This window comes from Podarcis liolepis, assembly GCF_965112155.1.
Source record: "Podarcis liolepis genome assembly, chromosome: 6".
NCBI lineage: Eukaryota > Metazoa > Chordata > Lepidosauria > Squamata > Lacertidae > Podarcis > Podarcis liolepis.
The window spans coordinates 46,725,119-46,868,900 of record NC_139559.1 but is presented as its reverse complement, the minus strand read 5'-3'; the positions used below and the strand labels follow the sequence as shown (position 1 = coordinate 46,868,900).

Sequence of the window (143,782 nt, the reverse complement as noted above, 5' to 3'; positions counted from 1 at the left end):
TATCAGATGGTGGGCCTTCCAGATGTTGCTGAACCATAACTTCCAGGATTCCTGACTGCTGGCGATGCTGGACTACTTAACAACATCTGGGGGACTACAGGTTCCCCATCTCTGGTGTATTTGAGAAGAAGGCCCCTTGTATGGTAACACCCTCTTTTTTCTAGGTTCTATTATTGCTCTGATAGAAGCGTAGATGTGTGGCTATAGATCAAAAGGTGCATGTCTGGTGGATAGATAGAGTTGGAACCCAGAAAGCTGAACTTTTTGTGGTGAATTGACTGAGTGGCTTTGTCTCACAGCTTCAGTCCCCTACCTGTGATGCAATATGTGCAAGACACTTTGTAAACAGAGGTTGCAGTCCTTTCAATATGCGCCTGGGGAGTTAATCCCATTGAACTCGGGGGGGTGTATTTCAGAACAGGCATGTTGTAAAAATGTTGCAAATGGTGATATGTAAATAAGCACTAATAAAGACTGTTATTTCCAAGGGTGCTTGCATTTTTGTGGTTTATTCTATTTTTCTCCTGAACATTGCTTCAATGGCTTCGTTTAATGAGGCGAATAATAAATTTGTTAAATAAACAAATAAATGAAAATAAAGAAAGTCACATGGAACTGTGTGTAATGTGTGGTTTGGCTCTTTGGCTCTGTCACACCAATTTTACTTTCTAGCCCCTTAGTGGCTTGAAATATTCTTTGTACGTTTCCTGTGCATTCCATGTTTCCTTCTTTTGAAATTTTAATGCTAAAGGGGTTTTCCAGCCCTTTTAATTAATAAATGCTGAATTTGCACAATTACAACTTATAAATAATCATGAAGAGGGAAACCTTGAGAGAGATGGCGAAGAAGCTAATTTCTGAGATTAAGGAAGAGCCAAGGTACTGGGGTCCAGGGTTTTAGCTTACGCTAGCAATCAATATTAGTGACGTGCTCAATTTCTGGATAATTGGATGAAGTACTGAAGCTGAGTTATGTGCTTGAACATTGCTGTCTTGATAGATGCAGGTTAGAGTCTCATTTGGCCTTACGAAGGATGGCTACTTTCATGCCACCAATCTATACACAGAGGTAGCGCCAGCTCCAGGTTTGGGAAGGATGGCAGGATTTTGGCAAGATGCCTTCAGCGTGTTCCCTCTCCGAGTTGGCCTACCTCCTCCTTCTCCTCCTTGCTGTCACTGTTGCCCATTTGTTGCCCACAAACATGGTGCCCTCTAGGCGTTGATGGACTCTGTCTCCCCAAACATCCTTGGCCAGTGATCATGCTAGCCAGGGATGGTTGATTAGGATTCCAACATCTGGAAGGCACCCTGTTGCTTACCCCTGATCTAAAGAGTTCCTCCCTAGGATCTCCTTTGGCAAAGCAAGGGATCTAGTGGTGTGCCCCTTCGATCACTGATTGCTTCTCTGGTACCCTAAACACACTGCTGCCCAAAGCACCATCTTGCAGTGGTGGCTGGTGTCCCTTGAGATTGGTTGGGTGGAAGGTGAGCTGGAACCAATGGCATAGGGAGCCCATTAATTCTAGGTCTCTACCCAACTTCTTCCCTGCCAAGTATGATGTGGACAGAACTGAGATGGAGGAGGAGGAGGACGAAGCCAGGTTACCCCCAGGGCTGTCGGTAAGAAAGATGGCAGGCCAGTTGGGCCTGAGGGCCGATCAAACTTTGTGGGGCCGTGTCCCACTTGCCCTAATGGAACAGCCTCCAACTGGAAATAGTTAAACTATGGAATTCACTGCCACAGGAGGCAGTGGTAACCACCAACTTAGATGGCTTTAAAGGTAGATTAATCAGATTCATGGAGGAGAGGGCTATCGATGGCTACTAGACTCCACAGTCGTCGTTTTTTAATGTATTTTTATTGGAGATTTTCTTTGTTTACAAAAGTATGTGCAATGTCTCTTTTTTCCCCAAGTAACATTTTTTACGGATCAGTTTCATTTGTTGAGACATTAGGAAGAAAAGGGGGAAAGAGGTGGAGGGGGGAAAGGTGAGTGGGGGTGGGATTGGGTGGCGATGTTTCTATTTTACTTAATATATGTGGGGTTTGGTGTCAGCGTCGCTTGTGCAGGTTCTCTGCTGTTCACTTGTGTTCCTTTAGGGGTGAGAGAGGTTGGGGTTGGCCTAGGGTGTGGTTGTTTGTTTGTGGTTGGCTGTGGTGATCTTTGCTTTCATGTGTGAGTGGGTGTTTTGGATCAGGTTAGCCATATTGACTAGGCTCCACAGCTGAAGGCTGCAATGCTCCCAAGTACCAGTTGCTGCAAAGCACAGGAGAGGAGAGGGCTTGTGCACTTGAATCTTGCAGGCGGTTTTCCCACAGGCATGAGAACAGGGTGTTGGACTAGAGGGGCCATTGGCTGCTCCAACAGCCTCTTATGTTCTCTTGGATTAGTTATGTAGCCTATCTGACCCTGCAAACCTAACCTTCCACTTTCTTTAAAAGAAGCTGTTCCATTTCTAGTCCACATGTGCCAACTGGGCTGTTGCTATTGCCATCTCCCCCGTTATTTCCATTGCAAATGTGCCACCATCTCCTCCTCCGGTGGCGGCAGCGATGGGCAGGGGAGGGGGATGCTGTGTGTGTGTGTGTGTGCGCGCGTCTGTGTGTTAGTCTGCCACAGCCATTTCCCCAAGAAGGCAGGACGTTCTCTGCTTTATCAGCTCATTGCAGATTCACACAAAACGTTTGAAAGGAGAGAAAAGGTTTTTCCCAGCGGTGTCTTATCAGACTGCTGAGCCCTGGATGCTTCTTTGTTTCAGCTCATGTTCCAATTAAAGATGGAAATGACATTCAAGTGAACAATTGCTAATTCTCAGAAGATTATCTGAGCCTGACAGCTGCCCCAGTGCCTCCTTGCTTCAGAACACACAGTTCGCAAGGCAGGCAGAGGCCTCTTGCTCTCTCTCTCTGTCGGGCGCACTCTGGAGTAGTGACGGCAAGCCTTTCCCTCATATTTGCTCATTTGAGGGGCATACACGCAAACAGTTGGCCACTGGAGGCCTCGCCCTCTATGTCTGTCGTATGAGCAGACACTGATAACGCCCATCTGTATAGCTCTGTATGACCCTCTCAGCACCCATGAGGTCTAGAAACCTTCTTCCTTTTAAAAAGCTGGAAGTTGACAGTGACAATATTTCTGACAAAGCCACCAGAATCTATGGTTCCATGCTGCCCAGAGTAGGTCATGACTTCCTGCCTACTTACCTCTGACTGTAATGAAAGCAAAAAAAGGCAAGGACTCTCATAGCATGGATATCTGGTGCTACCTGAGCCCTGGCTGTGTATGTACCAGAGTAGAATCAGGGAGCCTGAAGGTGTCTCTGACTGTTGGTACACTGCACACTAGGAACCATATTTGGGCCTTCAGAACAACATGATGAGAATCATGTGAAGAAGTAGCCAGGGTGGTGTAGTGGTTGAAGTGTCGGAAGCTCACTGACCTTGGGCCCGTCACTGCCTCTCAGCCTAATCTACCTCGTAGGGTTGTTGCAGGGATTAAATGAGGAGGGGAGAACCACGTACGCCACCTTGAGCTCCTTGGAGAAAAAGATGGGATCGAAATGCAACGAATGAATAAGGAGAATTGGGGCTCACACATACATAAACTGTTGCACCCCATAATGGCCCTCCCCAATGCTGCCCACATTCACAGTGCAGGGGGGCACCTACCCCCCCCCTCAAGTAAACAAATAAAAATACTGAACTAAATGACCAATTGCATTGCAGATAACTCGATTCTGCCCCCCAAAACATAAAGTCTGCTCTCCTAAAATAAATCCTGGCTATGCCCATGGCAACGTTTAACATGTTTGGGAACTGGAATTGCAAATGCTCAGAAGTCAAAATGTTTCCCCCAAATGGAGAACATTTCCCTAGCTGCCTTCTTCGAAACTCGCTTAGGACAAGAATACTCTTTTAATTACAAGGTACCCATTGACCACAAAAGTGTTTTGTAACCAGAGGCTGTTATCTAGTTACTTTCTGCCCAAACCACTAAGGGTTCCTCAAGCAGACAAGTAGCGCAGTAATTGATCTTTGATTTCCTCCACCCACCCACCTGTCTAATTTCCTGATAGTTATATGGCAACTCTCAGGATAATTTCCAGCTCATCTCTGGGACTATGTAGTTTCCATGCTCTGCACTGATGCTGTTTTGTTTTTAAACCTAGTAGTTATTCACTTGGCAGTAGCTTGTAATTATGCAGTCAGAAATGCTGTATACATCAAAGGCCCATTAAGGTCAGCTAAGATGCCTAATTCCTTGGGGACGAGTGCAGAATCCTTGCCCACAGTGCATTTAAAGGCGTGTTCTACCACCACACAAATGAAGCCAGCAGCCAAATCTTCTGAAGAATAGACTATATAGTTAGACAAATGGTTCATTTACCCATGAAACCCAGTATTATTCTTCCCGTGGAGGGCAGATAAAGGAAACTTCAACAGCGTAATTAAATATTATATAAAAAAAGGAAACTTCAACAGTGTAGTCCATCTCCTTCCACTCCAAGCTTCTGGCTGTTTAATCTTCAACTGGTGTTACGACACACAAGTGGATCATGGCCTGATCCAAGGTGGATCACAACAGGAGCACTGCCAGCATGCAAATATATGGTAAAATATTAAGAAATGGGTCCCTAAATGCATGCTCAGGTTAAAAATGGACCTGGGTCTTAAATGGTTGAAGCCAGCTGGTTTAAGGTATTATTTGCCCAATATCTTTAAAAATTCACTAGTAGTATTAGCCAATTACTGCCTTTAGGTTGCAATCTTATGCTTGGTCATTGGGAGTGAGCCCCACTGAATGTAGTGGGACTTACTTTTGAGTACAGTGGTACCTCGGGTTACATACGCTTCAGGTTACATACGCTTCAGGTTACAGACTCTGCTAACCCAGAAATAGTAACTCAGGTGAAGAACTTTGATTCAGGATGAGAACAGAAATCGTGCTCCGGCGGCATGGCGGCAGCAGGAGGCCCCATTAGCTAAAGTGGTGCTTCGGGTTAAGAACAGTTTCAGGTTAAGAACGGACCTCCGGAACAAATTAAGTACTTAACCCGAGATACCACTGTACGCATGTTCAGAATTTTGTGGTGAGTGGCAGAGCCTGTCGCAGGAATTATACATCATTCAACATTTTGAAAGGATGCATTTTATGGGAATCATTTTGAGGCCTTTTAAGAGAGCCATACTGGAATCTAGCTGTGGCACTCTGACACATCCACAATGATGATGGAGAAGGTACAATCTTAGGTTTATGAGGCATTATCCAAACACCTTGCGTCATTTGGACAACTTGATCCACGTGGCAGGAGCTTGATCCCTTCTGTCTTTCTGCCATGCAGATAGATTAGAGACCTGTGCAGTGTGTATATGGTGACCAGACCTCCTGAATGTACCGTATTCCTTTGCTTCTGGGCCAAAGCCTGATGCAGCCCAAAGTCTCCACGGTGAATACAGAAGGTGCTGCTATATGTAGAGGCCCTTCCAGACAACCTGGCTATTGAGCATCCATCCTGATTTGTTTACAGGGAAATGAGACTGAGTTTAGATATTAAACGAGCATCCCACACCTTCCAGTGCATTCCCCTTCACTGTCGTTATCACAAAAAGTCCAGCCTTCTGGGGAAGTGGGTTTGCTGTGCAAGACCTCCCAAGCCACTGTAATGGCCTAACCTAAAATTGCTGATATATGATTGCATTCCACCCAGAAGCAGTGATGCATGCTCTGAAAACACCTTAGCACACCCTGAAGAGTGTTTTACAGATTCTGCCCCCAGTTTGGCAGGGTGTTGTTTTTTACTTAGGGGGAGGAGAAAAACATGGGATGGCATTTTGATGCCCACACTGTTGTGTGCACGCTACAAAAAAACTTGCCTGCATAAGCCACACCTGTCCCGCAATAAATACCCGCCTAGAAGCACCGCTGCTTCCAAATTAGTGAGTCTAGAATTGAAGACTCATTGGCACACTATTCACACATACATGAGCCCATCCTCTTCTGCAAGCCCAAGCAAGAACTATGAGCTGTTGAGCTGGTCTTGTTAGGGTCTGCTTGCCTAACATGCTTCTGCATCCAGTTTGAAAATAAACAGCAATTAGTCTCCTTCCTTCTGTTTGTAGCTCTTAGTAATTCTGTCTTCAGGAGCACACAGATTCCCTCCCTCCCCCCCCCCCCGCCATGTGGCATCCTTAGCAGGACTTGCCGCCAGGCTGCAGAGATGACTGATGATGGCTTGGGCAAAGGAGGAGAGGGCTGGAGGCAACAGCTGCTTCGGGAGGGGATTATTAATGAGCAGCGAATGATGGGAAATGCAGAGATCAATTGAAACAAAAGAGTTCAATAGTAAAAAGAAACATTTGCAGAGTAATGAGAGTCCATTTCTCCAGCCCAACTGTCGGAAATACATCCTGTTAAACATCCATCAATTATCTTGGCTTGCAAATGCATTAAAGGAATGAAGAATTATCCATCAAGCATGCTTAGACCTAACGCCCTCCCTCCAGCAGTCTCCCTTAAAAGAAAAAAAAGGGGGGGGCAAGTTTCAGGAAAGGCAACATTATGCAACTTAATCTGCAATGTTTGGCACTGCAAGTGTAACAGCCTACACTGGTGACATCGCAACCCATCATTACACGGACAGGCAATGGAAGCGACAACAACTTTGGTATTACTCTTGACGTGCATCAAGAGTCCAGAGCAGTTAGTTTTCTTGCTCTCAACCTCCATCTCTCTGATCTCTGTTCTCCCCACCAGTACCACAAACATAAAGTAGAATCCAAGGAAGATCTGTGGCGAACAGTCGGCATGCACACAAAAACTATAGTTCTCTTTTTTTGGAAGCTATGAGAGCTAAACTGGTAAAACAACACTAACCAAATTTGCAGATCTGCCCAGTTTGCTTTAATCAAGAAAGATATGGGCCTGTTACAGTTTAATTTTTCTCTTCAGCTGCAAAGATGCTAAACTCATGGGCACTGCACTCTAGAATCCCGGCACCCCTCCCTCAATACCAGTGCAAGTGCTGCATGTAAAAGCAATGACCCACATGAGTGGGTCTGGAGCATGGCTAAAATCTACTAAATATCAGGGATGCTGTAGCAGCAGATTTCCTGCATCAGCTGGGGATTGCAATATATGATCGTTGAGGACACTTCCAACTCTGTGGTCCTATCCCTCATGCAGAACTCAGCTAGGTAGCCAATTAGTATTAAAAAACAACAACACCTTGGGAGTTCAGCATGGCCACCTCAAGAGGAGACTGTCGAGTTGGAAAAGGTTCAGAGAAGGGCAACCAAATCAATCAAGGGGATCGTGGAAAGGTTGCAGCATTTGAGACTTTTCAGTTTGGAGGAAAGGTGGATATGAGGCGACATAGAGAAAGTTTACAAAAAGATTCATGGCCTGGAGAAAGTGGATAGTGATTTCCGCCCCTCTTTTTCTCATAACATCAGAACTCTCAGACATCCCATGAAGCTGACGGCTGGAAGATCCAGGAGAGACGGAAGAAAGTACTTTTTCACACAGCACATAGTTAAACTATGGGAACTTGCTGCCTTAGGAAGCAGCGACGGCCACCAATTTGGATGGCTCTAAAAGAGGATGGGACAAATTCATGAAAGATAAGTCTACCAACATCTCATCTGGGTGGCTATTGTGAGAATGGGATGCTGGACTAGATGATCCAGCAGGTTCTTCTCATGTTCTTCTTCTGTTTACTTTGGGCTGCAGAATGTTTTTGTCAAGGAGCGAAAGTCCTTATTCAGCAGATCTGTCTGCTGCATGTGTTGTTACAGTATGTGTTGTTCAGACACATACTGTGACAGCGTGCCATGCTGGGTCTCTTGTCCATCTGCATAGCAGGTTGATGGGAGAAACAAAATCCTGCCAGCATGTGTCCATGTTATCCAAATAACCCCCATGCAAATCATTCTCATGCCCAATTAATCTGATTGTTCCTTCTTTGTGGCCACAGCAATGAGGTTGCTTGCTCAAAGAAACCTAAATTCCAGATCAAATCATCTGATGTGTACATAAGATTATATGAAATTGTTGGTTTGGATAAATGCTTTAAAAACAACCATTACAGCTCAACGTGCAAAATATCCAGTGCTCTGGTTGTGTCGGGTGACTGGGTGATCATTCTCTCCCTCCACCCTCAATTAAGTGCCAATGATATCAGACAGAAACTTGGGCATCTACACTTAATTTAGATCTAAATTTATTGCTCTCATGACTGAACAGGAAATTTTGAAACTATTATTGTGCTATAAAGAGCCTCGGAACATTTTTAAAACTCACACACCATTACTGTGTGAGTAATGGGCTTTGCTGCTGTCGGGTGCAACAAACTAATACAGTCACTCCTCTTGATTATTGTCCTGCATGATCCATAAAAAAGCACATAAGAAGTGCCTTGTTGGATCAGACCAAAGGCCTGTCTAGTGCAACACCCTGTTTTCCACAGTGGCCAACCAGATGCCTAGGGGAAGCCCATGAACAGGACATGAGGCCAATAGCCCAGTCTCAAGCAGTGTTTTCTGCACTAATAAAGGAGGGGGAAAGGGTTGTTGAGAAGCATCAACATTGTAAACACTTTCTCACTGCCATCCCAGAAGATGCCTGCTTCAGTTTCATCTGCCATCCCTTTGAGGCTGCATATGTGCCATACATTTAAAGCACATTTAAAGCATATCCTCACCCCCCCAAGAAAAGAATCCCGGGAACTGTAGTTTGTTAAGGGTGTTGGGCATTGTAGCTCTGTGAGGGTAAAAGACAGTTCCCATGGTTCTTTAGGGGTGGTGTGCTTTGAATGTATAGTGTGTTTGCAGCCTAAAGCTCTCCACCCCATTTCCAGCCTACATTTGTGACCAACACTTTCACCGAGGGCCATGACTGGAATGTTTCTGGGTGAGCCTTGAGGTGGGGTGCCAACTTGAATAAAATATTGGCGGCAGCAGGTAAGCCCTGTCCCACATCACAAGATGCACACACATGCCATTTGAATGGCAATGCCCATCAGCTTGGGGAGCCAAGCCCCCTCAAATATTTTATTGGGGGGGTGGCAAAGGGATCTTGGCTCATTGGAGTTGGCTCCTATGACTTGAGGGATGTTTAGCCTATCATTAATGGGCACCACAGAAGGGGAATGGTCATGTGTTTGCAAAGCTCCTGCTACTGAAACTTCTCATACCTGCACAGAAGCAGATACTGCTTTGAGCATAGCCTTTTTAAGGAGTTGTTCTTGGTGTTGAGTGTCTGTGGATGAGGTTTAATTACTGTGGTAACTGAGGATATGGACAAGGTTCTTGGGCCTTTGGGATCCTTGATAACATTAACACCTTTGTCCTATCAGGTTGTTTAAAAGCAGAAAAGGGAAATGGCCAGAGTGGTGAGTGGTGAGAATGTTGGACTAGGACCCGGGAGACCAGGGTTCAAATCCACACTCAATCATGAAGCTCACTGGGTGACCTGGGGCCAGTGACTGCCTCCCAGCCTAACCTACCTCACAGAGTTGTTGTGATTATAAACTGGGAGGGACAGAACCATGTGACCATCTTGAGCTCCTGGGAGGGCAGGTGGGATGAAAATGATGCCCATCAGACAAGCAGAACCTGAACACAATGCCACTCTCCCCATCTGTGAATCCCAGCAACTGGGGGGAGGAATTCACTTTGCCCTCCTGTAGGGGAGGGCCGGCTCTGATGTCTGGCAGGTTGAACCTATGGCCTTGGTATGCTTCCACTCCAATAGGGCTTTGATAGGGATGTCTCAGCTACACCAGAAGCCTTAAAAAAGCAAAGGGGCATCTTTCATTGTGAGCCAGCGCCGCTTGCGCATCTGCACTGCCTTGCTGCAAGGGATGCCTGCTGAAAAGCATTTATCCAAGCTGTGTTATCCACTTCAGTGGCAGGAGAAACATCCCCTCCTTCCTGAGTCCCTGCAGAATTAATGGACTCCTGGATAGTAAATAACAATCTGTTAACGTGCAGGGGCTACAGTCAGAGATAGATGAGTCCCCACCCCAGCCCACCCCTCATGCTGAGCTTTGCAAAAGAAGTGAAAAACTCTCCAGAAAGAGAGACAAGAGGAATGATATGAAGTGAAGAGTCCACTTTAGCTTGTTGACAAGGGCAACATCCTTCATGGGGGAAATATTCATGTCCCCCAAGGGATCACTGCGCTCCGAGCTTACAGCATCCTGAAAGGGTTGTGGGAGGTCTTAATAACAAGAGTAAACGAATCCTCCGCTGTGGGCAGGCTGCAAGTCCAGGTTTAAAACCTAGGCTTTTGTAGTCTGATGCTTAAAAAAATAAATCACTCTTGTAAACCTACATTAGCAAGTAATGTCTGTTTGATATAAAAATGGTTCTCTCTCTTACTTTCTATCCAGCATTCTAGGCTAAAAGGTGTTATTGTGACAAGGCCCTTAATTTGTGTGAAGACAGCTCCCCTTTCCCGGGGGTGGGGGCGGGCGGCTGTGTTGCGGGAGGAGTTCCTGGACCTTCCAGTGACCTGACAGTGAGCAGAGGGATGCTGTCCACATCACTAGGATGCCCAGCAGCATCACACACCCCGGCTGACCAATTGGGTTACCCGAGGGCATGGCCACTTCCCATTTAAACCGTGGTGCGGCTGGGGGCGGCCTCCCTTCGTCTTCTTCAGTGGATCTATGTAGTCTAACTATGCCAAACTCTTAAAAAAATTATATATATATATATATATATATATATAGGATAAAGTGATATTTGGGTTGAGCTTTCTTAACTGGTTGTTCAGATTTGGGCTTATTCATGCCCATCGTCCAAAACTTTTTTATGAAATTGTGAAGCACAGAGGGGTCTTTGCTTGCAGAGGTCAAACAGTAATGAGCTTCCTTCCTTAATTTCTCCTGATTTGCTTTTCAATGCATTTCCTCATCACTTTCCTAACCACGAAAGGTCAGTTTCCTTTTTTAAAATAAAAATGGTTTCATTAGATGAGGGTGACAGAATGCCTCTGATCCGTTTTCATTCTGCAAGCCTATGTTCCCCGGTTATGTGTTTGAACCCATCCTGCATAAAACAGTCTGGAAGCACCCAAAGTGAAAGTTTTAAAAATGCAGATGTTGAATTTAAAATGAAGCAGATATTTATGTTCTGGCCCCTTGTCCATCCCACTCTGCTCTCTGGAGTTTTAAGCCTTAATCCGTGCTCAGGGAAAGGGTACTTTTAGAGACTCACAGCACTGGGGTTTGCTTCCTTCCCAAGGCTCCATTCTCTGAAAGCCTTGGGCCTGTTGAGATCCAGCCTCTTGCAGAAATGGAAAAAGTTTTTCCTCCCTCCAAGCTCACCCCATCTGCAGGATTCTTGCAACTATTGCTGAGATATCCAAGTGACCTGGCTTAGCAGGACCACACAAATATGTGGACTCCTGGATAGGAGCAGCTCAAAGCACTTCTCTATTTCCCTGGTCCTTTTTTGCTGCCATTCTATACAAGGTTTGGGTTAGCATGCTGTCTGAATCCAGGCTCATTTTTAATCTCTCTCCTCACTGACCACAACCCCTGGTTTGGATAGCAGGCTAAGCCAAACCATGGCTTAGCTCAGCACAGTGCAAGAGCAAAAATGAGGAACAAAGTGAAGGCAAGCTCCTCTCCAAGGGTGTAAAGATATGTGTGGTCCCAATAAGTTGAGCGGGTGGCGCTGTGGGTTAAACCACAGAGCCTAGGGCTTGCCGATCAGAAGGTCAGCAGTTTGAATCCCCGAGCTGGGGTGTGCTCCTGTTGCTCATTCCCTGCTCCTGCCAACCTAGCAGTTCGAAAGCATGCCAGTGCAAGTAGATAAATAGGCACCTCTCCGGTAGGAAGGTAAACGGCATTTCCGTGTGCTGCTCTGGTTTGCCAGATGCGGCTTAGTCATGCTGGCCACATGACCTGGAAGCTGTACGCCGGCTCCCTCGGCCAATAAAGTGAGATGAGCACCACAACCCCAGAGTTGTCCTCGACTGCACCTAATGGTCAGGGGCCCCTTTACCTTTACCTTACCATAGCTATGCAAACCAGACCTGAATCTCAGAACTAGTCCAATGGTATGGCAACTTTGCAAGTGAATGTCAGTGTTAAATTTCTACAGAGAATTTTGGAATATAGTTGCAAGAGATGCAAAGGCCTGGAGAGAACAATAACAGCATCTGGGGTGTGTGTCTGTGTTTTCTTCAGTCTTTAATGCAGGCCTTCACATCTCTAGAACCAACTCTGTAAAACCTCTGGGCTAGACCAACTTTCTTTCCTTGCCTTTAGCTGAACTAAGACAAACTTTATGTTAAAAGACTTTTGGAGCCTCAAAGCTTATCTTATTGTTTTATTGCTCGTTTTCATGTTTGTTTTTAATGGATTGATTTCTGTTGTTGTAAATTGATTTCTTTTATTGATTTTAAGTGGCTGCACATGGTGCAGGAAAAATAGCCTATAAATAACATGGAATAAATAAAATAGATGTAGAAACCTAAGGGGGCACCAGAGGGCAGGGGCCCATGCCCTCAGAAGACTTGATCTTTATGCAGTACTTCCCCACCACTCACACCTCCCCAGAAGGCAAGACTCATAGGTAGCAGCCACAAATAGACACTGGATTGTTCTGTGGATTATAACATTGATCTTTTTTAGTGCTGGCCAGCAGCATGCATCAAGGCCGTGCAGTCAATGGGGTTGTAGCTGTCAACCGGGAATAGACACACAGTACGCTTGGCAGAGGTCTTAGGCAGCAGCAGACATCATGAGTTAATGGACCCCAGATTTAATAGAAGATCTCCAGCCTCTGAAATATGTGATACAGTACTAATATCCGGAAGTGGCCTACAAAAGAGACGACGTTGTGTTAGCAAGTAACCTTCCAGCCCATCTGCCAGTGACCTGGCTTTTTACTCTTTCTAAGAGAGTGACCCCATATTGAGTCCAAAAAACTTTCACCCGTGCATAGAGTGCGTTTTCAAAGTCCGTTCTCCACCTGAATTTCCAAGCTTAAATCATTTAGCAAGGGCCAGTAAATGCCTTGGCCCTTCCGAGCGTGAAATACAAAGCACTCACCATCTCTTTACATCCTGTTCCCTGAGTACCCATCTCTCCACATGAAGCCTTTTATATCTCTTCTTACTCCTTACCTGACCAGTCAAGAAAGCCCTGGTGTATTAACGCTCCAAAAAAATCCTTCACTAAATCATCCTTGATGAAAAACTGCCTGCAATTTTCTTTCTAAACCCCCCCTCCCCCCCAAAAGCCCTTTGACTTTCGGGAGAGAGGAAGGGAGCAGATTAACTTGCGCAGCATGAAAGAGCTTGTTACATTTAAAACAGGAATATGATTTTTTGGGGGGTGATGAATTTCACCCCAAAGGAGCTGCTGTTGTAATGGCAGCTGGAGCAGCTCCCAGTTCTAAGCTCAAGCACACCTGGGAATGGGGCACTCGAGCCATTTTAAGAATGGTTTTATGGGCCTGAAAGGGGTCTGCTTGTGGCATTCCAGGTTCTCATTGCTCAGATAAATGGCTCTGCTCAGAAACGGTTGTGATCTGGGCAGGGGGAACCTGCTGATTGCTGCTGTCCATGGTCTCTGGTTCCCAGTTTTGCTCCTCCCGTACCAGCAGGATTCAGGGACTGAATGTGCTTTACTGTGTTAGGCTGCAGGGAGAGGGCCAATGAGAAGCTTCAACTCCATGAGACTCTGACCAGCCTGCTGTGCTTACCAAGCCTCTGAGCAAGCTAAAATTGATCAAGGTTTTCTGCATATTGTTTTCAGCCATGGTTCTATTTTGAAAAGTTACATAATGTAAAATTGTTTTTGATAACCATCATTACGATTGTTCGCCCTGTGGAATGCCCCTCCATCAGATGTCAAACAACTATATGACTTTTAGAAGACACCTGAAGGCAGCCCTGTATAGGGAAGTTTTTAATACTTGATCTTTTATTGTGTTTTTATATTTTGCTGGAAGCTGCCCGGTGTGGCTGGCTGAAACCCAGTCAGATTGGATAATAATAATAATAATAATAATAATAATAATAATAATAATAATAATAATAATACTGCCAGGACTTTGCTGCCCCTTTTGAGAGCCTCTCCAGGTTGTGCGTAGGGCAGGCCCCTCATCCTTTCACTCTGGTCACACCGCAGAAAGGAACCATTTCAAAAGAAACAAGGAGACAACATTGACAGCGCTCTGTTAGGTTCTGATTTCAAAGCAAGGATTTCTCGTCATTTCCATTCATTGTCATGAGTAGCAGCACAGCCTGCTGGGTCACAAGCCCTTTCTCCGTTGCTGTATCTGTGCTGCCAGTGCTCTGAGCGAGGCACGAAAGGGTCTCTTCCTCTGCACAGCCTCCTCTGTACCAGTCTGGGGAGGCACCTCCCTCACCCCAAAGGATGGCAGCTCCTGTGAGTAAGTGGTCCATCTGTCTTCTTTGGGACATTAACTGTGATGATTTGTCAGATGTAGGAGAGTGACAGACTTGTGCAAATTACCCAGAGGAGGGGAGGGCTGAGCTGCTGTGCTTATTCAATCTGGAACAACCCTGACCTGCTGACAAAGGCAGAGTTATTTTTAAAAAGCCACAAGTCAGCAGAATTCTCCTTAGCAGCTTTGCTGCTGCTACTACTGCTGCTGCTGCTGCTGCTGCTACTGGTATAAATTAGCCCATGGAAACTGATATCAGGCAATGGGATGATGGCTTCAAATGGGGTGCACCAGAAATGCTCTGAATCAGTGCCTCCCCCTCCCTGGTTCCTCACCTCTCGGGGTCACTTATCACTGGAAGCAAAAGTGTGCCATTCGTGACCTTCCACATAAGCTCATTTCCAACGTGATGAAGTCTTGCCAAAAGCCTCTATTCGACTCTCTCACGAGAATGCTCAGCCTGCTTCGCAGAGCAGGATAATATACAGTCTGCTTCTTCCATTTCCCCACAGCCTGGCTGAAGTGAAGCATTAGGAACCTTCCTGCCTGGGAATCTGGGGTGCTCAGCATCTCAGGGGACCAGACAGGCCCTGTTGCTAAGTATAACTGGGAAAAGACCATAGTTCAATGGCAGAGTGCCTGCTTGCTCAGTCCCTGCAAATTCAGAAGTGATGGGTCCTTTCATGACAGTTACTGCCATGTCTCCTCTCAGCCACGCCCCTGCTAAGATTATACAACCTTCCAAGATTACACGATAATATTTGTGCAACAATGCAATAATAATTAGGGATGCATTGCAGCAATCAGTGCATATGTCCATGTGCCACCTTTCAGCAAGTTCTCCTATTTTCATGCAGCTACATGGACAAATGATTTTGAGTGCTCTGATATATTCTTTCGGCGTGGCTTAAGCTGTGTTTTCTGTGAAGTTTCGTTGTACATAACAAAACTTGCACACTAGTCTTGAAACTGAAATGCTTTGTGCTTTCAGTGTTCCTAAATGCTTAGCTTTCTCCATATAGTGGCAAAAAAGCACCTGATTGGGTGACTCTAGGACACTGGAGAGAGGACTCTGCTGCAGAAGTAGTAACAGGTCTTTGACCCCCTGCAACGCAGGACTACATCACACTCCCTGGTGTCTCCAGGTAGGAGTAGAAAAGACTCTTGTCTGGAACCTGAGAGAGCTGCTGCCATATGAGCAATATGGCATTAGATAGGTCAGTAGTCTGGCTCAGTTAAAGGCATCTTTGTTTATGATAAACTTCACCATGATCATTCCGAGGACATCTCATGAGAAAAGAGGAAGAAGATGGGAACAGCAGCCCTGTCTCTGAAAATCAGGATATCTGAAGTGCTTTAATTGTAAGGAAAGACCTTGTTGTGGACCAGATTCTGCCAACTAGTATCTTAGTATCCCTTATTTTTGACATGTTGATAGTTGACAACCTGGTGATTGGACTTACTATAGCACCTGTGACTCTTGGTTGGTCCCACAGTGAGCATGGCAGATGAATAGGCGAAGGGATTAATGCAGGACTGGGGAACCGGTGGCCTTCCAGATGTTGTTTGACTACATTTCCCATCATCCCTAGCCAGTGGCCATGCAGGGTGTCGCTGATGGGAGCTGAAGTCTGGAGTGTCACAGGTTCCCCAGCTCAGGACTAATGGAAGAAGGTCTACTTTGGACCTTTTCATGATTCAAGCATGATCTCTGGATGAAACCTAGCAAACCAAGTCATGCCTTTTCAGTCCTCACCTCCCTAGGAAGCTTGAGGGCTCACTGGAGGCCTGCTGTTGTGATCTAGTCATTTGTATTGCTGCGACACCAAGAGCTGCCATCTTCTGAAGGACAAAGGGAGAAGATCCTCTAATAACTGATATGAAAAACAAAAAATGAGAATGGTTGGAGAATGCATTTATAAGGAAGCTATTAACAGGTACAGGACATCCTCCAGAAAAAAGGGAGAAAATCTTAGCCTGTGCCTCTCTAAGGACATTTTCAGGCTGGGACGCTACCTGTAAGCTTTCTCTCATAGACTCATAGAGTTGGAAGGGACCCAAGGGGCACCTGGTCCAACCACCTGCAACCGCCATCAGGGAAAGAACTTTGCTCCCCTAATGCTGTGGTTCTGGTCCTGTTCCCTTCAGCTGCAGAGGGAGGCAAGGCACTCTGACATCAGCTAGGTGATCAAAGTGCACTAGGAGGCTAAACCTCCCTGCTTCTCAGGGAGAACATCACCAACCTGGGAGAGACCAGCCTCCAGACCATTAGCCAGAGAAGGAGAAGCTAAAGGGAGCCAGTTTACCCCATCCTCTCCCTCCTGGAATAAGCACTTGGGTCTGTATCCAATGAAGTCTTACTCAGAGCAGGCTTATTAAACCCACCAACAACATATGAATCAATCTGGCTTACTTGACCCAACAAATGCAAACAAAATACTTGACCCTCACAAATGCAAACAAACCCCATTGCAGCCGACCACAGACAACCAACCATACCCTGGGCCCCCAACCTCTCTCACTACCAAGGAAACGTAACAATCAAATAGAAAGAGAACCTATCCAGTTGAAGCTGACACAAAAACACCACATGTACACTGTAAAAAATATAAATTTCACCACCACCCCTCCCCCTATTCTTCCTGACCTTATACTGTTCAACACTAATGTCTCATAACAAATGTAACTGATCTGTAGAAAAGACTGTACAACTTGAAAAAGAGACAATGCATGTACTTTTTTAAAACAAGAAAATCTTTTATATATATATATATATATATATATATATATATATATATATATATATATTAAAAAGCAGGCTAATTAGAACTGATGAGTTTCCATTAGTCATATTCATTTATTTCAGTGGGTCTACTCTGAGTAGGTCTAACCTTGACTACAACCCTTGGTTCAAACTGCCACTTGCCTTGGAGCCGCAGAATTGAAGGGAAGGATGGTTCTGGCCCCATCCTTCAGCCAGGGGGTTGGCTATTGGTTGAAGATGTGTGTCTGTGTATTGTGAGTGTGAAGGTTTTGCATTATTGCAACCTGTTACTTGTAAACTGCATTCAGAGTCATTTAATTGAAAGACAGAGTATAAATCTTCAAAATAAATAAACACACCCCTGTGCACTCCCATGACTGTTAATGTTTCTTTTAATAATAATGATAAAAACCTGAAAGAAATATGAATCACAGATGTCACACATCACATCTAGCCTGGACCTCAAACTGGGCATAAGAGCAATTTTAGTATCCGGGCAGCTGGTAAACTGGTTTCAGGATGATTAAATTGAGGAGTGGGGAGCAATTGTGAAGATTAAATTATCCATGTTGGTCTATTCTTTCTCTTACTATTAGGAAGAGGAAGAGAAGAAGAAGAGAAGAGTTTGGATTTGAGATCCCGCTTTATCACTACCCTAAGGAGTCTCAAAGTGGCTAACAATCTCCTTTCCCTTCCTCCCCCACAACAAACACTTTGTGAGGTAAGTGAGGCTGAGAGACTTCAAAGAAGTGTGACTAGCCCAAGGTCACCCAGCAGCTGCGGGGAAGCGAACCCAGTTCACCAGGATACGAGTCCACCACTCTTAACCACTACACCACACTGGCTCTTGATGATAGCTTTGGGTAGCAAGAAGAAAGTATGACTTTCCCAGCTTTTCATAGGTAAAATCAGCTAGCATTATAGTCCTTGGACCTATTTGGTTAAACTTTGGCAGGTTTCTTACCTCACTTATGTCCCCAGTTTTCAACTGGATTGTCACTCCCTCCCTGCAAAAAAATTAAAATAAAATAGGGAAGAGAATTTGATTGTTTTTTTCTCACCACAAAACAGTCAGTGCTTGCCCTTTTGGGAGAACTGCTGCATCTATTTTCCTGAAATCTGGCAGGCTTCATCTCTCAAAAGGAGTGGCCATGTCTACAATATGCATCCATTTCTGGCAGGGCAGGAAAGGCAGAGACTGTTAAAAAGCACTCTAAAGGTTCACTGCATGAAAACCCCTGGATGGTTCTGCCTGAAATTTGACAGACTTAATCTACTCTGGGGGACTACCTTGCCTGCAGTTTCATCCACTTCAGTGGAAAGGAAAACAAGTTATAGCCCTTTTTAGATTTCCCAGCATAGCCAATGGGGCAGATTTAACAGATCAGAGTCAACCTGAATAATGAATCAGAAGAACACGATGCAGATCCAAAAGAGATCAAACTGATTCCCAGTGCTACAGGTACAGACACAAGACAGATCTTGTGGTCACTCCGCAAACCCTGCTATATACTTTCCTGTTGACTCCGCCTCCAAAGCACTGAAAAATTCAACCTCATGAATTTCTGGCTGAGTATATGCTCTCTGTTAGACAGCTCTTGAAAAAATAACAACCAAGGGATTCATATTTGAAGAGGTTACTACTCTGTAGATGGCATCACTAAAACGAAGCTTGGAACCTGCTTTTATGTAAACTTGCTTGAGATCCAATTTTTTAAAGCAACAGCAGGAATCTCCCCCCCCCCCCCCACTACAATAACTTGCTATGTTAATACATTTTACTACATCACTATATCATGGGCCAGCACCCTACTGTTAGAATGCCAGAGAGGGCAGCTATAAAGTGTTGGGAGGCCAAAGCTGTATCTGCCCTGTGTTCCCTTAAGCTTGCCTTGTGCAGTGGAGGACACTGTCAACTAGTCTTGTAGGCTTCTGAACATGGAAATGCAGGTGGTGCCCTCTTGCACTTCACTCCAAGCATCAACATGCCTTGAGCTGGGCCTGATCACATTTCAAAGGATGCTGAAGAGTGATGGTAGAATGATATAATAGGATAAGATCTGGACTTTGGTCCAGGGTCAGTTCCAAAGTAACCTATGGCATGCAACAGACCCACGGGGGGGGGGGGGATATGTTGAGGATATCATACAATGTCCCTAGGATGTAGCTTATAAACTAGAGCCAGTGGGCATCTGGAATCCCACTGATTCCCAGAACTGTTAGTGGAGGACTTATTATAACATAACTTTTCCAAGCAGATGTGCTCATATGCTATTCGCAAGAATGCTGCTAATACCAAAATTTATATTGGAACTGGCCCAATCAGTTCCATTTCTTTTAGACTGAATTCCTTTTGATGGATTTACCAAGCCATACATTCATCGTGTTTCCCCTTAAAGTACAAAAGAATCCATGGAAAATGACACTGAATCTACTAAGGGCCTTCCCAGACAATAATTTGTCAGCACCCACAAAAATGCACAAACTGAATTTTGCAGGGAACCCAAGTTACTTTCCTCCACGTTGCTACTCAGTAGCTGCAGAGGAATCCAGATGTCTTTTCTCAGTGTAATGCTTTTCTTGCAGGGAAATCTCTTTTCCAGTAAAATATTGCAGTATTTTGTTACTGGGGAAATGTCTTCATTTCTCCCCTAACTACTGCTTCCAGTACGGTTGTAAATTCTGTGGTTGTGCAAGTGTTGTGGATTTCTCTTAGTGGCAGCATGTATGGTTGTAGCCACATTCTAGAAGAACTTAAAAGGGGCAGACTTGAACATTAGGCAAGCGTAAGTGTGGCATATTGCTCTTATGGATAAAACTGAGTCTGGCAAGAGGAACAAAGCACAAAGAGACTTTTGCTGGAGAATTATGGAGCTTTATTTCGTTCACAAATACTCCAGAAAAACAAAGACCAGTTCCAAAGGTTTATATGAACTTGTAGATCATTCCATAAAAACATGTTGAACAATAAGAACAGATTATGCTGTTATAAGTCGTGGTGTTTGTACAGGATATAGGCTTTCATAAAATATTTTGAGTAGGGGTCTCCAGGAAAACTTTGTTGGTTTTGTTGGGTATGAATCACTTTTGTTTCTAGAATATATATATGCAAGGATTCTGAAAACAGATTTATTTTTTTTATAAAGAAAAATGGATACAAGTGCTGTGAGTACTGACTGAAAGTAGAGGAGCCCTATAGAGATGTGGATATTGCAGCCAAACTTTGAGGTGTTATTCCAGTTTTACATTAAGGTGCATGCATAGTGCCCAGCCTGCATCTCATTCCAAGATATTCTCCTTCTCACATTCACTCTGTGCTTGACCAAAAGTGCTATGACTGTTTTATGGCCTAGATGTCTATAAATGCAAATTTCCTGGTGCATTTTTGCCTGTGCATCAGCAGGCAGATAATGTTACTTTGGGGGGGGGGAACAGGAATCAGGAAATAAACCTATGTACAGGTATATAAGCTGTTGGACCATCCCTACTCTTGCTTTCTGTCCTAAATGGGTTTGCTTGCCTTGATTTCCTGCACTGCTTTCTAAGTATAAGTGGAAATTCAGGGCATAGATGGAGGAAAATATTTTGACTGTCCTCCAGCAGGTACTTAAGTGCAGCATGGTACTTCACAAAACTAAATATAGCATTATTCATGCCTTTAGACTTTGAATGGGCAAGTCTTTTTTTTTAAAAAAAAGAATTCCCAGCATGGGGAGGGGGTAGATTTAGACTGTGACATGCCGGGAAGGGACTTTATCTCCTTGTTCCTGCCATGCTCCAACTTCAAATTGGGAAGGGGACATGCCTACTATTTGCTTTGGGAGGTAATCTCTCATACGTCCACCAATGGGAACTTACCTTCCACTGCAAATTGCAACCATAGCTTGGACAAAGGGTTAAAGCTCCCTCCCACTGTGGTCCTGATCCACCTTGGCCAACACAAGGGCTGCAGGCCTGAATAATGTCATGTTTAGTTTGGCCCAGTGGTGGGCACATTCAATCATTGGTTCTTTTTTGGGATGTCAGCTACATTCAGGACACCCAGTCCTTGCAGTAAACACGTGGAGGCCAAAAGGGTCATTCAGCCTTTTCTTCTTGGCCTTCTCCCAAAGACACACATGTCTCTTTGCTGTGGGTAGCAATCCTTTTGGCATTTACTTGGGAATACCCCCCATTATTTAATACAGTGGGACTTGTTTTGATAGGCTCAGACTGCACACCTATGCACACACTGGAGGTAGAAAAAGTGGCTGGAATTAGTGGGCTTTGAGCTCTAAAATTTGATCTGCAGAGGGAAAAATATATATTATTTTTATTTATTCATTTGATTTCTATTCCCACTCTTTCCTCCAAGGAGCTCAAGGTGGCATTCATGGTTCCCCTCCACCACCTCATTTTATCTTCACAGCAACCCTGTGAGGTAGACTCAGGTGAGAGGCAGTGCCTGGCCCAAGGTCACCCTGGCTCCTAATCTAACACTTTAACCATTGCACCACACTGGCTCTCACTGTGTGGTCAACCCTGAGAAGCGAGTTGGCCTTTCTAGTTGACCTCTCCCCACCACGGTGACCATAGGGCTGCTTCTGCCCTATGACAGCCTTTCCCAGCCTGGTGCCCTTTGGATGCTTCAGACCAACTCCATTTTCCTTGGCCATTGGAAGAGAAACCCCCCCCCCCCCAGCTGACCCACCTATGAGGCAAGGTGAAGTGCTTGCCTCAGGCAGTGGAAGTGCAAGAGGTAGCGCTCTGTCCACCCCACCACTTCTGCTGCCAAGAGGGAGGCATTCTGGCATGTGGCATTGCCACGTCCTCCCCACCCCCAGGCAGACAAATCAAGCAAGCAGCAACACTTTGAGGAGCTCCCTGGCTCCTGCAGAGTTCAGCAAAAGCCAGGACACGGTGTCGAGGAATAGTGCAGAGGGGCAGGAGTTGGCAATTCCTATTTTGCCTCAAGTGGCAGGCTGTGCCATCTCTGCACACACACACACCCCACACACTCTGATGTAAATAACACCTTATAAATGCAACTTGAAATGCTGTGATGGGAGATTTCCACACTGCATTTTAAGCCACTAATGTGAACCTAGCCTGAAGAAGCGTCTTCACCCCCATCGTCCAGCCCGGACATTGAGGTCCAGCTCCAAGGGCCTTCTGGCAGTTCCTTCACTTCAAGAAGTGAGGTTGCAGGGAAGCAGGCAGAGGTGGTGCCCGCCCTGTGGAACGCCCTCCCATCAGATGTTAAGGAAATAAACAACTACCTGACTTTTAGAAGACATCGTGTTTTTAATATTCTGTTGGGAGCTACCCAGAGTGGCTGGGGAAACCCAGCCAGATGGGCGGGATATAAATAATAATAATAAATAATAATAATAATAATAAGGCACTTCTGACCCAGCTAAAAACTTTATAAGCTCACACAAATGGTCATATCACAGTAATGCTCAGCCCCAATCATTCTTGGAACATGTGGTGAAGGGGGAATAGCTCAGTGGTAAAGCATGTGTGTCATATGAGGAATGTCCCTGGTTTGATCCCAGGCATCCCTAAGACTGAGAGTGGCTGGGCTGTCTGAAACACTGGTGGACTGCCCCCAGTCAAGGTAGACAGTCCTGAGCGGGAGGAATCAGTGGCCTGAGGTGGAATGAGACAGCTTCCTGTGACTCTAGATAGATGATGCGTTGTTATGGATAGATCGTAAAAGATACACCATTTGGATCTTGCTGTTTGCTCTCTCACTAAATGCTGCCCTGCAAAATATTATGAAGTGTTTCTTTCTTTAGTGATGTTGGCTATATAAAAAATTGACTCAGCAGACACAGTTTGGCAAGGATTGTATACAGTAGCAAAGCTTTCGCAGCATAATGATTAATCAAGTCCTGCACTGCAGTAATCCAACCCTAGAGTACCTAAAGCCCCCCCCCCCCCAAAAAATCTGGCAGTCCAGAGTAAAGAGGTGCATTTTCAGCATTTACCGAAAGCTGTATCACGAGGAAGCCAGGTGCACCTCTGTGGGGAGGGACTTCTACAGTGCAGGGGCTGTCACAAGGAATCTTAGAATCATAGAACTGTAGAGTTGGAAGGGACCACAAGGGTCTTCAGCGCCCTCTCCCAGGCTGCTGCAACTGACCCTTTGAGGAAGGGCCATAGCTCAATGCGAGAACATCTGCTTTGCATGCAGAGGGTCCCAGGTTCAATCCCTGGTCTCTCCAAGTAGGGATGGCAGAGACCTCCTGCCTGAAACGCTGAGGAGCTGCTGCCAGTCAGTGTAGACAATACCGGCCAAGATGGACTGATGGTTGGACCAGTATAAGGCAGCTGCCTATGTTCCTACCAAGAGGGCCACCTCTGCTGATCTTCACACCTAGGAGAGTCCGTAGAGAAGGAGACAGTCTTTGAGATATTTGGGGCCCAAGACATTCAGGGCTTTAAACACCAAAGTGCACACTTTGAATTGGACCCAAACATGAACTGGCAGCCATAAAACACAAAACATGGGTGTCTCCTCAACTCCTCATCTAGTAAGGGAAGCTATAGCTCAAATGTAAAAACACAATGTTGGTGGCGCTGTGGTCTAAACTACTGAGCCTCTTGGGCTTGCCGATCAGAAGGTCGGTAGTTCAAATCCCCATGATGGGTTGAGCTCCCGTGGCTCTGTCCCAGCTTCTGCCAACCTAGCAATTCGGAAGCATGCCAGTGCAAGTAGATAAATAGGTACCACTGTGACGGGAAGGTAAAAGGCGTTTCAGTGCGCTCTGGTTTCCGTCACGGTGTTCCATTGTGCCAGAAGCGGTTTAGTCATGCTGGCCACATGACCTAGAAAGCTGTCTGTGGAGAAATGCCGGCTCCCTCGGCCTGAAAGCGAGATGAGCGCTGCAACCCTATAGTCGTCTTTGACTGGACTTAACCGTCCAGGGGTCCTTTACCTTTACCTTTTACCTCAGATTGTGCCTCAGATTGAATTTTCTGTAAAGCCTTTTATAGCAGGGATAATCTTTAGCTGCTCAAGTGTTGAAACAGTGGGACCCTAAATACCAGGTTCTGGCATGGCGGTGAGAGCACCCACAAAGCTCCTAACCCTGCCATGCGATCCAAGCAGAGTCAACGGCAGTTTTTGGAGAGCCTGAGCTTTTGCTTCGTCACATCGCTCCTAGGTGCAGTTCATCGATTCCTTCTCCTGTGTTTGTATCTGGATTGCACCAGGTGAACAGGCAGAGTTCAAAAGTCCCCAGAGCGGCTGCTTTTCAACACAAGTTACAGAAGGTCCTTGGACCTCATGAGCAGCTGGTGTGAAGCTGTAATTACCTTAATTAGCTTTGGGATTGCATTCCATCCCAGTGCCAATTTCGTTTCTACAGTAACCAGACTGAGAGGTGTGCGCGCACCCCAGCAGGAGAAAGCTCTTTCTCTTGCCTGGAAGGAAGATCTGAAAGATTATAAAAGAAACAACATGGGCGCCGATGCCAAGCTCCCAGCTTTTGAATGGGGCTGCACCGCACAATAATAAACCAAGAAAACTGCCCCCTCCTTGAGCCCAGTGCTGCTCTGAAATAACAGCCACTGCCGGCACCATCAGCAAGTATTGCTTCCTGTAAATGCACAGCAGCTACTGGATCCCTTTTGGTCAGTCATTTGCTGAAAAGTCATGTGGAAGGCCAAGGTCAATTGGATACTATTGCCAGCCTGTATTTACCTTTGAAGCATGGTTGCCAACAGGTTTGTGTTTTGGGTTTTTTTGGACAGAGATTCCACACTTTAAAATCTGCACAAGAGGTAGGAATCGGACATATTTTGCCTGGCACAGGGCAATACAGTCGTACCTCGGATTACATACACTTCAGGTTACAGACACTTCAGGTTACAGACTCCACTAACCCAGAAATAGTACCTCGGGTTAAGAACTTTGCTTCAGGATGAGAACAGAAATTGTGTGGCGGCGGCAGCAGGAGGCCCCATTAGCTAAAGTGGTACCTCAGGTTAAGAACAGTTTCAGGTTAAGAATGTACCTCCAGAACGAATTAAGTTCTTAACCCGAGGTACCACTGTACAGCTAAGAACACAAGAAGAGCCTGCTAGATCAATGGTCGATCTGGTTCAGCATCCTGCTCTCACTGTGGTCAACCAGATGCTCCTGGGAAGCCCAACAGCAGGATCCGTGCACAAGAGCATTTTCCCCACTTGTGTTTCCCAGCAATTGATATGGAGGTAGAACAAAGTCATGGGGGATGCCAATATGTTTCTGGTCTGGCTCCTGTGCCTTTAAAAGCAACCTGGAATAAAGTTATGTTTCCCTTCACCTCTGTGCCAGTAATGGTGAAATTTCTGCAGGAGAGACAGCCCTTAAAGTCACAGGAATTCTACCAGAAAAGATGTGGGCAAGATATGGTCCATGATGAGGATAGCTTTGCCTGCTGAGCTTCCCCTTCCCCCACCCCTCCATTATACAGTTAGGAAAGGCATAGGAGTGCGGCCGCAACAAGCGAAATTGCCAATCCTTTCTTAAAAGCAAGAATTTCCAGGCATCTCAAAACTGGCAGAGAGAACAAAGCACTTCAGCAGAGGGTTCACTGATCGGAGCTGCTTCTTTGACCTGCTGCTGTTTTCCCCGCTAGGCGAAATTTGGAGAGATGCACAATGTAAATGTTTATATATACAGCAATGCCAGAAGCTTCTAAGCCGATGTGCTCGATGAGCTAAAGCGATTGTTGCTAAAGAAGAGTATATAAATGGTTGGCATATCGGAAAACTGCTAGAAGAACATTGGGGAGGCCAGCTGGGGGTGGGGAGGCAGTATAACTAGAAAATGTGAAAAGATTAAATGCCATCACCAAATCACTGTGAGTTCGGGCAGGGGACATTGCTAAGCACCTAAAAGATTCAGGGCCCATAGGCACAAATCTGCATAAGATCTGCATATGCTAATTCTTATGTACAGCTGCCCATTTGGAATTCAAATGTCAACGAAGTCAAGCCAACTAATTTCCTTTTTTTCCCCAAGTGAATTTTTATTGTTTTCCTTACATATTCTTTTCCAACAAATTGTAAGAGCACCATACATTCCCTTTGACTCTGCCGAGTCACAGCCCCCCTCCCTCACCACAACTGGTATATTTATCCTCTTTCCATCACACACATCATTCTCATATTAGTACTAAGGCCAACTAATTTCCCATACAAATAACTTCAGATAAATCCTTCAATTAACTTGTACCCCTCCCCGGATCACCCCCAGACTGGTTCCTCTTTGATTTATTTCCCCATAGATCCTGCTCCATATCCATTCAATTCGCCTTCAGTTACCCACCCACCCCTTCATTAACCTCCAAATCATCTCTGTATAAAGCCATCTTAATTTAATTTATTTCCTGGAAAGCTGGTTACAAAGTCAAATAAATAAATAAATAAATACCCATGTCAACCCTCGATTCAGCCCCCACCCCCAAAATAATGGCACACTCAGAGGCACATGGGGCTCTCAGAAAAAGTTATGGGAATTACCGTATTTTGCGCTCTATAAGACGCACCAGACCACAAGACGCACCTAGTTTTTGGAGGAGGAAAACAAGAAAAAAAAATTCTGAATCTCAGAAGTCAGAACAGCAAGAGGGATCGCTGCGCAGCGAAAGCAGCAATCACTCTTGCTGTTCTGGCTTCTGAGATAGCTGCGCATCCTGCATTCGCTCCATAAGACGCACACACATTTCCCCTTACTTTTTAGGAGGGAAAAAGTGAGTCTTATAGAGCAAAAAATATGTTAGGTCTTTTGGGACTCCCACTAATAGTGTCTCTGGGTCCAGGCATGAAACGTGACTTAATACAGTGTTACCTCGGGTTAAGTACCGTACTTAATTCGTTCCAGAGGTCCGTTCTTAACCTGAAACTGTTCTTAACCTGAAGCACCACATCAGCTAATGGGGCCTCCTGCTGCTGCCGCGCCGCCAGAGCCCGATTTCTGTTCTCATCCTGAAGCAAAGTTCTTAACCCGAGGTACTATTTCTGGGTTAGCGAAGTCTGTAACCTGAAGCGTATGTAACCTGAAGCGTATGTAACCTGAGGTACCACTGTACTGAGAACATACAATACCCCACACCCTCAGCCCAAAGCCAGTGTGATTTCAAGAAAACAAATCAGAACAGAAATTTCAGGGAGATGGGGGGCAAGCAAAGGGAAGAGGGGAAGCCCCATTGTGCAGGAGGAAGTCTGGGTTAGGTGGGCCCTGACCAGGGAACATGGTGAGTCTTCCCTCAGGGTAAATATGCATAGGATAGTACTGAAAGAAAATACAAAATTTAAAAATAACCCCATGCTTCAGGTTGCCAAGAATGCTGCTTGAGCAATTTATACAGCTACCGCTTAGTTCCTTCAAGGAATTCAGGGTTCCATAGATTGGCTCTCCCACTCCCCTTCGTCTTATCCTCACAACAACCTTGCAAGGTAGGTTGAGAGATAAGCGAGCTTCATGAGGCAGCTGCCACTAAAAAGCAGGTCATTTTCCATTCATTTAATTTCTCACTACAGTTTTATCACTGTACGACCAGGGTTGGTCACAAAATGTCTTGGTCTGGCCCTTTCTTTAAATTCCTGAATTAGATGCCATGCGCAGGACCAGACGCAAAGCTGCTTGTCTCCTCCTGCAGCTCATCCCAAGCAAAGCCAGGTGTATGTGAGTGAATAAAACAAGAGAGAGGCAGATGTCAGGGCTGGATGCAGCCCAAAGGAGCTGCTCACGTGAAGAGCTGCAGCTGCTACTCTTCCGTCTCTCAGGTGGGACAGCTGGCTATTGCAGGCAGGGTCAACGCTGTCTTACATCTGGAGGCCAAGAAAAAAATCAGTTCCTATTGTTTCTTTTTGTCATTTGTGCATGTGGGGTAGGAGATCTGATTTTGCCCCATTCATAAGACTCAAGAAAGATCATCTAACAATTGACAACAATTGGAAAGAGATCACTTGAATTGTTATGTCCCGAGTTGAATAGGATCCAAAAGGCAGCAGTCTGACTGGTCCTAGAACAATAGGATTCAGAATGCAGCAGTCTGATTGGTCCTAGAACAATAGGGTCCAGAATGCAGCAGTCTGATTGGTCCACAGGAGCCACCCAATCCAGCTCCAGGTGGAAGTGAATCTGCAACCTGATTGGCCTACAGGTGAATTAGCCAATCACGTGGAGCCCGTTGTGTAAATAATGTATATAAAGCAGACAGTCTGGGGGAACTTCCATTCTTCCTCACCACTATGAGCTGAATAAAAAACATGAAATCCACTCTCAACTCCGAGTATATTTCTTGAATGTTCTGGGCTATTACTCCTTTGCCCAAGACTCTAGCAATGTATTTCCTTAAGACAACTGACAATGATAATCCTATGAGCAGAAATCTGGTTATAAAAACCATTACCATACAAATTTGGGCCAGCCCACCAATTTGCCAACGATGAAGGCATTCCAATAAATGCAATCCAATGAACCAATCTGTACACATAGTCAAAGTTTAGGTTCAGTGCCTGATAAATAGGTTTGGTCGAACTGCATACATTGAAGCTCCAGTTCTTTGTGCTGTCAAAAAAAATTACCAGCTGCTCATTCCACGAGGGCCTGTACGGCTTGGCCTGTAAACGTAGCCGCAGGCTACAGACCCTGAAACTGGCTCTGAGCAGGCACTTTAAAACAGAGTCTTCCTAGCCCACACTCTGCTTGCTGGCTAATGGCTGGAATCATCCCCCTCCCACCCTCTGGCTCCTCTCTGGCAGCCACATTCCCAGCTCCCCCTTTTCCTGGCTCCAAGAATTTTCCGGACGCAAAATTGAGTTTGGAGAGGTTGAGTTACGTCCATGGAGGCTGGTGGGAGTGTTTAGTCTGGGATGCTCATAAAGGACTGAACTGTGCTCTGTGCTTCTGCAGATGCACTGAGCGGCTGAGGGCTTCTTGGGGAAGGCCCTGGATCACTGGCAGAGAGAGACTTGTCTTTGTTCTCAGCCAGCCCGTAACTCCTTCCTAAGCGCCACTCTGCTCTGCGTTAGGTACTGTGTTAGCAAAACGCGGCGTCTGAGGGTTTCAACATGGGTGTTAGCTTTATACATTTCATGAGCTCCGGCAGTTAAATAAATATCTGGTGCCATGCTGAGTCGCAGGCAGCCTTTGGATCTGAGAGCATGGAGGCTGGGGGCCGGGGAGCCAGGGGTACATTGTTTCATTATGTGATTTTGACTGATTAGCAGAATCTAAGAATCGCTGGCCTCTAGTTATGACTTGAACATGTTTTGGTTTTTTGGTGGTCAGTAAGTACAGCAAGTCACCTCTCCTGTTCGTTTTGAAGCACTTCTGAGACAAGGCACATGTGTTTCCTTGCTCTGAAAAAAGACACCACAGCTGCTTTGTAGAGCGGCCTGCGGGAACCTATGGAGGCTGAATACCTTGTAGAACAGGAGATCTGGTTATTACTGTGCGTGAGCATCAGTCATTCCCAAAATGCATTCATCTAAAAGTCTCCCCTGAGCCCAAGGCACTCGCTCACAGAGGAGGTTGCCCACTACCTCTCTGCATGAGTCACTGCTTTGGCCATGCCTGCTTCTAATTAGCCTCTTTTGGAGGGATCTAATTGTGCCCTGGGCTTACATCAGATGTGATGGGGACAGTCAGCCAGGAATGAGTTGTGAGCAGCAGTCTGGGGTGAGCAAGGGGCCAGGAAGCAGGAATCATAGACCAGCCGCTAGCCTGACCAAAGAGTAAGGGATCCTCCAAACTTTCACTTGTCCCATGCCTAGAAAGCACGGGTCAAAGAGGCATGGGTCCAAGCTGTTTTTCATTTGTTCCATTGCTTGCCCCCGGGGAAATTCACTGGATTTTTAATACTGGATAGGAACAAACACCAATCCGCAGATATTTGCTCCAGCTCAGCAGTAAACAGCAGGTTTCCCCAGGTTAAATTGGCTGGACAAGTGGAAGTGTATATGAGCCCTGAGTCAGGACTGAAGGAAAAACCAGGAGGCACAACTGAGGTTCAAGCCAGGGGTCAGAACCAAAGATCAAGTCAGCACTGGACGAGAAACCAGGAGGCAGGATCAAGTTGCAAGCCAGGAGTTGGGGCCAAAAAGAACCGAATGACAAAGACACACACAAGAGCCCAGAAAGATCATGCTGCTCAAGCAAGAAGCAGCCAGAGCAGCAAATGTGTTCACTTCTGCCCAGGCCAGCTCGGGTGTGCAGAGAAAGACCAAGGCCTAAACACATGTCACTGAGAAGCTGTCACCTGCAGTTCATTTGAGCATCTCACACAGCAGCTTTACACAGATCTAGTGGGGAGGGGCCATGCGATGTCTACAGGGGGCATAGTGTAACAATGATGCATATTTTGAAAGAAAATGGTGATCCCAGCAATAGGCAGAGAGTATTGCCTCAGCGGAGGAAGGAACCTCTGTGTGGATCCACCTCTGGTTCCCAAAATCCCAATTCAGTGATGCCACAGAAGAGTCATGTGCCATCATGATGTAGCGGCTTCATAACATGCTACATCACACACAGACACACAGTTCAATATATTTGAAATCATTCACTAGCTGCAAGTGCAGTAACAGATGCAATAGTCCATCTGGAAGCCTTGTCCTACACAAGTTATCTATTATGATATGAATTAACTGCTGGGATTCGCACACACCAATTGCCTTAGACCTGCTTTTCAGAGATCTCTTAGAGGTAAGGAGATCCCTGAAGGTACTCGTCTCTGTTTCCTACGTAAAAAGATCTTGAATTTGATCGTTAAGGCATGTTCAGATGTTTCCCTTTGGACTTCAATTGTAACTTCTCCTCAGATTCCTGAAAACACTATGGCACAGGGATAGGGAACCTGTTGCCTTCCAAATGTTGCTGGACTCCCAACCCCCATCTGCACCAGTCAGCATGGCTAGCAGAGAAGGATGATGGTAGATGGAGTTCCACAAGATCTGGAGGGTCGCAGGTTTCCCATCCTTGCTCTATAGCATGGCACTTAGAAAATATATATCTATCAACTATCCATAAAAGATGCTTGAAGGCACCATTAGAATTTCTGCTTTGTCATGTCTATCTGTAGCACCATTCATGTTTTTCTTTTGTCTACCCACCACTCCCAAGCTGTCTGGCTCTTGGATGAGTAAAAAGGGCATTCCCTTGACACCTACTCGGTGCAGCTTATGATGATGAAATATATGTGCATGTGTGTATTGTTGGTGTTATTGCTGCTGCTGCGGCGGTGGCTGCTGCCACCTTTGGCAATACTGTTTCTAGGGAAGGCTATTTCATAGTAGTGAGTCTCTCGGGAGATCTAACCCACTTGCATTGCATGATGAAAACGCAGATTGAGCAAATGTGTTGCTTTTTGGACGGGTGGGGTCAAGCAATTGCTTCTTCATGAGTAAAGGTAAAAGGTAAAGGGACCCCTGACCGTTAGGTCCAGTCGCAGACGACTCTGGGGTTGCGGCGCTCATCTCGCTTTATTGGCTGAGGGAGCCGGCGTACAGCTTCCAGGTCATGTGGCCAGCATGACTAAGCCACTTCTGGCGAACCAGAGCAGCGCACGGAAATGCCGTTTACCTTCCCGCTGGAGTGGTACCTATTTATCTACTTGCACTTTAATGTGCTTTTGAACTGCTAGGTTGGCAGGAGCAGGGGCCGAGCAACGGGAGCTCACCCCATCACGGGGATTCCGATCGGCAAGCCCTAGGCTCAGCACCACCTGCATCCTTCTTCATGAGTACAGCTAGGCAAATTTGCCATACCATGTCTCTCTTTTTATCTACTTCCAATAAGGACAGACAAATCTGTTTATTTCCAGTTCTTATCACTTTGACATGTTTTGGCTCATATTTCTGCTCTGTTACCTCATTAATCTGCAGTTTTAAAAAAATTCACTTCAAAATACATACCGTATCTAGTATATTTATATGTTAGATAATTGTATGACAGTATCTTGAGAAGTGCAAATTCTGGTTGATAGCTAAATTTCAGTCTGTGCATTAGCAAGAGAGGTATGGACCGTTGTTGTGTACAGGAATTAGCAAAGAAACTCCTCAAGCAACCATAACTCCCAGCAGCTCTTAAATTGAGAGATGAAGCGTTCCTGGATGAATGAAATGCACAGCCCCTTCACCACAATAACTTGATTCATGTTTATGCAATACACATTCCCATTGTGCCTATTTGGTCATGTGATTTAACCCTCCTTTGATCACACACACAGAGCTAATTCGGAGTTATTCTTGCTCTTCTGGGCAACTGGGCAAGTGTTTCTCTTTCCATGTTCTGCCATCAATTGTGGTCCTCCAGGCAGCAGCATCTATCTGGATATCCCATGGTTTCAAAAGCTTCCAGAAAGGGCACTACCCCACAGTTGGGGCAGGAATGCTTCTAAATATCAGTTGCTGGAAAGCATGGGAAGAGAGTATTCTTGTGTTCATGTTCTCCTCGCTGGTTTTCCATAGTCATCTGGTTGGCCTCTGTGAGAACAGGATGCTGCACTAGATGCGCCATTGGCCTGATCCAACAGGCTGTTCTTATCTTCTTATACTCATGCAGAAGGGTCAAGGTTAATTTCTGGCATCTCCAGTTAACTAGATTCAGTTAGCAGGGCCAAGAAATATTAATTTCCAAAATAAAAGTACTAAGGCTCAAGCCTACTTGGAAGCTGTTCTCCCCTCTTCCTCCAATATCAAGTATTGAAAGTGTTGAACTGTTCCCAAGAGTTAGAGAGCCAGTGTGGTGTAGTGGTTAAGAGTGGTAGTCTCGTAATCTGGGGAACCAGGTTCGCTTCCTCGCTCCTCTACATGTAGCTGCTGGGTGACCTTGGGCCAGTCACACTTCTCTGAAGTCTCTCAGCCCCACTCACCTCACAGAGTGTTTGTTGTGGGGGAGGAAGGGAAAGGAGAGACTCCTTAAAGGGAGTGAAAGGCAGGATATCAAATCCAAACTCTTCTTCTTCTTCTTCTTAGATGGGAGTGGATGTCTGCCATGGAGAAAGCTTACTTTGCAGCAGAAGAGAAATAGTCTCATCTCAACCATGTCTGAGATCCTGAATTACTATTGACTTCATTGATCTTCATAGGATTTAAGAGTATTATTATTTTTGATATACGTAAAGCCTCTGCTGAAACCAATGATGTTCTGGTATGACATGTGGTTGTATGGAACCTACTTCTAGAGATTTAATTCATGGTGGATTAGGAACAGATGCCCACAGTCAACGAGGCCCTTTTTCATTAGAACAAGAGGTTGCTGTTTTATGGACAAGTGGTGTCAACACAGAGAACATCAGCTGCTACTGTGGCAATGCATGTGTGGGTTCAGTATGAGCCAGAAGGCAACAGAGCACTCGGTTAATCTTAAGTAATGAAGTGCCATGGGTGTGGCAATGCTGTCATCATTTTCATTGCACGCAAAGGGGTGAAAGTAGATGCCCAGCTGACTGACAGCTACTGTAGAGATTAGGCAACAAAAAGCCAGTATCACCACACCCTCCAGTAAAGCATTGCCTAATTCACTGTCGCTCACACCCACACACCGTACACATGCATCTATTTGCATGTACACATATTCCTACACCTGCACATTCTCATAAACCTGCACACACACCTGTAAACAAACATCAATACACCTGTTCATACATGAAAGTAGCCTTCTTCTGGCTATGGAACAAAGCAATCCTATGTGTGTCTGCTCAGGAGTAAGTCCTGCTCTGTACAGTACACTTTGCTCCCAGGAAAATATGCATATGTGGGGCTACCCAGGTCTGAGCTCCAGCTGGTGCAGAATTCTGCTGCTAAACTGTTGATGGGGGCAGACTATTGCCAGTACATAACTCCAGTGCTCAAAAGCTTGCACCTGCTGCAAATACGCTGGACAGGACCAACAGTCTTGTTTTACTTTACAAGGCCCTTAACAACTTGGGTGCAGGATACCTTAGGTACTGCCTGATTCCTTATATCCCTGCCTGATCACTGAGGTCCTTGGTGGAATCACTATTAGTAGTCCCCCATGCCTTGAATGCATAGTTTGTATCCACATGATGCTGTGCATTGAAAATTGTGGGCCTACTTTTATGGAACTCCTTTCTAGGTGAGGACAGAAAGACCTCCTCCCTGTTGAACTTCTGACACCCACTGAATACTTTTTTGTTGTTTTTATTCCAGCAGACTTTAAAATTAAATTATGATTTTATTGTTTTAACTCCTGCTTCATTTCTTTGTATTGAGTCACCTGTACACCACTTAGAGGCGACTGTGATTAAGCAGGATACAGATTTTACCCAGTATTATCATAGGAATTGTACTGGAGGTCATGCTTACATACTCTGGCACTCACCATAATACTGAGAAGAAATTTCCATTAGAATTGTGTGCCTTAAGTCAGGAGTAGGCAGATGTGAAGAATGACATATCTGCTTTGTTTTTGTTTTTGTTTTACTAGACCCCCAAGATCTACCAGTCAGAGCTAGGTGCATAAGGCATACATTTAGAATTAAATAACAGGGTGCCTCTGCGCATATTGTGAGCCTAGGGATTTGTTTTCAGCAGCGGAACCAAACTCTGCTCACAGTGCTTTCATACAAAGTCCGCTCCGGCTTATCACAACCTTTCTTCAGTTCAGCAGCCTAATTTGAGGAGGAAACTGTGCCTTTTGGATGTTGCCATTGTCAGACAGTTAGGAGTCACAAAACCTTGCTGGTCTGCTCCAAGTCACAGAGATTTACCTTTCGCCAAACACTGGTTTAAGTCATTTGGATTTTGGCAAAATGTGCAAATATCTGGGAGTAAGAGCCCCAGTGAACAGAGTGGAACTTAATTCTGAGTAAACATGGGGAGCACTGCACCAGTCCTTTGTGTGGCTGCCAGATTTTAGCACTGAGACACTCTTCTGCTTATTTCTTGAGGCAGGATAGAAATTGGCTCAACAGTTTGAATGTTCCCTAAAGACGTGTGTGTGTGTGTGTGTGTGTGTGTGTGTGTGTGTGTGTGTGTGTGAAATATGTTAGGAACATTTTGGTTGTGATGACTCATACCAGAGTTTGGAACAGATGACCTTCAGGACATTGCCAGCATGACTGTTGTATTTTTATATGTCTGTGAGCCACTAAACTGTTAAGCTTTACACTTAGATGTAAGACGATAGATTTAGGGGCAAACTGTGCATGAAAAAGGGGGGGGTCTGTGTTTGAATCTCCCAACAAAAAGGCCCATGGGCCCTCAATTTTGTTTGGGGCCGCTAAGCTCAGGGAAAAGGAGACTCTAGCCTCTTTTCTCCCTGGGAATCTGGCCCTGTTCAAAATCTCCCCTACCACCGAGTTGCAGTGAGTTGAGTATAATTCTCTAATTTACTCCCAACATTTTAACTGAGGGCATCGTGTGGACACAACTTTCTTTGACGTCTGTAGGAATAATTTTCACATCAGACATAAAAGAGGCTACAGCTACAGTTCAGTGTTTCTACTCAGGCCTATCAAATCATTTATTTAGTCTGTGCATTCACAGCGTTTCCCCCACAAATTAAAGCTCAACTGCATTGCAAGCAGAATTGGGGTTTTTGATAAGCGTGCTTTAAAGATGAAATAGAATGACTTCAGGAAACTCAGGTAGCAATTCCCAAATGCCACTTGGAAGGTTTTGAGCAGATGGTTCAAAGGTTGCTGCTTCTGATGACAGCCTTTGATTTTTTTAATAGTTCTAGCTCCACCAACTCACAGTGCAGCGCCATGGTGGCCTGCACTGTACAACTAAAGCGAAAGGCATCAAATCATGGAAATGGCATTTTCTGAAACCTCTTACTTTCCTGTTCTGATCCAGACACCAGTTCATCTCACATTTTCAAGGCAAAACCCTTCCAGGCGGAAGTTCTACCCTCTCGTTTCAACACAGATCGAGACTATCCTAGCACGAATGGCCCAAAGAGAAATTCTTGTGTACATGGACTAAAATCTACATCGAGTCTGGATGTCTTTAAAAGGTGATTAGATAAAAATCATGGAGGATAAAGCTGTAAACTGCTGCCACTAGGCATGACAGCTATATGCTACCTCCAGGATGAGAGGTCATTTTTCTCAATGTCACAGTGCCCAAGGTGGGCCATTGTTTGCTTGTTCTTGTCTAGTGTCTGTAGTTTAAAAAGGTGAACTTTGCAAAGCTTAACTGTCTTCTTCTTGGTTATAAAAGTAATGTGGCCCCTACGGATCAGTAAGTAATAAAAAGCAAGCTATGACTGATTGGGTGAGCTGTTCCCCACTTCTCCTACTTCATAGGACCATGACAAAATGAGAACATTGTTCAGAAGAAGCTACTATGCCTATTTCTGTTTCAAGCACACAGAGCATACACACATACCTATCTGGAGGAGAATGAGTTGTCAGGGGAATTTAGCTGTTCCCTCTGAACCTAAGCTGCAGGAAGCGATGATTCAGCTGCCCCAACACTTGACTCTGAAGCACACAATCTCTACGTGATCTGGTGGCTAAGAGGTAGAGGCTTCTCAGTGGTGCTGGGGGGGTGGGGGCTGAGGTCCAAAGCCCTCTCAGAAGATTGAGCAGGAGGACCACCAGACACATCTCAAAGTAAGCAAAGAAATACACCATGCCACTAATGATGTCCCCGCACCACAAATGAAACAATTGAGTCTGTAATTACCTAAACACATTATTAAGGCTCGGGGGGGTAGTGGATGGAGTCCTCGGATTTCAAGCCAAATTTTAAGCCTGACAGTTTGGTGGTATAGATAGATAGTGGTGCCTGGTGCCTATTGAGATTGGTGAGGCGGGAGGCAGGGAAACCAGAAAGTGAAGGCAAAACCAATGATCTTTAGTTCCACAAGGGTCCCATGCATACAAGATATTTATACCACTTTTATCCAACATGGCTTCACACACCCACACACCTGGGGCCGGGGGTGAGAATCATGGGAATGTATTTTGTTATGGGTGCTGAGAGTTGTTAGATGACCCCAATTCTCCTTACAGAGCTACAGTTCCCAGTGTGGTTTAAGAATCAATTTGTCTTCCTAGGTGAATGATAAAAAACTAATTGGGACTTTCCCTCCAAGGGTGGCAGCTGCAGCTTCAGGAAAGGAAAAGGCACAGGGAGGGAGGAGGAAACAGGGAGTGCACTACACATCTGCATTACACATTTAAAACAGTAGCAAACCACTTCAAACAGCCATGGCTTTCCCCCAAATAATCATGGGAACTGTCGTTTGTTAAGGGTGCTGAGAGTTGTTAGGCAACCCCCTATTCCCTCACAGAGCGACAGTTTGCAGAGTTACGTAGGGAGAGTGATAGCTTGTTGAACCGCTCTGAAGATTGTAGCTCTGTGAGGGGAATAGGGGTCTCCTAACAACTCTCTGCATCCTTAACAAGCTACAGCTCCCAGGAAACCTTTGGAGGAAGTCATGGCTGTTTAATGTGGCATCATAATGCTTTAAATGTGTGGCAAGGTCGACACTGAGACTAAGGAGGAGACAGCTGGGAGGCAGTGACACCCCCCTGGGAGTGGTTGTAAGGTGGTAATTCACTGAGGTTGGTGGGGAAGGGCCCCATTTGCCCCAATGAATTAGCGTGCACTGGGTATAAGGCTGTTATTCCCCACCATGAAATAACACAGACCTCCCTAATTCTTGATCTTTCTACTTCTTTTCTCACCAGTCCAAGGGACCAAGTTGGATGGTTTGGCAAAGAGGCAGGTGGTGCTGTGTGTGTGTGTGTGTGTGTGTGTGTGTGTGTGTGTGTGTTGGGGAGGATTCCCCAAAGTGCCCTATTTCAGTCTTGTTCCAGTTTGAGAAAGGTTATTACCTCACGGTCCTTTCCCACAAAACATGTTTTTGAGCAAATTCCCATCACCGTCCTGGGCCTGGGCCAAGGGAATGCTGCCAGGCGTGTTTGTGCGGAGAGTGAAATTGCCCATTGCATCACAGAGGGGAGGAAGGGGAAAGGCCTGCCCTGTGTGTGTTTACTGGACAGGGATTCTGAACAGGCTTGACTCGAGGCCAGGCCTCTAGGAAGACACATTGCGTCCAGGCCCTGCCCTTGTGGGTGATTCACCAATTACCATAATGCTAATATTTATTAGCCGGGCTCATTATCCGACTGAGGATAACAAAGTCCCATTTGTGAGGGGGCAGGGAACACATTTCAAGACATCCATTGCCAGCTGTCCCCGTTGGGAAGGAACAGTCCCTGCTCTGCAGTGAGAGATGAGTCCAATTTCCACTCAGACCTGCCAACAATCTTTTTCCTGGTCCCATGGATTTGGCCAAAGTTTAAAATTGGAGCCTCTGTTTTCTTCCTTCGCTGTGTGTCCCTATTTGCTCCGCTGGCGCTGGCAGCTCAAGAGCCTTGCTGGGCGAGACAGACAGGCACACAGAAAGGGAGACAGGCCGGGCAGGATTGGCCCAACTTCAGCTAGGGGCTTTTCCACAGAATCAGGGTGTGCTCCAAACACATTCCAGTCCTCTGCAGGAAGCTCCTGTGAGACCCAACAGGGGACCTCTTAATACTGTAAGTGGCTCATTGAGATATCACAAAACGGTTCTTGGCAACATATTAATTTTTTAAAAAATGATTGGATTTTCCCTGGAATAAGATATATCCAGGTTAAATTGGGATGTCATTGCTGCTGGGCTTATGCTGGGTGGAGGGGAATCTTGCAAGCATGACCCCACAGTACACAGGCATATGGAAACACCTCCTGTCTGGCGACAAGAATGTGCCATTTCATGTGAATGCAAAAGGTTGGTGTCACTGGAATGAACAATGCTGCTCAGGACTGGACTCCTTGCCTCCCTTTCCATCAGGGATGGGAAACATTGGGCCCATGGGTCATATGTGGCCCTCCAAGTCTCTTTATTTGGCCCTCAGGACTCTCCTTAAACCACACCTCTTTTAATTCTCATTGAGTGTATTGGCCTTGCTGACAATGCTTGCCTGGATGGAGGATGCAGGGCTGTGTGAGTGCATGTAGAAAGTAACCTGCGGTCCAGTTTTGCCTCCAGTACCATGCATGTGGCCACTGGAAGGGAATGTGGCCCTGTGTTGAAAATTATTTCATCTTCCCCTGCTTTTCATAGTTGCATGCATCTCGCTTTTCTAAGCGGCAAGAAGTTCCAGAGGCAGAGCTACTGGTTTTAGTTTTCTTGGAAGGAAAGAAGGGCCATAGCTCAACAGGAGAGCCTAAGCTTTCTCTAGCATCTCTGGGCAGGGGTGGGAAAGACTCCATTTCTGAAAGGCTGGAGAGCTGCTGCCAATCAGTGTAGACAATACTGAACTAGGTGGACTAATAGTCTGACTCACTCTAAGGTAACTTCATGGGGTGTTAAGAGACGTTGAGCATCTTTGTAATGTTTGCTTTAGTCACAAATAGACAAGAAAGAGTCTAAAAGGCAGCAGAGGCACTCCTACAAGTCATATCCTCAGGAAGAAAGCCTTCAGCTTTCTGCTAATTCTCTCACATTCCTGGCCCATTCCATCAGCTGCAGGAGCTTCACATTCTCCAAGGTACCAGGTCCACCTCATTTGAAACACGCAAGCTCTCAGGAGAGATTATCCTAAATCCCATTAACGAAACATCAACCAGCCACCCTGGACAATTAGTCTAACAAAGGATTGGTCAGCCCTAAACCCATATAAGCATCCTCTAAGCCTAAGGCCAGAAAATATTCCTCAGCCTTTCTCTGAAGATTGTGGAAGATGTGGAGAGGAGAAAAGAGAGGAAGAGTTTCCAGGTGATGCAGATCATCATACCTTGAAAGGGGGTTTATGACCGGAAATTCCCAGTCTATGTTACTTCATCTATGCAGCTATTGAAACTGCAAAGCCTTGGAGAAAGTGGTTGAGAAAACTTGCTCTCTCTCTTTCATAACACTAGAAGTCATGGACATACAATGAAGCTGAATGTTGAAAAATTCAGGACAAAGAAAAGAAAGTGCTTCTTCACACAGCACATAGTTAAACCATGGAACTCAGCTCCGCAGGAGGCTCTTGTGGCCATCAACCTAGATGGCTTTGAAAGAGTAAGATAAATTCGTGGAGGAAAGGGATGGCAGTGGCTACCAGCCATGATGGTTATGTTCCAGCTCCACAGTTGGAGGCAACAAGGCTTCTGAATACCAGTTGCTGGAAACCACAGGAGGGGAGAGGGCTCTCAGACTTGAATCCTGCTTACTGGTTTCCCACAGGCAACTGGTCGGCCACTGTGAGAACAGGATGGGCCATTGCCTGACCCAGCAGGCTCTTCTTATATTCTTAAGGTTGGCTCTCACTGGCTGGCACACCGCTGCTCCCAGGAAGAACTTGCGGAGGAAATTCCATTCTCAGAATTGCAATGTGTGACTAGGGAGATGGGCAAAGTGTGCACTTAACAGCTGAGCTCATTCCTTTACAACATTAAAAAGCTACAAGTACAGTGGTACCTCGGGTTAAGTACTTAATTTGTTCTGGAGGTCCGTTCTTAACCTGAAACTGTTCTTAACCTGAAGCACCACTTTAGCTAATGGGGCCTCCTGCTGCCACTGCGCCACCGGAACCCAATTTCTGTTCTTATCCTGAAGCAAAGTTCTTAACCTGAGATACTATTTCTGGGTTAGTGGAGTCTGTAACCCGAAGCGTATGTAACCTGAAGTGTATGTAACCTGAGGTACCACTGTATTACCTCAGTGGCTTGAAAGTATCTTTGCATTTACTTCTTCCCTGCTACTGTTTTGACCTCTGTTACACACTGTGAGCCACCAAGCTATAGTGCCTTGCAAGTCTTGCTTATCCACTCTTGGTGTTAGGTAAGCACTACTTTCATATGCCCTCACTGTGCCAAGTCAGAAAGAGATTGTTCTGGTGAAAGGGCTTTGCAAAAATCCCAGTGGCAAGAGCTGACAGTATTTGCACAATGTGCACCTGCAGGTGGTTGTAATTCTTCTTGAGTAAGAGCAGCTAATTTTGATGTGTGTAGTTTATACATCAGCTTTCCCCTTCAGCACAGGAGCTGCTAGGCTGGTAAGTGGGGCAGCCTGTTAGGACCATGTTTCTCCAGTTTTGAAAGCTGCACGGGTTTTCAGGGAGCTACTGGGCCCAATTCAAGGTGTTACTACTAGTGTAGAAAGCCTTAAATGGCTTCATGTTTTATGATGTACTCAACTTACTATGTCTGAAACAAAGTACAAATTGGAACTAGGTACTTTGGGACACGAGAACCAATGACACCCACAAAATGCTGATCCATTTTTATCCTGCAAAAGATTCTGAGATATGCACCCAAATAAACAGAAAGAGTTTGTTTAATGGCCTCAACATTAGCTCCACTTACCTGAAGGATGCATGTATGCTGCTCCATCCCCTTAATTTATGTTGTGTGGGGGAAATCCTGCTTGTGTAGAGGCACTATATGCAAAAGAAACCTTGGATCAAGCTGAAAAGAGATCCATTTGTCATTGCCATGGAGATATGGCTTTATTTGTACTACTGCACTGCAGAACGACTGCCAACTCAGCTCTGTTCACAGTACAAGATGTTAGAAGCGGGAGACCTGAAAACTATATGATTGGAGTTGTGCTATGAAAAGCAAAATCTGACATCTAACAGCATCTGGGAAATCCTGGGAATCTCAGTCCTCTTTTTTGCTCAGTTCGGTCTTGCACTGTATTATTCATATTCTTTTGTTCTGACATAAATATTGGAGCAGAGAATGGCATATTCTCTTTTAAACTGCAGAGAGGAAAACAAGCCAAATGGTGCAGCCACAGTTCATTTTAGGGATTAAGGGCATACAGTATATCCAAATATGCAGAATTCCTTCTAAATCCTGGATCTGGGTTTTCTGCTTGCAGGATATGGGCTAGGTTTTTCCTTGGTGTAGAATCATTTGAGTATGATCTAACTTTCCATCAGCAAAGTGTGCTGACCTGTGTTGTGTGTGTGTCTGTGGAGGGACAGCTAGTCTGTGACTAACAAGGCACCTTGGTCCTAGTCTCCCAGGTTCCATCTTCAATCCCTAGATGGAAGTATTCTGTGCCTTAAGCATAGCCATCAAGCTTTACCCCTCCAGAGAGGAAACTATCAAAACAGGCACCTTCCTGAGCATGGGCACCTACTCTTTCTTCAAAGCTTTCTCAAACTGCTCTATCACACCTATATTTCCCCAAACCAATTGTCATATGATGGTCATCAAGTCAAGGCAGCTTTATAATGAAAGCAGAGAACTGGACTATGACAAAGAGAAACATGAACAGCTTAAGAGCAACACAACATGCCACAGAACATGCAATTTTAGGAATATCATTGATATTCCTCCTCGGCAGTGATATTCTTACTCGTTAGTCGAGCCCACCCTGTGGAATGCCCTCCGATCAAATGTCAAGGAGATAAATAACTATACAACTTTTTAAAGACATCTGAAGGCAGCCCTGTATAGGTAAGTTTTTTATGTTTGATGCTTTATTTGTTGGAAGCCACCCAGAGTAACTTGGACAACCCAGTCAGATGGGCAGGGTACAAACAATAAATATTATTATTATTATTAAAGATAGAAAAACTAATAACTGGCTGTGACAAATATCAAAAGTTATGGATATAGTGGGGGGAAACTGCAAAGTTAAAGTAGACATGCACAGGGCATGTGGCAAGAGGTAACTCAGGCCAATGGCATTAAACAGTGTTAGCATGGAGACCCTATGATTGCAGAACAGCCACCAGCGGACAACCACTTTTTGATGGGTTTAAAACTAACAGCATCTAAAACTAACAGCAGGTCTTATGTGGATGCATGAAGTAAACAATGGAGAGAATTTGAAGTAATGTATATCCAAACATGGGACGCAGGTGGCACTGTGGTCTAAACTACAGAGCCTACGGCTTGCCGATCAGAAGGTCAGCGGTTCAAATCCCCGCAACAGGGTGAGCTCCCGCTGCTCCGTCCCTGCTCCTGCCAACCTAGCAGTTCAAAAGTATGTCAAAAAGTGCAAGTAGATAAATAGGTACCACTCCGGCAGGAAGGTAACTGGTGTTTCTGTGCACTGCTCTGGTTCACCAGAAGTGGCTTAGTCATGCTGGCCACATGACCCGGAAACTGTCTGTGGACAAACGCCAGCTCCCTCGGCCTATAGAGCGAGATGAGAGCGCAACCCCAGAGTCATCCGCGACTGGACCTAACGGTCAGGGGGTACCTTTACCTTTTATATCCAAACATAGGTGTGAGATACTGAAGGAGGAGGAGAGAATGAAGAGGAATTCAAAGCAGGGTAGCCATGTACCCTACTTTACAGAGGACAGCCCTGGGTCTGAAGGGCTGTCAGAGAGACCAGCCCTCTCTTTGAAGGTGTCCCTGCCCAGGCCCAGTTTAAAAGCAGCAAGTGCAAGAAGCTGAAGTTTCCCACCAACAGTTAACACCTGAGGAGCAGATTGTGAAGGTCACCTGATCACAGTCTTGTTCCCCGCTATGGCGAGCTGTATTGTATTTCTATGTAAATTATAGGGATTACTTCCAAATGTGCATCCCTACATATAAATTATCACGTGAATGTTTTACGCGACTTGGTGTCCTTTGGTGATGCATTTGCTGATGCTTTTGGGGCAATGCATAAGTGCCCCCCTTCAGAGTCTATCCGTACAGAGATATATGTACTCTCTTTGCAGTTTCTGAAAGTAAATTTATCAAGCTTTCTTTGTGCAAAACAGTTTTTCCTTCAGTCTGGGAAATGTGGAGTTTCTATCTGTACCACAAGGGCCAAATACTACTGCCTCTCCCTTGATAAGGACACCATTCTAGTGCACATAATGAATTATTCTGAGCTGAAAGCATTCGCCACTCCTTGTCTCATCAAAATCTATTTTCCATTTTGTCCCTCCCTTGTGTTTCTGTGGGGTGTTTCCTGACCCCAGGCATGCACTGGCCATGTCCCAAGATCCACCCCTAGTTTACAACTTTGATTCCTCAGAATTGAGTGGGGAACCACATGATGATGAAAGGCAGAGCGAAAAAAGGCCAGCTGCTAACAGCAGGAGCCAAGAGGAAAGTTGGCCTCTCTAAGTTGCTCAGATTCCAGGATGTTAAGTGAGAGAGAGAAAAAAACACAGAAAAAACTAACAAATAATCATCACACAACTATGCATGAAACACAGAGAGGAGAGGCAAAAATACCCCCTCTTGCTGGAGTTTCTTCATGTTTATAGCCAGGAAAATTGAAAGTCTGCAGAGGTGTTTTGGAATTTCCCGAGCCGATTCTCTCCTGCCATGAAAGCATCAGTCCAAGAGTTCAAAGTGGGCAAACCGCCGGTACTGAATACCACAATGGAGTTATTTCAGGTGATGTTTTCAAGCCCGCATCACAGAAAGGCAATGAGTCTGAGGCTATCTCGGGGAGTTCCAGTGCTGTGCATGTACACACCTAAGGCTGGAGGAAAGTGGGAAGCAGAGTGTGAAGGGGACAGTGGCAGCAATGGCAGCACTCTGGGCTATTTATAACTAGCTCTGCTTGATGGCTTTTGCTGTGGCGGCAGCTGTGGGAGTTATTTTTAGCCGAGTGCAGGGAATCACAGCGATGCTTGCAGAATGTGACTGAGAGCAGGGTGGAATGATACAAATTGGGCATTTGAACAGAATCCAGCACGACAAAGCCCTTCATTGGCACCCCAGCCCTCAAAGATAGATGTGTGTGTGTGAAGCGGCCTTCAGCCAAAGCAGCCTGAGGGCTCAATAACTGTCCCCTGCCTAGAGAGCTGATCCATAGTGCAACAGCAGAACTCCAGCTTCATACAGGGAAAAGAATACATCTCCCTGTAGATCCCTCATCAGTTCTAGGCTTGCTGGAGATCATAGAATTGTAGAGTTGGAAGGGACCCTAAGAGGCATCTAGTCCAGCCCTCAGCAATGTAGGAATCTCAACTAAAGCATCCATGGCAGATGGCCATCCAACCTCTTCTTAGAAACCTCCAAGGAAGGCGAGTCCACAATCCCCAGAGTAAGTCCTCTCTGCTGTAAAACTTGTGTTTTGTGACTTCTTTCCTTCCACTTATAATATTAAGATTTTGGCAGCAAAGCAATGTGGGCCAGGTCCTCTATTTGCAAAATAATCATAACAGACTGTTTATGCTTAAAAGTAAGACTTTTATTTACCAGAGACAGAAAGACACAGTGGTTCTGGCAGCAAAACAAAATAAAAATTAAGACAAAATTTGGTGGCTCCTTAATGATGGTAGGGCAGGCTTTCTTCACAGCTGATGCATTACATGACCAGTAGAAGTTCTTGAGTTCAAGAGATGACATGGTTTCCTCCTGGGATCAGGGCCACTGCTATCTCAGTCAGGCTGAGTCAGACGAAAGGATCATGGAGTTTACTCTTGGCTGCACCCTCCTTGACTCCAGCCGGCAGGAATTAAACAACAAGCCAGAAGATGGAAATTAATTAAAAGTATCAAATTCAGAGGAAGTGAAGGTGGGGGAAGATGATTTCTACGCCAATGAAGAACCAATGATTGTAGGAAAGCAAGGCTTTCATATCTTCATACAGAGCAAGGCTCTACAATGAGTGAAAATCAAGAACACTTAAATATGAAAAGGAACGATTCATTATTCCCAGGAAGGAAATTAACTAGAATCAGCCAGCCAGTTCCCTGGAAATCTGCATACCTAAATACCACTCCTGTGGTATTGATTCCTATGGAGATTGGGGAAGGAAATAGAAAGAGTGGTTTTTTTTAAAAAAAAATACAGCTAATTTTCTTTTCTAAAAGCAACCAGAACAGATGCTTTATGGCACCATAAACAGAGGAACAATTTTGTCATGTGGCCATCCCAAAACTGTGTTGCCCCTCTATGGGAGCTGAGCAATGTATGGTGAGGAACCAAATATTTCTGCTAGCTGGCATAGACCCTTAATGGATGTTATTAGAATGGAGTAGAAGTAGATTGTGGAGGAGGCTGCACTTATGTCTGGTCCAGAATATGCAGCTAGTACAAAATGCAGCAACCAGACAGTTGACAGGAACAGGCTACTAGTTACTCTGCTGCTGAGAGAGCTCCACTGGCTACCAGTTTGCTACTGGGCCAGGTTCAAGGTTCTTGCATTACCAATTCACAAAGCCACACACAACTTGGGCCCCAAAGTGCCTTAAGGACCACCTGATTCCTTAATCCCTTCCTCAAACCACCGAGCTCTCCTGATGGGGCACTTTTGGTGGCGCCACATGCCTGTGATGTTCAGTTGGCCTTTGCCAGTTTTTAGCATGGCAGGCCCTGCCCTGTGGAACTCCTTGCCAACAGAGCCATCGCTGCTTCAACTGATATGTTTGGCATTGTTTAATATACTGCACTTTTTTAGGATTCATCCTGTCTGGTGTCATTCTGTATGAAAGTGTGGTTTATAAATATTTAAATTAATAAATGGCTGCTGAAGCATTTCAGGCTTTTGTTGCCAACATAGCTAAACCCTATAACCACCATTGCTCCAACAGACAGTATATGTTGCCAGGCAACACCCCCCAAATACTCCTTCCCTGTGATAACCTTGAGCTGTCCATCTCTGCACAGACATTACACCTAATCCCTATTGCAGCATTTCCCAACCTTGGGCCTCCAGCTGCTTTTGGACTACAACTCCCATAATCCTCAGCTAGCAAGACCAGTGGTCAGGGATGATGGGAATTGTAGTTCGAAAACAGCTGGAGGCCCAAGGTTGGGAAACACTGCCCTATTGTACGTGCTCAACAGACCTGGGTGACTTATTTCTACACACACACACACACACACACACACACACACACACACACACACACTGTGAAAGTTATGTGTAGTGCATATGGGTGCAAATGCCATCCTTAACTGTCCTTCTCCCCACATTCCACATTTTTGCACAACCCACACAAGGACCAAAGTGCCAGTCATTTTGCGCATTAGAAACAAGACTGGATGGAGGCCACAGCTTCCAACGCTACAGGCTTCCAGCTCTGCACTGCTGCAAAAGGGTTTACATTGGAGGAGCGACAAACTCTGGAGACGGTCTCTCTCCAGACAGGAAGATCTGAGCCAAGCTGTGCTGTCTGAATTTTTAATAGAAGTATCTCTCTTAAGTGAGTGTACAATAGATTGCAGGGAAACCCTCACGTCACGGTACAGATTCCAGGTTTCTGCTGAACACACCTCTCTTCTAGAACCAGAAAGTGTTGCCTTGGGGCCAGTGGCTGTTCCTCTTCCTTGGGAGAAATATGTTTTCCTAAAAATACTGCTTTCTCACATCTATACAGTCACCATTTGCGTGCCTTTCACAAACCTGAGCACAGCCACAGTTAACAATGCTCAGTCCAACACACACTGGCAGCCAGGATAATAGAGAGGACCGTGGCCCCCTTATATTTGCTCCCACAATAGGGTTGCCAACATTTTGATCCCACCTGCAAATCTGAGGCACGTGTTCTCTTAACATGGATAGGAATGTGGCTCAGTGGTAGGTCATGTAATTTGCAAGGCCCAAGAAAGAGCAAGATATTTGCCAATCTAATGCCTAAGGCTGCCAACGCAACTGGCCTTGCTCCCCAGCAGGGCAGAACAGAGTGGTGGGGCCACCTTTGCATCCTTGCTGGGGTGGGTACTTAGAGTGCGAGGTGGGAGGGCAAGCAGATCCCTACACCGGCCCAGAGCTCAGGTCCACAATAACCAGGCCCAGTGGGGCCAAATCTGGATCCAATGGTTCCTGCCCCCACTTTCAGAACACCCCATTTAGGGGCTTTTTGCTGGCTGCTTCTGGTGGGGACTGCATTGGTTGGCACTGTTGCCTGCCTCTTTGATGGGTGAAAGGGTGGGAGGTCTCCAGTAGTCGGCCAGTCCAGACCCCTCCCCAGCCTGATGCAAAGAGGGTTTGTATTGTCCCATAAGTTTGCTTCCCCCCTCCCAATCACTTTTCCTTTTGTGTAATGTCTTTTAAACTGAAACCCTAAAAGGAAGGACCATCTTATTATTCATAGTCGTAAACTAGTCTGGAGTGGGATGTGGGTGGCGCTGTGGTCTAAACCACAGAGCCTAGGGCTTGCTGATCAGAAGGTCGGTGGTTCAAATCCCCGTGATGGGGATTTGGGGCGGCTTTGTCATGCTGGCCACATGACCCGGAAGCTGTCTGCAGACAAGCGCCGGCTCCCTCGACCAGTAAAGTGAGATGAGCGCCCAGTGCCGGATTTATGTATAGGCTAAGTAGGCTGAAGCCTAGGGCCTCTAAATCTAGGGGGCCTCGCCAGCCCTCCCGCTCCCCAGTGCCGCAGTCTCCCCTCTCCCAAAATTGTAAACCCAAGACTTCATGCAAGGGCAGGGCAACTCAGGCCCAGCTCATGGTATTTAACAATAATATCTTATGTCCTTTAGAGGAGAAATTGTGAATTGTAGAATTTTAAATACCCATCATCATCCTTGGCTTCACTCAGTTTTGTTTATAACACTCTTCCATTTTCTTCTAGTTGTGAGGGTGGGGGATGGGTAGGGGCCTCACAAATGGAGTAGCCTAGGGCCTCTCTTCATCTAAATCCGGCCCTGTGAGTGCCGCAACCCCAGAGTCGTCTGCGACTGGACCTAGCGGTCAGGGGTCCCTTTACCTTTACCTTTAAACTAGTCCTGGAGCCTCCATTGGCTGAAGAGCAGGGACAAAATACCTTTTCAGAAATAAATAAATATCCAATGTACATGCATGCTTCCCAGCCCCCAGTCCCCCCCAGGTAGCTGCTATTTGCATTTATATCCAAGGAACTCAAAGGTGGCTTACACACACCCCTTCTCATTTTATCCTCTTGACACCTCTGTGAGGCAGGTTAGGCTAAGAGACAGTGACTGGCCCAAGGTCACACAATGAGCATCATGGCCGAGTGGGGATTTGAACCCTTGGCTCCCAAGTCCTAGTCTAACACTCTAACCACTGCACCATACTGGCTCTCTGCCACTGGGCTTCTTTCCCTCTCCTTGCTCTTGTGCATTTGACAGCAGCCCGACGCACAGAGAAGCTGCTTTCCGAAAAGGTGGGCCTTCTATCCCCACCTCCCTTGTCTGTACGCATGCATTTCATGAGCAGCTGTCAGACACCTGCCCTCCCAGCCACTTTCTTGGTATGTTCTGCTTGCTCCCTCCCTCCTAGGCTGCTTCTCCTCCTGGCGCAGGCATCTTGATCAGGCTCAGAGGCAGATTAATTAGCTCGGGGGTGCAGGGAGCGAGGTGTGAGCCAGGGCCTTGCAAAGCAGATGCACTGTCCAGATGGGCAAAGTGACTCCATTTGTTCCCATCTCGAGAGGGAACTGCACTTTCCCTTAACTAGAGCCACTCCTACCATTGGCAAAAAAAACCCAAACCCACACAAAAAACAGCCTGGGGATTTTTCCAGCTCCGAAGATTTCTTCTCCAGCAGATTACATGCAGAGAGGCCTAGTGCCAGGGTGGCTGGATTTGCTGCATACAGGCCAGGGGAAACTCTTTTGAAATCACGTGCTTTCTCCTCAGATCCTGTCTGATTGAACCTAACCCAGAGCTTTATCAGAGTCTGAAAAGGGGAACTATATGGCATCAAGCAAGCCTCACTCCTGATAATGGCAAGCTTTACAGGCAACAAAGCCCTACTCAGAGTATACCCATGGAAATGAATGGCCCTAAGTTAACCATGGCTCATTTATTTCAACGGAACTACTCTGAGTAGAGTAGTACTAACTTAGGATACAACCTAGGAATTGTTTGTAATGTTTTATTTTGGAATATTTAAGATAATGTTTTAATTTCCTGTCAATTATGCTGCTTTGAATGTATACTTGGCAGCTGACTTTCTTCAGTAATGTTTTGTTCTGGGTTGTTTTATTTCATGTTTTAGTGTAGGTTGTAAACCGCTTTGAGATTCCCCCCCCCCTTAAAAATATAAAGTGGTAGAGAAATGAAACTTATTAATATTATTATTATACTGAGCCAAACATTTAGTCCATCTAGCTCTGTATCTGACTGGCAGCAGACCTCCAGGGTTTCAGGCTGGGGACATTCCCAGCTCTACCTGGAGATGCCAGGAATTGAACCTGAGATCTTCTGCATGCAAGTTAGATGTTCTTCCCCAAAGGCCTGTCTCTAGTTGTCCTCTGTTTGAAGAGCTGCCTGTTCCAAGTCTGGATTAAAAATATAGAGCCATGAGAAAGTAGAGCAGGAAGGGCCTTGAAGTTGCCTATCTACACTTAGCACCCTGGACAGCAGACTGAGCAGGCACACAGGCCACCTGGTCCCAGTCTTATTCTCCAGGATGGTGCGATGAATTGCATTTCTAGTGAGACTTCAGTAATTTCCCAGTTTGCATCTATACATATAAATCAGCAGCATCAAATTTCATGCCGATCTGTGCACTCTTTTGTCCTCTCTTTTTGCCAATGTGTAAGTGGCCACCCCACAGAGTGGGTGCGAATTGGAGCAGAGAAGCGGCTGAAGAGACAGGTGAGCTTAACTCTTCCATTGTCTGCCACTTTCCCTCTGCAGTTCTTCCACCCCCTGTCTCTTCTCTCCTGCCCTTCTTGGGGTTCTAGATGCATGTTTTCAATTTCCTGCTGGTGTGTTTGCACTGCACCAACCTCTCTCTCTCTCTCTTAATATATATAAATATATATATTAATTAAACTTTCTGTTTTACAATTTAGAATATTGAAATATCAAAAACTTCCCTTCTTCTCTTTCCACAGTTCATTTTGCATAACAAATCCCTGCATATTTTATATAAACTAAACCTTCAGTATTCCATTATTACATCCATCCAAACTTATTAACACTGTTGAATTTATCTTAATGCTGCCAACATTTTCAAGTGTGCGCAATCCCCCCCCATATATTCAATAAACATTTTCCAATCTTCTTTAAACGTGTGTTCTTCTTGTTCTCTTATTCTGTCCGCAAGCTGTGGCTATTCCACCAGTTTAAGTTGCCATTCTTCTTTAGCTGGGCCCTCGCTCATTTTACATTTTGGGGCTAGCACTGTACCAACCCCTCTGCCACTTCTCTCCTCCCATCTCTCACTATAAGCTGCAGCAATGCAGGTGGTAAGAGGACAGGTAAGTGACCGCTACTGGCAACATGTCTGTGGCTGGTTGGAGGCAGGGGGTTGAACTGCAGGTGAGAAGGTACCTCCCTTCAGCTGCTACTTCTCCGCTGCACATTAATCTTTTTACCCTCAAAGAAGCAGCCAACCAAGTTTAATTTCAGGTGGTTGCGTGTAGCAAGCCATCCCATCCTCAGAGGGAACTTCATCTCAGATTGGCAACATTCCAGTGTTTATAGAGCCTGCTCCCAAGACCAGGGGTGGAGAGCCTCAGACACAGGGACCAAGTGCAGTGCTCCATGGCTCTCTCTTTGACCCTTGGGGCTCTCCCACCCAAAAAATCATGTCCCTCCCCAGGTCCTGACACTCACTGGCCCTGCTCCACACCCACCTCAAGTGCTTTTGCCAGCCAGAGTGTGTCGTTGGACTATGATAATGCCTCTTGCTTGGATGGATGGATGGATGGATGGATGGGGGATGGAGAGGCGAGCACATGTGTGTGGGAAAACCTCTGACTTTTGCATAGCTGAATTGCAAAATTGTACAAAGGCAAGAGTCACATCGGGGGGACGCGGGTGGCGCTGTGGGTTAAACTACAGAGCCTAGGACTTGCCGATCAGAAGGTTGTGGTTTGAATCCCCGCAACAGGGTGAGCTCCCGTTGCTCAGTCCCAGCTCCTGCCAACCTAGCAGTTCTAAAGCACGTCAAAGTGCAAGTAGATAAATAGGTACTGCTCCAGCGGGAAGGTAAATGGCGTTTCCGTGTGCTGCTCTGGTTCGCCAGAAGCGGCTTAATCATGCTGGCCACATGACCCAGAAGCTGTACGCCAGCTCCCTCGGTCAAACAACCCCAGAGTTGGCCACGACTGGACCTAATGGTCAGGGGTCCCTTTACCTTTAAGAGTCACATCAGCTACTCTGCCTGCTTTTGCCTCTGTCCCACCCACTTTTTCTAAGCACCATCCCACCCCCTCAGAAGATTGCCTACAAGGGAATGGTTCCCGACCCCTGCCTTAGACTGAGGAGACCCGGGATGCTGGGTCAGCCAGCTCTCTTGCTTGCCTTGCAGCTCTCTTGGCAGGTGCAGGCGAGGCCGTGGCATCATGGATCGTATAAGTCAGCCACAGGCACTCGAATGGAATGCAGAGGGTGTAAGTCCTCATGTTCCAGGCAGTTTCACAGTTTATTTTACACCCTATTAGATTCCAGCTGGCGAGAGAGCTCCCTATAAATATACATAAAGAGGGCCCGTTTACATGACGGTTTATTTGGACGCAAATTCCACAACTGCCTGGCAGGCTGCCTCCTTGCAATAGCTGAGAATCTGACACATGAACAGAGAAGGGGAAGCAGCGAGAGCAAGAGATTTTCCGTGTTGCTTCTCTGATCCCCATGAACACGCTGATCTCGGCTCTGGTCTGATCCGCGGCAGATGCTACTTTGTTTATCATTTGCCACTTTTGTATTCTGAACCAGCCTTCCTCCCTGGCTTTTCTGAAGAGAGGACAAGGAGCTTCAGCCAATCCTGGGTCCAGTTGGCTTCAATATGCAGAATGCATGACCTTGCCCTTCACCCTCAGCCAGCAAAATGCCTTCTACCAACCCAGACCCAACCCAGACAGCTCACTCCACAGCGGCAGCCACCATCTGCCTCCCTTAGAGCATTCTCCAGGTGGCAGCTGAAAAGAGCCAGTGTGGTGTAGTGGTTAGAGTGCTGGTTAGAGTGGTTAGAGTCCAGGAAACCTGGGTTCAAATCCCTGATATGCAGTTCAGCAGGTGGCCTTCAGCCTGTCACTCTCTGCCCTAGCCCATCTCACAGGGATGTTCTGAGGATAAAATGAGGGCCTTTGGAGGAAGGACAGAATTAAAATGTTGTTGTTGTTAAGCCATTGAGAAACTGATCTCAGGACTGATGACTCTCTGGAATCTCTGAGTCATGGCCAAATGCTGCAGAAACTCCCGACAAAAGCATGAGACAGAGAAAGTCTGCAGCAACAATGAGAAATAATGTTTAAAAGCCCAGGATGTTATTGTTGTTGCTGTTGTGCTTTTTCAATAACTCAGAATGTGGATTCTTCTGGGCTCCAGCCATGCATCTTCCGGCAGGCAAATCCTCCCGTTTGAGAGAATGCCCAATTTCCAAGTAATTGGCTCTCAGCCAGTTCTACAGAGATCTGATCTAAGCCATGCTTTTGTTTCTCGTTTTGTTATTCTTCCACATTATTATCATTCCCCAGAAGCTCCAGCTGAGATAAGGACCATCTAGGACAAGGGGCTGCTCAGCTCACACTGTGAAGGGCAGCCCTTGCCTCAAAGGCGCACGTCACAAGTAACCAGGGTGACAAGAAGAGGATTATCATCTCATGCGCAAGGAGAGAACCCAGAGCGCAGGAAACAGGAGAGGTGATGTTTTTGTTTATTTCATCCAAGCTCACAAAATCCCAGCCCAAAGATGTCACAGATCCCAACTCCAGGGTCAAAAAACTCTCTAATCACCACCCTTCTTCACCCACCCTTCACTCAGGATTTTCCTTCCTTCGCCTAAGTGAAGTGGGACTGCCATCAAGAAAATTTACTGGAAGCCAGCAAAAACATTGCTTGAAATGACTGTCGTGAAGCCTGTAAACAGAATCGATTGCCAGTAAAACACTATCATTTTGAACACACTCAGTTAAGTGTCATCGAAAGAGAAGTTTAGAAGCAAACTGTACTTCCATTTTAAAAAATAAATAAATCTCTGCCCACCAGAAAATAGACATTTCTACTTGCTAACAATAATTTGATGATCACATAGAAAGTGGCTGTTTCAGTACATATCTTGTTTATGGTCTGTGTAAATGCTCAAAGTTCATACCTTTTATAAAAATTCTGCAAATATATTTATCTGCAATAGCCAAATCCAATAAAGTTAAGTGGCACAACAGTCCTGTTCGTATATATACTCCAAAACACACTTTCTATTCAATGGGGCTTATTTCCTGATAGTTGTGTATAGGAGGATGGTATCCTAAAACTGCAGTCCTGTGCATACTTTGTCTTATTAAACTCAGTGAGTCTTAGTTCCAAATAAACATGCAAAGGTTTGAGTTGCACTTAAATAAAAAATGTTTTCTCTAGAAAGAGTGGCACCAAGAAAATGTGAAAAAGCTGCAATCCTGAACATTGAAAAAATGCCATTTCCATCCTAGGAAATAGATGTAGCACTGGGCTGCTTCAATTTTATTGTCCCATGAAATCTAATCTCACAGCATCACAAGTAACATTTCTGCGGCCTAATTAATTTTCACTGAAGTATGCAACAACAAAATTAATAGCAAACATATTAGCAGTAAGGTTCTCACTTGATTAGGCAGCAATCCCATAGTCTCCTACTTGGCATACCCTACAACATTTCTCTATTGAAGATAAGGACATCCCATTCCATAATTATAATTTTACTATTTATACCCCACACATCTTGCTCCATTGCCCCAGCCACTCTGGGCAGCTTCCAACGTATATAAAAACATAATAAAATATTAAACATTTTAAAAAACCTTCCCCATACAGGATTGCCTTCAGTCGGCTCAGGGGTCAGATAACACCATACCCTCCAACATTTCTCCAGTGAAAATAAGGACATCCTACCATATCCTCCAACATTTCTCCAGTGAAAATAGGGACATTACAGGATCAAATCAGAAACTGGGGCAGCTTCCAGGGACGTCCCTGGAAGATAGGGACACTTGGAGGGTCCTAGAGCAAGTCTTATTGTACGCTTTGGGACTTCAGGACAGACATGATTAGGGTTGTACCATTAACTGACCAATCAAATGAGTTTGTGGCTGCCACCCCATGACCCCTGCACTCCAACCTCAGAGAGGGAGATCCAATGCTGTATAGGCCTCAATTGCCATGGCAACATCACAGGAGAGGTGGGCCTCCAGGTGTTGCTTGACTATAATTTCAACCCTGAGGTCCATTGGCCAGGTGGCTCATGGGAGTTAGTCTACCAACAACTAGAAGGACACCAGTTCCTTCTCCCTGATTTAGATGATGGCACATACATGTCATCGTAAGGACCCTTCTCAAAGTAGCATTTCCTCCCATGTGAGACAGAAAAGGGAAAAAGGAAAAGGAAAAAAGAACTATAGTCCAGTATTTAATTATAAGTACAGCGATGACTATCCAGGGTTTTCATTATGTAATGAAGAAGCCATCCAGTATTATAACATGAAATATGTTTCCCAAGTCCAGTAGGAGAATGACCCACTGATCCATTTTTTATTGATGGAGATTCAATCAGTAAGTTTATTATGGTAACTAAAGGCCATGGCAATTACATTCTTACATGCCAAAATGCAGAGTAATAAGAATAATATACGAGAATGAAAAAGCAGAAGTACCATCAGCTAACTCAACTTCAGATTAAATCTCTGAGTCTCCAAAACAATTTGTAGTGATACGATCTGACTTGCCCTTTCTAATCTTTTTTTGCAGCCAGTGCAAAAAGAGCCACTTGGTGTGTCACAAAGCCGTTCGTGTCACTCCAAAGGAACTGAACCGTTTCTACCAGGTCATTCCTGCTTCCCTATGTCAATGAGGGGTTCAGAAATCTCTCGCTGGGATCTTTGTATAAAGGGCAGATTAACAGATAGGATGAATCATGAAGATTCTGTTACAAGTACAAGGGACTGGACAACCAAACAGTTGGCTTCTTTAAAGGTCACGAGGAGGAGGAGGAGGAGGAGGAGGAGAAGCTTCTATACTCAGTAAAACATATTTTGCAAGATACAACAACCTTGTATAGTCTCCTTAATCCATGCAGTTTTCATAAGGTATATTCTCCAAAAACAGCCAAATCTCAAGGTTGCTTCATTGCAATCATTGTGCAAGAGGCATCCTTGAGAGCTCCTTTTACAGACCAAAATATTGTATTTGCAGGCGCTTGTATTTTAATATTAAAATAAAAATAATAATTTTAAAAACCTGCTGCCTGCTTAATCAGTGGCTGCATTACTAATTGGTAAATATAACCATAAAACACTACTATGTTGTAATCCTATGTACACATCTTTGGGAGTAACCTTATTGAACTAGATGGGTCTTATTAATGAGTAAACATGCCTAGGGGTGTAAGTAAATGCTGCGACCCTAATTAGTGCCAGTGAAAATGTCATGGAAGGCAAGTGATTTTACCCGTTTTGGCTTTCATGTCCCCATTTTGCCCTGAGCTTCTCCCAATTTCCTTCCCTGTAGCGCAGCTCATGGGACACATAGGCTGGGAGCGGTGGGGGGCAGGGTGAGATGTGGGGCTGCCTGGCCCTTTTGTCTCTCCTGGAAGGTCCAGGGATGCTGTGCTTCTTTCACCCTCCAGCCACCGATGTGCGGCTATGCTCCCGCCTCAGTTGATTTTAATGTGCCCTGATAGGAATGGTTGAATCCTTCTCATGTTTCTATCATGATTATTAGCTGAGTCACAGCTGGGGTGCTGCTAATTAAATGTATTTCTTAATTAACAAGATCACAGAGAAAGCACGCCAGCCGGGTTTGGTTTTCAATCACTGTTGACAAAGGCAGCTGCTGCCAGGCTTGGGCTGGGGGCAGGAAGGGGAGGGAGGGAGCGAGGGACTGCCCATTGGCAGTGCGCCGCTGCCGCCAACCCAGAACCAGCAAGGAGAACCAGTTCGTTGCCAATGGGCATGATCAGAGATTCAAGGGGATCCCTGGAGAGTTCAGTACGTTCTGCATCAGCAGCCATGCCACTGCTTTGACTTGCGCCCAGCTCACAGCGCAGCATCGGCCAGACCACTCCTGGCAGCCTTAGTCAATGCAGCATTGCCAATCTGGGTGGAATTAATTGCATGCTGGATGTGTGCTTGTGGCGCCCCCAGCAAGGTGACTTCTGGCTGGTTCCACTCAACTTACACCCTTCTCTTGCCATGCAAATAGGACTGTCCCTAATATGGGGTGGGGGCAAACAGCAGGTTGCTTGCACAAATGAGGGGCTGCTGCAGGAATTGGACACTTGGCAGCAACAATGATAGGATGACAGGAGCCCACTATGTTACTCAGCAAATTGGATTTTCTTAGGATTCAACCATCTTCACGCCAGGGCGTTGTTAGATTGCAACTCTCAACATGGCCTGCTGTTATGATCAACTGTATATTTCATCTTTTCTTTTGCAGAATGTTCCATATGCAGCATGTGTCTCTGGGGAAAGATATTATTGAAAGGGGGGTGGTTGGATGACCAATCTCAGTGATCAAGGGGATGGGTAGGCATTATAGATGGAGACATTAAAGGGGTGATGATAGGTGCTTGCATGCACCTGATATCCCATGCCCCATCGAGCTTCCTCCTATTCAGAGCACCAGTGGAGGCTCTCCCGCTGTCCCCAACAGTCTGGAAGTTCTGCTTCTGGTCTATTCACAATAATAAAAGCATGTTAATTCATGATTTGACTGTGGATGAGCAGGCTGACCAGGTGTGCATCACCAAGACCTGGGTGAGGGAGCAGGGTGGGTCAGTTCAGTCCAATTAATTGGTCCAATTATTTCAAATATAAGAAAAGCGGGAATTAAAGCAGCAGATAAACTGTCGAATAAGCCAGCAGTCACAGGAATGAAATCATAATTACAGTTGTTAAAAAGCCTGGGCCAACAGAAAGGCTTTCATCTGGTGCCTGACGCTTATCAAGGAGGGTGCCAGGCAAGCCTTTCTAGGGAAGGTGTTCACTAGCTGCGACACCACTCCCAAGAAGGCCTTGTCACTGGTACAATCTGCCTTGCCTTAGAAGAGCCTTTTCCAATTTGCCAGCTATGCTGGCTGAGGCTGATGTGAGTTGTAGTCCGAAGCATCTGGAGGCCACCAGGTTAGTGAAGGCTGCCTTAGAAGGTGGTGGTCTTCAGGTGAAGGTCTTAGCTACTTGGAGCAGGCTGCCCTTCAGATACCTGGTCCTAAGCTGGATGCAAATCACCCTCAAAAAATTACCCATTCACATTCTCTTTTGCTTGCTGCGATAACACCCCCAACCCCTCCCCTGCCCAGTCTCTGCTTCCAAGCTCAGCTGCAGGAATGAAGCCAAGGGGGAGGATGGAGAGGACCAGCTGTGGCACCAGACTACCCTGAGGGGGACTTCCCCATGGCAGATTTCTGCCTCTCCTCCTCAGTGCTGAAGAGTGACGAGGTGATGCAAGCAGACTTCCCTCCTCCACCCGTCTTCATTGTGCAAGAGGAGGAAACTGTGGCCACAGCCGTGTGGGCTCTCCCTGTCAATGCTGTGATACATGGCAGCATCAGGCGCTATTTCCCTGCGTTAGCCCTATGACAACAGCAGAGCCGATGGCGAGGGAAGGACCAGCTCTTATGGGAGGGGTTGGGGTTTTGTTTTCCATGCATCCTCCCTCTACCACCTCCAATATTAATACCAGAGTAAGTGGTGATGCCTGGCAATGGCAGAGGGCCTGGGGCTGTTGCTGTAATATTCATGTTGCCTGCAGACTAACCCTTCCCATCTGTGGATGTGATGGAAGAGATTAGGGCCCTCCCACAGTTTAGTGGGCATTTCCTCTTGCCTGATTGCCTCAGTGGGAGATGCCTGTCATTTTTACAGGCACAGCTGCCACAACAGAGTGGGACTAGCCAGTTTTGGCCTTCTGAAAGACAGAAAGAGAGAGACGGTTGCTTCTCATTTGATTTTGCTCTTTCCCTGGCTGCAGCAAGAAGGATTCTGGAGTATCTTCTGCATCACAGCCCCCACCCACGCATTCACTCCCCGCCTTTGGTTTCCCTCACCTCCCTGCTCATCAGTATTTGAAGCTTTAAGTAGGTGCCTGCCCTGGCAGCTTCCAAGCCCCCTTCAAGGAAAATAAAAAAACCCACCCACGCAGCAGCACGAAATCACTGCTCATGTAGTCGTGGGCCGGTTGCTCACTGCCAGCACCTGCTGTTGGCCAAACCTGGAGGAGGGATGCTGAGAAGCCTTCTGGGAACAAGCCTATTCCAAGCCCTGGGGATTCCCTTAATGGCCAGTCATAATGATAGCTGCAGGCAGGAGGGGTTTCTGGGCCAGGGCACCACTGCAGCAGTAGCACTCTGCCGCTCTGCCTGAAGAATCAGAGCAGCACTTTGATTAGCTGCAGTGTGACTGTTGCGATTGCATGCTCTGAGACACAGTCGGGGTGCGTGTGTGCCACTATCTGCCTTCCCCTCTTACCGAACCTTCAAGGGCATCCCTTGATCCTGGGGTTGTGATCCTTCCCCAGCTGTTACAATACACATTTAGTAGAATGGGGATGGTGGAATTCTGAAGGCAGCAATACCATCGTCCGCACACTGCATGGCAGCAGGTGAGGGCATACAATTGTTTAATGTTTCCCTAGGAAAAAATTCAGTATAATTTTTTTTAACACACACACACATACAAACAAACAAACCCACCAGCCTATTAAAGGGAAAGCTTTCTGCCCAGCTCCCTCCCTCTTGTGCTCTTTGTCTATTTGCAAGGTGTTTTGTTCTTACCTTAAGGAACATTCATCAATGGGATTCCACATCTGTTGTCTGAAGTGGTACCCTCTTTTCTACCACCAGCAGCTTTCCCCTTGAGTAGTTTCAAATGCTCATTTGCCCCTTATGAAAAGTAATATGGCCATCCCTATGCAACATTTTATTCTGATGCCTTGCATCCCTTTGGCTGCAGGATAGGCCTGCAGGCAAGGGGCAGGAACCCCCATTAGGAATGCTCCTTACTTCTTCTAAGGGTCCTTCCAGACTGCAGAGGCACCAGCTTGTGAGAGTGATGGGGAGAGGCAACATTGCACGCATGACATCAGGACATTGGGAAGAACAGGGGGTGGAGCTGAACATAGTGGCTGCATGGCTTCAATGGCCAATGGCTCCTCCGCCACCTGCTCCTGGCACCACCACCAGCCGGAGTCAGCCACTGAAGCTGCACCATGCTCAGCTCCACACTTTTCAGACATTGGGGGGGCTGGCCCACAACATTTGAGGGGCCCAGAAGGGCTCAGTCCCCAGGACTGGGTGTTGATTTGTTGCAAAATCTCGTTTATACAATAGTGAATTACTGGTGAATTTATACCAGACTGTCCGCACATCATTTTGTTTCATTCATTTTCCTGCAGGGCTTCCCTGTTGCTATTAAAGGGGCACGCCAGCACTCTAATAGCAGCAGAAGGACAAATTTTAAAAGCAAAATAAACTGGAATGTTTGTGATCCAAAAACATGCAGGGTTTTAGTAGGAAGTTACAGGTCATGCACAGATTAGAAACAAAGCAGTATGCCTACCCTGAAACTTCTGCAGTGCAAGTAATATTGAAAGAAGCAGGATCATGTCCAATCACCCCAATACCCTCATGAGCACAAATAATCATGAATGCACGATAAACAGTACATCTGGAGGGGCCCTAATACCAAGTTTGCGGAAGGAAACTGTCAAGCAGAGGAAGCCTGTGACCCTTCAAACTTTGCATCTGAGGCTAAGGACTCCATAAGCAGAAACTCCTGGACCTGAATTCTGTGGGCTGATCTATTTCCGAGCAGCCAGCCTCTTCAGCTTCTGTTCCCTGACTAATAAGGCTGACGATGAGCTTGCCTGGCTCTTTCATCTGGCTGGGAAGAACCACAGCAGCAGGCACGATTTCTTTCCTATGTGTGTAATGTTTTCCTTTTGCTATTGCTCATTCCTCCCCGCTCTTCCCATCCAGCCCCCTCCCTGCTCTTTCTCCTCCCACTCTGTTCTCCCTGGCAAGTGTTGCTAATGCGAAGGGCCGAGAGCAGGAGGCCAGGATCTCTCCCCAGACTTGGCAGTCAAATCATGACCTACCTGAAGAGTGGCAGGAGTGAGTCACGTTCTAAACCACAGCAGTGACTCACACTTCAGGCTCTCTGAGACCAAAAGCACATTTCAGAGATTCCTGGATGAAAGTAAACACACACACACATTCTCCCCCTAGTGCTACTGGAAATCACAATTGTGCTGCCTTCTCATTTGGCTGAGAAAGCCGGCAGATGAATGTTCCTTCCCATCTTAAGTCTGTGACCACTCCCTGTTTCCCCAATGCTCTGTTTATCTTCTAGTCTAAAAAGTTTGGGAGAACTCAAAAGCTTTCATTCGTTTTTGAAATGTTGGCATGACCTTAATCAAGGTTCTGCCCATATATGGATTTTGGAATTTTCTTACCCATCAACACAATTACATTGTTTTCTATATACCGTATTTTGCGCCCCATAGGAGGCTCCGGCCCATAGGACGCACCTAGTTTTTTGGGGGGGAAATAAAGGGAAAAAAAATTTTTCCCCCCCCAGGTGCGGGGCTGGAAGAACCAGGTCGGGGAACAGTGGGAAGGCACGCTCTGCCTCCCCGCTGTCCCCCGAGCTTGTGGGGCTGGCGATGGCCGCGCAGAGTTGCGCTGATCCCGGGACTGCAGGCAGCTCTGCGCCGCCATCGGGAGCGGGGTGGGACTTTGCTCCCCGCTCCCGGTGGCCACGCAGAGCTGCGCTGATCCCGGGACGGCAGGCAGCTCTGCACCGCCATCGGGAGCGGGGCGGGGCTTCGCCCCCGGCTCCCGGTGGCCGCGCAGAGCTGCACTGATCCCGGGATGGCAGGCAGCTCTGCTCCGCCATTGGGAGCGGGGCGGGACTTAGCGCCCCGCTCCGGATGGCCGCGCAGATCTGCCTGCAGTCCCGGGACGGCAGGCAGCTCTGCGCCACCATCTGGAGCGGGGCGGGACTTAGCGCCCCGCTCCGGATGGCCGCGCAGATCTGACTGCCGTCCCGGGACAGCAGGCAGCTCTGCGCCGCCATCGGGAGCAGGGCGGGGCTTCGCCCCCGGCTCCCGGTGGCCGCGCAGAGTTGCGCTGATCCCGGGACAGCAGGCAGCTCTGCGCGGCCATTGGGACCGGGGCGGGGCTTCGCCCCCGGCTCCCGGTGGCCGCGCAGAGCTGCTCTGATCCTGGGACTGCAGGCAGCTCTGCGCTGCCATCCGGAGCAGGGCGGGACTTAGCGCCCCGCTCCCAGTGGCCGCGCAGAGCTGTGCTGAGCCGGGGACTGCAGGCAGCTCTGCGCACCCCTCGGAGCCGGTCTCCCGAGGGTTGCGCAGAGCTTCCTGAAGCCTGGAGAGCGAGAGGGGTCGGTGCGCACCGACCCCTCTCACTCTCCAGGCTTCAGCGAAAGTCTGCATTCGCCCCATAGGACACACCCTGATTTCCCCTTCATTTTTGGAGGGGAAAAAGTGCGTCCTATAGGGCGAAAAATACGGTAGATATCTCATCCTCATAGTGTGGAACACGAACGTCAAATTTTTTTTACACAGAGTTTCCTTTATCCTGTGCAGAGGAGGTTAGCGGCTTCTCTGGGAGTAGCTCTCATCAAAGAGGGATGCAGATGGCCGCAAAATGCTCCCAGTATCTGTAGGGTGTGGCTGCTGTGTGCGCATGGCCTCACAACTCAGCCCACAGAAGCCTCAGTCACATGTGCATCAGGGCTTGGTTTGAGCCAGGCAGTGGTGGAGGAAGGGGAGTGCGGGGGGTGCGGTCCGCCCCGAGTGTCATCACTAAGCGGGTGTGTGTGACAAAATGAGTTTTTTCATTTAAAAAATCGGCTCACAGAACTTTTTAGGAGTGACATGGTGGCTTAGGCACCTGCAGGTTCCACACTGCCTGAAACAGCAGCATGGGACTTGCATCTGCCTACTGCCTCTCCCCAGGGGTGTTACAAGGGGGGTGCAGTGGGGGGGCGGGCCACCCCGGGTGTCCCCACTGAGGGGGGGTGACAAAATGGTGGGCAGCACTCGCTGTGGCGCCTGCAGCGCGCCCGAGCCACGCTTCTCTCCTGGGAGTGACACAGTGGTTTGAGTGCCCGCAGGCTCCACGCTGCCCCAAAAAGTTTGCCCGTTGCCTCCCCCTCAGCTCTAGGGCAGCTGAGTGGGAGGAGGCAGGCGGACTCCTTGGAGGCTCGGTGGAGCATCCTGCCCTGGCTGGCCCTGCCCCCGCAGGTGACTGCCCCCCGCCGGGTGCAGGGCATGCGTGCGCCCCAGGAGCCCTATCAGCTTGCTCTGCCACTGCCTCTCCCTCAGCTGCCCTACAGCTGAGGGGGAGGCAGTGGAGAGGTTCCAAGTGTCGGAGAGTCTCGTCCCATCCCCATGGGCGGATCACCCTGCCTCCAGCTGCAGGACACACACACCCCGCAACAGGCACTCAAGTGACTAACTACGCCGCTGGAGCCAGGACTCATTAGGGCTTTGCCACAGAATACATTTCCTGTGCTGGAGCTCAGTTTTAGAACATGCGGTGCAAAGAGCACCTTGGAACATATGCAGAGAGCCATAGCCTCACTTCTGTGCAACCATGAACAGGCTATGCACAGGCTTAGAGGGAAGCACTGAGGGGCATCTTTCATGGCTATAGAAGCTATTTTAGGGTCTCAGTTCCAACCAATCTGCCATGCTGGGGGAGGGGAGGTTAGATGGGTCTGAGGTCTCTGCTGTACGAAAAAATTGGGGTTGACTTTTACAGCCCAACTCCCCATCAAAGGATTCAGTGTACCATAAGTCCATTATTGGTCAGAGAAGGAAGAGTGGAGGCAGGAAGCAATAGAATAAAAGCAAGGAAGATATTTATTTTTGTAGCCGAGTAAGATTGTCTTCCATGAACACAGTCTTAACACTGAGTCCATAATTCTGGATCCACACGTCCTTCCACAGTGGGGACATAGGTTTCTGGGCAAGAGTTGATCATGGTGAGGGTTTGCCAAACACGCCTTCCTCCTAGCACATTTTTCCCTTTCGTCCTGAGTTTGAGCATCTTCAAAGTTCATGACACCTTTGGTAAAGGCTGTTCTCCAATTGGAGCACTCACAGGCCAGTGTTTCCCAATTGTTGGTGGACCCAGAACAAGAGTGTGCAATACTTCAGCTATTTCCCAACCCCTTAGTCAAAGACCACCCAAAAGCATCACACAAGCGTCACAGAAAGAGGTGTGTTACAGCAGAAATTTGAGAGTCTGGCTTGTCTCTTGTCTGTCAAGATAATGTTTGCTGATTGCCCCACCTTGGCCAGTCTGGGCCATTCTTTTGAAATGATAAATACCCCTGTTCCTGAAACTATTGTCGCAGACCTTCCCTATTCATGTGAGAAGTCTATCCATTCACATGACCTTGAAGGATTTTGCAAGGGAAAAGAACTATTGGGAAAGGTTTTCCTACTTCAGAGACAATATTTGGGGTCATTTAAGAGAGTCAAAATGGCTTCTGGATGGCTCTCCTGTACTATTTCAGGCATGCGGCTTATGTACTTATGTATGCGAGTTTACTTTGTGCACTTAAGTACATTGATTTTAATTTCTGACATCTACCAATTCTTATAACATCTCCACTTGCCCAGCCCAAAGCACCTCCGGCGATCTCTGTTCCTTATTCTACCTGCCCAGAGTATTGGTGGATAGAAGTTCGGCCAACAGGATTTCCACTGGTGGAAAGTGGCAAAACAGAGCATTTGATTTAGCAGAACATGTTGTGTAATGGCTAAGAGCTTGATATATTTGAATCGGGAGTCCTCGGTTCAAATCTCACCTCTGCCTTGAACTCACTAGGTTGCCTTAGGCAAGATTCTCTCTCTCTCAACCCTCGTATTCTGGTCTGGGGATACGGGAAATATTACCTGATGTACTATGAAGATAATGATGGTTACTACTAGTAGTTGTTGTTGTTATTGTGCATGAAGCCCAACCTTTCCCCCAGAGATCAGGGGATCAATTGCTCAAGGCCTCCACCTTTCATGCTCTTTGCTATCTTGATCACAGGCTGAAAGCAGCACAAGTCTGTGATCTGTGCTGATCTTGATTTGGGGATGAGGGTGCACTTACAGGGGCCTTGCAGGGCCTTGTTCCTGGTACACCTGAGGAGTTTAGACATCTCAGTCTTTGATAGGCATCTACAACCAGTTTTGTTTTGCAGTGTTGGAATGCCAGGCTTTGTGACGAAGCTAACACCAACTGTTGATTCTTTCCTTTCTAAGCTAAGCATTCATCTCACACAATTTCTTTAATATTTCCTTCATTTCTCCAGTGGCAGAGCTTCATGCTCCAGCACTGGGGGGCAGAGAGCAGGCAGGGGCAGGGCTAGCGCATGTCCCGGGGGCGCGGCACGCCGCCTGTGGGGGCATGGTGCCTAGCGGGGGCGGACAGGCAGCCGTGATGGCACCCCACTGGGATCGCGCTGCCGGGGGCGGTGTGCTCCCCCCACATTCCTCTTCCTCCGCCAGTGCATTTCTCAACTGCCCTTCATCAACAGATAGCGCACAAGCAGCCCAGAAGCTGAACTAAATGGCTCTTGTGAGCCCTTCCAATTCTACAATTCTGTGATTCTGTATGAATACAGCAGCTCTTAGAATACAGCAGCACATTAAAGGCAATTAAAACAAAAATAAAATGAAAGCTTTTTGCAACTAAAGTGTATGAGAGAATGTGGCCTTCACACAGTCCTATCCCCCAGAGACCTTAATGATTAAAAAAGTATGCCTTCAATTGGCACCAAAAGATGGTTACTATGGGGACAATCTTATTTCCATTGAAAGGGTCTTCCACAGTAGGGATGCCACTCGGGAAAAGACCCTGCCCCATGTCACTGCACAACAGCCACTCCCAGTGGGGTGACCATGAGAAGGGCCTTCCACACAGATCTTAAGGCACAAGTTTGCATACATTGGGAAGGGCACCTCTTCCAAGTATTCAGATTGGAAACTGTTCAGGGCTTTATACACCAACATTAGCACCTTAAATTGGTCCTGAATGCTGATTCATATGGCATTGCAGGCATTAAGGACTGGTATAAATCTGAGGTCAATACTGTAGAAAGGCAAAGGCAGCTGATAAAGCTTGACTGAAGTTATTAAAGGCCTCCTCAGAAGAAAGAACACAAAAGACTTGGAAAGAACATGCCTGCTAGATAACTTTTCTGGTCCCTTCCAACAATTCTATGATTCTATATATTGTAAAGACAAATCTAACTTATGAAAAAGCACAACATTTTTATTTGTTCCACATTCAGGTTGGCACAGCCAGCAGAGGGGACAACCTTTTGGATTATGTCTTTTCACCAAAACAAGGATCAAGAACCTGTGGCCCTCCAGATATTGCTGAACTACACCTTTCATCATCCCTGACCATTGGCCACACTGAATCCCCACAACAGCATCTGGAGGGCCAAGGGTTCCTCATCCCTGCATTAAAATGTTAACACGACCTTCCCCATGCCCCATGAAATGGCAGGGATTTCGCCTCTCTCTGATGACACCTGAAAGGCTCGCTTCCACTGGATACCCAGACCAGATTTGCAGAAGCAGGGGGGTGGGGTGCATTGTCTAGGGAGATCCCACAGAGCCTTGGAGGTGGCCACTCACAATCATGCCCATCAATAATAAAACTGTGTGCAGCTACGGAAAGTAAGGGAGCCTGACTGAGACATGTATCTTGACCCCCAGAGCGAAGGCAGGTGTAACAGAAGGAGAATGGCACCAAATGTGCATTCATTATTTACAAGGCACATCACGAGAAGCCGACCATGAGCAAAACAACCTCCCCTGAGCTGTGCAATTGTTGGAAGCAGTGAGCGTATTTTGCTGCCTGTGCAGTTTCTCCTTTGTCTTCTTCACTTTAATGGAGCCCTTTCCTGCTACCTCCTGCTTTCCCAGGAGAGCTGCTGCACTGCTGATGGAAGAGAGAAATACCAGGAAAGGTTTCTGATTGCAAGGTAGGGTCCAGACTGGGCCTTGTGGTCCAATGCTGGCTGTCTTTTGGACTCCTCTGGGTTTCTACCTACCCTGGTCGTGCAGTGGCAAAAGCAGAGAGAGAGAGAGAGAGAGAGAGAGAGAGAGAGAGAGAGAGAGAGAAGCAGCCACTCTGTCTGATTTCAAGGAATCCAGGGAAAAGAACGAGTGAAGTGCCTTGTGTCAGAGATGACCGGATCTGCCTTGGCAGCCTCAGAGATCCTGCTAAAATGAAAGCATGACCACCAAAGAAGGCATGTCTCATTTTTATTACACTTTTTCTCCACATACAGTAGACGCATACATGAAGCACAGATGCAGGCCTAATAGGTTCATGCAGACTACAAATGCAATGATTACAAGATCATGAGCATGTCTTCCAAGGTTTCAGGGATGTGGATGCATTTTCAATGCAAGGGGCCGCATTCTCCTCTAGGCAACCTTCCTAGGGCCACTTGCCCCTGGTGGGTGGGGCCAGCAGCAAAAGTGGGTGGATCAGCTGGTGTAAACATCACCATTGTACAGTAGGCTAGTTTCTACACACGCTCACACAAGCAAGAGATGTTATCAGAGTTCATGCACCAGGGTTATCAGAGTTTATGCACTTGAGGTGCAAAGCAGGGTCAGTGACAGGAGTGGCCTGGGGAGAGTTCTGGGGGCCAGATAGAGAGGCCTGGAGGGCCACATTTGGCCTGTGGTCCAGAGCCCCCTCCAACACCTCTGCTATATAGGAATAACAAGCACAGTTGTAGGCGCAAACAGGATGCGCACATATATGTGCTAAGGTTGAATGCCCCTAGTAAATACAGTGCCAAACAATGAGCTGATTTGCTGAATCTGCATGTGCACCCATACAGACTCTGACTAAAAGCACACAGCAGAAATAATGAGATAATACTCTTTTGCTACACACTGATACATGGAAGGTGCACAAAAGCGAAGCACTTTCTATTGGGAACACAGTAGAAGGGAAATGGACTCGCTGGCTGCACACACACAAGCAAACAAGCACATGCACTCACCAGATTAACTCTTGCACTCATGTGGAGCAAAGAAGTCATTTTCCCAAGTTCCTGCAACAAATGGTGAGTTCTCTTGCTTGTCCTGCAGACTTGCTCGGGTTCAATGCGCATTTGCAACCTGCACTGTACTGCACAGCAGTTCCACATTTGCCTACACTGGTGCAAACAAGGCCAGCCTGCTATCAGTAGCAGATCCCCAGACCTTCCACCTGTACCCATTTGATAATGGTAGGATCTGTTTTCCCATAGCAGATATCCATTGCTGGTGTGCATTATGTCAGCATGCAAATACCTGCCACTTGAATTTATTTGATTGGTCTATCCCCCTTGGGGAAACTGGATCTTTCTGAACTTTGGGAAATTCTGGAGTTAGATTTATGATGTCTCAATGTGAAAAAGTATTCCCTCTTTGGTAGATGAATGTGATCTTGAAAGTAGTACAAATTCACTTACCGTTTGCATGGCAATAGGCATCCCACCCAAGCACAGACACCATGGAGGGAGCTTGCATATTTTGCTCAGCCAGTGTCCTATTGTTTCCCCAAGTCAGTGATAAGAAGCTCCAGGAGCAGCATTTCCCAAGGGCACTTTCCTTATGAGGAAAGAATAATAGAGACATATCAGTGGGATCTGCAGCAAAACCATAGAATTGTTGAGCTGGAAGGGACCCAAGGGTCATCTAGCCTACCCCCCAAAATGTTGCAACATGGAGTACTTCTGTTCATGTCCAGGGTTCCAGGCACAACAGTCCATGTCTGCTAGGAATCTCCTGCCCTGGTTGTTGTTGTTTTTTGCGGGGGGCAGGGATCTCCCCATAGGTGTTTTTTAAAAGTATTTTCATACTTCTGCAAACTTTCTGGTTTCCCCCCAAGCTTGCTTACATCTCCCTCTTCTGCATTTGTGGTGCTGTTTAGACTACGTATGGTCTGGTATTCAGATAATGTGTATACGGGATCCTGTTTTGTAACATCGGGGAACAAGAAGCACCCAAACAGACAGCTGTAGCCTTGAAAGTAGCACCAGCAAGTGCGTCTTTCAACCCCCACCAAGGCTGTTTGATGCTGTAAAGCTAGCCATCCTGTGTTTGTTTTTTCCAGAACCTACATTCCAATGACTAACCTGTTCTTCTCTGAGCCCCATCCAGGCAAGCAAGGTCACCAGCCGTCAGTGCTCATCTAAGCAGACATTTCCTAGCCACAAACACCATGACAGTAGCTTCAGTCAGCTATGAAGCAAAGCAAAATCTAAAGAAAAGATCACATCCCATATCCAGAGGGAGCCCTTCAAACAACATGGATGCCTTGTTTCAGAACACAGGAAGATGCCTTCTGCTGAGTCCCTGGTCCATCTTGCTTAGTACTGCCTGCCTTGGCTGGCACTGGTTCTCCAGGGCTTTGGGAAAGAGTCTTTCCAGCAGTGGCACGTAAGCTGGTGGCATGGTAATGTGAACCTGCAGGATGCTGATGCCACCAACCCAGAGCTCCTGTATCTCCACCACTGCCTCACCCCACCGCAGCCCATCCTGGTGTTCAGTAGCCCAGCTGCCACAAGGAGGACACGGCTGCTGCTCCTCTACCATCATGCACTGCTGCCAAGTCTTTTCCAACTCTGCCTGGAGACACAAGTGAACTTGGGACCTTCTGCAGGCAAAGGGCCACAGATCAAGTCTACCTATATTATATAGCAGATGATAGACAGTCCACTGTCAGAGGAGGGATGATGATGATGATGATTAGTCTGAGGTTGCCTACCACTGAAGTGTAGGCAATGATAGGTCTGAAAAACAGGAATGATAGGTCATTTTTCTCTTAAATTAGGTGTCCATCAGAGAGTGCAGGTCTCTAGAAGGATCAATGTCCTGGCATCACTGGCTCATGGAGGGAGAGCCAATAGAAATTAGGAGACAGAGTTTTGGTCATGGGCACTAGCCTGATTTCCCCACTACTTCATAAGTACCCAGGGCAATTCTATACCTCCCTGCTGCTCTCAGGTACCAATCCTGCTGCAACAAACAATATTGCTAGATTCTGCACAGCAGCGTTCAAAATTCGTCAGAGGATGACCTGTGCCACAAACCAGATTTAATGCATATATCAGAGTGCTCTGTAAATTGATAGTTAAAGTCTTTTATATATCAACCTTTTATGCTCCTCCACACCTGCCCAGTGCTGCTATCCCTTCTTTTAGCTTCTTTTAAATTCTTATAGACCTTTATATTTACCTTCTGTTTTAATACCTTTTAGCTTTCCAAAATGCTTTTCAGATTTTAAATGACTGTATCCTACCCTTTTATGCTGGTCTGTGGCCATAATAAAGATTTGTATTGTATTGGGCATGGGCACGGAAGCCCACCTGACTATCTGGGTATCGTTGTAGCTTGGCCTCAGTTCCCCATCTGTATAATGGGAATGTTGCCATTCCTGGGGTTATTGTGTGTGTGGATTAAATAAGGAAGTAGTGTTACACAACTTCAGGACTGGGCCAGCATATATCTAATCAAATACATCAGAAGCTCCCTGTTCCTGCCTTTTAAAGGGATTAGTGGATGACATTTAGTCCTTCCTGCCCTTTTCACCACAGGGAATGCTGGCACAGAGGTAGGAGCTCACAGCCCTTCTAGAAGCTGCCTTCCCTGGGAACAGCACGAGAGCCTTGGCAGCCAGTTCATGTCTTCCCCATACAAGATCCCTGAATGGAGCCATCCGTCTCCATGGTGGCGGCTCACCCCAGATGAAAGGGGAGCCGCTATTCCATCCAAGGCAGGCAGGAGTTGGACAGACATCCTGGGGCTGCCTCCAGCTGCCTTTGGTGCGGTGGGTGGCAGAGAGAGCTGAGCACGGGTGAGCGGGACCTTTGATGTGCCAGGGACAGAATTTGAGAGGAGCGCCATTCAGCACATTGACACAAAGGGCTCTGGGGCTTCCAAGGAGAAAGGCAGCTTCCCAGAGAGAATCCCCCTTGCCTTCGCACTGCGCTGCCAAATTGTGATGTTATTACAGGAAGAGGGAGGGAAGCTTATCTTCTCCTTCTGAGTGGAATCCAAGCCCTTTTGTGCATTCCAAGGCCCTGAAAGAGCTGGAATGAGGTAGTGCGACCATGTGGTGCCAGCTCAAGAGACCAGGGATGCCACTCGGCGCCTGTGTTCACTGCAGAACGGTCACATGAAATCATCATCTGTTTATTTGTATGCCACTTCCCCGCAAAGCTGTGCCCAAAGTGGCCCACAACATATCAAATGAACAGGAACAATTCAAAAAATAATCTTATGTCACATCCACTCTATTTGTTCACAGCATCCCATGAACAGCACTTTAACAGTCATGGCTTCCCTCGAAAAGTCATGGGAACCACAGCTTATCCCTCACTGAGTGACAGTTCCCAGAACCCTTAACAAACTACAGTTCCCAGGATTCCCCAGGGGAAGCCATATTCCCATTTTGGAATCAAGCCAGATGGTTGGGCCTTTAAGGCTCTGAAGTTCTCCACAAGGGGGTGGAGCCTGGAGGACATAGTCTGGAGGCAGAGGCATGAAAAGCCTCCATTGGATCTCAACCTTTGTTGGTGCAAGTTGCTCACTTGGAGCTGTCTGTGGTCCAGCCTTGCTGCTGTCCTTGTAGATTCTGGCGTCAGACCAGAATGCAGCACCACAGCTAGCCCACGCAGGCCAGTCACTGAGAGGCTGCTGTTCATCTGCTAGAAATGCACCAAGTTGGGTAGACACAGAGGAGGAAGGTTAGGTAGGAAGGGAACAGTCACAGCTTCGATCCCCAGCCTCTCCACATAGGACTGAGAAGACCTTCCCTGGCAAACCACTGCCAGTTTGTGTACCCAATGCTGACTTACACCTTATGGAGAAAGTGGAGCACCATTTGCTGCTCTCCTTCAGGCACCCAAATGCCTTGGGCAGGTTCTGCCCTCCCTCCTTGCACCCTTCCATCCCATCCAGAAGATCTTTGTGTAACATATGCATCCCACGGACATTGCCAAATAGAGCTGAACATTTTCAACAGGTTGAGCAGCTGCCAGAAGCAATAAGCTGGTAGGCATCTGGGTAAAGGGTTACTGGGAAGGCAGTAAGGCAATAAGGAAACTACCTGTCAGCCGTGAGCAGTGGGTATTTCCCCCAGCCCTTCCCAATAGGTTGCAATAGGCAGACATACATAATATGCCTGACAGTCTTTCACCTCTTGAAGGAAGGTTGACAGCACTGGACTGTCCCCAGGTTATGGAGACCAGGTAGTTGCTGTCTCAAGTAGAATGGACTTCGGAGAAAGTCCCTGAAACTGTCCCTTCCAACAAGTATGTGTGATCTTGGCCATAATGGGAAGGAAATGACATTCCCCACCCCCCAAATGCTGAATGTTGGTGATTGTTATCAACAGGGCAGTCACTCAAAGGTAAAGTAAAGGTACCCTTGACCTTTAGGTCCAGTCACGGATGACTCTGGGGTTGCGGCGCTCATCTCGCTCTATAGGCCGAGGGAGCCGCCGTTTGTCTGCAGACAGCTTCTGGCTCATGTGGCCAGCATGACTAAGCCACTTCTGGAGAACCAGAGCAGCTCACGGAAATGTCGTTTACCTTCCCGCCAGAGCAGTACCTATTTATCTACTTGCACTTTGACGTGCTTTCGAACTGCTAGGTGGGCAGGAGCTGGGACCGAACAACAAGAGCTCACCCCAGTGCGGGGATTCGAACTGCCGACCTTCTGATCAGCAAGCCCTCGGCTCTGTGGTTTAGACCACAGCGCCACCCACGTCCCTAGTCACTCAAAAGAGAAGGCCAATTGCCCAAAGCATAATGTTGTCTTAGTGCCATCTTTGTGATGTCCATTTGTAAATATGCATTGTGCATTTTAAGTACGTGTGCCCATTTTTGCTTGCTTCACATCATGTATTTTGAGGGTGGTCAGATGCAAAAGGGAGCATGGATCTTTAGCATTTAAGAGCATAAAAAGAAATTTGCTGGAGCTTTCCAATGGCCTATCCAGTCCAGCATCCTGTTCTCACAGCGGCCAACAAGATGCCTGTGAGAAGCCCACAAAAGGGCCTGAGGGCCATTCCAGCAACTGGTATGCAGAGGCACACTGCCTCCAACAGCGGAGGTTGAACGTAGGCACATGGCAACCAGATTCTGATAGCCTTATCCAGGGCTTTTTTCAGCTGGAACTCACTGGGACTCAGTTCTGGCACCTCTCTGGTGGGTGCCATTGCCATCATCAGTGAACAAGGGAGGTGTTCATGGTGACTTCTGGGTAGAAGCTTGCAGAGAGATGAGATTTGCAGCATGCCGGGTCTTGTACCCAGTACCATTTTCTACTTTTAGCTTTCAGCCCAAGAGATATACTACCTGTGGCGAAGAACAAGATACCCCCCCCCACAGTGCCACAGTTCCATGTACAGTGGTACCTCGGGTTACATACACTTCAGGTTACATACATTTCAGGTTACAGACTCTGCTAACCCAGAAATAGTACCTTGGGTTAAGAACTTTGCTTCAGGATGAGAACAGAAATCGTGTGGCGGCAGCGGGAGGCCCCATTAGCTAAAGTGGTACCTCAGGTTCAGAACAGTTTCAGGTTAAGAACGGACCTCCAGAACGAATTAAGTTCTTAACCCCAGGTACCACTGTACAGAATTCGACTGGTGTTGTAGGTGAAATGTGAATCCAACTTGGAAGTGGTACCATATCCTCCACTACACCAGAGGACAGCAGGCTAGCCTGTGGGTTCAAAGGGCCTGCCACCACCATCCTGCCCTCAGCACCCAACACCTGAGGCAGCTGCCTCATTCTGCCTAACGGTAGGGCTGCTTCTTGTACATTGCAAGGACAGGATTGCCAGTTGCACACAGCACCACCTTGGCCCTCATTGGAAACACGAGCTCCAGTTCTAGGGAGCCTCACTTTAGATCTGTTACACCGCCACAGCCCTAATGCCTAATCTGACCCACTTCTTTGCTGCCAGCTTTAGACGGCTTGTACGTGGCTTGTATTCTCATTGCTTTCATTAAGAGAAACAACTCTGCAGCTATGTATAGATCACAGCACCCTCTCCTCCTTCTCCCATGTAAAAAGAATCCACTGCTACATTCCTTCTTCTTCTTCTTCTCTCTCTCTCTCTCTCTCTCTCTCTCCCCCCTCTCTCCATTTAAAAGCCATCTTTTAAGACTCCCTTTGCATCTCCCTGCTCACAAATGCAGCTGGCATCCCTTTCAGGGTGCTGGAGTGATCTGCAGCCAGCCAGCCAGCCAGCAGCACCTGATAATGCAGCAGCAAAGAGGAGTGGGAGAGGGAGGAGGCAGGGAACATTCTCCTGTCCTTGGATGAACTCCTCGCTGGCTCGCTCATTAGAGATGCTGCCACGCGGCTGCCGCCTCCTTGGGAAGCTTCTTGCACACAGGGATATTTTTAGTGTCTGCTTTATACTCCGAGCAGGAACTTCTGCATTACTCTTGCTGCGTAAAACAGGCTGTCAAAGGAGCTGCCAAGGCAACTAGCTACCGTTCAGCCGGTTTCCTCCAGCTGGGACTTGAAAGGCTTGTACTGCAGTCAGTGCAAAAATCGCCCACCTTGATCGTATTCCCCCACCTCCAGGAGGGGTTTCAAGCACCAGCAGAGGCAGCAAAATCCTGGAACCTCATCCAGCCCATAGGCTGCAGAGGTTGCCTTGCCTATAGGGATGCAATGATCCACCCATTTCAGTTTTCTTGCTTTCTCATTTTTCCAGTCTTAAATTCAGCTCTCCGTATTTCTGCAGCCTTTTAGAAATAGAAAATGAAAATAAAATCTAAATGAAAATTCACCGGCGTTTTAGTGAGCGCAAATTTCTCTTGACAAACACATGTTTGTTACGTGGTTCTGACTGGTGTGCACACTTTGCAAGCAATTCTCCTGACCATAATACATATCTGTACACATTGTTTGACTGGAGAATGGCATTGCAAAATTTGCATAAGTATGAATTTCGAAGGATGGCTCTATTTCAATTCTCATATTGTTTTGAAAAGTGCAAATCTGATAGATTCACCTTTGAATGTGGACTGAATCGAATTTCTCCCCTGTCCCTACTTATTGCTGATGACAGATGATGGTCAGGATTACAAAAGTTCTCAGGGAGGGGCAACGCCAGCTCCCCCCCCCCCACTGCCAGACTAGGTGTAAGGAAGCTGGCACCTAGCATGCTACCATGATGATGTACTAGATACCAGCTTGGTTGATTCTGTGCACCCACAGAAGGCACCATGGCCATTGCAGGAATGGAGAGTTGGTCCATATGTTGCTTGACTCCAACTCCCATCATCCAGCATGGGCAATGATCTGGGACCATGGGAGTTGTAGTTCCCCTCCTCTGGGCTTTGGGTATAACAAAAAACATGCCTGTTTATGGCCAAGGATTTTATTTATGTTCTGTTTCTGGGGTGATTTCCCACCTTAAGTGGACCAAATTAAACATGAAGCTTCTCATGTGTAGTTTGTCCTTGATGTGTTTTTCATGGATAAAAAGCTATTGTAAAGGCTGTGATCTAAAACTGGAGAGCTCTCCTAAAGCTGAATTCCTCTATGCACAGAGGAAACATCCCTGAGACCCTTGTGGCTCCTACCACCCTAAAAGTCCCCGGGCTGCAGGCACTCTTTATCATGCCCTAAGTTAACGAAGGCTTCCCACGGTTAGCCGATGAATTGTGTAAGTTATGACAGTTTGTCTCTGCTCTGCGGGGAAAATTCTATGATGATGAATGTGACTACATGTAGAATTACATGCCATAAACTCTCTGAGTGTGCACTGGCCCAGCTGAATGGTTGGAGGGAATTGGTATCTTAGAAATTTGCCTCTGAATACCAGTTGCTAGAAATCAAGGCCAGTCCAAGACATTTTTTCTGGCTGGAGTGAAAGACAAGATGGCAACCCCACACCTCCATCTATTCTATAAGCAGAAGGTGATGGGACTGGTAGCTGGAACTTACCTTAATAGTAGCAAGGAGACTGTGTCATCCACCACGCCTGACAGAAGTTGCCTTGTTATGGAGGCCCACAGGACAGGCAGGGTGGTACACAATTGTATCCTCCAGCAGAGGGCAAGAGGGCAGCTCCATCTAACCCTGCAGCATTTGACGCCTAGGGCAGTTGCCCCACTCTGCCTAATGAGAGGGCTGGCCTCCCATTGGGAATCTTTGTTTTCCCTCTCTTGCGCTACTGAATAAAGCTTTCTTGCTCAGGACCTTCATGGATCTCACTCTCCCTTCCCCCTATAAACATGGGGTCGAGAGAGAAAACTTACCATATTCTAACCCGTTAGTGCTGATAGCTCTTTCTAGAGGACCCATAAAGTTTCAAATCTCCAGATGAGGCATTGCATCCCTCAACATCCCCTGCTTACAACCTCTGCAATGAAGTTTACCATATGTGCCCACAACTGCCCTTCTGCCTGAGGACAGCTTTTGATCAAATTAGTCAATAGCAATCAAGGCCCTGTGTCTGCCTCAGTAGCCACTTGCCAGCCAGCTAGAGCTGGTGGCATACTGTTGCCTTCAGCTAGTGCATACACACACAAACACCAACAATAAATGGGAAACTAACTTTGGGAAATACTGTCTGCACATCTTTGAGGATGAATGAAGAAGCCCTTTGCATATATCCTAAACAGTACATTCATTTGTTTGTACAACTTTTAAAAAACCAAACCAAAAGCACCCAATGGCTCTCACATCTTTATACTTCCAAGCTAGGCCTGGGGGAGATGGGCTTGATGTACTACTTGGAGGGTGCCCCATAAGAAAAGAAGCAAGTATTGGGACACTGTTCAGATGGTCAACTTGTTTTTCTGCCATCCTCTCAAAGACGACTAAACACAATTAGTAATAGCTCAAAGAGATAAGTAGATCTGGGGGTAGGGTGCCCCATAGCTCTCATACAGGATGAGATGCTGTGGGTCTCAGAAACAGGCCCTCTAGCTGTTTGGTCTGAGCCCATTGCTGTGGTTTGAGGGAGTGCAGAAAGGAAAACTGTCAAGGGGTGCATGTGTCCAAGGCCCCCCTAGAACACCCCCCAAGTAACTGGCTATATGCCCAAGCCTGTTATTTCAATAGCTGCCATAATGCCACACATTTGTCCAAGCTGCTTTCCTCTCTCTGCTCTGGCTGCAGGAAGTTCCCTTACTCCAGCAGAATGTAAGTCCCCAAATTCCTGGTTGCCCCTGACAATAGGGGTTTTGTGTACATAGAGAGTGGAAGGAGCCCAGCTCCTTCTCAGGGCCAGCCCAATTTCTCTGTAGGACCAGGATTAGAGGTTGATTCCTAACATTCTTTTGGGACGTTGATCAACCGGTAGACCAGTCACAAATAGACATTGTGGGTGCCTTCAGACTGCCAGGGTATTGTGGGAGGGATTAAAGCGCCTACTGGGAAATTTAGACTTTCACATTTGAAATGGATTCAGCTATTCTGTTGCCCTAATGCAACAAATCTGCTTTGAAAAGGAAATGGATTTTCTGCAGTTAGGAAAGTGACTTGGAAATGTGCTTAAAAGTGTGGAATGGGTGAGTGACTAACAGGAAGACCTATAAACTCCCCAGAAGCAAATAAGAATAAACGCAGGGTGAATGTTCATTGGTATATAACGTCCAACAAACAAGTCAGAATGGAATGCACATAGAGACCGGAAATTATTTAATCTTCATGTAAACTTTGTGTAAATAGGTAATCTGGACATGGGCGTAGCCAAGGGAGGGCAGGAAGGTGCAACCCCCCCCCAACAATAAAAACCAATAAAAATACATAGCAAACTGAGTTTCGGGAGGGCCACAAAAGGCCTGCCCCCTCTCCCCAAAAAATCCTGTCTATGCCCATGAAACTGGAAGAGCCCTGTGTTAATCTCTTAAGGCATGATACAGACTTCTGCATGCGCAACAGGAGAGCAGGGTCACAAAAACTATGTTTGTGTACTCTGTACGTGTGCATATTTCACAAGGGTGGAAAAGACACAAAAATGCAACTGTATAGTGGTACCTCGGGTTACAGACGCTTCAGGTTACAGACTCTGCTAACCCAGAAATAGTACCTCGGGTTAAGAACTTTGCTTCAGGATGAGAACAGACATTGTATGGCGGCGGTGCGGCGACAGTGGGAGGCCCCATTAGCTAAAGTGGTGCTTCAAGTTAAGAAAAGTTTCAGGTTAAGAACAGACCTGCGGAACGAATTAAGTTCTTAACCCGAGGTACCACTGTAGTATCCTGGGCCATTTGGACACATAATGAAATAAATAAACCTGAAGGCAGTAGCATATTATAGCAACTGTATTGCCACAGCCAGGAAGAAAAAGCAACAAGATGATACTTTTAATCACATGTGCAAAGAGGTGTGGAAACTAGTTTACTGTTATTGCCAGGGAAATCCTTCACACGGAGTGAAGCTAGGGTAGCAGTGGGTTTCTAGGTCTGGAGATGCGGGTCATCTGAGAGCTGATTCTAAAGTCTACTGAGGGACAAGCAAATCAGCCACAGATGTAAGGAAATGCACAGGGTCAAGCATGAGAAGCTGTTGTGTAGCACTGTTGGGAACGCGCCACCCACTGCTCCCCTGGGATGGTAAAACTGGTCCAGCTGGATGTGTCAACAAAGCTGGGCCAGAAATGATGCAGTGCCACCAGCATTAGTTCTGGTACATGGCGCAGAAAAAGCCTCCCCTTGGAAGGTAAAATAAGGGTCAATGTAAAATATACGCCACTCCTTACCAAGACCACCCTAAGGTCTTTTGCAGGCAAGGGACAAAACAGTGCCTTCCCATGACATGTATAGAAGCCAGCTAGACTGGTCGTTGAACTTGACTTCCACACTGGTGACAGGATGGTATCCTCTCCTGACCAGCAGGCTAGCTTAGCGGGTGAAAGGGAAGACTACATAGCACCCGTGGCTCTGTCTTTTCCTCCCAACATCTCACCACCTCTCCTCCAAAACCTCACTGCCCCTCACTCCAGCCTCCACCACCTCAGACTGATGCTTCACTCAACCTGAATGTAACAAAGGGCAATTGGCAACCTCCATAAGCACATCGTGCCAGAGCACATGTTGCTGTTGAAGCATCAGCCAGGTAAAACATTCTACATGATATGCTCTGCCTTCCACGCTGAGCTGAATGGCCTGAGTCTTCCTCTCACTCTTACTCTTCCCCTAGTGCTGGCTGGGGCTGATGAGACTTGTAGTCCAACAACATCAGGAGGCCTCCAAGGGGGTGAAGGCTCTCCTGGAACATCACACCTAGGCTTTGTCCTTCTTGCTGGTTATTCCCACCATAAAGTTCGCCTTTTATGTTGGGTACTCAGTAGGGCGTTCCCTTTAGTAGGGTATTCCCAGGCAAATCTGACTAGATTCTCCAAGCAGCAATATAAGAAGTATTACATTTGGTTTACAACTGTCATTGTTCCCTGGGTTGGAGTGATAGGAGGAAGAAATGCTCACTAATCTGGAGCATTACTGCAGCCCAAGGGTTTGCCCCATATCCCAGAAGTACTGAAACAAACAAACCGGCGCCATCTGCCGGTCTGAAGAAGGACCAAGAGAAAGGCTGGTGATAATAAACAGAGATCGAGATGCTCCGAGGGCAGAACAGCAACTGCGCACGTAAAAGAACTACACCTTCACGCACGAGACAGACACCTGCAGTAACGCACACAAGAATCTACACTTAGGAACATGTAGATTTCAGATTGTGTATGGTTTCGTGAATCCGATATGCTCAGAATCGGCTTCTTGCATTTGCAGACACACAGCTTTTAAAACGAAACTTGTCCCACTTACTTTGACCCACATTTCCCTTTTGCTTTCCACTTGTGAGACTTCTCGGGTGTCAAAGACCTTTCCAGCATTAATCCACACAACTGCTTGTGGGCTTTATTCAGACCATGCAAACATTATCGATTTCCCCCGTTCGTGGACAGCATGTGTATGTGTCAAGCTGGTTGCTGGCTCTGGTTTGGAAGTTATAACCTGTGTGGATTTTGCACAGCCTACCCTGCATATTTTGACATATTTGTGATCATGGGGGAAGACTGCATGGTCAGTCTCTGCAAAATAAAAAAAAATAAAAACTGTTCCTCATCATCATCTCTAACCATACTCAACCTAATTGACTTAACATAGTTGTTGTAAGTATTATTGAGAACTTAGGGGAGTTTGTTGTTGTTGTTGTTGTCGTCTATATAGGCAGAATAATAAGTCCAACATAAACAGGTGAGCAAGCTCAGTCTGCACCAGGGCTGAGATAATGCTGACCCGCAGTGGAAAATAAAGATCATGGTCATCTGCTTTTAGAAGAAGTAACATGACAATCCCACTCACCCCAGCTCTGGATTTATCAATGGGTAGGCGGATCCCACTTCCCCATTGTGACTCTGCATCACTATGCGGGTTTCACAACATATTTTGGTCAGAGTTTACGAGAAAAGGCGGGGGGGGGGAGGGAAGGGAAGGGGAAATTCCAGTAAATGCCTCTAGTTCTTCATTCTTGAGAATAGGAAGTTACTGGACTTCTTGTTGGGACTTTTCAGTTTCTGCTTTAACAAGGAAAAAGGTCTTTGTTTTCTAACCTCTGCCTTATGTCAGGTCCTTGCAGTAGCTATCAAATACTTATGCCTTTCCCCCGTTAGCACTAGAGATACAGCTTAGTGTAGTGGTTTGAATGTCGGACTATGACCTAGGAGACCAGGGTTCAAATCCCCACTCAGCCATGAAGCTCACTTGGAGAACTTGGGCCAGTATCTGATTCTCAGCCTAACCTACTTTACAGAGTTGTGGGGATAATGTGAGGAGGAGGAGAACCATGTGTGCCACCTGAAGCTCCTTGGAGAAAAGGGTGAGCTACAAAGGCAATAAATAATAATAATAAGACTGTGTATTATTATACTGGGCACCTTCATGAGTTTCCCATCAGAGCTTTGTGGCAAAGAGAAAGGAATTGCCTCCCTTTAGAACAAGTCACTGATGAAGACGTGTCCTGGAGTCTTATCTTCCTCGCTGATCTGGTTGGGGTCAACAGGTCTTGATCTGGGAAGGGACTAAGCGTTCCCAGCTTGTAAACAAGCAGCCTTGGCTGCTAGCGCCCCCTCTGGGGAGAAACCTGTTCTCCCTGATTCTACTAAAGCCGGTCACTTGCAGCTTCTGCTGTCCGTATGATGACACATCTGAACTTTGGTACCCCAGTTGCAAAAGGGGCCATGGACCTGGGATGATCAGGGCAAGTGTCTGCTGATCAACCTGTGACAGCATGATGGTGATGAGTGTTCTTGGAATGGAAACGAAGACTTTGAAGTTCAGGGAGAGATCAGGATGACTCAAGCTGTGCCCTGAATACAACAGACATTCTTGCCCTTTCACCTACTTTTCACACTCGCTCAGTTGTAACACCACGTTATACATCGCAGGCACATAGGAAGCTGCCTGTACAGAGTCAGACCTGAGGTCACCATCCAGGAGTTTGGTTTTCTAACTAGACCTTCATCTGAATGCATAGGTGCCAACTCCCTGGGGCACTGGGCTCCCAAGCACCCACAAAATTCCCCATGAAGGGGACAGGCACTCACAAATTTCAGTGCCAGGGCCATGCACGCTACATGGCATCCATGGCCCTGGGCACCCACGGTCACGGGTCCAAGCTGGCACTTCTGTCTGAATGGCTGCATAAAAATTAAAAAGCACTTTGACGTGCTTTCGAACTGCTAGGTTGGCAGGAACGGGGACCAAGCAAAGGGAACTCACCCCGTCGCAGGGATTCGAACCACTGACCTTCCGATCAGCAAGTCCTAGGTTCAGCAATTTAGACCACGGTGCCACCCACTATGGGGTAGAAGGGTTTAGAGGAGTGCAAATGTGATTGACTAATCAATCAATTTGTCATTGGTATTTGGGTGGTGCAAAGCTTGCTGGTATGTGTGTCTGTATTAACCAAAGCCAGTTCTAAACAACATTGCACTTCAATATCAAGAAAGCTCTAAAATGGTCCATATTCATTCAGCTTCTTTCTAGAAGATTCAAAACTTAATTCTTCTGATGTGTTTTTAATTAGGTAATTCCCTGCCCAGTCCTGTAGCTCAGGGCAGTTTGCAGCATTTCTACGATATTTCTTCATGCTACCCCAGGGATGTGAAATTCAGCTTTATTTTGGCTTGAGCTTTTTTTTGCTACCTCATCTTCACATGGCTAACCCTTCCCCACCCACTTTTTTTTTTGACAATGAGACTACTGTGGAAGGCAGCATGTGGCACGGAACTGAAGACCACAATGGGAAGGTCCAGAATGGTCATAAAAATAGAAGCAGGGTGACCTTTGACTAGGAAGCCATTTCTCAGTTTTATTAGCTTGAGGAAAACAGGAAGTCTCATGGGTGTAGCCAGGATTTTTGTTGGGGGGGGGCTCAGTTTACTATGTATTTTTATTGATTTTTATTGATTGGGGGGAGCTGCCCTTCCCTGCCCCCCCTTGGCTATGCTCATGAGAAGTCTATTATTAGGATCAGAGGCCCACATGGGTAATGACAGCTTGACTGTGCCGTCTTGTTTAGTTCGTCTCTGAAATGCAGGATGATGCTAAGAAGGTGTTGAGAAGGAATTCCAGAGTTTGATATTCCAGCACCCAGTGGGGTTTTCCTGGTTTTTAAAGGATGTAAAAATTCATTAGGGTGACGCTAGGAGTAGCCAGAGCAGAGAAGCAATGGACACTTCCAGACAATCACTATTTTTTGGTAGAATTCAGTCACATACCACCAAAGCCAGGTTGTGCAATGGCAGCTTTATTTCAACAATTTTTAAATTTATTTTGACAATTTACATACCGCTGAATTACGATGGTCTCTAAGCAGTGAACAAGAAAGCCAATAGATAGGAAACTAAAAATCTGTTAAAGTGATGAATTCAGAATTAAAATGCCTGAAGGAATAAAGAAAAATCATCAGCTGGTACCAGCAGTTCAACAGTCAGGGGCCCTGTCTGACCTCATCTGGAAGGCAGTCCCATAAAATTGGGCTTGCAATACGGAGTGCACGGCTCCTGGTGGATAGAGCCACGCATCTGAGCCATGGGGGACCATTTGCAGTGACCCCAGTGAAGACCTCAGTGACCAGGCAGAGATATAAGGGATCAGGCAGTCCCCCAGGGTATTGTAGATTAAAGCAACCTGTCCCCGTAGCATATGGGCAGCCTGTGCAATTGGAAGGCCTTGCACAACAAACCTGCTTCCCCAAAAGAAGATCAAATATTTTGCAATAAGGAAGGTGATGGGGAAATGAACTGGAAAGCATGGGACAGCATTTGTTTTGATGCAACGTTGTCTTACCTCCCTGCAAACAAGACCGAATAAATGCTCATTATGTAGCCAACATCGTCTAATCTCCCCGCAAACAAATGATGAATGCTCAGTAAGCAGGTTGTCTGGAAGAGCCCCAAAAGCATTTGAGGAAAGTATACAGAAATAGAGGTGCAAAGCAAAGTGGCACAGTGACTACTTGGCACCAGAGCTAAGACTTTTTCTGGCTGGGCATTGGTTGGGGCTAATCATGTTTCCTCTTAGTTGCTATAACAGGAACAGGGCCGGTCCTAACATTAGGTGAGGTGGCCTTGTGAAGCAGCTGGTTTCAGGTGTGATGAAAGGCCATTGTTGTATTTTTGCTACCAGGGTAGGCAGAGGTGCTTGTGGGATTTCCTGCCTCAGGCACCCAAATCTCTTGACTGGCCTTTGCTACTATGCTCCTGGTCTTGAGAGAAGGGATGCAACTTGCTGCCCCACCTTGTGCAGCATTGGGTGGATGGGCAAGGACTATCTTTCTTAAATGCTGTCTCCTTGCCCTTCTGACTTGCCTCTCGCAGCAGTCTTGAGACAAATGTGCATCTCTCTGAGCTCCATGCACAGAAAGGCATTGCCAAAAGCTGCTTCCCACTCTTGCTCACACAGGGAGTGACTGACCTTATATAGAGATATCTACGATACTTTCATGTGTGCAGCCAACTTTCCCCAATAACTTATGATGGCATTTGGCTGAGTGACCAGTACAAGATTAATGCTGCTATTAAGTAAACTTGCCTTTACAACCTCCCCCGCCAACTGAGAACGTCCATCAGCAGCTGAGATTTTTCTGTGCCCTGGACCCTTAACACTGTAACATGAATAAGAGCCCTTATTCACAATACACACATATTTTTAATATACTGGCTGATGCATCCTCCACTAAACTTCTACTTTCTCTTCTGGACTTCTAGACCTTTTCAAGCCCAAATCTCTATTTGAAAAGGGGGGGAAATCGCTCTTGTCTTCTTCATTTTCTCAATTCCATATCTTATACTACCCTCTGGTGTGCAGAATATGAATTACAGAAATCTCCAGTGAATTACTGAGTAGTAAAAGTATCACAGGATATTTGCTAGAGAAAACAAGCACAGCTACCCCTCTGAAATTTGAACCCAACAAACATTTATCAGTTGCAGGTATGTTTGATCTTAAAGGCCCAAGGGTGAAATGCCTCTGACTAGAACCTAATTTTTCTAGATTCTTAACTTTCAGAAGTAGTGAGATAAAATATTTTGCAGCTATAAATCATGAACACTTGTAACTTATATATAAAATAATAAAGCATGCAATAGCAATTTTTAGGACGAGGGTTCAAAATTGGTTGTATCTTTAAAGGGGGCATGAAAATAAGTCAGAAGCCAAAGATATGAAATTTTGGATTTATTATTAATAAGGGAGATAATCCATAAGGAAGCCAATGCACAAATTACACAAAAAGTGACACACGCACCTTTATATGACCGGTGTAGGAAGCAGCCATTCCCCCTAGAAACATAGTACTTAAATTTAGATGATCTGGTGGCTCTCTCTTTTTATCCCACTGACCACGTGCAGTCTTTAAGATGTGCATAACTGCTCAGCCACCATCATTTTTGCAATAGAGAGACACTGCATCTGAGCTGTGCTTTTTGGGGGGTGGGTTGCACATGGCCACACTTGTGCCAGAAAATGGTGGGAGTGGTATCTTTCAAACCACCAACCAGGGCTTCCAAACCAGGGGTTCCTAGTGCTTTCCAATCATTGCACTTCCATTGTAAGCTGCAAGCATGCTATTGAGAAGTAGTGGTGACTCCTACTTTGCACATGGTGCACTTGCTCCTGGACCCTCTAATCTGCAATAGTTATCAACCAATTACTAATATATATGGGAAGGCTATTGAGAGGGTCATGACACAGCAGCTGTAGATGCTCTTGGATGAAATTGATTATCCAGACCCATATCAGTGTGGCTTCAGATCTTGTTTCAGAACCAAATTGACCTTGGCTGTCCAAATAGATGGCCTTCATAAAGAGAGGGATAAGGGGAGCGCAACCTTGTTTCTTCTGCTTGATTTCTCTGTGGCTTTCAATGCCATCACCCTGGGCATCTTCCAGGACTGGTTCTGTAAGGTGGGTGTCAGGAGCATTGTCATACAGTGGCTGTTGTCCTACCTGCCGAGTGGATTTCAAGGAGCAGTGATGGGGAGACACTCTTTAGGCCCCTGGCACCTGTGTTATGGGGTGCCACAGGGCACTGTGCTATTAATATGTATGTGAAGCTGCTGGATGTGGTCATGAAGGGAGTTGGAGCAAAGTGTCAGATGACGCACAGTTCTATTTCACTACAACATATGAATCTGGAGGAGGTGTGCAGGCTGTGGACCAGTGTCTGTGTGCTGTGGTGAGCTGGCTGAGGGCAAATTAACTGAATCTGCAGGTGCTCCTGGATCCGTCTTTGTTACTTGAGGCACAGGCAACCGTGATGACTTGGAGTGACTTATATCCACTTTGGTTGGTAAGACAGCTACAGTTCCTGGACAAAGATAGCTTGGCCACTGTGGTCTTGGCATTGGGAGAACAGCCTTTACCAAAGGTGGCATGGGCTTTGAAGGTGCTCAAACTCAGGACAAAAAGGAGAAACATGCTAAGAGGAAGGCACACTTGGCAAACCCTCACCGTGATCAACTCCCACCTGGAAACCTATGTCCCCATTGTGGAAGGACGTGTGGATCCAGAATTGGCCTCCACAGTCACTTATGGACTCACTGTTAAGACCATGTTCATGGAAGACAATCTTACTTGGCTATGAGTGATTGCCAAAGAAGAAGACTACAATACACTCTCTGTGAGGCTCAACCCAGAAGCTGCAGCCAGTACAAAAAGCAGAGGCTAGATTGTTGACTGTGGTACCCCACTGAGGAAGCTGCACTGACTTCCAATATGCTAATCGAGCCTTGAGTTAAAGCCTTAAACAATTTGGGACCAGGTGACATAAAGGACTGCCCTGTCTGCATTCCTCAGATGGGGCACTGCTCTGGGTATGGCATGCCCCAAGAAATGTCTAGTTTATTACTGGGTTTTTCATGTTGTAGCTCCAGTCTGTCAGGAGCCGGCGTGAGAAGCAAGTCAGCAATAAAAAACACTGGTGTGAGTGAAGTTAACTCTTTATTCAAAGAAACAAAACAGCTCAGCCCTAGTGGTCCCAGCAACCCATCCCAGTAGGTCTTGCCTCAGTGAGGCAGTTGTGAGGACCACTCTCTAAGGCTCCTCTCCCAATTCCTTCCCAAGCAGCTTAAGGCTCATTGCTCCGCCCTCTTCAATTCTGTGTGTGTTTTGGGAGACTGGAGGGGAACAGGTTGCAGCAGGAGGGGGAGACTGGTTGGTCACTCTGAGAACAGGATGCTGGGCTAGATGAGTTTTGGACAAGACAGGGCTCTTCTTATGCCATTCTGTTCTTATGGGCCAAATAACTCACCTACATTTGCTGGTAGACACAAGTCGAGGGGGTCTAAGCTTCTCTCACTGTCCCCATCCCCCCATCATCCTAATGGAAGCTTTCTTAGTGCATCTGCAGGTGAGACTGCTGTTCTTTTTGTGGTGGGGATGGAAAGGAGCATCTAGATTCTGCAGCATAAAGAGGTACAGGGGCAGCATCCTTAGGAAGATGTTAGTTTTGCTGGCCAGGTTATAGGGAATTAGTGGGAGTCTAGGTGCATATAGGAAATCCCGTTTGCAGCAATGTTGTGTGTGGGCGAGCATGTGAATGGGAAGACACATCTGCAAATGTTGGCAAGTCTCCAGTTCTAACAATGTACTGTGTGTGGCTTGAGTGATGCTTTTGACACAATTCCACATGACAGGCTCATAAGCAAACTAGGGAAATCTGAGCTAGGCAGAAATACTGTGACTTACAAAACTGGTTGGAAAGTTACAGCTGAAAAAATAGTTTTCAAAAGAATCCAAATACTGTTTTCATTTTGCAGATGTTGAAATGGCGGCTCAAGATATGCAACAGCCTCTCAGCAAGGCTCCAGTCATTCCAGCTCATCAAACGAGTCTTCCTCCTCTTCCCCACGAGCCGAGTGTGTAATGGCCTTCATCCACCGCTGCTTCAGCTCCTCCGTCTCTGCCACCAACGTATAGACCTGCTTGGACTGCACCAGTTGGAAGATGTGACGGGGGTCGCTCTGGGGCATCTCTTTGACTTGGTAGCCCAGCAGGGGGATGGAAGTGTGAGCCTTGACGTCCTGGGAGGCAAGTGGGAAGAGAGGGGGGACGAGAGGCTCAAAAGGAAGCAATTCCAGATATTCCAAACTGACTCCACAAAACCAATCCAGTGTTGCTCCCTGTTTAACAAGGGGGTCATTTTCAACGTGAGCTGGTTTTGCAATGTTTAAGGACTAAAACTATTCATGGCATGCAGCTGCATGTATCTTCTCACTAATGTAGTTATTTCTTGGTTTTTACCAAAGGCAGCCTCAAGAGGCCGCTGTAATTTAAGCAGAGAAATAGCAGGGGATGCAGTTGCTTAAGCCTTTCCTCTCTAGCCATTTTTGCACTCAAGGTTTCTCCCAACAGGAACTGCCAGAGGAAGAGCTGGGAGCCTCTGCTCCTGTTTATGGTGGGCCTGTGTACTGAGCGCTCAGAACAGCAGCTTGGGATATCTTGGCAATTAAATACCCTCAAGGGACGGAGAACCAGTGTGGCCCCTCCAGGTGTCCTTGGACTCCCACGCCCATCAGATGCAGCCCGCATGGCCAATGGACAGGGATGATGGGAGTTGTAGTGTGGCAACATCTGAAAGGCCAAAGGTTAGCCACGCCTGTTGTGAACCATCTGAGCTTCCACACAAGAACAAATTCTCAATAAGCCCACACATACCTGGGGTGCAGCATAAATGTACAGCACAAGAGGGTCATCTCGTGGGATCACAAACCAGCCACGCATGCTCCCCTTTCCGTTCTTATCCAACAGCTGCAGGAAACTGCACATCAGGCTCTGCCCCGATATTTCTGCAGACTCTTTCTGCCAATTAAACAAAAACACCACACCATTCCCTTAATGCTCTTTAGCCTAGAGGCTCCTACTGGCTCCTGTGTCTATAGATTGTGATCTACAGAATGGAACACAGCAAACAGTTCTGGGACTCAGCAACACAGCTGCAGATAAAATGTTTTAAATGTGGTGTAAAGTGCAATATACAAATCTGACACTAGGTGGTATAGTGAGCTATGCAAAATTCAATGTGTTTTTCAAAACATTTTTTTTTGAAAAGCATTTTCACAGTGTTTTTTATTTGTGTAAATTCCACCCTGGTCCTGGTTGCACCGCTGGATAAAACAGGCAGGGAGAATGACTGTTTTCACTCCTTTCTGGGTCAGAATGTAAGGATGGTGCAGTGATTAGAGTGTTGGATTAGGACCTGGGAGACGAGGGTTTGATTCCCCACTTAGCCATGAAGCTCACTGGGTGACCTTGGGCCAGGCACTACCTGTCAGGGCTGGAGTCAGGCGTAGGTCATCAACAAAGCAATAACTCACCCTGGACCAGTGAAGTAAACTCTTTATTCAAGGAAACAACCACAGCTCAGGCCTAGTGGTCTCAGCAACTCTTTCTAGGAGGCCTTGCCCTGATGAAGCACTTGCAAAGACTGAAGGTCCCCACCTTCCCTGTGCCCACTAGGACTCCTCCTCTCCAGGGTCTTTCCCCCGCAGTCTCAGGCTGCGTCTGTGCACAACCACCCTCTGCTCTGCCCATTTCGTTTCTTTGAGAGTTCTAGGATACAAGTGGGAAGGGGAGCTGGTTGCAGCCTCTCTCTTCTCTGCCTCTTGGCCACCCTCCCTCCAGCCTATGCTTCAGCACAAGAGTGTGAACTGCTCTCGGCCATGGCTTCTTCACATTCACTAAATCCTGTCACCTCTCCTGCTGCTGACACCTCCTCCTCCGAGTCTCCCTCTGACCACTAATCCCCTGTCTCTGAGCCCTCTTCCGCTGGGGGTTCCCTGGGGAAGGGGTGTTTTCCTGACTGGTGACTCCCACCACTCTTCTGCATCCAGCCAGTCTATAACACTCCCTCTCAGCCTAACCTCCCTCACAGGCTTGTTGTGGGGAATAAAGGAGGAGAGGGAGAACTACGTAAACCACACTGAGCTCCAGGGATTAAAAGGTGGGCTATAAATGCAATAAATAAATAATACCAAGAAAACCTTCAGTGCCTTGTGCCAACATAACAGGGGCTGGAGGTCTAGTCTATTGGTTTTTCAATCTTCAGTACCATGGACAGAGTCCCTCTCACTCCCTTGTCCCCTGTCTTTCAGCTCCACTTCACACCTTTTCTGTGGCAACCAGGTTCCATCACTATTTCCGGCAGTAAATATGTAGGGCGCAATGAGCAGATGCTTGCAGGGAGCCATTATTTGCCAGGATACTCCAGTGCTTTGTCCCATTCCGTTTGGTGTAAGCATCACCCCCTACTTACTTTACTTGCCTAATTTGAAGAACCTGAATGGACTGAAAGGAAGAAATCCAGCACAGGTGACCAAGCCATGGCTGAAGTGGAGGAAAGGCAGGAAATGGGGCAGGCAATTAACTGAGACAGAGAGGATGGAGACGTCTCAGCTCTGCTTCCTCCTCACCTCCAAGATGCCTTTATGCCTTGCCTGCCGCTCGTCGGGCAACAAATGCCCTGTCAGGAAGATGTAGCACTCCACGCAGACACGCTTGGGCCCGCTCTTGTCGTATTGCAATTCGGCCTTGTACTCGGAGCACCGGCCACACACCACCTGCCTCCAGGAGAGGAACCAAAGGGTTGCTGCAGCGTAGATTCACAGAGGAAACCCCCATTCTTCTTTAAACAAGACCTGAACCAAAACTGAACATAGAACTGGAAGAGTTCAGCATCTGTCCCCACCACCACCGGCACCCAGATGCGGCTGGACCAAGCATGGTCGCTCTTGGGATCAGTTCTCTGGACTGGCCCTAAACCAACATGGAGTCCCAAGGCCCTTCCATGTGGCTGCCCTACCCAAAGGAACTCGGAGGAGGTGTACTCACATAGCCGCAGGCCCGGCAGTGGTGCCTTCTGCGTGTGATCGCATTGAACGGGCCCTTGCAACGCATGCACATGGTCACCAGCTTGTCCCTGATCCACTGAGGAGCCCGCTTGCCCAGCTCATCAAACTGGCAATGCTGGGGGTAAAGCAGACCATAAGAACATGAAGATATACCCTGGTGGATATGATCAAAGGGCGATCTAATCCAGTATCCTGTTCTCCCAGTGGCCAACTAGGTTCTTTGAGAAGCCTGCAAATCAATGTCAGCAGGGCTGGCAACAGCATCATGGCAGGGGTAGATCTGCTGTCTGAAGCAAAATCCAACCTAATGCACGGGCCGCCCCTGCCATAAGCAGAACCTGAGTGCAACAGTGCTTTCGGCAACTTATGATTCCCAGCAACTAGTATTTAGGGATATATCGCCTCCTACAGTGGAGGTAGAACAGAGCCATTGTGGCTAGTAGTCGTTGAGAGGACTTATCCTCCAGGAATTTGTCTAATCTTCTTTTAAAGCAATCCAGGTTGGGGGACATCACTACGTCTTGTGGGAGCGAATTCTACAATTAAGCTGTGCACTGTGTGAAGGGGGTTGGAATCAAAGAACCACTGAGATGGACTCTCTGGCAATGAAGGCAATTATGGCTACAGCTCACAGGGTCCAGGACATGGACAAGTATGAAGCCTCTTCCATATTCCCTAGTACCATTGCCAGAGCCTTGTTAGGTACCTCTTTCTTGCACATTCCACTCCTCTGTCTTGTCCTCCAATCATCACACGCTGTGCATTTCCCTGCTGCAGATTTCAGAATGTTCACTCATGGCCTTCCTATTAGGCAGGCATGTACTGCTTTTAGCACTGGCTCAAAACTTTTTTATTCCAGCAAGCCTACCTAGGCATGTCATTTTAGCATGTCATTTTTGACAAAAGTGTTTTAATATTACCCATTTTATCTTACAATTTTCGTGTATTTTTTTGTGTGCTTTATTTGTATTTGTATTTTAAAAAAAAGACTGCATAAAGCAAGCTGCTTAGTTGTTCTATTAAGTGATCTATACATTTTGTGAAATAATTAAAATACGGTAATACAGGAAATGCTTTTAGAAGTGAGGTGGAGACATGAGGAGGAATAGAGAAGTGGAATGGACCGCCTCAGAGAATAGTGGACTGTCCTTCACAGAAGGTTTTGGATAGCCATCTCCCAGGGATTCTTTAGCTGTGGGTTCTTGCATTGCACAGGGACACCTCTACAGTTCTATGATTCTATAATTCAGTGAGTGAGTACAGTCAGGAGGATTACAGTTAAATCTTGCATCTCGGAATCCGGCCCTTGGATCGCCACCTTGAAGGTCCCACTGCTTTTCTCCTTCTTGTCAATGGCAGACTCAAAGGCCTGGAGAAGAAAAGCAGAAGTTGAAATAAAGCTCTGAGGCTCAAGCCACACATGAAAGTAGCAGGTTGAAGCCACATCTGCCCCACTCACTTCTGAAGTATGGGAGTGGGGAGCTGGCAGTCAAGGGGTGCTAAACTCTCCCCCTCCTCCCTATGCCCATACCAAATGTTACATACATTTTTCCTCCCAGCAAGTTCTTGTAATAATCATTTACAATTTCATTGATTTTGTTAAAAAGGGCAAACACTTTGTCTTTCTCACGGGGCAGGACCTTGACATAGGGTAAAGGGTAGAAGCATGGGTTACCTTTATCCAATCATTCATCTCTTCCTGGGACCTGCATAGAAAGAGAAGTCACCTGTTAGAGAAGAGTTGTCCTCATCGTTCTGTGTGAGAATCAGAAAAGACAAAATTCTTATGCCAGTTACCTGGTTTGCAGTTCTAGAGTTCGTTGCTTCCCTGATACAAGGAAAGCATAAGGAAACTGCACATCATTCAGCTCCCGAACCTGCAAGTCCAGATAAGCAAAATAATTAGTACTGATGTGGGCAAAAAGTTGTTGCTGCTTGTCAGGGAACTGACATCAGAGGCACGGGAGAAGGAGAGGGTCTCTGATTCTGCAGGAGAAGGTCCCAGCGCTAGGGGGAGACTCAGCTGGGAAGAAGGGGAAGCGAATGAGTGTAACACCAGGGATCCAGGAGAGCAACGGGACAGGGAGGTGCAGGGGCTCCAGGACTCTTCGTTGGAAGTTAGTGAGGAGAGCCCAAGCACCCCGCTGCCCACGCCCACCCTGCGCAGGAGACTCCCGCGCAGTGAGAGGCGGAGACGATTGGGCGTCAAACAGCTCTTATGTTGGCAGCGCTTTAAGAAACGCCCACAGACAGATTCTACGAGTGACTAAGGGCAGCCACGCTGAGATGGGCTGTGCAGTCCGGAGGGTTTAACCAGGCAATCCAGTGCTCAAACGGGGCAGGATTACGCACAAGTAACTCCCAACCACTACACTGCTGTTTCTCTGATGGCTTCCACTGCTGTCATATTCAATTTACGTCCATACCACTGAGATCAATGGACATTAGTAACAGGTCTTTCAAGGGGTCTGCACCTCTCACTTAAGTAATGGGATTTCAGTCAGTCTGCTCTGAGTAATGCAAGTGTTGGATATTTTAACACCCAAACAGTGAATTTTATTTTTTCATGCTTTGTTCCGTGAGCTGTCCTGGTAATTTTTGGAAGTTGAAGGGGTGGGCTACAAACTGACTAAGTAAATACCGTATTTTTTGCTCTATAAGACTCACTTTTTCCCTCCTAAAAAGTAAGGGGAAATGTGTGTGCGTCTTATGGAGCAAATGCACGCTGCACAGCTATCCCAGAAGCCAGAACAGCAAGAGGAATCGCTGCTTTCACTGCGCAGTGATCCCTCTTGCTGTTCTGGCTTCTGGGATTCAGAATTTTTTTTTTCTTGTTTCCCTCCTCCAAAAACTAGGTGCGTCTTATGGTCTGGTGCATCTTACAGAGCGAAAAATACGGTAATCAATAAATCAAAGGGAAGAGAGCAGCAAGCAAACACCTGAACCAATCCACATGGAAAAGTGTGGCAGGGAGGGGGAATGGGGACAGCTCACCTGAAGCATGCAAATATTTAAAGTCCCAATATGGTCAGATATATGCCATACCCTTCCTTGGGTAGCATTTATAAATATATGGGCCAGATTCAGCTAGCTGTTCCTGCAGGCGAAAGCCCACTCAAAGACTTCTGCTATCACAAGGGGGCTTTCCTCCCTGCACACACAAACACCCCCAAATTGGCTGAGGGGGGTTCAGGAGAACCCCCAGAACAGGGTGTAGGAAGAACAGAAGGAATATTGTTCCTTCAAGCAAGCAGAAATGGTTGCACTGAGACTGTGATCTCTTTAGCACCACATTGCATTCCTCCCAGTGGCGTAGCGTGGGGGGTGCAGGGGGGGCCGGCCGCACCGGGCGCAACATCTGGGGGTTAGGGTTAGGGGGCGCAAATCCACGGGTTAGGGGGCGCAAATCCACGGGTTAGGGGGCGCAAATTACTTGCATTGCCCCGGGTGCTGACAACCCACGCTACGCCACTGATTCCTCCCCTTATCAGTTTCCCCCCTACATATGCATATTTCAGGGGGGGGTCCTCTGCTTCCTGCTCTGCTTGTTATATTTTTGTTTTATGTTTCTCCAGATGTGGCCATCCTGTGGAAAAATATGGGGCAGGGCCACCCCCCACCCCACGAGTATAATTAAAGGGAATAACCTGCAATGAAATTCTCTGACCTTCATGCCCTCCACATCGATCCGGCTGTGCACCTGAAACGCTGCGCCCACTTGGATGACTTTTGGCACACAGTACAGCAGCAAGTTATTGAACTGAGAGAGACAAGAGGTGGGAAAGGATAAAGCCTTGGTGGGAGGGGGGCACATCAAGTCTGAACAAAGAAGGGCCAAAAGAAGAGAGCAAATGTCAAATGAACCAGTCAATACAATACAGTGGTACCTCGGGTTAAGTACTTAATTCGTTCCAGAGGTCTGTTCTTAACCTGAAACTGTTCTTAACTTGAAGCACCACTTTAGCTAATGGGGCCAATGGTGGAATTGTTGCCACCAATGGGTCAAGAAAGAACCCAGTGCATGTATCACTTAGTGCTATGCCAGCCTTTAAATGTCCTCCAGATGTTCTGGACACCAACTTCCATCGGCTAATGAGGTGCTTGACTACTGCAGGGGGGGTGCAATTTATTACTGGCACACTTCTCATTCTCCCTGCTTGCTTGAAAATCAGAATACAATTATCATTTGGATTATGCACTTCAGAGGCAGGAGGGCAATAGCCCTGCTCTGCTGTTGCCACCCCAGCAGATGGTATTCATGAACATATTGCCTCTAAGCCTAGATGTTTCAAATAGCCACCATGCCCACAACTAGTGGCCACTGGGTAAATTATCTTCCATGAATTTGTCTCGTTCCCTTTTCAGCTCATCTGAGCTAACGTCCAACACCACATCTTGAGGCAGCAAACTCCAAAAATTATTTGGGTGAAGAAGTGCTTCCATGCCAATCAGTTTCATTGGCTGATTATCTTCCTAGGTTCTAGCTTGAGGAGAGAGGGAGAGAAACTTCTCAATCTATTTTCTCCACACTGCACATAATTTTCAGTGCAATCCAGTGCATGCTTACACTCAGTAAGCAAGTCTCATTGCATCCAGTGAGGTTTACTCCCATGTGGATATGCATAAGGCCACCGCCTTTATAAGCCTCTGTCACAGTCTCAGTCACCTTTGTCCAAATGAAAAAGTCTCAGGAGTTTTAAGCCTTTCTTTGTAGGGAATCAGATCCAAGGCTCTTATTATTTGCCCTTCCCTACACACTGTAGGGAACCTTGCATATCTTCCCAAACTCCTATATATATATATATATAGATAGATATATCTTTCTTTCTTTCTTTCTTTCTTTCTTTCTTTCTTTCTTTCTTTCTTTCTTTCTTTCTTTTATCCAAACAGCAGCACAACTTCTCTGAGTTGTGCAAAAGAGCACAGATGCCCAACAGCAATGTACTGCTATCTTCCCTTCCCGCCATCCCCCAACCTGATTAATCTCTTACCAAGAACAGGTATTTCTCCGTTGTGTTGTTGTGCCGGAATGAGATTTTCTGAATGGGTCCCTCTTTTATCAGCTCGTTGGAAGGGTCCACAATGTCATCTTCAAGCCCCAGCCTGTGATACACCTCCCAAAGGTTCTGGAGTCGTTCCTGCAGGACCATCAGAATTAAGATGAACAAGACAGGGACCAAACAGCTCCGTTGCAAAGGTCTCTGGCTGCAAGAAGTCACTTGCATGAGGTCAGTGCACTCACCATTTCTGCAATGGCAGCATTGGAGTGTTTGGCTGCAGTGAAAATCATTTCCAGAGCTTCTGCAAAAACACCAGAGAAACATTCAACTCTCAAGGCTCTCTCACACAACCCATTTGCACACCTGTATTCCTTGCTATGGCAGCACTGGAGGGGCGCTCTGTGCGCCTTTGAGTATTTCCCCTTGTGCCCGCAGCCCCCATGATAAAATTACATTGGTGCCATGGACTGGTATTTTAATATGTGATAAGAATTAATCTAAAGAAGGAAATATGAAGATGGAGCGATCCTGGGTAACCAATAGGTGTGATCAGGTTTTTGAACATTGAATTGAATTGATTGCATAAATATCACCAGCCCCTTTTGATATATGATGTATGAATTAACTGGATGATTGCTCTCCTTGCTTACATATATAAAGGGGAGATAAAAGTAATTACATGTATGTACACATACATACATTTAAATTTAATAAAAAATAAAAAAGATATGGGTGAACCAGGATCATATTCAGGAGTGATCCTGAGTAACCAATAAGTATGATCAGGTTTTGAATAAATATCAATTTGCATAAATATAAATATAAATTTGCATAAATATAAATATCATCAGCCCCTTTAATATTTGATATTAACTGGATGATTGTTCTCCTTGCTTACATATATAAAGGGAAGGTAAAAGTAATTACATGTATATATGCATACGTACATTTAAATTTAATAAAAAATATGCAGGTGAACCAGGATCATACTTTGGAGGTGCAGGGAGTTTTCAAAACAATGACGTCAGTGACACATTGATGGACCTTCTATCTATGTAGTTCTTAAAGCAACAGAAGTCCAGACCTGAATGGAATGCATGCAGTAAGCTCATTGCCCGATCTCCACCACTTTCCCAAGGTTCTAGCAGTTGCATGGCACTGAGCAGGAGAAGGGAGGCACAAACCTAGCAGGGGAATTTCAAATCAACCCTGGTATGAAAGCCTTAGAATCACTCAACTAGCAGGTACATGTGTGTCACTGCTAAAGGACAGTCTCCCCCAACAAAACAACTCCTCTGTCAACTTTCTTCTTTGCCCACATCACAGAATGGACCGAATGGAGCTCTTACTCTCTGCATCCTCCCTGTCCGGTGCCTCTGGAGGTAGCTTTCGTATGTAATCCTTCAGAAGGAGTTCATATCTAGGGATTCTCTGTACTGGCTCCAGCATATGATGCTGCAAGGTTAAGTTGGCTGAGATCTCCCGTCTCTGCTCAGGATAGTAACAGTAGCAGAAAGAGAAAGCAGAAGCCATCATAGACATGAGTGTATAAACATTAAACTACAGATACTTGGCTGGCCTCACCACTTCACAAACCAAGATGACCATCTACCACAAACTTCACCAACAGAGTGCTCTCCAAATGTTTTGGACTACACCTCCCATCAGCCCCTGGGCTGGTCGAGGCTGATGGGAGTTGTAAGCCAAACATCTGGAGGGCACCAGCTGGGTGAAGGCTTATCTATCATGTCTTGGTGGTATAACAGATGGAAGAAATTTCATGCTTTTGTTCAAGTCTTTCTACAGCACAGAGATGGAATGTTTGAGGTCCTGTGGAAGCAAGAAATTCCCAGCCACTGCAGCAGAAGGAGTCCAGTGTCTCAGGAAGAACGTGAGACATGGGACCAATGCAATTTTTTGAGACCTGGGGTACAGGGCCCACCAAGAAGCACAGAAAGAACTACAGAGCCTATTATCCCAGCTGAGAGCAGCTGGCTAAAGATTGGTGTAGAAGACGTTAGTCACCAGGCTAGGCAAAATGAGTGAAGAAAGGCTAGTCTGGATGGAGAAGGCAGTGTCCTTCCAGTATTTTCTCAAGGAGAAGAAAATACCTACGTTCCATGCTATATATATACATGTACACAGCCATGGTGTGGATGGCCTCCCTGATAGAAGCTACTCTGAGTTTAAAAAAAGGTTACTGTGCAATAAGCTCTGAGACCCTTTCTACAAGACCAAGTTCAAGGTGTTACTTTTAGTATTAACAGCTTGAGACCAGTTTACATGGAAGATCATCTGACTCCATATATGCCCTCTTGACTGCTCCAATGTGCAGAACTGGCACTACTACAGGTATCACATAATACTCATTCTGCATTTGTAAGGAATTAATCTTTTAGAACCCACACTTCCAAACTCCCTGCCTATTGACATCAGGCAAGTGCCTTTACTGTTCTTGTCAGAGCTTGCTAAAAACATTTTTCTTATATGTATGTGCTTAATAAAAATTTAAAATAAAATAAAATAATAAAAATAAAAACATTTTTGTTCAGGGGAGCCTTCCCAGATATGTAGAATTTTGACATTCATTTTTATCAGGGTTTCTTTCTGGCTTAGCATTGATTTTAATTATGTTTTGAAGGTTTCAAATTGTTTTTTAATTGAGAATGACGTTCTTTCGTTATTTTTGTAAACCACTTCAATGTGTTCCCCTACCCCAAACAAGCAGTATAAACATTTTATGAAAGAATAGCAAAAGAATTTTCACCTGAATGCTTGAGATGAGTTCCTGGAATGGCAAGGACTTTTCAGACCACGTGGTGATCAGCTCGACGGCCTTGTCAAAGTTCTTCACGTATTCGCTATACATCTTCAGGAAAGGGGCTACCTTCTGGATGATGTCCCCAATCCTGGGATTGGAATTCCTGCAGGCAGAAGCCAAGAGAACAGGTCTGCTGTTGGCATCTCTAGAAAGGCAGCCAAAACGGTCCAGGGAAGATGCTTTGGGAACTGCCTGCCTGCCTCTATCCCTGGTCTCGATTGCAATGCCCAAGCATCGCTGGCACTGGTTTGTGACATTTGCAGGAGTCCCTGCTGGATGTTGCCCAGCTTCTACACAGTTTTAACAATACATCACAGCACAAACAATGCTGGCTGTCTCTGTTTATTAACATCTTCAGTAAAAAAGTAAAAAGCTAGGAAGTGAAATGATTGTCCTCATACGTCCTCCCATCACAGGAAGACAAACAGATAGATGCGAGAAGTACTGCTGATTTAGTTCTTATTTATCTAAGATATTTCCGCATTGCCCTTGATCATATAATTGAAGTCTTTGTTCTATAAAGGCAAATGTTTGCCAAAGTGCCCTCTGCAGACAAAGGAAGTATGTAATATCTATTGTTTCACACCAAGATTAGTCCTTTGTCAGATGGCATAATAGAGACCTATTTCATGGTGGGACAAAGAATTAAGGTTTTAACTCAAAGTGACGCTTCCACAGACCTCTTGTACAGTATCTTTTCAGATTCTAGACTTCAAATAATACAACAGTTGCTTTCAGTTGCATAAACCTTCACACACACACCCTCACCTCCCTTTCCAGGAATGCAGTGGGGAAAGGGGTGTGGCTGCCATAACTCACCAGTTCTCCATACGTTTCTGCAGCTCTGGCAAGAAAAACTGAGCATGGAACTGATAAATGGATGAGATGTTGGAGAATATCATTTTCACCACCTCTTCTGGGAATGTTCTTCCACTCCTGGCTTCCTTCAGCAGCTCTGAGAAAAACACCTGGAACCCAGGGATGGACAAAGCTGTCAGTTTTGGTTTTTCTCGGTTGCTCGTTTTTCCAGCCTTAAATTCAGTCGCCCACATTTCTGCATCAGCTTGTGATTTACTTACTTATTTATTTATTTTACACACACACACACACACACACACACACAGACACACACACAAAATAAGTCCTCCTGAAAATTCACCAGCTTTTTCATGCACTTTTATTTTAATATGAACAATTTCCCAAAGTGAACTTTCCCTTCACCTGTCCCTCTAGAGCAGAGGTTCCCAAACTTATTTGGTCTACCAACCCCATTTCAGGAAACAAAAACACCATTACCCAGCACCCCCTGTCAAGTAAACTACAGGCAATCCTCATTTTGCACTGGGGTTACATTCTGGACCCCCTGCACGCATCAGCGGAACCCATGTAAAGCAGTCTGTCTAGCCCCCATTCCACTCTTTCAGTGACGTTTTAGGGATACTTCCGGATTCAGTGCCGACCTGTGCATGCATGCGCAATCGTGCGTCAATCAGAAGCGCATAAATCTGTTGTCGCCTGTAACAAACCAACCTGATCCAGAAGGTGAAGGCGGCTGACATAGGCCTGCTCTGTTTGCAGGAGCTCCAACGCTATTTTTTTCTCTTCTGGTTCCTGTGTGTGTAAAGAGAAACTGTTTGATCATGGGGAGCATTAAGCATGAGCCCAGTGGAGTAGATCCTGCTCTCCTGTCAGTGGGGGCACTGCAGATTAGTAGGGCTGGGTTCTCTAACTAAGGCTGTGTTTTGTGTGTGTACACAATTATGCATATTCATAGGAACATAGAAATCTGCCTCATACAGGGTCCTGGCATGGGTCTATCTATGTCAGTATTGTTTACAGTGACAGCCAGTGGCTCTCCAGGATGTGAGATAAGGGACATTTTCAGTCCGATCTGGAAATGTCAAGGACCGAAACTGGGACCTTCTGCATGCGCAGCAAGTCCTTTATCACTGAGTGATGCTCCTGTTTGTTTGTTTTATTTGTTCATCTTTAGGTTTTACTGAATTTTTCCCCTCATTTTTCATGAGTCAGGATTTCCTCTTTCTTTCTTTCTTTCTTTCTTTCTCTTTCTTTCTTTTTTTTTTAAGCTATTTTTCTGTATCAGAAAACCTCTCATTACCGCTTTACTCGCGTCCCATACTATTTCCAGCCCATACTATACCCAGTTTAAAATTCACAGCATGTACCACCTTAAAAGAGAATATAATGATAATGATGTACCAATGGTACTTAACACCTGTTAAATTGGCAAAAATGTATAGGATGAGCTGTAAAGTATGTTGGAAATGTAAAGAGAAGGATGGAGATTTTTACCACATGTGGTGGACATGTGAGAAAATAAAACTATCCTGGGAATTGATTTATAACAAATTGAAAAAGATGTTCAAATATACTTTCCCAAAAAAGCCGGAAGCTTTTTTGCTAGGCTTGATGGGAGAGAAAATAGAAAAAGCAGACCAAAGGTTATTTATGTACGCTACGACTGCTGCTAGAACTTTGTTAGCCCAAAAATGGAAAGTACAGGAATTACCAACAGTGGAGGAGTGGCAGACGAGAATGGTGGATTACGCGGAACTAGCAAAACTGACCCACATGATCCGAAACCAGGAGGAAACAAAATTCCAAAGAGATTGGAGTAAATTTATGGGTTATATAAATAATAACTGTAGAAACCTGAAGACACTAGCAGGACTGAAATAAATCTTACAACGTGGACTGGATAAAACAAGAAACTGCGGAAAGGAGACTGAAATAAGAAAACCTGTTGAAGGGAGGGAGGGAAGTAAGTGCTCGGCAGAGTGTTGGGTAAGGAAGTGGGTAAATGATTGTTGAATATTACTGTATTTTGTTTGTTTGAAATGAAAAACCAATAAAAAGCATTAAAAAAGAAAAACAGGTGCAGGAGGAGGGAAAGATAAGTCAGGCAGGTGTAGAGTCGAGGGTGTGCCCACCCCCAGGGGTGGAGGTGTCTTTGGCCTCCTCAATATCTGCTGGCAGGGGGCCGAGACCCCTCAATATTGAGAGGGCAGAGGAGGCCAGCAGGGTTCAGTGGCTGGCTCCTCCTGAGCTCGAGAGAGGAATTGTGCTGTGCTGGGCTCCAAGATCAGCCTTCTCCTGACGATGCAATATCATGCATGCACCGCGTTCATGACATCTCTCACACACGATGCACCACGCCCCCCTCCCCAATCTTGGGCACAAGACAGCACCTCTGGCTGCCACACCTCCTCCTCCTGCCCCCACCTCTCGTGCTCCACTCTCTGCCAGGACCAGAAAAGGACTGGAGCAGAAGGAGCAGAAAACGGTTATGCGTAGACAAAGTCTGCACCTGCTTGGGGAGATACATCAGCTTCGGTTGTGGGTGGGGCCTCTCTGTTGCTGCAACTGCCTCGTTGGGCGCACACCTAGGAACAGCGGAGTGGGGTTGGGCTGATAGACATGCCGTTTCCTAAGTCTACCTTTGATAACAAAGAGATGATTCCTCACTCTAGACATTCCTTGCCTGACAGCACCAGTTGCCCAGAACATTGGCCCTACTCTACGTGATCTGTAACAACAACAACAATTGTAATCTGGTGGTTACTGACCTGGTTTTTGCTGCTGCTGGAGTCGGTCCTGAGGCTTGCCTGGAAGTCTGCATCTTGTGGAATCCTCCAGTTGCCTGCACTGATCTTGCCACGGAAAGAGCTGAGACACTTGACTGTGAGCCCTCTGGGAGCCTCTCGTGGCTCCATCGCTGATTCTGCACAGCAGGGCATTTGGCTGTGCAATACAGGCATTTGCTTGGCTTCACTCATAGCTCTTCTGCTAGTCGCAGGTGGAAGCAGGTAGGACACCATGAGATTTGGTGCTCTCAAGCAGGGCCCAGACTGAGGAAGGATCTGCTCCTTGCTGGGACTCGGGCAAGCTCTAGCCACAGAAAAGACAAGCAGTTTTAGAATGACATTATTCAGCCCACTTCTGCAAAACACAGGGCACAGCCAAGCAGTCTGTGTGGTGAGATCCAAAGCAAAAGCAAAACATTCAGAGGCAACATGGGGACCAAACCATCAATATTTGCACCTCTCTGAGTTTTACAGTGCTGTTCTCCAGCACTAAGGGGCAGGAAATGTTCATGTCACTGAAAATAACATTCAAAATCACACTATAGTAGGGGAAATGTAAATAATAGGGAAAATACACTGTGTTAAAATGTACATGGGAGGCAAAATTGCCTTTCAAAAAAGAGAAATTAACACTGAAATGCTGGCGAGTTCTCATGAGGACTTTTTTGTAAAAATGTGGGGAACTGAACTTTAGTTTGGAAAAATGAGAAACTGAAACAAACTAGGATTGACAGTTTTACCCACATCTAAATACAGGCAGCTGTATCGTGACTGCCTATTTCCTCCTTCCCACCTAACCAGTAGCTGGGGGTGGGTTAATTTACCTCCAGAAAACAAAACTAAAATAAAAGATTAAGCAAAAAACAACAACAACCACGAGATCAGATCTCTAGCCTCCCACATCCACATCATGATCTGTTTGGGCCCTTTGGAACAGGGACTTCTGAGACAGCAACAAAAGCTCTCCGTCCTTAGTTACACAACAGCATCAGCAATTGTAGCTGAATAACTAAGATTGCAAGTCACTCCATCAAAGAAATTAATTGTATGAGTTTGAGTTGATTCATTGATTAATGCACTGATTGCAAACATTTTTAATGCTGTCTTTGGGGTGGTTTTTGGTTTGTTTGGTTTTTGGATAATGCATGCATGTATCACAGCAGGCATCAACTTAGAAGAGGCATACTATCATACCTGAGAGAAAAGGAGAAGTGCTTGCTATCTGCAGAGTTTTTCTTTCTTAAATAATGGGTGAGATCTGCCTACCAGTGGAACAGGCTTCTTCTTGTGCAAACAGGCCATTCCTTTCCTCCCCTTCTCCTGCAGCTGACATGCACTCACAAAATTTGCTTCAGATGGTTGGAGAATGCATCAGAACAGATTTTTAGGGCTGCAAGCTGCAGGCAGGAGGTCAGAAAGAGGACATCCCACAACATAAGCAGAAGTCCACCCATGTGACATTGGATTTCATCATTTATTTTCAAAAATCTGCACCCAGTTAATCTAGGGCATTTTTTATTTTTATTTTTTGGTACCTACAAAAATCTTTAACAGTGCAACCCTACACCAGAAAGTAAGTCCTGTTGAGTTCGCTTTCCCAGGTAAGTGGGTAATAGGACTGCAGCCTAAATCACTAATCAGTTGATAAACATTGCAACCCTGCAAATAACACAATAGGCATGGATGCATAATGGATACACAAAGGCTTTGCATCCATTGCATCCATCATGCCTACATATGTGAATAGTGTTCCACTGGACACCAATTCATTGGCCCATGAGAAGCTACAAAAACCAAACAGTTTGCCTGTCTTCTCTTTCATAGAACTGCTTATGCCTCTTGTAGACCAAAACATCATATGAAAGCTATGTACCTGCACATTAAGGGTCATGATGTAGTGCTTAGAACTGTGTTTCTCAAACTTGGGTCTCCAGCTGTTGTTGGACTACAACTCCCATCACCCCGACCACTGGTCCTACTGGCTAGGGATGATGGGAGTTGTAGTCCAGCAACAGCTGGAAACCCAAGCTTTGGAAACACCAGGAGTGCCAGAGAAGGACTTGGGAGACCAGGGTTCAAACCTCCACACAGCCATGAAGCTCACTGGGTGACTTTGAGCCAGTCACTGCTTCTCCACCTAACCTACCTCAGAGGGTTGTTGCGTGGAGTAAATGAAGAGGGAGAGAACCACGCATGCCACCCGAAGCTCCTTGGAGAAAAAGTTGGGCTATAAATCAAATAAATAAATAATCCCGAGAACTGTAATTTACCCCTCACAGAGCTATTTGCCAAGGCCCTTAAAAGCTACAATTCCTAGGATCCTTGCAGTGGGGAGGGGATGTGCTTTAAAATGTATGATGCACAAGCCCTAGAGCAGGGCTGAGGAAGTCTCTTTCGCATTTACATTGAGAGTAGTTACTGAGGGCTACATCCTTTTTTCTGTTCCACAATCAGCCGTCATTAAGCTTCCTCATGTATCCAAAAGTCAGCTTTTATTTCCTCTTCCGAAGCAATGTTTTGCCTTTCCAAAACAAGCCACAGCTCAAGATTAAAACCAGAGGCAGCAGTCTTGCTAAAGGGACAACACCCTCTGGGCTGACATAGGGAATGGGCAAGTTAAGGGAAGGAGCTGGTAGAGTGTTTGCATGTTCCCCACCCAGAGACCACAGCGCATGTCGTGGGGCCAGAGAAGAAGGCAGATTCTGCCTGCTGCCCTAATCCTCCTGCCATCACACATTCAGCAGAAAGCCTGAAAGCCTTTGCAGGGATGATGGTTTTGTTGCACAGTGGGAACTCTGCACCTTTAGGGTGGCAGCTTAACTGAAAAACCTATGTGCCTTTACAGCTGTCATTGCACAGAGGCGCTTTTTGGAATTTCTCCCCTGAACACGGAAGGTCAAATGGGCAAAAGCCACCCTTGCCTCTGCACATCCCATAGAAGTGTTGAGAAGATCTGAAAAGGGCGATAGTTGCCAGGAGATGACAACAGTGCTAAAAGCAGATACGCTGCGGGTGTAATATATCGTGGCGATTTAATTTCAGGGTGTATACTCAAGAACATGGACCCAAGAGATTTTAGAGGCACTTCTCAAGGCAAGATGCCTGGCAACCTAGAGTGGTTGCTGACGGAGAAGTATGTGTGCTTGAATACAAAAGAAGTACAGGTACATATTAAATAACTGAGGGAATAAGCTCCTCTTTTCTAGTCTTCTGTCTATGTAAATATGGGCTTCTTTAAGGTGTAAGCTTCCTTCAGTTTCCCCTTGATAGCTCAGTTGATGGAGCATGAGGTACTTAATTTGAGGGTTGCATTGGGCAAAAGATTCCTACATTGCAAAGGATTAGACTAGATGACTCCTGAGGACCCTTCTAACACTACAATTCTATGATTCACTTGTGATTGAATGAAGTTTGTGCTTGGGAGGTTTTTTACACTTTGAAGAAAATATCACAGTAATGTCACACACATACATTAAAATAGGTAGTCCTCTTCCCACTGGCATATTCCAAATTGCTTAGGGCCTATAAAAACACCACAGGAATTGTTAAGTTGTGGGTGAACATATCAGACGACACAGCAATTCTTCAACAGCTCTTGTTTATTCACAGACCAGAACAGATCTGATCTGAAGGGTTCAGCCAGCCTGCTTATATAGAGCTCCACTACAACACAACAGTAACCACTTTCTGTAACTATCCAATCACTGAAAGTCACTTTCAATCCCTTATTTGCACATGTGGACCTGAGTGAAAACTATCTACTGTATCCCCCTGCTGGCCCAGGGTGAGAACTTCAGTACATAACAGGAATATTCCCTCTCCCCGCCGCCATCAGCACCTTGTCTCAGAGAAACTTCTCCTGTTGTTCAGTTTACCTTGGAAGAAAGAAGCTCCCAGGCAAATGCAGCTCCGGAGCATTTGACCATTTCGTCTTGGGAGTTTCAAGGGTTCTATTTTACAAATTCAGCCCTTAAGAGTTCCACTAGGTCAAGCGCTTAGAAAATGAAGGTGACAGTCAAACTGTAGGGTGGGACTGGTATAATGAAGCCAAAGAACTGGAAGCAAGAGAGGCAGTGGGTACGTCATGTCCAAGAAAGCAGTGAAGCCCGCCAGAAACGCCAAAGCCATTTCTATCCCTGAACCTTTCCATGCAATCAAGACCATCCACAAACAATTCTGCTTCTGTTCCAGCTTTTGACTGCTCCTTTGTGAGACACAGATTGAGAGGGAGAATATAGTCTCCTTGGTCTGCGTCTACTAATAAACAGGAACAGCAGCTTCACAGTGTGCTAAGGAAGCACAGCAACAAACACAGTGAAGCATAATTTCCCCTGTTTCATTTGACACATGAGGAGAGGGAGACACGGAAGGGAAGGAAGCGTTGCACTGAGATCAGGCAACAAAACAGTGGCAGGAGAGCAGGGCTGCCCTTTTGCCAAGTCAGGCCATTGGTCCATCTAGCTCAGTGTTGCTGACACTGACTGGAAGCCGCTCTCCAGCGTTTCAGGCAGGAGTTCTTCCCAGCCCTACCTGAAGATGCCAAGGACTGAACCTGGAATCTCTGCAAGCAAAGCATATGCCATACCAGTGAACTTCCCCGGGCCTTCCTTCTTCCTACAACTGTAAGCTATGTGAAGCCAGGAAGATGGAAAGGAGGCTCAGTGAAGTCAGGGTGTGACTCCCATCAACTCTCAGGACTATTTCACAAGGGGCGTTCACATATGCTTTTGTTTTGTAGTCCTTTGCATGGTGTGTGTGTATTCTCATATTTGCATGATGAAATCATGCCACTTTGCAATGTGATTCTAATGCTGAGGTATAATAGAAAAGAAGGATGCCAACTTAAAAAAAAAAGTGCAAAGCCACATCTGGACTTAGGATGCTGCAAAAAGACAACCAGATGGCAGTCTTCATAAAATCCAAATCCATTAAAATATAAATCAGGCTGATATCTTTTCATCTGACAAATAGCGCAGAGTCCAGCCACTGGATTTATCAGCAGGAGAAGGGATGCAGCATTTCAAGGGTTTACGTGGAAATCCCTTCCTTCTCTGAGCTACTGCAGAGTGCCAGGGCTCTTGAGAGCAATGGGGTCAAATCCCCCTGCAGTTTTCTGTTGGTTCTTAATTTGTTTTGGTTTTACTAGAAAATGCCCCTTCTTCATTTTGTACAAACCTGTGCTCCGATTTCCCTATTTAGCACTGAAATATCATGTTAGCAATGGATAAATGTATAGCAGAACTGTCAGAGTGCAGGAAAACTTGGCAAATGGGGGGGGGGGCTTTTTTTTATCAGGCTACCACTCTGGATGCCCAGCGAACAGCTGTGGCCAAAAATGTGCACCCATTTAATCAGTAGATCAGAGTTATCTACAGTGAGACATGCAATGGTGACTGTATAATATGTTCTGCATACAGCTGCCTTTGAAGGGCCTCTGGAAACTTCAGGTTGGTGCAGAATGCAGGAGCAAAAGTGCTCCCAGAAACACTGGTGTGTGGACATATTACTCCACTATCAGAATAGCTGTGCTGGTTCCCAATACATGTCCAGGTTAAATCTGAAGTGCTGCTTGTCACGTCTGAAACCCTCCATGGCTTGAGCCCAGGGTACCTTCACCCACAACATCCTGCGCAAACAAGCTCATAGGATTCCATTTAGGTGAGTGTCTGAGCTGGCAAAGAAGACAGGGAACACTGAGGTTTCCTGGCAGAGGCAATGGCTTTGCTCACGCTGTGGCCAGCACTGAAGCAGATTGGGCTACGGAAGGAGAGCGCTCCTCCGCAGCTTACAGTAAACTTGTATTACTTATGAGAAAATAAAGAGTAACACCCGCCCACATTGATTTCTGCTTCTTACGGGCAAAGCTTCCACACTTCAGCAACGTGTCAGAATTATGCATGGATTGCAACACTATCTACAACGGTTTAAATGACCTTTTAAAACAGGGATGGGGAACCTGTTGCCCTCCAGATATTGTTGGATTCAGTCATCCCCAGCCAGCATGCCCAATGGTCAGAGACGATGGGTGGGGGGGAAACATAAGAATAGAATAAGACAGTGTTTCCCAAACGTTTTTGGGCAACGGCACACCTGTTTACCGGGGAAAAATCTCGCGGCACACCACCATTAAAGTCCCGCCCCGTGACGTCAGCGCGCAGCGTCACGCCGGGAGGGACGCACAAAAGTGCAAGTTTTTTCCCTTCCCCTTGCCGGGGTGGGAGGAGGCAGCAGAGCGAGGGATTGAGGGACGGCGGCAGCTGAGGCGGCGGCGGCTGTTGTGGTGGTGGCGGCGATAGCGGGCGGAGGAGGAGCCGTCGCTGGGAGTTGCTGCTGCTGCTGTTGCTGCTGCTGCCCGGACATGCCGGCCTCCTCCTCCTCCGCTGTCTCGCGCTCCTCCCTTTTGCGCGCGCTGCCCCGCCGCTCGGCACCAGCACCGCGGAGCCGCCCCCGGCTCGACGCGGATCCTCGCCGCCGCCGCCTCTCGCCGCCCGACTCGCCCGCCTCCCTCCCACGGCACACCAGCCGGTGTCTCACGGCACACTAGTGTGCCGCGGAACACCGGTTGGGAAACACTGGAATAAGAGACTGTTGGATCAGGCCCATAGCCCACCTAGACCAGCATCCTGATCTCACAAATGTAGCCAAACAAGCTAGCCACCCCATTATTTATTTATTATTATTACCGTATTTTTCGCTCTATAACACGCACCCGACCATAACATGCACGTAGTTTTTAGAGGAGGAAAATCCGTATGCATGCCACCCGTGGGCATTCCCTCCATAACACGCACAGACATTTCCCCTTACTTTTTAGGAGGAAAAAAGTGAGTGTTATGGTGCAAAAAATACGGTAATTAGGAATATTTTTTAAACAGCTAAGCATCACAACAACGGAGTAGTAGTTGTATACAACAATGAAAATGAAACAGCTAAAACAGATTTTAAAAATAATGAGAAGAAAAAGATGCTTCTCCACCAGTAAACGGATCCTGCTGGGACAGCCTGTTAAAACTAAATAGTTTTTAGCATCTGACACAATACTGCTTTTTACCCTGAAGTCCACAAAGTCTGAATTTTCTTCTTAGCCCTAGATGATTGTCTCTGTGGGACACGGCAAAGGCAAAGCTGCTTGTATGACTGCAAATTCCTCATTACACTTCCCAGTATGGTCTGTGGCTGCAGACCGCATTCCCAGGTGACAATTTGGATTGGCACTGATGTCTCTGGGAGTGACTCTGAATGAGCTTTGCAGTGTCCATGACTCAGGAACATTCTCTGCCAGAGGCAGGAATCAGGGGAATTTAGCAATTTGGTTGCCAAAGGATTATCAGAATTAAATAAACAGCAAAATCATAGCGGTTTGTTTTTTTACCATGCTACTTGAAACGGTCCTTACACAATTTCTGCACTTTAAAAAACTGATCTCTCTTATAACATCTCCAGGGGTGCGGGGGAGAGAGAGAAGATTTATTGTACCTGAGTTTCTCAAACGCATCCACCAGGTTAACCACAGAGGTGGCTGTATAGCTCTGCTCCTCCATCGTACTGAGACCTGTCAGTCTGAAACTGGACTTGCCGTTCTGAAGTAATGGTCAAAGCAGAATGCACACCGAGGATGCACTGTGATTTTTTCACAGCTCAGTCTTTCTGTTGCTTGAGGTATTTCTGAATAATTTCTTTTGAACCACTGGACAGAATATTCAAATTTCTGAACAGTTTGCAAGCAAACTGGTGCCTTCAGTGGTATGTAGGGGGGGAAACCCTTCTGGTTTACCATAAATAGAAAAAAAATATGAGGAAGTACTGAAAAGCAGAACGCTGGCAGAAAATGAGCAAGATTTACAAGGGTATGCAAGGAATGTAAGCCTCTTATTAAGTATATGATTTTATTTTTTAAGGAAATGTATCGGAAGTGGTCTTTTCATTTAATTCTGGCTCTGCCTTGACTCTTGTTCTGGTCATGCACTGTAGCTAATATTTTCTGCTGCAATACAACTTCAACTTGCAATTCCCACCTCTCACCATCAGCAATGCAAGAAAGAAAGAAATTACAATTATTTGTGACAGAATAACAGAATATGTGACAGAATAAATTACATATGTAGAATGTAAGATTTTCAGGATTTTGCTGCTTATCTCTTGTAGTCCAAAACATTTGAGGAAGGCTGCTCCAGTTAATAATAATAATAATAATTATTATTATTATTATTATTATTATTATTATTTATTATTTATACCCCGCCCATCTGGCTGGGCTTCCCCAGCCACTCTGGGCGGCTTCCAAAAGAATATTAAAATACTATAATACATCAAACATTAAAAGCTTCCCGAAACAGGGCTGCCTTCAGATGTCTTCTAAAAGCCTGGTAGTTGTTGTTCTCTTTGACATCTGGTGGGAGGGTGTTCCACAGGGAAGGCGCCACTACCGAGAAGGCCCTCTGCCTGGTTCCCTGTAACTTGGCTTCTCGCAGTGAGGGAACTGCCAGAAGGCCCTCGGTGCTGGACCTCAGTGTCCGGATAGAACAATGGGGGAAAGTAAATACTTTAGAAAGTATTTTCACAGTATCCTGTGCTTGACAAATTTGAACGCCAGGGGGCTCCATACAGCTACTCCAGCATGTACAATATTAGGCAATTCCCAGCTATAGACAATACTGTACATATATAAATTGGCAATTCCATTGCCTACTCTACAGACAGAACTTCCTGGTTACATCTGACACCACTGGGAAAGGAATTCTCAGAGGACTAAAAGTAGCAACTGCTCAGAGGAGACAACTGCAAAATTCAGGACTATTATAGTTTTACCTAACACACTAGAGAAGACAGTTTTCATACTCCTTCTCACTCAGATCTTCCTATGTGAGGAAAACTTGAGATTTTTATTTTTTATTTTAATCTAAAAAAGTGCTCTGCCAATGTTTTTTGCACCAGGACAGGAAGGGAGAAGTAAACTGTCAAATATTATTTCCCCTATATTGCGGCTATAAGAAGGCATGCTGAGATAGACAATAGTTTACAACAATCCTGCAATGTAGACCAGTATCACATCCATTTCTGCAGGCTGAGGCAGAGTGGCAACTCTTGCATATCCAGTTAGCAATCAGTAGGAATGAGATGGAGTTAGGTGGTAAGTGATCTCCAAGTTCCCTGCAATTTAGCCCCACACATTCTCCCCATATTGCAAATTGCTATAAACCACTGTTTATTATCATGGTCGCAGCCAGGATTTTTGTTAGGGGGCAGGCTTTCGTTGGGAGGGGGACAGAACCTCAGATTTGTATTGATTTATATTGATTGGGGGAGGGGGACAGCTGCCCCCACCCATGTTTATCATGAACTCCAAATGAGGGTGAGACGTATAGATACTGGTTTAACAGCAACTCTATTAAAAAGACTTTAAGAAACTGTCCTGTTTTCAGTCTTTACTGATGAAATAAATACAGCTGCTAGTACAAATTTGTGGTACAAGCACACTTGGAAGACTGTAAATTTCTGGTCAGCGCACCTTACGAGAGACACTGAAGAGCTAGAAAAGGTTCAGAAGAGTAGAATGCTTCTGGATATCAATTGCTGGAAACTGGAGGAAGGAAGAGTGCTGTTGTGCTCAGATCCCACTTACAGGCCTCCCATGTGCATCTGGTTGGCCACTGTGAAAACAGGATACTGCACTAGATGGGCCATTCGCCTGATCCAGCAGGGCTCTTCTTCGGTAGGGCTGTGTTGTTGACACATGAGCATAGCAAATCTGCACCCCACAACACCACACCACCCCGGCCACGGTGTCTGCACGGTCCTGACTCCACCACCACCCTGTCCCAACCCCACCATGATCCAGATGAGCTTCTGCAATGTCCATGTTAGTTAGGAAGGTGGCTCTGCCGCCCCAGGTGGGCTGCTACTGAGAAGCAGTAGGTCTCTCTCACTTGGTACAGCATGAGACTCTTAATCTCAGTGTTGTGGGTTTGAGCCCCACGTTGGGCAAAAGATTCCAGAATTGCAAGGGGTTGGACGAGATGACCCTTGTGGTCCCTTCCAATTCTAGGATTCTATGAATGCCAGTTGGCAGGAATCACAAGTGAGGAGGGTTGTGTGCTCAGGGGGTCCTATCTGCGGGCTTCTCATCGCCATCTGGCTGGTTTGCTGTGAGCAGAAGATGCTAGATGAGACGGCTCTTTGGCCTGATCCAGGACAGCTCTTCTTCGGATTCCGGTGCAAGAATTCACACACCAAAAGCTGTCAAGAGACAGAGACGGCCAGTGGAGCAGTTGCACAGGGGTTCACTATTCAGGATGGACGGGCTCGGACTCACCACGCAAGCTTTGCGTTTCTGCAGCTGCAATCCTATGCCCACTTGCACGAACTCAGCATGACTTACAACCTGAGTAGACATGCAGAGGATTCTACTGTCAACCAACCGAAACCATCCCACGACTGTGTTAAAACAAAGACAGACATGGGGTGCGTGCGTGGATATGCTCTCCTTCAGCAAAAATGGTCTCTTCCAACCACCCAGTCGAATGCAAGACGGCGCTTCGGCTCTTTCCACACAGATTTTTACCTCTCGAGGAGCGTAAAATGGAGATTGTCAAACCAAAAGGCTGGGAGTCAACTCTTTGCTATCTCTATGTTGCTTACCGCCCTAAACAGATTTAAATGGTTCCGCCCCCTTAATAAGCTGGGGGCTCCAGTCGCCCAAGGGCGCCCTTGGACTCGTTTCCACTGGTATTTGCCAGAAGGAAACATGCCTGAGAAGGAACCGGGCGTCTCCGACGGCAGCCTTCTACTCTCCCCTCTGCACAACAATGGTATCGTCCAATGGTTACAGAGATAGGAAAATGTAGACTTCGAATGGTTCCATGGCTCTGCCTCGGGGTGCACTTAGAGCGCCATATCCCTCCCCGCTTTGGGTTGAAATGACGGCTCGAGCAGAAAACAAACACGGAATCCCGGACCCGTGCCTGGGCAAACACGTCCAGCAGTGGCCTCAGAGGCGGATCTTCTGCGTTTTCTAATGCAGACTATGGATCAGACGGATTCCGAGCGTAACTGAGAGTTGAATCGGGGGTCGCAGAAAGGCCACTCCAACTGCAGACTGCAGTACTGGCAGCTGAAAGCCTCGCTTTCGTAAGGCTCTCCCTGAACATTTTTAAGGGTTCACCACTGAAAATAAAGCTTAAAATCACATTTCTTTCAAATGAAATAACATCTGAAGTAGGAAACGACCCTTTTTCCTGGGCGTTCCTGGATGGATCGCTTCTAACTCAAAAAAACCTCTTGAAACTCTGATTCATTGTTTTCACTATTCGCTAAAGCCCGCTTTCACGTCCGCCCCAGGATGGGGGGGGGTAAGCATGAAAATAAACCCGGAAGTTATCGTTATCCGTGGTCACTCTACATTTTTTCTGAGTCTATGCAAGGAAGCAGCCAGTTCCTTCTCCCTGCCGCAGCCCTTCCCCTTGCGTGATGTGATGACGTAGAAGCCCGGTGACCGAAGGGCTCGGTCATGTGACGAGAGCAGGGAGCTGTACGCGGAAGTGCGTTCCCTTGTTGGATGGGGGCGGAGGGGATGGCGGCTGTAACAGTGGGCCCTGGGGTACCTCCCGCAGCCGCTGGGCCAGGAATGGGGCCGGGACCGGCGGACGGGGCCGACGCTCTCTTCGTGGCCTTGAGCGCCGGCTTCACGACCTTGAGCCACCCTCTGCTCTATGTCAAGCTGCTGGTGCAGGTGCGGTCGCATCCGAAAGCCGGTTCCGGGTGGGCAGTCTCTGTGGGCCTCTGACAGAGCAGGCAGCCCCAAGAATTTGGGGGTTGCGAAGCAGGGCCCGAAAATTAATTAGAGTTATTGGTATTTGCTGTTTATCTTGGGATGTGCCTCCCGGCATCCCTGGGCAAGTAGGTGTAGCCTTCGTCTTAATTATTGGGGCTCCCCTAATTAGGGCTCAGTTTCCGGCTTTTGTGGTAGGTGTGACCCCTTGCAACAGGTGGAGGAGGGTCAGTACCTCATAAATGAGGTTTATCTCCTTTTTGCAATTTACCTAGATTTTGTAAAGAACGTTGCTGTTCCATTTGCTGTATAAAATGACACTGTCACAACTAAAAATGGTGTGCCTGTGAGGATGATTTGGACTGTTTGCCCTTCACCATAAGGGTTCAGAGTGGGTTAGAACAATGCAAAAAGACAATACTAAAATTAGCTATGAGGCCCCAGGCCTGTAAATCTTTTAATTCAGTAAAGGGTTGGTGTTGGTGAAACTGAGAAAGAACTGAGAACAAATAGGGAAATGTACCATCTATATAGGATGTAAACTTATGAATGAAGAACATTGGTATGGGGCAGTCTTCCAAGAAGCAGATGTTGCCTGATTGGTATCTCTTTTAAAGGTTGGGCATGAACCTCTTCCTCCAACTGTCGGGAGAAACTTGTTGGGAAGAAAAGTACTTTACCTACCTGGCTTTTTTACATATGGTGAGCATACCTTAATAAAAATCCAAGGAAAGTTTGTCAGTACAGTAGTACCTCTGGTTACAAACACCTCGGGTTACAAACACTTTGGGTTACAGACTCTGCTAACCTAGAAGTAGTACCTCAGGTTAAGAACTTTGCCCCAGGATGAGAACAGAAATAGTGTGCCGGGGCACAGCGGCAGCAGGAGGCTCCATTAGCTAAAGTGGTACTTCAGGTTAAGAACAGTTTCAGGTTAAGAACGGACCTCCAGAATGAATTAAGTTCTTAACCCGAGATAATACAAAACTTAGAAATGATAGGTCAACAGTAGTATAGTGCTGTGATAAATCAGTTCTTTTTTTTTTTTTTTAAAAAAAGCCTTTTCTGTGAACAAAGTTGGTTTTTTATGAGAATATAGATGCTGCAGGAGGAATACTGCTTAGATCATCTTGATTTGCAATGATCACAGACAAAGACAACAATAAAGTGATAGCTAAAATTGTATGGTGCACTAGGTTTTCATAGTTGAAACTGGGAGTACTCTCCAGTAGACCTTATCTTCTGAGTAGGCATGTGCTGAATTGCATTATTGCCTTTTAAATCTTGTAGGCACTGGCCCAGTTGCATGTAATGCTAAGTCATACTGTATCTAAGCATGAATGCATGAATATGAAGGTACTTACAGTAAAAAAAAGCTGCTGCTGCTCTACTTAACGTGAAACCATGGTTTGGCACTACTACAGCTGAACCCAGGCACATAGCTAGTCTCACTCCAGACAAACCATGAGCCTGGGTTCAGATATAATGCTAAGCCCAAACCATGTCTTCATTTTGAGTAGCTCAGCAGCAGGACTGGGGGAGAAACAAAGTGGCTGTAATTTTTACAGTGAGTACCCACACGCTTAGCCATGGTTTGGCTTAGTACTGCATGCAGACCAGGCCAACACTCTTTATCTCATTTATATTGCTAGTCATTTTGTAACAGGAAAAAAGTATTGTCTGTGCCACAGATTGTATGGAATCATTGTTGGTCCTTGTTGACTTAGAAAGGGTTTCATGTGCTGCAAAAAGTGCAGTTTGGTGTGAATAATATCTACTTATTTGAATAATGCTAATAATGTGCTGCAAAAAGTGCAGTTTGGTGTGAATAATATCTACTTATTTGAATAATGCTAATAACAACAATAATAATATTTCTTATACCCCACCCATCTGACTCGGTTGCTCCAGCCACTCTGTGTCACTTGCAACAAAATTACAGAAAGAAACAACAGCAACATACCTAGTGTTAGGCCAGAAAACCCTTTTTAATTGATAGTACCTTTTTTGATTTTGGGATATCCATTTAGATGGATAAGGATTTCATCCTTTTTGTAAATTACTTTGAAGGTTTGTTTGTTTTGCAATCAAGCAGTGTATACATTTTATAAAACTATCAAATTATAAAATAAATCTTTTCGTTATAACTGATATTAGCTGTGAAAGTGTTACTATGAGTAGTGGTATGATTGTTGAGGATTTAGTTTGCTATTTTCAGCCATACCACTTATGTGCTTCTCTTAGAGAAATGTTTGGCACCTATTAAAAAAAAAATTCATTAGCAAACTGTTTTGCATAAAACAGAATTTTAAAAGACAGATACATTTATAGCATGTAGAGCGGCAGAATGTGTATACATCACTGCATGAATCTATAATACTCCTTGCTTTCTATATATATAATGGTATAGAGCAACCATACTGTGACTTAGAATCTGGGGGGGGGGGTTGCTAATGAAGCTTTTTAAATGCATTTCTTTGTGATTGTTTTATTGTGTGAAGCATGACAGTCAACTGAAGAGCTAGTCAATACAGCAGTTTAATGAAGATCACTTTGTAGATTTGCTCTTACAGAAACATTTTCTCTCTTTTGGAAAAAAAAATACAGCTAGGAAAAAACACTGCTTTACAGCAACCTGAGGGTTGGAAAAGTGGAATTAGTCTTATATTTCCACTGTAGCAAACAACCACGGCATTATACTATACTAGGAGCACATTTGAGTTTTTCCTCTCTGTCTTACCATCTGATGCTTGTAATAATTTAGGCTCTATACAATTCCTTTCAAAACGTTTTGCAGATTATAACCTGAACCCCTTGGGGTGGAAGGAGGCAACACAGCTAAGCACGAGTTAAAGGAATCTTCACACTCTGACCTAGCCCAGTAAAATCCAGTGTAACTCTTTAAGGTAGGCAGACCACAGCTGAAAGATTTAGTTGGCAATGTCAGGGTTCTCCTCATTTTACAATGGGCTCTTCAGTATCAGTGGATAGTCTAATGCCCTGAGACGTGTTATTCCAAATAGATGTTTAGTCAGCTGCAAGTTGGAGCTTCTGAAGACTGACAACGACGATGATGTGACACCACAATCGTTTATTTCCTAGCCAGACACATTGTGGAAGTGGATGGGAAAAGGGGCCTTTTCCGTGGCCTTGCTCCTCGAATTCTCTCTAGCACTTTATCCACCGTAAGCAGAGGGAGAGTAAAGAAGGTAAGGATCAAGTTTGCTCTCTGCACTCAGTGTACTGAAGGCTAGTTGTGAATGACTTTTTTTTTAAAAAAGAAAGTCAGGTCAGCATTTCATTATAACTCAAGTGTCAGCTGACACCACTGTGGAGTGAGAAGGAATGAGCTTCAAGAGCAGCCACCACTGCCACTTCTCTTGTTGTGGCAAATAGCCCTTTCCTTCAACCAGAGGCAGTAAATCCTTTGCAAGATCCTGAGTTGCTGAGCTGAAAGAGCAGCAGCAGCTGCTGGCCTTATGCTGAACGGAGGCCCTCTGAGCATGTCTTAACTTTCTCCCTTTTTCATTCTGTGAACGATTTCCTGAATCCTCAGCATTTATTTTTTTTATTACGGTCCTACACTGATGGCCCTCTTGGACCATATTTTAAATTAATTGATTATTAAGTCACCATCAGGCTGCTTTAGGAATGTCTTGAGTGCCTTCAGCCTCCCTAAAATAATGATGTGCTGATCCTCTCTTAGTGACCTTTTATTTCCTGTGAAAGCCTGTTAGTCTGACACTTCTTGGCCTGCTCAGTCTTTGACAGTGGGGCTGTTGATTTCACTTTTCTAATCGTCAGTGACAGCTCCTCATTAAGGATGGGAGGAGTGCTGCTCTGTCTCCTGCCAAGATGAGTTGGCTGCCTTCCACTCCGTCCCCTCCTGCTGTGCACAGGAAAGCTCCGAAAGCTCAACACTGCCTGATTCAGCTCTATGGTTCGGGAGCCTGCGCCGGCTGCCACTCCCTCCCGTCTGTGCATTGCTTGGAAGTGGGAAGAGAGGCTCATTCATGCTCCTTCAGTGCTTTCGAGTCTGGGCCTCCTCATGCTGATTCTCTTCCTGCTAATGATGCTTTAGACACAGGGTGATGAGCAGGAGGCAAGTGCATGCTTCCAAGCTGGGCATTTTCAAAGTGGAGAGCAACTTCCTTCTCCATTTCTGTGAGGCAGAAAAAGTTGTGTGTGTGCACACACACACACACACACACACACACCCGACAGGGCTCCCTTGCAGCAAGAGCATAGGGAGAAGGGAAGGAAGTTGGGGAAGGGCCATAGCTTGATGATAGAGCACGTGGTTCGCATGCAAAAGGTCAGAGGTTCAACTCTGGGCATTTTCAGGTAGGACTGGAAAAGCACTGGACAGCTGTGGCCAATCCATGTAGACACTTATCTAGGTTGGCTAATGGACTGACATGGTTCCTACTTCCTTAAGGAGGAAGGGGGAAGCAAAGATGGGGGTGTAGCTCACTGGGCAAGTCACTATCTTTCAACCTAATCTGTGTAACATGGTGATCCCCCCTCATGTATGGTCCTCTGACCTCCCCTCCCATTTCCCCCCAGCTATATTATTTATTAGAGATGGGGAATAGGGAGCCTTGGGAACACCCCTAAGAGCAGATGCATCAAGTGCCATTGCTCATCATAGCCAAGTCTCTGAAGGGAGGCGAGCTTAATGTCTTCAGGATTTAACTTCCTTCCACAGGGCCTGTAAGACAGAGCTATTCCACCTGGCTTTCAATTTGAACATAGCCTGATCTTTTCCCCCCCTTCCTTTCCTCCCCCTCCGCTTTTTATGACGATTACCTGCTCTGGGATCCCACAGCTAATTCTCCCCTGGTCTCCTCGCTGGCCCAAATAGGACTAATTTAGCCAACTAGCCCTGGTGATCATCTAATGTTTATTGGATGGATTTCCCCCCAAATTGATTTTTGAATTCTGAATTTATTGTTATTCACGTTTTATACTGTATTTTATGCTGTTTTTTGTTGCATCAATTAAGTGTTTTAAATTTGTTGTTAGCTGCCCTGAGCCCGGTTTTCTGAACTGGGAAGGGCGGGGTATAAATAAAATATTATTATTATTATTATTATTATTATTATTATTATTATTATTATTATTTTGTCTTTTAGGCATTTCCTTTGGAGGATATAGAACATGTTTCTAACAAGGATGATGTGAAAACGTCCCTTCTGAAAGTGGCAAAAGAGGTGGGATCCATTATCGAGCAATCTTTCTTTTCTTAATCTTTTACCTAGTGTTTGGAAAAAAGCAACACTGTTTTGCAACTTTGCATTCTCATAAATCTAGGAAAGTTAACATGGTTCATTTCTCCCCAACTTCCTGTAAGGCTAAACCTAGTTTGGAAAACTGCCTGGGGCTAACGCTGTGGTGGCACGCGGGTGGCGCTGTGGGTAAAACCTCAGCGCCTAGGACTTGCCGATCGTATGGTCGGCGGTTCGAATCCCCGCGGCGGGGTGTGCTCCCGTCGTTCGGTCCCAGCTCCTGCCAACCTAGCAGTTCAAAAGCACCCTTAAATGCAAGTAGATAAATAGGGACCGCTTACCAGCGGGAAGGTAAACGGCGTTCCGTGTGCTGCGCTGGCTCGCCAGATGCAGCTTGTCACGCTGGCCCCATGACCCGGAAGTGTCTGCAGACAGCGCTGGCTCCCGGCCTATAGAGTGAGATGAGCGCACAACCCTAGAGTCTGGCAAGACTGGCCCATACGGGCGGGGTACCTTTACCTTTACCTTTTAACGCTGTGAGAAGATTGGAAAAGTTGAAAATGCAAACGTGGGGTCAGCCTGATTTCTTAAGATTTTGGCTCTTCTGCCATCCAAGAAATTAAAAATTAATATGAATGGATTTAATCTAACTAAATAATTGCAGAACAATTTCTGTGAGCACAATGGAATTTCACTACCCCCCCCCCAAAAAAAAAATCTTCTTCAGAGAGAACCTGCAGAGGACATTCAGCAGATGAGTGGGGAGAGGGAAGGGAAGTTCTATTGCCATTGTAGAATTTTTTCCTGCACTTGCACAACCGAGTGTTGCAGAATACACTCATGGAAGGGACTTCCCTTCCACCCCTTGTGCAACCTGAAATCTGCTCCAGAGGGTCCTCCAATGCTTTGGAAGAGATTTTGAGATGGAGGGGTTGCAGAGGGGAGAAGGGAGAAGTTCTGTTGTTCAAGTAGGAGCCTGCTGTACAAGTTTTGTGGCAGCATTAGATACCATCAAATGATTTTTGAAAAATGGCATAATGAGAATATAAAAGACCTGAAAGTGGTCTTCCAACATATATAATGTGAGGCTTGAAAAGTTTCAAAGAAAGCAGAAATTTGCCTTCAGACATGGGTATACCTCTGAGGTCAAATTGTTTGTGTTACCGAAGCTTCACAATCTCTCCTCTCTGAATTATCTCGTATACAGTTACATCAGAATAAAGATATGTGGGAGGCAGGTCTTGGCTTGAGGTAACGAGACTCTGGGAATTGCTGCCTTCTGTGTAGTCCCCCCAGATTTGTTTTTTCAAAACACAAAACTGAAATACTTAAAAGCAATCGGTTTCCCAACATAGTCCTAATGACAGTGTGATCAGTTGCAGCCATGCGATTTCTCAGAAGGTGGTTCATACTGCACTCTGCTTGACCTTCTTTCTCAGACCTCCCATGAGATGATGATGCAGTGCGTATCCCGGGTTATCTCTCATCCGCTGCATGGTGAGTTGTGTGGTCTGCTGTCTTTCAATCTCTTTCTAACCTTGAGGGTTGTTGGGTTTTTGTTTTACAATCGAGTGGTATAAAAATTTTGATAAAAAGAAAGATTAGCTTTTAGTTTGTCTCTTGAAGCAATTGTTTTAAACAAAATTGGGGGAGATATTCCTAGCCATGACAGGAGCCTGATCTTGAGTCAGACTCATTTGAGATGTTCTTACTTACTAAAGAAAACATTTCTCTCTCCCCCTTTCAGGTGTTAAAACCTATAGAGAAGGAAGTTTGCTGTCACTAATGATTGCTGAAGTAACTTTGACTCTGCATATCAATACAAGAGACTGAGACTTGTTCCATTTCATGACATTTTGGTCCTACAGCTTACATAATAATAGGTGCATGTGCTGAAGTGTAAGAGGGATATTCACTCTACAACTGAAGAAAATATTTCATACATCTGACAGGGTGGATTCTGATGCAGGGATGAATAACCTGTGGCCCTCCAGACATTGATGAACTACAGTTCCAATCAGTCACAGCCAGCAAGGACCAGTGATCAGGGATGGTGGGTTGTTGTGTGGCAGCATCAGGTGGGCCACAGGTTCCCCATAATCAGTGAAATCTTATGCAGCTTGCTAATGTTTAAGGAGCCACAAGGCGCTCCTGGGGTTTTTGCTGCTAGGGAGGTATGCATTTATATCTCTGTTAAGCATCATGAACTACGAACTATGACTGATAGAATGTTGCATTTTGGGGGTTGGATTTCGTGCCTCATGTACTGCTTGATAGATCCTGATGAAGCGATGAAATGGTTTGCAACTGCAGTTGCTTAAATGCCTTTGTTTCCCTGCAGTAATTTCAATGCGCTGTATGGTCCAGTTCGTAGGACGGGAAGTGAAGTACAGGTGAGATTGTTCTGCCCTTTGAGAATTGAGCCTGAGAATAATAGTCTTGCATAAACTATTTCCTCAATGTGAACCAAGCAGCACCAGCATGAACAGCTCTCCGTTCTTCCTCTTACTCCACTGTGTCTTTGACGCTACATATCCATTGTCCCGCTAGAATTTTATTCTAGTTTCAGCATCTTCTGTTTTATACAAAAAGGAGGTGAAACACCAATACAGTTTCATAGTGGTCTCCCTGTGCAGAAATTTAAAATAGTGCAACTATGCAGTCACAATTTTAAGTATTTATTTGCTTTCTATAAAAACATGCATATGATGCTTTGGGGGACATACTCCACCTAAGAAAGCTCACAATATTGTAAAAACGCAATAAATACAGTACTCTAAACTAATCACAACTAGCAAAGGCTGCAGCCTTAATAGTTATTAAAAAGACCATTTAAAATAGTTAGAGAGACTAATAAAACAACTAAAGAGTGCTATAGTATGTACCAATTGTGGAAATAAATTAAAAATTGCAAAAGGCAGCTTGTAAATGATGACTTTTAAGGCTTCATTTAAAAATCTGCAGAGCGGAGGCCATGGACACTTCTTAGGAGAGAGTTCCACCTGAATAGAGATAGCTTGGTTGCCAGCTACCCATCTCCCGGTAACCTCATGCTTAGCTTACTGCAATGCAGCATATACACAGCAGATGTAAAAAATAATCCAGAAACTGCAGTTGGTCCAAAGTAAGACTACAAGATTCCTTGATTCCTTCTTCAGCAACTCTACTGAAGAAGGTGTATACGCTAAGCAAAGTGAAGTGGGGGCTACTAAGGAGAGAGGGCCTTCTGTGTGGTGGCACCCCAGTTGTAGAATGCCCATCTGAGAGAGGCTGGCTCAGCACCTCCTTAGGGTTCTTTGGTCCCCAGGTCAGGATTTTTTTAAAAAAATTCACAGGCCTGTTAGGTATCTGTGAGTAGGAGTGTTCTGAATTGCACTTATGTGCTATTAATATGCTTTGATTCATCCCTGCTGGACATTTTTATGCTGCAAATTGTTGTTTTATTATGGTGATGGGAAGTTTTTTTGAGAGAGAGACCAGGGGCGGGGGGGAGAGATGCATTCTGAAGAGAGGGTATTTGGTTGGAGGCTGTGTGAGTGGGACTGAAGGTGGCTGTGGGCAGGACCAGAGCCTTCCCTCCCCGCAACCCCCTTTCTCGCTCCCTTTTCTTCCCTGGCAAAGGAGAGATTACTCCTGGCCAGAGGTCTGAACTGCTGCTTGCTGAGGGCTTTGAAATTAGGCCAAGGGTCGCTGGTTGTCCACCCCTGTGCTAGAATCATAATGCTAATTTAGCTGTTGGTTTGTTCCAAGGAGAGGAAGACGATTCTTCTTTCCCCTGCTTGAAGCATACAAGTAGCAGCTGCATAAATGTGCTGCTGACTGCAGAGGCGTGTGAGAGTTTCTTCCCCGAGTCTTAACCATTTCCTTTCTCAACAGGGGCGTGCTCAGCTCCATTGGGACAATTTGGAAGGAAGAAGGGCTGCTGGGATTCTTTGTGTACGTGAGTCTGTCTGAATTCCTAGCAAACCTTACTCAATCTGAAACTTTTGTTTTTGATCAGTTTCATGACCAGGCAGCAGTGTCTCCTGCGCGTCACATAAAAGTGATAAAAGCAAATGACTTGGGGCTTCATAGGCAGCACCTCAGCCTTGGAGCTCCTCCCTGCATTATGTCAGAGCCTAAGGCACTTTTTGGAAGGAGTCCCAGACTTACTACTTAAGCAACAATAATTACTAGGAATGGCTTGGTCAAAACAGCAATAAGGAGATCAACAAATCTTATTCTATCTGTGATTACTTTTTAATCAGCACTGAGGTTTCTAAAATGCATCTGTGCTGTAGAATGCCATGTAGAATGAGTTAATGATTTCCTTTTGAATTAACAGACCTGGAGGATTGGAATCTCTGTATCAGGGTAGGGGTTAACCACATTTTCTGGTCACTCTTGATGAGATTTTTGTCTAAATTGCATCTTTCTTTTTTTTAAAGGCAACGGTTCTGTTTTAAATAGCCACAAAACTCTTGTAGTTTAACTCAAGTCTTTGTTATCCAATTTTCCTTCTTGGTTTTTCAGCGGTTTAGTTCCTCATATCCTAGGCGATGTCATCTTTCTATGGTGTTGCAACCTTCTGGCTCACTTGATCAACACCTACGCAGTGGATGACAACGTGAGTGGTGGGGTTTCTCATCCTGTTGAGTTGCTTGTTGGTTTAGTGCAACACTGGATCTCTGGGTGATTTGCCCTGAATCCACACACACACACACACACACACACACACACACACACACACCCCTTACTTGTGAAAAAGAATGCTTGGGAGAAAACCAGGAGTGGATTTTTGTATGGAAGGACTTCTAAACTTGGTTTTGATAGTATCATTGAATTTCTGGACTTCTTAGTGTATGTCCACCTGACTGAGCTACTATTTTGCACCTGGCACTCATGCTTTAGGGACTACTAGTTAGTACTGATATCACAGAAACATATGGGTCGGAAGAACTTAGCAGACTTGCTTATAGCTGAAATAAAACATGCTATGTTTTGATAGCAAAAGTGTGAAGAGAGAGAGAGAAGCAGGAAATTTTCAATGACATATTTGGACCTAGGTTGAAGCCTTGATTTGCAGAATGTTCTAAATTGAAGGGGGAGGGGTGTCATCTGTAAGTGAGGCCTCTCTCTGCTTTGTTTCCACAGCTCAAAGTGAGCATGGTTTTAAGTAGCTGACAAATCTCAGCAGAGAACATGAACCTCCCCCCACCCAGCAGTACTGTTCTGCTCGTCTGTAAACTTTACAAGCTCGAGCCGTCGCCATATAGCAGCCAGGAAGTGCCTTTGCCACATTCTAGCCAACTTTTTCTGTTCAGTGCACATGGTTTCTCTTAAGCATCATTGATTCCCCATACTCAGTTTTTGCCTCGTTTGCAGCATGCGAATTTAGGCTAAGAAAATATCAAAACTCTCAGACCTGTTTGCTGGGAGCTGCTTGTTAATACGGCTCATGAAGTCTTTTCCCCTTTGGGGACATGGGATCAAATATTAAATCAGGTGGAGTTTAACTATAGAAAAGTTATTTCCAAAGAAAAGCAAGCTGAATTGCCTATACTTGTGTAACAACTCAGCAGTCTTTGTGGAGTTGTGTTTACAATGTCTTCAATCCAGTGCAGATATGGGGAACCTCTGGCCCTTGACCTGTTGCTGAACTACAATTTCCATCAGCTCCAGCAAGCATGGTCAGTGGCCAGGGTTGGTGGGGCTTGTAGTTTGGTGACTTCTGGAGGACCAAGCGTTCCCCACACCTGGTTTATTAGGTGCCTCTTGTCAGTTTAAAGCTGTTGCTGCCTGCATTAGCTCAGATCTGGTTTAGATTATATCTAGAACTATGCCAGTCTCTTTGCATATTCCATGCAGCCTTATTGATAACCGGTGATCTGCTTGTATTTGCTCAATGTGTGTGATGGTCTGAGCCTGAAGAAACCTCTGATCTCTCTTTGTTTCAGTTCAGCCAAGCCTCTGTGATACGAAGCTACACCAAGTTTGTGATGGGGGTATGTAAGTGATTGTGCCTGTTGGGGGAATTGGTCGACATATGACTTGTTCTCCTTCTATCCTCCACTGTTCTAGGGAAATAGTGCACACCCATGTATGACTTTGTATAAGTACTGAGTCCTGGCAACTGGGAACTTCAGATCTCAGGGTTTGAACGGTTGATTTATGACCCTGACTTAAAGCAATAACTGGCAGCCTTTTTGGCAAGTGTGCTTCAAATGTGGTCCAAAGTATGAAACAGTGCCGCTACAAGCATTATTGCACACTGTAGTAGCTGTAACCCATCCCAGGCCTCTGCTCCTGGCCTCTTCTCATCAGCATAGCTTTGCAGAGGGAGGCAGGCTGTGTAGACTTGGCTCACTCCCATATACAGTCATACCTCGTGTTGTGTTCCGCTCATGTTACAGACTTTCTGCTTACGAATGCAGCAACCCTGGAAGTGTTTACTTCCGGGTTTGCCTCCCGCGCATGCGCAGAAGCAATCAGCACCCTTCGTGCAAGCGCAGAAACGATCGATCGCGCCGCACACATGTGCAGAAGAGGCGCTCTAGTTGCAGACTTTTCAGGGTGCGAACAGCACCCCGAAATAGATTAAGTCCACAACTAGAGGTACCACTGTACTGGCTCCCACAGTCACTGCCTCTTGCTCCACCAGCGATGGTGCTTATGCCACAGGTTGGCCACTTTAAAAAATCTGGTCTGCTTGAGGCGAGGTGAGTTAGATGAAAGACCCAAGTCTCCTACCTGTAAGTCCTATGAAACTGCAACTGGCGAGTGGCCAAAAAATTGCTGGTCAACCCAGATTCTCCTTGGGCTCGAGAAACTGCCATGCTGCCAAACCAGACTCGAATAAACCCACAATTAATAAAGTGCAAGATGTGGGTGGGGAAACCAGCTGTCATCATAACTTATGGATCTCTTTTTAACAGGCATGTGCAACTCTGTTGTTAAGCATCTTTCAGCTGCAGTTCTTCCTGCCAGTTGATGTATATCTGGGGCCTGTTATGCTGCTTTTCTACATAACTGACAGTTAAGCTGCCTCGGGTGAAAAAGTTTCTCTCTCTGCACACTCAAAATATGCTGGTCCTGTCTTGTTGCATGAGGCTTCTTGCTCATTGTTTTTTGGGGGGAGAGGTGGGGGACAGTGTCTCGCTTTGCCATATGGAAGGGAATGCCTTAGATATGTCTTTGTTTCAGATTGCTGTGAGCATGCTGACGTACCCCTTTCTTCTTGTGGGAGATCTCATGGCAGTGAACAATTGTGGGTATGTGATTTCACTCTCCCCACTCCCACCCCCAACCAACGTTATTAATAAAAACTTAGTAAGTTGGCAGAACTACTTATTCTAGTCATATTTTCCTATACTGAACAGCTTAGCCTGGACATATGCACACACAGCATGAAAAATCACGCCCTCGCATCCCTGCACGCACCTAAAAAAATGATTTGGGACAGACAGACTTCAGGCTGATGTGTTTGGAGATGATGCGCACTGAAGGAACCAGGAGGAAGAGAAGACCTCGGCTGTGTGTATATGTGGAAATAGCCCACAGTTATTTTTGCTAGCCAGCCAGCATTTTTAGGTCAATAAACATGAAGTGAACAGCCTCTGTGTCTCTCTCAGGTTTGTGAATGTTCATGGTCATTGAAGGAGATGGAGTTAAGTCGGTGGCTTTTTGTAAAGTTTCTGCAGCTTGTAGAACAATGAGAGGGTTTGGTTTTCTGTTGTGTATTGCCCCCTTTTTAGAGCAGGGACTGCATATATTTGTGTCTGTCATAACTGAATAAATGAGAGCATCTGGAGGCAGTAGTGATGTTGGTTCCTGTTTACACCTTGATTGCTTGCTTCTCTCGCCCTCAGTTTGTTCTCTTCCTTGACTGTTCTCTTTGCTGTATAGGTTACTTGCTGGCCTCCCTCCACGCACCCCTGTGTTTTCCTCCTGGATTCAGTGCTGGAGACACCTCAGTGCTCAGGTGAGCAGCCGTGTTTACTCTGAGATGAGTTTAGCCAGAGAAAGTAAAGCTTTGGTTCCTGAGCCGTTCCTTAGTACAGATGGATGGCAGAAGCATGCATCCTTTCTTGTCCTGAACAGAAGTGGATGATTCTTAACTTTTTGCAAATCTGCCTTTGCAAATTTAGCCACAGAAGAAGCAAAATGTCACCCCCAACTCCCCTGCCGTTTTTACTCTTTAGTGTTTTCATAATCTTTAAAATCTTGTTGAGACTAACATCAGTAAGGATAATCTTCCCAGTAAAGTCTATTCCTGTGAGATTTGGTGTTTGTCTTTTTACACCACCGTAATATTATGCAGGGTTTCCCTAGACGTGTATAAAATACAGTGGTACCTTGGTTCTCAAACTTAATCTGTCCCGGGAGTCCGTTCGACCCCCGGAACCGTTCAAAAACCAAGGCGTGGCTTCCGATTGGCTGCAGGAGCTTCCTGCACTCAGTCGGAAACTGCGTCAGACATTCAGCTTCTGGAAAACATTCACAAACTGGAACACTTTGTGGTGTTCGGGAGCCGATTTGTTTGACGACTAAGCCGTTCAGGAACCAAGGTACCACTGTAAGAGGAAGAGGGGAAAAGGAATGCATATCGGGGATTACTATTTCTATTTTGCTCCTGGTTTACTGTTGCTGCATCCAGCACCCTTATTTACTATACATTTTTTTTAAAATGGCAGTTCTTTTAAATGTTGGTTTCCAACACTTCTCCTGTTTTCTTCTCCCTAGGGGCAGCTCTTCAGAGGCTCCAGCCTACTTTTTCGTAGAGCATCTGCACCAGCATATCTTATTGATTAATCTCATCTGGGAGAAAGAGGTCAACCTAGACTCTTGTAGAAGAAACCTTCAATGCTTGCTTTGACATTTCCTTTTTAATTTTGAAGTCAAAGGTGAAAGAGCAAGAGCATCTTCTCCCCAGCAAATTGGACTGGCTTCCTAACTGCACCATGTTGACTTAAGTTGCCAGCTGATCTTGCCAGTCAGGGTGGGGCAGGAGCACTTTTCAGCGCCAGCCAAGCCTAAAGTCCAAAGGGACAGCCTTACTGGAGAACGGTTATAGCTTCTGAAGGCTTGGCATGCACATGGCTCTCTGGAGTCAGGGACACAATGAGAAGTTTGTTTACATCATTCTTTGCACTGCCTAAACCAGCCGAGACTTCAGGTGGTTGCAGTCTCTCCTCGGTGCCATCGTTAGAAAAGTAAAATAGAATAGCCATTCTTGCATTAGTCTGTGGACCAGCAAAACATTAGACAAATTGGAGAAGCTAAACTTAGCTCTGTCAGCTTTGGCCTCTGCCTCATTGGCTAGCCTACATGTTAAAATCCCAATTGGTTTTAGAATATTTTTCACACTTAGGATTCAGGAGAGCCACAGAAAACGTACCGTAAGTGGCAGTATTATTCATTTCCTAACAATGACATGCAGAGAGCTGAATCTTGGTTTAACATAGCATCTCTCAGGTCTTCCACCACCCAGATTTTTCATGGGGTTCTTCTCTTAAGTTGGCACATAAGAGTAATCAGTTTTATCTGGGTTTTGAACAACCTGAGCACGGGAAGGGGGTGTTGAACACTAAGAGGGAAGATACATTTCCTAAGGGGACATAACTACAAGCACCTTAAGACTGAGCTGAGTGTTGCTCACTAATGAGATGTTTAAGCCAGAATTGGTATAGCTAGTGCTATTTTTCTAGAAAAAGAGGTGTTGGAACTCACCATGAATGCCTCCCTTGTTCTCTCAGAATGGCAACAGCACCCACCTGATTGGTGCTGGAACTGAGTTCCTGCAAGTTACGGCTGAAAAAAGCCCTAGCACAGGTAGCACTAATAGTGTCCACAGGGCCACATGTGGATACCACATGTGAACACTAGGGCTCTTCTGCCACTCATGAAGCCAGGGGATCTTCTGGGGTGGGATTCAGTAGCACACAAGGGGATGCAGCTGGGGGGTGGTGAATCATGGCCAAACTGAGATAGCATGTAAGCAAAGAAAGGCAATGCTTTCTCTGGGACAAAAAACACATGTTGTGCTGACCTGTATGTGAATAAGCTTGTCAGACTTCCTGGTCTAGACCTATTTCCCCAGTTCAGCAGTGCTCCCCACTGTGAGATGATGCTGGGCAAGAAAGTCTGCCGTGTTAAGGACTTGTAGCTTTTTTGTGTAGAACGGAAAGGTTTTTGCACATTGGTTGTCGTAGCTGAGGCTGCCTTCTGATCATGTGAATTTGGGCCATGATTAGTTTTTCTAATTTCTGCTTTAGAAGTTCATGTGAGTTGGCTCTGGTTGACATGAAGACTTTCATTATTAGATCAATTCCACAGTCAAGGGGGAGTCGTGTGGCTACTTCGCCACAAGCATGGCTGACAGTTCAGTCCACAGTTGACTGCTTCCCCCACTTTCGCATCTTTGCAGTAGCATGGCAAACGTTGGGAAATTATCTTCCTGGCAAAGCATCTACTTTACCAACAATTTTGAGACTTCTCTGCTAAACACAGATTCTCACCACACTTTAGTTCTGTGAATTGGTGCTGAGCTTGAGACAAAGGCCAAGCCAACTCTTGTCAATTAATGTGGTTGTCCACATTGGTTGCTTTGTGGTTGCTTTGGTTCTGCAACTGTTAAACTACTTGAACTTGTATGCCACAACAGTATATAAGAAAGGTCAGTTTATTTGTGAGTTGCACTAAAGTAGTGTTTCATTTCAGCAAGGATGTGGTTGTAGCACGCTGGCTCAACTTAAGTTCAACTATTAGTGTTTGTCTTCAGGAAACTAGGTGATGAGGGAGTGAAAATCCAGCATTGGGATTCTAAAGGCAACTAACTCCTTGTCCAGTAAAAGTGTTAGAGGCATTCCTTTGTTTGTGATCAGAGCTTATTTATACACACAAAAAATGGCTTTATTCCCGTCCAGTGCTGCTGTACATAGGCTTTCCCCGTTCCATTTGCTGTGTTGTTAGTTCTTGGTTGTATGTGCATGAGTGGTGTATGTCTTACTAAGTAATTCCAAATGCATCTGTGCTGGCTTCTGCAGTGCCTGGGGATTCTTTCTGGGTCAGAAGGAAGGGCATTAATTTTGTAATGTCATACAGTGAAAAATGATATGGATGTCTTGTGATTTCCCCCCTCTAAATCCTTGGGGAGCCCAGGAAGAGCCTGGTCTTGCTTCTTGCTTTTTGCATCCAAGGAACCACAACAATTCCTCAGAGGAGGAATAGGGTCATTTGTTTTCCAGATAGGTGTCCCAAATCTTTTACTTTCCAAACATTGTCATTTGAACAGATACTTGTCTTGATGCTTTGGAGATCTTGTCCTGTATAGCATATTTGTACATGTATTATTAGTACATGTGGGAGGCTCTTGTGGTATCTAAAATATTTGCTACCTTATCCCTTTGACCCAACCCATCACTTTAATGCTTTTACCTTTACCATAAAACTGCATGATATTGTTTTTATAACTGTTAATTGAATTCACTTTGAAATAAAACTGGGAAATGACATCCCTTGAGCTTCTTTAATGTTATGCATGAACCCAAGGACTGTAAATCTCAGCCGTCTAGTCTGCTTGTTTTTAAATCTAAAATGTTCACACACACGAAAACACCCATTGAGGTTATGTGCTATGTCCATCCTGCTCAAATGAGACTGTAAAGGCCAGACCCAATCAGAACAATGAAACTAGAATGAAATGTTCACACTGCACCACAGTGTTGCTGTGCAAAGGCTACAAAATACAGTTGTACCTCAGTTCTCGAACATCTCCATTGATGAATGCTTCAGAACTTAAACGCCAAAAACCCGGAAGTAAATGCTTCTGTTTTCGAAGACACCTCGGAAGTTGAACGGCTTCCGCTGCTTGTTTTTCAATTTTCTCAACTGAATTTGCAGACAGTCCTTTGCACCTCGGTTTTTGAACGTTTCGGAATTCGAATGGTCTTCCAGAATGGATTACGTTCAAGAACCAAGGTACCACTTGTACTGGTATGTTTTTCAGTAAGTCAGTTTTCGCATACCCACCTTCCTTATTTATGCCCTACTAAGACTATTGGCCATGTTGGCTGGACTTGATGGGAATAATAGTCCAGCAACCTCTGGAGATCACCTCTGATTTGTAGGAATATGGGTATCAGGGTTGGGAAGGACTCCTTTCAGAGACCTTAAAAGAGTCGCTGCCAGCCAGAGTAGACAATATGGGACTATATGTTCCATGGTCTGACTTGGTATAAGTCACCTTCATATCACCTGGCCTAAAGATTTTTACACATCAGTGGTTCTCCATCAACCACTTCAGAATTGCTTAGGGTCTTGGTCAACCACTTAATTACTTTTTTGCCTGTTGTAGGAATTTGAATTGTAATATACAGTATACAAAATAAAAGGCTCAATAAAAATACAATTAATATTCAGCATGATGGATGGGCCAACTCTCATCTTCAGCTACAAATCCTCAGATGCACCACAGGTCACCTGAATGAAGTCCACAGACCACAGTTTGCCATCCCCTATCCTAGACAATAGCCTCAATAGACTGTCTTGGACTCCAGGCTGTCTTCCTTGCTGAAACAGCCTCTTTTCACTAGATCCCAGGCTTTGGCAACTCATAAACATAGTTCAGTTTGTTTAGAGATCTGGTAAAGAATGTATATTAGATTAGGTAGACATTTGGCTTCTGGCAGTGGTTTTACTGTACAACTGACTACTAAATTATTATTAATAAAAAGTAAGATCTCAACAACAGTGACAGGGTCAGGGTCACTTTTCAACCTTTAGTAAAGGTGCTAATTTATATACGTAGTTGTATATGAAGCAAACTTTGCTTTCCCCAGTTACATGCAGATTTTATGAGCTTTCCTATAGCACTGTGGTGATCACGCTTAGGATCACATCTTCTGACCCATAATAAGCTTCTATGCTCCTCTTGTCACACTGCAGGGCACCATCAAGAATTTGGGGAAATAGCCTGGGAAAAACCCTTTTCTCTCTGGGTCAGCACTACATCACTTCACAGTAGAAATCCAGCCACGCATCGGTGGGCAGACAAGCACAAGCTTTTCTGGTTTGAGGGGGTTGGAAGTATTAAAACAATACATTGGCTCCGCTGAAAGAGAGCACACAGAGTCGGCTGTAAAAATTTGGTACCTCTGGCCAGTACGTAGCGTGCCAACCATCTCCTATTTTTAACTTGAAGTGGTTCAGTTCTGAGTGTTCAAAGGGATTTCTTCTTATGAAACTGCTCAGTACGTTCCCTTTTTAAAATTCATTCACTAGAGAGGAAGGGGAGTGTGGATCAGCCCTTCCCAGTTAAAAAGTCTGCCTTGCAGGGGCTTGTGTAGGCGAATGTTCCTGTTATACAAATTTCTCGTCTTCCCTTTTCTCTGTTCCCATCCATTTTCACGTCCTTCCACAGTCTACCCCCAGGGACAGCCCCCTCCTCTCCTCCCCTTTTGCATCTGCTTCCTTCCCCTTTTATATCTGGTTCTGGCAGCTACTTCCGTCTGGTGCCTCTGAGTGCATGGCATATTGTCCTGAACAGCCAATGGCTTTCTCTCTCTGTGTGTGTCTCTTTCACCCCCAAGCATGATGCAGAGCTGCTGTTTTGCAGGAAGCTGCAGCTAAGAACATTTGTGGCACGTGTGGGTGGCTTGCAGCTCTTTTGTTTACAACAATCAGGGTCCAAGGAGAGGAGATTCCTGGGTCATCTCCAGCCCGTACGCTGACCATATAGTCGGGGGGGGGGGAGGACCAGTCTACAGGGGAATGTTAGTTGCTTTTAAAAAGTCAAGCAGATTGACTCGCTTAGATATCCCAAGTCGCATGGGCATCCATATCCTCAGAGCCCCCTCTTTAGATGACCCATTAGTGGAGCATTCGCGTTGATAAGTTTATCAGCAATGAATTTTTCTCCCAATGAGCTTCTGTTGCCACATGGTGGAAAGACTGCTGAAGATCAGAGCCACTGAGACGTCTATTTCAAGTGAGCAGCTTTCTTAATTCTGAGAACCATGCAAAAAGACAGATCTGGGTGGATTTGTCGTGAAACCTTAGTTCTCAGATAAAAGCTGAAACGTCTGAAGTTTGCCCAAATTTCAAATGTTGATGCTCTTTAATTTGGATCTGAAATGTTTATCCTAAAAATCAAGTACTTTACAATGAGAAGGTGGCAGTATATATGCTGCGGTTTGTTTTGTTTTTTGGCAGGTATGAACCACAAAACAGCTCTCCAGCTGTCTCCATTGCCAGCTATTGCCAAATATTGTCAGTTACCAGATACCATGTTAAGGCTGTTCTAAGTGCAATGCAGGGAGTAAAATGGAAGATAGCCTCTGGTCACAGGCTCACAATTAGAACCAGTTGGACTTGCCTTGCTTCACAGGCGTCGGGTGCAAGTAACTACATGTGCAATCTGTAGGATCAGGCTGATACCTTTACTTTCAGATTATTGCTATCACAGCTATGGGTTTTTGTGACGCTAAAAGAGCTTATGTTGTGTAGCTCCTGTTGTGAAGATATTCTAGATCATCTTTCCTTAAACTCTATCATCTACTTGAAAATCACTGTAAAGGTAAAGGTACCCCTGACCATTAGATCCAGTCGCGGACGACCCTGGGGTTGCGGTGCTCATCTCGCTCTATAGGCCGAGGTGTTTGTCCACAGACAGCTTCCGGGTCTTGTGGCCAACATGACTAAGCCGCTTTTGGCAAACCAGAGCAGCGCACAGAAACGCTGTTTACCTTACCGCCAGAGCGGTACCTATTTATCTACTTGCACTTTGACGTGCTTTCGAACTGCTAGGTGGGCAGGAGCTGGAACCGAACAACGGGAGCTCACCCCGTCGCGGGGATTCGAACCACCGACCTTCTGATCGGCAAGCCCTAGGCTCTGTGGTTTAACCCACAGCACCACCCATGTCTAAACTCTCTCATCTGCTTGAAATCACTGTAGTAGTTATCAAATACCTTCATACCTACTGGGAAACTCATTTGAATGCCAGCCTTTATGTGGTCAATGTGCAAAAGAGGAAAGAAGTAGTAGACTTGGGGAGCCAAGGGAATCCTACAAAACTTTTAGGAATAAAATGTAACGGGGGGCCCAAAGCTGAATGACCACAGAACACTACTGGAGAAATATTGGGGGGGAACCATGGAGGAGGGAAACTATTATGGACTAGCCTAGAAGACGTGGCTGATTGGCTGGTAAGACATCCATGCTGCAACCTTTTGTTGCAGGTCCCAGTTGCTAATTACTGTTTGACACTGTCAAGCGACTGAAATCAAATGTCATTAGAGGTCAAGCCACGCTTTCAAATCTTTCGACGAACATTTGAATATGCAGAGAATTTCTGGCGTGTTACTGAAAGCCGGCATTCGACGGGAATCTTTTTTGGAAGCAAACAGCTTTCAGCTGAAGTTTGGGGGGTTTTTTTGCTCTGAAGCCATCCTGTAGGCAGGGACTGCCAACCTGCTGCCCTCCAGAGGGTGCTGGAACTGTTACTCTCACCTGCTCCAGCCAGCCCATGCTGACTGGGACTGAGGAGAGCCATAGCCCAAACCGTGTGGAGGGCACCAAGTTGAGGAAAGCTGCTCTAAGCAAACAGAGGGAAAAGCGAGGCCTTTTCAGGGCCTCAGGCTTCGGCAAGGTGTGCTTCAGCTGCCGCCTCCTACCTGTGCTCCAAGATTATGGAGGCTGCTCTACACGCAGAACTAGTGTGTGGAGATGACGCACTGCCCCATGCTAAACAGAGGAGCCATTCTTGAGGCTGTGGAGCACGCCCTTGGCCCAGAGCGATAGGAATGTTTGCTTTTCTCTGCTCCTGTTGTACTGTGCCAGAGCAGGCAGCACGTAGACAAGAAGACAGCAGAGCCCAGCTAGAGGGGGTGGGGTCAGGCCTCGCATTCCCACTGAGCAGCTTGAAGGGCATGGCTGGCTTTGGAAGGGAAGAGAGTGTGCAGGGCAGATAGCTAGCTAAGCTACAGTCCTAGAGGGTCTCCTTTCCTTGGAGCAGGGAATTGGAGGGCAAGGAATTCGTATTCCAGGTCAATGTGAATGTCAAGTAGGGATCGGTTAATCTGCCTATTTTTTGTTTCTCTCCATTTCTTCTTTTTCCAGCCTTAAATTCAGGTGTCTATGTTCCTGCTTCAGTTTTTTTAAAAAATAAATTAAAAACAAGTTATGAAATTCATCAACATCGTAATAGATTTTACTGCAAATTTCTCCTAGTTTCTTATTCAGTTTTACTGAATGTACACATTTTTTTGCAAAGCAGTTTTCCCTTTAAAAATGCATTTCTGAATGTCACTTTCACTAACATGCACACTTAAATGCGCACTTTGCCTCAGTATATGCATTTTTGTGCACATTGCTTGGATGGAGAACTGCATTGCAAAATTCAGAGAAATGCAAATTTCGAAAGATGGCTGTGTTTTGGTTTGCGTATTGCTTCAGGAAGTGTAGATTAGGTAGGCTTGTCATTACATGTGAATTGAATCAAAATTCTCCCCATCCCTAATGTGATATTATCAGTAAATGGAAGTCTGGGCCAAAGGCAGACTTGTGCTGCTGTTGATTTTTCTCCCAAAGGAAAATTCACATTTTTCTCTCTGTAAAAATATGTATCCATCCTTTAACATGTTGACACAAATAATAACTATCTATCATCTATCTATCTATCTATCTATCTATCTATCTATCATCTATCAATATACTTTAAAATGCTTCCAAAATTTATCCAGGCATTGCTAGATTAGTGTGATATTTGTCTTGAATATATTGCCATAATATGAGCCATACTGCTGGGGATATTTGAAGCTTTTCCTAGGTACTGTGTGAAGTGCCAAGAAAACCTAAGACAATATTTGATCAGAGATCATGGTGGCCCACAGAAAATGAATGTGCGTACCATGGGGCAATAAGAGCTTTGAATCTATATTATCTGCATTCAGCTCTGCTGGCTGCTTCTTTTTCTTTCCTGCCCAAGATTGATGTGGAAGGTTTGAAGTGCTAATTTGCAGTCATTAGCACCTCATTCTCCCAGTACCCCTTCTCTTTGAGAACAGTAGCCATACTGTCTGTCAAGAGATGTTCCTAACTCATGCTCTTAAATTGTATTTTATTGTACATCTGTTGTTTGGCTTGTCAATGCCTCTAGGGACATGTTTTCTTTCTTGAAAAGCTATATACAAATTTATTAAACAGATACATTTAAATGGATGCTCCATCTCTGTGTACCTCATGAACTTGCTGCAAGCCAAGACTCAAGTTACGTAAATGAACGAATCTTCAGGCAAAACATTAATGACCACCTTGGTTCCCCCACTGTTCAGTTCCAATATCATATGGTGCCTTGCAAGACTGAGGGTTGTTGGAATTTCAGCATAATGAAATCTGCAGTAAGGAATTGAAACAGTGTTCGGGTAGCACTTGCAGGGCTCACTTTTGCACTGGTAGTTTGAATGCTTGGAAAATTCATTCTCTGCGAATTCAGATGATGAACAGTCCCAATCTGTACCTCCCACACTAATGTGAGAACTGGAACCCATATGTCTTTGGATTTTGCACTTTTCCAAAATTTCTGATGCGATTCCTAGGTTCAAGATGCATTTTCAAACTGCATATTCAATGAAGTGTGTGTTTTGAAGTGTGTGGTTTGAGAGGAAATGCATTCTGAAAGGTGCGTTTCGTGAGACAATATGTTCAAAATGCATATTCTTTTAGATACCTACTTAAATGCATTTTTGGAGAAAATTAAATAGAAAACTATAAATAGATAGCTAGGTAGAAATATAATAGACTGATGTCGAAACGGGACAGGACAGTCTTCTGAATAAACACATCAGAAAGAGGCATGGGCTAGAAACAGGCTGATCCATCCATTCATTGACCTAATGAAATAGATGGGGCAAATCTTATAAAAGAACATGAGAAATGCTACTGTGCTTGTGTCCCATCAGTAGGCATCTGATTGGCCTCTGTGGAAACAGAATACTGGACTAGAGAAGCCTTTGGTTTGATCCAGCAGGGCTACTCTTGTGTTCTAAAAGCGTACTATTTCCTTTGTTAATAAAGACCGGCCTGTTTATTTATATACTGCATTCCTGCCAACATACTCAAGTTGGCTTTACGGTTTAGAATAAATCGCATTTTCAATGTATGTTTCAACTAGATTCTTTTTAGCCCCGGATATATACTCCTACCTTCGGAGGCCTCCACTTGAGCCTAGACTTGCAGCCTGAAATGGCAGCCGTTACTTGAGAACAAGAAGGCACATCACTGGAATAAAACGACTTCAGTCGGAACCCAAGGAGGTTGCTCTTAAGCTCAGCTGCTTTCCTTCCAGCAGCTGGAAAAATCCAGTTCCAAACAGTTTGGATAGGATTCAAGAGGCGAAAACTAAGGGGGCGGAGGGGGAAGAGAGAGGAAGGAAAGCTCGTGGCGTTGTTGTGAGGTTAAAAGCACCTTGCTTGAGAATGCCATCTCCCATTATTGATCGGAGAGTCCTTCCTGGTAGGAGGGAATACGTCGCTATAATACTGAGGTAAAAAGGAAGCAGCTGGATTCCTCCCAGTTGGGTGCTGTGGAAAGGTGGCCATGTTGGGCAAGGGGTCTTCTGTGTGGTAGGAAATAATCTTTCTCCACAACTACAAAAGCACAAGAGTCTTTTCTGAGCGTGCTGTAGGATCCCGCGGCAGTATACAAAGGCCTTGCCATCATGGCGTCTCTTCGTCTCCTTCAGGCAGCGGCCCACAGAGTTCATGTGGTGTGTGGGGAGAAAGAAAAGGGGGGAGGAAAAGAGGGAGACTATAAATGCTGGATTCCTGCTTCTAAGTTCATCTCTTTCCCTCTCCCCCCCCACCGCCCTCCCCAATTCCAAATTGCTGCTGCAAGCCTTTAGAGGGCCACTTATGTTGATCCAGATGTAAGGAAAAGCCTCCCACTCATCCTCTTGCTCTCCCTTGATTAAAACATTATAATTCTTTAATCTCTCTGAATTGAGTTTCTTCCTTAAAAGCTGCCTGTTCTCTTTGATACACCAAAGCAGTTCTTGTCACGCTGCCAAAGGAGGCCGAGTAGAGTGTCACACAGCTCAAACTTTTACAAGCTGAGTGAGCAGGAAAACAAGCAAAGGCACACAGGCAAGCAGAGAGAAAGAGAGATACAGAAAGAAAGAGGGCTGATATCTTCCATTTTATTTTACATTTTTTGGGTTCCTTGCCGAAGAGAAAGAAGAGCGTGCTTTTTTTCGTTTTGTTTTTTTGTTTGAAGCTCAGCCATAAATATAATTAACTTTTCCAGCAAACGTGATGGCCAACCTCTGAGAAACTTGGACGAGGAGAAAAGGGGGGGTGGGAAATGACGTCACCACGATCTGGGGGTGCCTTTCGCGCTGCCTGTCAGAGCCGAAAGAAAAGAACAGGGCAATAAAACAACGGCTGCCTCTGTCTCCTTCGTTAAACACGGCACTAATTGGATGTTAATTTCTCTTTGCTCTTCTCGCTGTTTGATTGTAAGAACTCTCCTCCTCTTTCTCTCCCCCCCCCCTTGCAAGACTCTTGCCAGTCGCAGGGAGTCTATACTGTACATTCCCTCTCAATTGTGGGCTCAAACAATTCAGAAGCCCAGGCAGTATTAAAAGGGGGGGAAGGGGGGGATTGGATTTAGGAGTTTCACGAAGCTCAACATTTTCCTTTCATTGCCCTGTACAGAGTTCGGAGTATTTTTTTTCTCCCTCCCTTGCGTTCTGTCCAGTCTCCTTGGCAGCACGGGGGGGGGGAGAATTAACCCAACCACTGCCCAACTCCATGTGTTGAAACAGGCATTTAGGGGAGCCAGTGCAGGCAGGAAGCTGTTGCCGTCTTTGCTGCCCAGGTCACCCTTAAAGGGTGTTTGTGTTTCTTAGCTTGGATGCTGGAGGGTGCTGAGTGCATCTGATCGATCCATAATGTACCCACGCACACACACACACACACACACAGACACGCACAGAGTGGTGCAGTGGAAAAAGAGGTAAGTTAAGAACAGGCTTTGAGGGAGAGCAGGGGGGGATTTACCAAGGGAGATGGTGGGTGGGTGGAGAGAAAGAAGGAGAAGGGGAGGGGAAGGAGAGGAAGGAGGTGGAGGGTAGAAATGTGGGAGTAAAGTCCTACCTGGGATCGGTGCCAACTTCCTGCACAGGGCTGCAGACCCGCAGCTTTGAGCAACCCACCAGAGGCGACTTTTCTCTCTTGTCACAAATCCAAAAGGCAAGGAAGGCAACAGGAACAGGTACAACAGATGCAAAGCAGCCTTCTTTGCCAAGGTGCTGGTGGGTAAATCCTTCTCTCCCCCCCTCCCTCCCTCCCTTCTCCAATCCTTATTGCAGCTAGCTGTATTTTTTCTCTTTTAAGGATCCTTTCAAGCAGGCTGGATAGAGGCTTTTTTTGTTTTTCATGACTATATATCTCTATAGAGAGAGATATTGAGGGATTGAATTCTCACGCCAGTTTCTCCTCTCCGTTTGGATTAACATGCAGAAGATGTGCCTGTCACTTTGCTTACTGTCAGTGCCTGTTCAGGGATGGGAGAGGGCTTTGTTCCGCGCTGCCTGGGAAGCTGTGCCAACTCTGACTTGGCAGCCAAGCCAGAGTGGGCAGGGAGAACGCAAAGAGAGCGAGCGAGAGAATGACTGCTGAGGCTTCCAAAGTGGGAAGTGGCTGTAGGCCCATTTCCGAACGAGGCAGCTATTCACTCTGCCCCCTTCTTCTTCTTTCTTTCTCTGTCTCTTTCTAAGACTGGCACGGACAAAATGGAAAATGTGGGGGCCTGTCTGCTCTCCTCTGGCATGTCCCGGTGGGTTGGTTTTCTTTCTGTCTTTTCTTTCTTTCTTTCTCTCTCTCTCTCTTTTAAAAAAATCATCCTCACCTGCCTCCGTTTTTGTTTTGTTTTTGTTGTCTCTTAGCTCCATTTTTCAATCGGCAAATGAGGCATTTCACAAAAGCGAAAATGCTTCTTGCATAACTAAGATGATGTGGGGGGTGGGTGGGTCTTGTGTTTTTGTTTTTGTTTTCCCGCCCTCGTATCTCTCTTGGCTGGGTTAAAGAACTGTGCCGCCACCAGCATCCCGGGTTCAGGACAGTAGGAGCCAAGATTTATTTTACGTGCGTACATTGGGGAGACCGGGGGATGCTTGTTGGGGAAGCAGGAGGGTGGTTTAGGGTGTTGGTGTGCTGAGGTTGGGGGGTTTTTTTGTTCTTCGTTTTGGCCCTTTGGAGGGTGTTCCCGCAAAAAGCTGCAAAACTTTCCGTGCACTAGCTCCTGAAAAGTCACTGGAGTGTTTGGCCGGGTTTTTTTGTGGGTTTGTTGTCTTTTTAAAAGTATGTTTAAAGACCATGTTAATAATGGGCGACCGTCCCAGGGGCACGCTAACCAAGGGTTCCAAGTGCTGGAATTCCTGCCAGCCTCCCTTTGTGCCAGCCTCTTGTCGGCCTTGGCGTCTCATTCGGATGAAGCCTGGCATGCAGGCACCGCCCATTTCTTGGCGCTGAGCTGCTATGAGAAGGAAAAGGGAACGCAGGGTGGGGGCTGTCTCACTCAAACTGGCCTTGCTCGGAGTGGGGGGGGGAGAGAAAACCATTCCTGATGATTGTCCAGATAATCGGAACTAAAGAGAGCGACTACCGAACAACAAAACCTTTCTCCTTCATGGCACGTCTCTTTCGGGTACGAAATCAAATGTAGCTCTTTTAGAAATGTTTGAAAATGCCGTTTTTTATTTGTCCAAATGTTCTGGCGCGTGCTTGCTGCTACAACCTCCTTTCCCTGCCGCAACCTACCCGCTTTTCATGGGGCTAAAACATACAAGGTTTTTCAAAAACAAAAAAACCAGACAAACTGATGTGGGTTTTTTTTTATTTATTTGTACTGCCCAGCCATAGATCAGGGCTCTTTTCTTTATTCTGGTTCTGAAAAAAAAATACTTCGATTATGGGTACCGGGAGGAGGGGGGCTGGGTGATTGGGGTTTTTTTTCCTGGATTTTTGCCACACTACGCAGCAAAGAGGAAATTGTTGAATCATGTCAGAACTGCAATTCAACATGGCAGCCTTAGCTGAGAAAGTATGGCTTTACAATGTCGAAAGAAATGTCTTTTGTGGCAAGAAGTCTCTATTTTTGAAGGCATGGAATTTGGCAGAGCTAGTTGACCAAGAATTGAGGCATAAATATTCCCTTGGATTTTTATTTTATTTTTCAGGGAGGGGGATTTTATGTATAGCCTTCAAGAAGAAAAGTTCGGCCATGTTATTCCTCATCTTGGTATTTTGCAAAATGTTAACCATTTACGGCTGTTCTGTGTCTATTATTTAGATACCGTTTTTTAATATATTTTTCTTTGTTTTGGCTTAGCTGGCATAGATTTTGGACTTGGGGAGGGCGGGAAGAGCAATTTGGTGCACATTTGGTAGATTTCTGGCATCCTTCAGGGTTGAAGGATGACATCATCACTTGGTCTTTATTGGGAGAAATCTAGATGTAGCATGGAGGCAACTGGGAAGAGTAAAATGGGATGCTTTTCCACAGTGCCCACCTCACTTCATGTTTAAAGGTTTGTCCTTTCATTAGGGGTAGCTCCACCCTTCCGTTGCCACTGGTGTAAACTTTGATGGACTCCACCACAGCAAACGGAGCCCCTCCTGACGTACACTGAAGGAATGGATCTCAGGGGCTGTGCTTAGTGTCTGTAAATCTGGCCTCTTTATGTCAAGCTTAATTTAGGCCCCTGTTGTCTAAAACAAAAGAATATTGTTTCCCCAAGAGTAACAGATTCCTCTTACAGACAACTGCTTCCTTCTAAATGTTTTGTGATTAACAAAGCTCCCAAAATGGGGGGCAAACCCTTGGAACAATAAACAGAAATTTCAGCACGGGCTTCTAAATGCTAGTGTTGAATGCAAAGGAACAAATGCTCTGTGACCCAGGAGTGCCGCAGTTAGAACTCTCATTGAATGCCGGACATGACTTCTCAAACTCTCTGAAAACTGGGCCTTGTACAAAATATTAGTTTCTCTAAATACCCTGCTCCCCCTTGCCAAAGAGAAAGAGATTTCCGGCACTGAGGATAGACTTGTCCCCTTGCAAAAAAGGACTTACTACCTAATCTAAAGAGAAATCCCCCTTCACAACCTGTGGAACCATCTCCTCTCTGGCTTGCCAGTAACTCCTGTACAAGAAAATCACTGGTCCTCTGCACATAGTGTTTATAACCCAGTAGGTTGTGTTAAGGACCCAGAATTAGGTGATTGAAAGTTAGGATGCCTAAAATTCTCTCTGTGTATTATTTGTTAGGATTTTTGGTTGTGTTTATTGCTTCAGAGTGCTTTTTTGAGCATGGAGTTAAATAAATCTGGATTGGGATATTGAGGTCAAAATATTCCTTTGAAAACCTGGATTCCTGTTGCAGGAGCATAGCTTACACATTTGCTATGAACCCATCATTTTGGGTTGCCTTTTGCTTCTCAGCAGAAGCAAGAGCTAGCTTGTATTTTGATGTTCTCAACTCTAAATTGGCCAGAGGATACAATGCACTACTCTTGCCATGATTAAGAGTTAACACAAGCCCACCTATTCCAATGTAAATGTGATCTCACTGTTATTTAACTGTTTGAATGTATCTCCTGCCCTATCAAGTAGGCCAAGGGTAGCATGCAATATTTTAAATCATCCTTTTCCAACTGGTCTCCTCCATATGTTATGTTCTACAACTCACATCAGCCCCAGCTCCCTCACAATGCACACACCCATCTCAATGTCATCCAACTCTAACTCTCTTGAAGGCCTGGAGTGTACTTTTATGAAAGCTTTAGATTCATGCTGAAATAATGTAAGTCATACTTAACACAGTCTGTGTGGATGCATTAAAAATACTGCACGGTGACCTTTACAGGCAAAAGTAATGAATGTGCACACAACAGCTGGAAGCAAGGTGCATAATGGGAATGCTCAGCATCACCAGGAAGGGTAAATTCAAACATCTGTATCTCACTGAGTCATATTTTCTCAGTTACTCACCACTGAATATATTTCATAGTGATGGATGAGCCCATTCCTGCTCTCCCTAGTAATTGGTTGGACTTTATGAGCACTCCTGTCAAATGCCCCCAAAGGCTCAAAGTTTTTTCCCCTGGGCATTCAGTAGCAATGGTATAAAAAAAGCCCATTTGATCAAATTGCTTGGTAATGATGGGGCAGGCTGCTGGGAAGATCAGAGCAGCAAGATATCAACCCCATTTCTAGTTGGGAGTAGCTCAGAAGGAACTGGACACAGTTCAAAATAGATGCTTTCAGCAGGAAGAGTTCATATTTCGAGCTCCTTTGAAGTTTCGCACGATCTTTAATATTCATCTGTATAGATGTAACACCTTTGCTAAGTTTAAAACTTGGGTTGCCTGTAATTTTCTGAAAGGTGCTCTAAATGAGAGGTGCAAAAATTCTGGTTTTGCATGGAGCTTAAAAACTGGGTCTAGCGACTGGCACCAGGCTTGCCAAGGTAGGGCAGGGCTCTTGTTCATACTCCTCTGAAGTTGGCTGCTGTCATTTCCACCTCCTTTCCCATCTTTCCCCAACACATTTTTCTCCCTTGCCCTTTCCCCCCTATTCCTTCTAGGAAGAAATCACCATAGCTCCATAGATCAGTGGTTGGTGATTATATTCTCATTGACTACTTTGCTTTGAGCCCAATTTCCTGTGTGGGAAGCAAAATTCAACATAGCTAACATCTTTGCTCTATTTTCTTCCCTATCTAGTCTTATACCCACATGAACCATCTCCATTGACTTCAGTGAACTTCTCCTAGAATTTCCACTGTGATAAATAAATGCAACATAGCCCACAAGACTGTAAAGCTTAATGCAGAACTGTGCCCTCTCTTTATAAAGGCATGCTAGGCTAACATAAGCCCTTTTCCTCCTTGTGACTATTGAGCAACATTGTTCCTGATGAACACCTTCTAGTTGGCAACATTAGTAGGTCCTTTCTTTT

At 45.9% G+C, this 143,782-nt stretch overlaps 2 protein-coding genes and 1 long non-coding RNA gene across 6 annotated transcripts; 1 reads left to right on the top strand and 2 right to left on the bottom strand.

The window, feature by feature from the left end:
* Positions 1–86,435: 86,435 nt before the first annotated feature.
* Positions 86,436–109,537, bottom strand: FGD2 (FYVE, RhoGEF and PH domain containing 2). 2 transcript variants are annotated; one of them, XM_083509930.1, is made up of 16 exons: positions 109,265–109,537; positions 101,771–102,092; positions 99,714–99,794; positions 99,003–99,151; positions 98,130–98,286; positions 96,712–96,850; positions 95,605–95,663; positions 95,354–95,500; positions 94,030–94,122; positions 92,160–92,239; positions 92,038–92,068; positions 91,639–91,731; positions 90,343–90,477; positions 89,925–90,071; positions 88,171–88,314; positions 86,436–87,536 (listed from the first exon to the last, which is right to left on the bottom strand). In XM_083509930.1, exons 1-16 carry the CDS (start codon positions 109,327–109,329, stop codon positions 87,324–87,326), a joined length of 2,055 nt encoding a protein of 684 aa, XP_083366056.1. In that variant the 5' UTR covers positions 109,330–109,537; the 3' UTR covers positions 86,436–87,323. The 2 variants fall into 2 exon arrangements, with proteins under 2 accessions (XP_083366056.1, XP_083366057.1); XM_083509931.1 differs by lacking the exon at positions 109,265–109,537 and adding an exon at positions 102,983–103,185.
* A 3,729-nt stretch (positions 109,538–113,266) lies between these two features.
* MTCH1 (mitochondrial carrier 1) lies at positions 113,267–130,270 on the top strand. Of its 3 annotated transcripts, XR_014527588.1 has the most exons (13): positions 113,290–113,516; positions 114,173–114,257; positions 116,658–116,764; positions 118,691–118,768; positions 120,223–120,280; positions 121,125–121,176; positions 122,660–122,719; positions 123,296–123,389; positions 124,720–124,767; positions 125,966–126,033; positions 126,668–126,743; positions 127,505–128,281; positions 128,356–130,270. XR_014527588.1 is itself a non-coding variant. In XM_083509425.1 (12 exons), exons 1-12 carry the CDS (start codon positions 113,343–113,345, stop codon positions 127,571–127,573), a joined length of 969 nt encoding a protein of 322 aa, XP_083365551.1. In that variant the 5' UTR covers positions 113,267–113,342; the 3' UTR covers positions 127,574–130,270. The 3 variants fall into 3 exon arrangements, 1 of the variants encoding a protein (XP_083365551.1); XM_083509425.1 differs by having other exon boundaries at positions 113,267–113,516; positions 127,505–130,270; XR_014527589.1 differs by having other exon boundaries at positions 126,142–126,743; positions 127,505–130,270.
* A 5,594-nt stretch (positions 130,271–135,864) lies between these two features.
* On the bottom strand, positions 135,865–139,757 carry LOC310709583. Its single transcript, XR_014527590.1, has 2 exons — positions 138,916–139,757; positions 135,865–137,498 (listed from the first exon to the last, which is right to left on the bottom strand). It is a non-coding gene; the product is annotated as an uncharacterized lncRNA (long non-coding RNA).
* Positions 139,758–143,782: the final 4,025 nt, after the last annotated feature.

Bases quoted from the DNA above. Each gene is read 5' to 3' on its own strand.
- FGD2 (XM_083509930.1), bottom strand. From the start codon at position 109,329: ATGGAGGAGCAGAGCTATACAGCCACCTCTGTGGTTAACCTGGTGGAT. The intron at 92,069-92,159 runs GTAACTGGCATA...CTTTCTATGCAG, and splicing joins ACTCTAGAACTGCAAACCAG to GTCCCAGGAAGAGATGAATG. The intron at 87,537-88,170 runs GTATGTGTGGGC...CTTGCCTCCCAG, and splicing joins ACATTTATGCTGCACCCCAG to GACGTCAAGGCTCACACTTC.
- MTCH1 (XM_083509425.1), top strand. From the start codon at position 113,343: ATGGGGGCGGAGGGGATGGCGGCTGTAACAGTGGGCCCTGGGGTACCT. The intron at 121,177-122,659 runs GTGAGATTGTTC...CTTTCTCAACAG, and splicing joins GGACGGGAAGTGAAGTACAG to GGGCGTGCTCAGCTCCATTG. The intron at 123,390-124,719 runs GTGAGTGGTGGG...TCTTTGTTTCAG, and splicing joins CCTACGCAGTGGATGACAAC to TTCAGCCAAGCCTCTGTGAT.